This window comes from Danio rerio, chromosome 5 (assembly GCF_049306965.1).
Source record: "Danio rerio strain Tuebingen ecotype United States chromosome 5, GRCz12tu, whole genome shotgun sequence".
NCBI lineage: Eukaryota > Metazoa > Chordata > Actinopteri > Cypriniformes > Danionidae > Danio > Danio rerio.
In genome coordinates, this window is record NC_133180.1 from 56,590,520 (window position 1) to 56,734,698 (window position 144,179).

The window sequence follows — 144,179 nt, forward strand, 5'->3', positions numbered from 1 at the left end:
TGAAAGTGCAGAAGCAGTCTGCGAACAAACAAGGCTGCTGCCAGGATGGTCCTTGATAGCGATGTAGTCTGTAGTGTAACTTCTCAGCTACTGTTTACAAATTTGCAAAACTTACACTGCATTCCAAACCTATAAAAAAGTAAATAAAAATGTAACATTGCAGGTCAAATTGTTTTCATAAATTAAACTGATGTTTTTAAAAAGCACAATATAAAATAAATATTGCAAACATAAAAAGAGAAGATTTAAATAATACATACATACATTTTACTTAACTCATAAATGGTTAATGTATGCCAAATAAATAATCATAAAAACCACAAGCTCCTGGAATACTATATGTACACTACTAGTGACTGTATATTTAAAGTGGTATGCTAAATATTATTTTGAAGTGGTTTTAATGTTATCGCATTGCTGTTTTAATACAGACACAACAGGGTTAACAATACAGTGCACTGTTAAAAATTGTCCCGTTAAAAAACAGGAAAATACTGGCAGCTGCAGTTGCCAGCAATGTACTGTTATTTTACAGTATGTTGCTGTAAAAATACATGGACTACATTGATTTACACAATACTCAAGTGAACTCATTTTGCTCACTGAAAGCAACTGCCTCAACTTGGTCAACTGCTGAATGAGTTTATGAAGTAATGTGCTATATATGCTTAGAAGCATACTTATAATGATAACTTATTTTAGTTAATTAAAAAAGTTCGGTTTAACTCTAATGTCTTATTTTTTACAACAGCACACATGCATGTAAATCTGGAATCACCAGAGAGATTCTGACTGCATCAGCAACTAAACAGCCGCTATCTTTAAATAGAGAAACATGCAGAATAACATCAGCAGTTCATTGTTCATCTTTAACTCATACACTGGCTCTACTCTCCTCCACAACGGTGACACACAGAAGAAATTAGCTTCAGGTTTTACAGTAAAATACTGTTTTTTCCTTGATTTAACAGTAATCTACTGGCAGCTGTGGTTGCCAGCAATATACTGTTTTTTAACAGTCTACTTCCGTTGTGTAAATTAACAGTATATTACTGTTAAAATACATTTTTACACTGTGTTTTTACCTCTCACACCTTTAACCCTTTAAACCCCAGAGCATATACTTCTGTTTTAATTGAAGTGTCCACACTACTGAGTGTTCAAGAAACATGTAGCAAAGCTGAAGTAAATTCATTAATTAACTGACTAATTAAATGATAATTGAGAATTAACAATGAACAAATGAAGAAATACTGAAGGGAAAAAACAAGAACAGAACATACAAAACTTTAGTCACAGCTTTATAATGAAATAACCTGAAAAACAACAAATGATTAAATCATTTAAATGATCAGCGGATAATTAAACAACTCTACAAACATCATCACCAGCTACACTTATTACTTAATACATGTATTTTTGTATAACATTTACTAAAGTTCTTCTTGAGAAAAAGTTAAAGTTTTACGTCACCATCATGGAGAACAGAGTTTTCTTTAGTTGGGCTCTTAGCCCTGTCATTTTTAACATTTATATATCTTGGCTGCTGCAATTGTTAAGAACTTTGCTTAAAAAGCTCCTTTGTTGTGGCAAGCCAGCCAAAAATCTAAATCTGAAAAAATAAGATCTGGTGATGTTCAAGTTGCTATTAAATGGCAGAGTCTGTTCTCATTTAGTATAATAAAATTTACTGCTCCCATTCAATGTTAAATCTATTGTTTCACATTATGTATATATATGGCAATGATTTCTGGAAGTTTTTAAGAATATCTTGGACAATAACACTGCTCTATGTTGTATATCGCACTCAAAGAGACATCAATAATCAGCGGATGAACCTCAATAATGGTGACGACTAACAAAATTAACAGTTTAACTCACAAACAGGCAACTGAAAGTCTAAACATAAACAACAGCAGAATCAAACACAAGTAAAGAAAACTGTAAGACCATTATACAACATTTATTTATACCGCAATGCATGCTGGGATATTTGTACCGTGCCACTCCCAGCATGCATTGCAGCATGAAACATTTGAGATGTTACCATTGTTGAGATACAAGGTCAGATTCATGAGGTCTGAGTGTGTATTTGTCATAACTGAACTGTTTTTGTATGTTATTTCTTAACTGTTAAGTAATTACTGAGGTATCTTTCTGTTTTCACTTCTCATTAATTTAATTAATACCTGCAACTAAACATAAAATCTATTGCATGAAGCCCTTCTTCCAGATTTATACCAAAACATTTATCAGAACTAATTTAAGACAAATATATTTCTCTATTTATTGACTTTCCAACTTGATTGCTATAATACAAGCATTTTGTTAACTCTTTATTATAGTGATTGGAGAGTCTGAATTAATCAGTTCAAGGGTGAAAAGCCCAACTAAACCAGCCCCTCACTCCATTACGGTGACACAAAAAACACCTTAATTTCTGTTGGATCTCAATGTGAATAGTATGGAAGTCAAATCAGTCAGTAATAAGTGTGTGTCTGCTGTTGTTTGTGGAGTTGTTTAATGATCCTCTGCTGAGACTGAAGCTGTTTTATTTTATTTGATTTTATTTAATGTTGTAACTCAAGTCACTGTTTGTGTTTCTTGTTTATTTTCTTCAGTAATTGTAATTATTAACAGCAGGTGTTCATCAGTGTCTGAATTCACTCATTAGTGTTCATTAAAACTGTCAGGTGAACTATATTAGTTAACTAGTGTATGAAATAGTGAACAAGGACACAAAGTGTGATTTCAAACACAGACTTTAAAACATCGAATCTGAACTCTGTTAGCTCACAGTTTTCTGCAGTTGGTTACTTTCTCGAAAACAAAAATGTTACCCAGAAAGCATTGTTTATAACAGAATATTACTGTTTTAGTGAAAAAACATTATTTTACCGTAGAATCTGACCGTTTTTTAACAGCAATTTTTTACAGTGTGTTGACCGGCCGCTCAGATATGTCTGTTTGCAACAACAATATTTCACTACATTTCCCTCCAGTTTAAGAAGCAAATTAACGTTAAACAGTCCCTCAAATGAAGCAAACTTCACAGGTGGCTAGTTTGTTAGCCCGAGCTTGTCAGAAATGATCTTCACACGATGTAACTTAGTTTTTTGGTAACATTACATTTTACTTTAGATTTGCACGCTATTTAGATTAATTTTGATAATAAAGCTAAAACAAAGCTTACCTGAATCGGGAGATGGCAGCTGCTGCTGGTGAGAGGACACCTCGTGCAAAATGGCACCCGAAGACAGACTGAGCATGTGCAAAGACGGGAAATAGATGATCCAGTGAAGAACTCAAAATGTAAAGTCTGCTCAACTTAAGTATTTACTTTCATTGAACAAACCAGTTTTAAACCTTCAGTTAACTCATTTTTAAAAGTAAACTCAACACTGGGCTCAAAATATGTCCACCCAACTTACAATTTTGATTTGAGTTAGCAATTTGCAAGTTGGATTTTTTACAGTGTGATTACATATAAATATCACACCTTTATTACATTGAGTCATGGATGTTTTCTAGTTTTTCTTGGATTTATCCCTGTTTTGATTCTTGAATTGTTACTTGTTTTATAAATGTTTGCTTCCTGCCCTGATCTTTGCCTGTTAGCTGGATTATTATTTTGGATTATCTTTTATGGTATAGTTATGCTCCTGTTTTTGACCCCTTCCTGCATCTTGAACTTTACATTCACTGCCAAGCCCCTATCATTACAATATCAGAAGAAACATGTTCATTTATGTATTTCAATTTATTTTTAAATGAACATAGTCAGGAACTTCATTATATAACAATAAAAGCACTGTAAAGTATCTCCTTTAACTCATGTAAAGAACTTTGTAAAATACTAAATAATAAAGAAAGTTTCTTATTATTACTTAATAATCCAAATATAATTAAACAGCAAACTAAATCAGAGGATGAATGACTTCATCAGGGTCAGTGTGTGTGTGTATGTAAATGTGTAAATTGTAAATGTAAATTGGTTTCTTTTAAAATATAAAAAACATCGCAGTTTCAAAAATGTACATCTTGTAAAATAAGCATTGAACACATAAAGATTTTTATATTTCAAAGGAGCCAACACCTGGTGACCTTCCAGCTACAACCAAGCATGTGTATAATAACTCATGAACCCCGGTGCTGGGAAATATACCCATACACTTTCTCAATCACACAAACGTATACACACATTCGTTCATACACTACAGTCAATTTAGTTAATTCAATTTACCTACAGTATATCACGTTTCCACCCTATGGAAACCCATGCAAACACTGGGAGTACATGCAAACTCCACACAGAAATGTCACCTGGCCCAACTGAGACTCCACTGTGCTAACCACTAAGCCACTGTGACATCTGTAATTGACCAAGATCAAAGAGCTTAGAATGACCAAGAGGCGACACTCTAATGTAATTTGGGAAACAGCCACTAGAGGGTCATTTTGAAATGAAAACTCCAACAGAACAACAGCATATTATAAGTCTGTTAAATAAACTATTAAAAGTGCTGATGATTGTGATAGTAAGTGTTGTATTGTCGTCTTTCAGGTTGTATCTCAGTTTTAATGCGCTTTTTAAATAAATAAATAAAAAACAAAGCAGCTGCTTGCCATCGCGACAGTAATGAGATCCAATGGACGACCGATCACTTTCACTCCAAAATGGCGGAATCCGGGCCTGTTGCTGGGCGCTGCTGTTGCAATGGAACGTTCTATTGAGTGTCGCCTCTTGGTCATTCTAAGCTCTTCAAGAATTCAAACAATGCAAACATACAAATAAAAACAAAAACAAAACAATTCTAAAAAGTTATCTGTAATAATAACAATGCAATGACACAAGAAGGGAGTAGCCTACTGAACTCAAATGTATTTAATATTTTGTAAGTTTTTTTTTTTTATTATTCTAGCTTCAAGACACCTACTGTAGAAAGGTGTGCATTTTTCCCAGACCTAAAGTCTAAAAATCAAGTTCTGTGAGTCTCTTGACTCTGAAATATGACCTGTGGTTGTTATTTTCTATATGGGTGTTTCCCAGCACTGTGGCTTGTCTGAGTGCTGGAAGGCCATTCAAAAGTAAAACATATGCCAGAGAAATTGGCGACCCCTGATAAAACAGGTAATACAGTTTTTTCCAATTGTTTACACACATTTTCTAAGAGCCGGTCTCATATTGTCAGAAATCTACACACAAATCACAAAACACACACACATTGGGCAAAACTCTTCAATTCTTCTGCAAAATGAAACTCTACGTTCAAAACAATGTGATTTCTTCTCAAAATGGTGTTTTGTTTTCAAATGACACACACAAACCATCACATGAATAGACATTCATAAGATGACTTACTGTAAGCCTTTTTTGTTCAGTGTTACCCTTACTACAGACACTAGGCGGAGATAAACAACTAAAAAACATGGGTGGGTAGAGAACCAATTATGAACCAGATGAGCTCTGATTTCTAAATTGCAATTCTGTGTGACAGGTGTTCACTCAACTCATGTGATGAGTTGGTATGCAAAGTAGGACAACTGACTTTACAATTTTAAATGACAGTGTGTTCCTTGTGAAAACAAAAGATTTTCTGCATGAAAATTGTGCAAAATGCAGAGAATTGTTTGTAGTATTCTGAAAAAAGGTGTGTTTTAAACCTTCAATTTGAGTGTAAAGCAGTAATTGTGCTTGTTGTTTCAGCAGAATTGGTTCAGGGGTTGGTGCATCAGTTACATGTTGTAGTCATTGTGTCTGAAGTACAAGTAATTGTGTGTAAACAATTGGAAAAAAAACTGTAATCCAAAAGAAAGTGAATGAATGTGTAAGGGTCAGGATTCCTTTCTAAAAAAAATAGAGATTGCAGCTGCTGCCTGAGCTTTCCATGCTTTTTACACCTCCTTTCCATCATGTGTTTCAAATATTTTTCAGTGAGTCATTTCATTTTACTACACATAAAGGCTTTTTTAACTGCTTACACATGTTTTCAAAAGAGTGTTACTATTTTTTCAAAACTCTACACACAATTTGCACTCTGCACAACTCTACACACACGAAATGCAGAATACCTCACATCACCTTTAAAATGTAACACTGCATTCAAAATACACACCATAAACACATGTCAGAATGAGGCAATTGCATCAAATGGCAAACACGTTTTTCATAGGAAATGTTTGGGTGCACCATGTAAACACTGTTGTTCTTAATCTAAAGCTCTTTGCTCTTCATAGTCATATGTATATTTCAATACGATGTTCCACAGTGACAGTAATTTGCTGAGAGGAGGAACAGATACACTGTAAACACCAATGCAATTAAAAAACAGAAAATATTCATTAGGCCAAACATTCTTAGTGTATACAGTATACGGTACTACACATAAAAAGTATGTAAAACCTGCAAAGCAAAAGTATGTTCTTTAGAATACAGTAAAGAACACACTTGTGTGTGTAGGGTTTCGGGGATGAAAAGCGTCCATTTCCTGGAGAAGCATCATGTGGGCATAGGGTTGGCCATCATACACTTTACAGCATGGGCCTCAGAGAAATTCCTCTATTTAGGATTTTAGGAATTTAGGATTTAGAAAAGGTTAACATGTGGTAGGTACAAAACTCCAAATTGTGGATGGGTGGAAAAACAGATTTATTTATTTATTATTATTATTATTTTTTTTTTTTTGGAACAGAACAGCCCAGTGTCCAATCACTTTTGGCCTATACTAGACTAAAGCAGTGATTGGTTAGTGATTGGTTGATGTATAAAATCATTCATGGTCTGTCATCCCTACCTCTCAGTCAGTTTGTAAACCTCAGGAAAACCACACAGTTACAGCTGCATAGGAGTGGAATTCTGTCCCTGGCCGTATCAGAGATATGAACTCCTTTAATATGTTCAAAAAACATTTAAAAGTCTGATTTATAGAGAATTAGATGTGTCATCATTCCTATTAGAATAAACCTAGCATGTTTCTGTGTGTGCCTATCATCTTAATGATCTGTTGTTTAAATGTGCTTCAACTATTTTATCTTTATTACAAAATGTTGGTGTTTTAGTTCAATTTGTATATATAATTTTTTTAGTAACATCTAGTTAACCATGTATATTTTAGTACTTTTCAAACTTTTTTTGATTGATTGTATAATTCTTGTATTGTTTTTTTTTATAGGTTGTTCAGGGACAACAGATGAAAAATAGCCCTCTGGCTAATTGTGGTACATTTGCAGAAATGCTAATTGATGTACACTGTCCATGCCAAATAAACAAATAAAATAAAAGAAAAGAAAATAAATAGTGATCATCAGTTAAGAAATTAGGGTTTGCACATTTGAGGAGTGTGTGTGTGCAACCTAGTGAATAAGTATATCCACCAACAGCATGGTTGGGATGAGGCTCCAAGGTGGCAGGCACTCGGTCAGTTGTAGAGCGGGCAATTGGGCAGCTGAAATGCCGATGGTGCTGCCTTGATCGGAGGCAGGTGCTACCTAAGAGCTGAGGGGTGCTGCTATACTGCCCTAAAGTGTTCCTTTACATCTGTCTCCCACAGACACGGATACTACTCCACAAACAGTAAAGTGTCGCCCACAGTTGAGGCAACTCTCTCCTCAAAGGGTATTAGTTCAACATCCTCTGTTCCCCCATATGTTCTGTTCACACTTTGACAGTATGCCAGTGTTCTCCTCTGAACCTGTACCTTTACATCGGATCATTTCTTTATTAATTTGTTTACAGTGCGATGTTCAGACCCCACTGCGCTAACCGCGTCAGCTAATATCTCCCACTTTATTTTTTTTCTTTTGTTATAAATTCCGCAGTTTTTTTCCAGTCTACCTCCGATTGGAGCACCTGCAATTCACATTCTGTGAAGTTTCTCTTTTTGCTTGCTTTTGACATTACTTTTTCTTTAGGTTTTGCCAAAGTGGAGTCATTACCATATTTTTTAGGGGGAGGAGACCGGGAGGGATTTTGCACCGGTACACGTGCGCTCAGATTTATGTTAATTCGAATGTATAAAAAGAATATGGGTGGGATTCCGTTTATGCAGTGTTTCATACATCTATTTTTTTTTTACTGCGGATGCAAATTTACATCTTTGTCTGTACGCAATGTTTAAGTATTAATTCAATGCAAGTCTTACATGAGGCCCCTGGTGGTCCTCCAGAAACGTGGTTGAGAAACACTGCTCTAAAATGAGCATTTTCCATGTTTATAATCTTTGAGTTCAATCATTATAAAAGTAATGAAAATAACTTATTAACTGCCATAAATGTGATACATATACATGTATGCCCACAATCCTCAAATTAAAGTTAGAAAAATAAAAAAAACAGGATAGAACAAAAGTAGCAAAACATTTAATGTATATAAAATGTAACAATTATATATTTGTATATTTAATATAATATTATATTTATAATATTCAGTTCCTCCTGAAATTCCATGATCTGAATTGAAAATATAATTTATCTGATTCATGTTATGTTTTACTGACTGTTACAAGACGAGGAACATTTTGCATTTTAACATATGAGTCATGCAAGTAAGAATGTTTCCATAGTTTAAAAGATCATTTGCAAAAAGATCTATTATTTCCAAGACCTTCACCATTCTATTTCTTTATACTTTACAAAGCAAAACGATTTGGTTTAATATGTTCAAAGATGTGGCCTTGATTTATTTCAAACTAGCTCTCCCTCCCCTTTTCTCTATCACAGACACTCTTACATGTTCCTGACCCAGATAATTAAACCAAGGGCTATTGCAGAACATGCTCTGATGAGGCTCTTAGTGTATCAAGGCAGTTCATTCTTGGCCAGTGAATACCATGAAAGATCTCTTTTCACTTTCTAGATTCATCTAAAAGCAGCTGGGCTTTTGAAAAAAAAAAATGTTCCGGGTAAAACTGTCATAAATTTGCAATGATCAAACAGAGGATCACAAAGATGATACTCTATGCTTATCTGTTTTGTTTCCTCAACCATCAATGTGGTCCATTGTGAGATTAAATTTACCAAAGGCACAAATAAAGTGTTTCTACGTCAGATAACTTTCACGATCTATAAAACCCGAAGTATGAGGATCACGCTACATAGACTGATTCAACCTTAGATTTCATCGTCTCTGATATAAATATAGGATTAGAACATTGGGCTTTCAGAAATATAAGAAACTCCTTTGTCCCAGTTTTTCCTCCTAATACGAATCAGCAATCTTCTAGAGGAAATGTGTGACTTTAACAAGCTGTAACATTAATCTGATGGAATCCAGATGTAAAGGAGATGAGAGACCGAGCCACAGCCATCTGAGAAAGCCACACACCAAATATGGTCTTGTACATAGCAATATTAAACACATTTCCTTTAAATCCCCATGGCGAGTCTAAATACAAACTGCTCTCATTAGGCCTCAAAACTAATGATATCACTATAACACATCGCATAGTTTTTATTTAAAGATATACAAGAAAAAAAATCTATATACTTATCATTTGCAAAATAGCATCAAATACAAATACAAGTAATCTAGATGAACAAATTACTAGAGTCAAAGTTTCAGGAATTTTAAAACATGCATACTCGTTTTTTGAAATATGCATTTCAGCAGCAAAAATGTATGCAGGTCCTATATTCTTCAGAATTCTGACAGAAAACCAAATTGAATTAGGAAACTGCTCACCATTTGAGCCTGTTCAAAGGATAAAAGAAGCATTTATCATAAGCATGTTTTCCAGGCTCAGTCCAAAGCAAGAGATAAATGGCCTCACTTTTATAAGAGCACAAGCATCAAAACTGCCCTTCCAATCATCGGCAGCAATTGCACGTAAATGGGACATGCAAATCATATTGCAATGCCCATTTTTGGATGCTTCAGATAGATTTAAAAAGAAGTAGTCACATCCATGCTCGCACTTGATCTCATGCTTGTCTCGCATAATTTCACTTGTGACAATGTTTACAGAGCATTGTTCAACATGGAGCAGATGGAAACTATAATTACTTCAATTACAGAGCTTGTGAAAGCCTCTCTCAACAGCAATTCAACCTGTCCTGCATCAGTCTGTGAACAAATGGCTCTGAAATCAAGCCTGGAAGCATGGGAGGAGAGGAGGAGCACTGCTGAGCACTGATCATGGACTAAATAAAACAAATTACGCTGATGGAAAGCAAGAGGCAAAAAAGCGTAGTGGTTGACAAGCTATAGAATGAAAGCAGATGCCATCTTTTGCACTTTGGTGGACTTCATAATGAATTTAAATTTAACAAAGCAATAATGTATATACAACAATTCTGTCTGTTCTCATATCTGAATTGCTGATAGTTGTGCGATATTCTGCAATATCAGAACAATATGCAGCCTCCTCACTCTTCTGTATTACTCCACTCACGGCAGATCAATTAAATCACTACAGTTTGACAAATATTGTAGCTGATGAACAGCATAATGTACTTTTGAGGCTTTTTAGGTGATAATGTAGTCATTTAGATTGCATCCATGCAGTTTATTCAAAGGGATAGTGCTAATTTTAAATATTTATCATTTTGGAGATACAGTGCATCAGCATCCATCAGCCTGTCATACTGAGCAGAGCAAAGACGGTTGATGTTGTCCATCCACAAGATGGTGACAGAGACAGCATAATAAGCCCTAAGAGGAGAAAAGATTGGCGTATGTTTTAAAGTACAGCTGATCAAAAAAATTTAAAAAGTTGAAGAGTGACACAAGTTTATCTCTCTCTCTCTCTCTTTATGCTGCAGTGCTGTATTTATACCATAGTAATTGTAGTGTATTGTGTGTGAGATGGGACTTACATATCATGAATGTATGTATTTGTGTTGGCTACTCTTTGTATAACCTAGAGTTACTTTTTGGTTGGCCATCTGTTTATTTTTAATGAGTCTCCAGTTTTTGTTACCACAGACTAGTGCAGTAAAATGAAAGAAAGAAGAAATGCCTGCATGTGTTTAGCATTTTTCCTTATCACAAACACAACAGTAATATGGTAGTGTTTGCAATAGTTTGGCTTTTTCGGGTTTAATGATTGTGATCTTTCCTTTGCAACAGAGAAATACTGGGAAATATCTGTACACTGATAGCATTTTATGCTGTTATGCCCTTTAATAATCTTAAAATGTCTGCAAATCACCTGTTTTGTCAACACTTTAGATATTATGATGTTTGTGAGAAAGCAACAAATTCTGCTGTTCTGACGTCAGCTGCAGATGTGAATGGCGTAAGAAAGGAGTTCCTCATACAAAAGACACTCCATGTATGAGACACTCATGTATGATCTTCTTTGTTATATACACAATTTTGCCGTTGAACTGTATTGGTCATTGCCGTCATTGGTCATGTTTTAAAATGACCAAAACAAAATTTCAGATGTTTTAGTGTGGTCAGCCTGCTGGTTTATCCTTTCACACACATTTTTTTCATCACATAATCGGTCACACTTTACAATAAGGTTCATTAGTTAATGTTAATAAATGCATTTACTAACATGAACAAACAATGAACAATACATTTGCCATTGTATTTGCTCATGCTAGTTAATGTTAGTTAATGAAGATACAGTAGTTCATTGTTAGTTCATGTTAACTCATGGTGCATTTATTAATGTTAACAAGCATGGACTTGGATGTTTTATAATGCATTAGTAAATGTTCAATTATGATTTATAAATGCTTTACATGTGTTGTTTATGATTAGTTCATGTTAGTAAATGCATTAAATATTGAACCTTATTGTAAAGTATTACCGCATAATCTTTTATTAAAAAGTCATGACTTTTTGTAATGCGCATTCTGGAATTTGTTCGGTCCTTTCTTATCAAATAAAAGGTTTGTCCTACTCAGTTATGCACATGTGTTTTTATGCGCATTTTCAAAATTTATTTGCATCTTCACATTTGCATCAACCTTTTTTTATGCACACATCTAAAATGTGCATGAAAATAGATGAATGGACACTTGGCTAATTGGAACAATTACGAACAATATAAACACATAATTAAATGGCAAAGTATAAAAAAAAATACACATTTAAACACAAATATAAAAGTTATGGATGCTGCTTCAAATACACTGTGGAGCATAGTTTCTTAGCACCTACTGGCACACAGAAGCAAAGCAAGCCATATGTGCTTGTCAAAGCAATGTGTAGTCGAGATTCTCTTTACTCCTGAAGAGAAAAAAGACAAAGGCAGATGTTCTTCAGATGAAGCTAACAGCCGCTACACAGACACAAAATAGCCAGAGGAAGAGGCAGTCACGTTGAAGCGGCAGCATGATTGCTCAAAAGCTCTTTCGCTCTTCTGTGCCTTTGATTTCAGAGTGGTCTGATTCTCCCGAGTCTAGCTGGAGTGGAAAATGGAGGAACAAAAATGAAAGACCAGACAGGGAGCTGAAATGAGCCCCGTCTCCATGTACCAGACAAGTCCTCTACTGGCACAGGATGACACCTGCGCAGGAAAACATTGTCTCTCAAAACAATCCCATTATTTCATTCTGACAGGTATACAAAATCCCCTCTGAGCAGGCAGATGATCGAGTGTGTAATAACACCTTGCCTATTATTTAACGGGACGTTCTATCATCATGACGTGTTATTATCTGAGGGCAGAGGTGGGCTTTACATCATCCCAGCCCCAGCAAAGCACTGATGGTAATGCTGAAATAAAGAGCGAGATGATAGATAAAGAATGACAAACAGATGCTAGATCAGTCAAAGGAGGATAAATCATCTACTCTGTGCTACACACTGTTAGGACTTGTAAGAGATCCATCTACTGGATTAAAGAAGGTGACGATCTTTTGTTCTCTGACCACAGATCTGTAAAATGTCCACTCAGCTTCTGCTAACAATGGTGATGATTAGTGTAATGATACAAAATGTTAAAGCACCTGCAATTGTGACACTGATTGCACTCAGCACACACTACAACATGTCATTTTTTTGCAGTCCTTTGAAACGTGATGAGAACCTGCTGCTAGCATGATTGTTACCATAATGGCCTTATCCCTGTGCAATTACTGCTTGATTACATGTGTGCATTGTCTCCTTTGCTCACCAAGACTTCATTTGTTTCATTAAATAAGTATTATAAAATTATTATAATGATAGAATATTATAACAATTTACAATTTAAAACTTTTCAGTTGTAATATGTCCTATAGAATTTTTTTATTATTTTCAGTGTTGAAAGCAGTTGTGCTGCTACAAATTTTCCTTAAAACCACAACGTTAAATGCTCAAAGAACTACTTATCAAATCAGAAAATGTTGTTACTGTCTTTGCTGAGATGTTTCAATGCCTGCTTGCTGGAAGTGTCCTTTTAATGCTAGCTTCAATTCCAAATGTAATGCTCTTATAATGCTGGTTTGGTTCGGAGGACTTCTATGATAGGTTTACATGCATCAAGAAGTCACACTGTAAAAAATTGCTGTTAAAAAACGGTCAGATTCTACAGTAAAATAATGTTTTTTCACTAAAACAGTAATATTCTGTTAAAAACAGTGCTTTCTGGGTAACATTTTTGTTTTCGAGAAAGAAACCAACTGCAGAAAACTGTGAGCGAACTGAGTTCAGATTCGATGTTTTGAAGTCTGTGTTTGAAATCACGCTTTGTGTCCTTGTTCACTATTTCATACACTAGTTAACTAATATAGTTCACCTGACAGTTTTAATGAACACTAATGAGTGAATTCAGACACTGATGAACACCTGCTGTTAATAATTACAATTTCTGAAGAAAATAAACAAGAAACACAAACAGTGACTTGAGTTACAACATTAAATAAAATAAAATAAAACAGCTTCAGTCTCAGCAGAGGATCATTAAACAACTCCACAAACAACAGCAGACACACTTATTACTGACTGATTTGACTTCCATACTATTCACATTGAGATCCAACAGAAATTAAGGTGTTTTTTGTGTCAATGGAGTGAGGGGCTGATTTAGTTGGGCTCTTCACCCTTGAACTCTTTTAAGAAGACTTTCCATCTGCTTGAATACAGAGTTTACAAAACGTTTGTACTATAGCAATAAGGTTGGGAAGTCAATAAATAGAGAAATCTATTTATCTGAAATTAGTTCTGATAAATGTTTTGGTATAAATCTGGAAGAAGGGCCACATTCAATAGATTTTATGCTTAGTTGCAGGTATTAATTTAATTAATGAGAAGTGGAAACAGAAAAGATTCCTCCATAATTACTTATCAGTTAAGAAATAACATACAAAAACAGTTCAGTTATGACAAATACACACTCAGACCTCATGAATCTGACCTTGTATCTGAACAATGGTAACATCTCAAATGTTTCATGCTGCAATGCATGCTGGGAGTGGCACTGTACAAATATCCCAGCATGCATTGCGGTATAAATAAATGTTGTATAATGGTCTAACAGTTTTCTTTATTTGTGTTTGATTCTGCTGTTGTTTATGTTTAGACTTTCAGTTGCCTGTTTGTGAGTTAAACTGTTAATTTTGTTAAATTTGTTTTCACCATTATTGAGGTTCATATGCTGATTATTGATGTCTCTTTGAGTGCGATTTACACCATAGAGCAGTGTTATTGTCCAAGATATTCTTAAAAACTTCCAGAAATCATTGCCATATATAGACATATAATGTAAAACAATAGATTTAACATTGAATAGGAGCAGTAAATTTTATTATACGAAATGAGAACAGACTCTGCCATTTAATAGCAACATGAACATCACCAGATCTTATTTAGGTTTTTGGCTGGCTTGCCACAACAAAGGAGCTTTTCAAAAAAAGTTCTTAACAATTGCAGCAGCCACGATATATAAATGTTAAAAATGACAGGGCTAAGAGCCCAACTAAAGCAAACTCTGTTCTCCATGATGGTGACGTAAAACTTTAACTTTTTCTCAAGAAGAACTTTAGTAAATGTTATACAAAAATACATGTATTAAGTAATAAGTGTAGCTGGTGATGATGTTTGTAGAGTTGTTTAATCATCCGCTGATCATTTAAATGATTTAATCATTTGTTGTTCTTCAGGTTATTTCATTATAAAGCTGTGACTAAAGTTTTGTATGTTCTGTTCTTGTTTTTTCCCTTCAGTATTTCTTCATTTGTTCATTGTTAATCCTCAATTATCATTTAATTAGTCAGTTAATTAATGAATTTACTTCAGCTTTGCTCCATGTTTCTTGAACACTCAGTAGTGTGGACACTTCAATTAAAACTGAAGTATTTGCTCTGGGGTTTAAAGGGTTAAAGGTGTGAGAGGTAAAAACACAGTGTAAAAATGTATTTTAACAGTAATATACTGTTAATTTACACAACGGAAGTAGACTGTTAAAAAACAGTATATTGCTGGCAACCACAGCTGCCAGTAGATTACTGTTAAATCAAGGAAAAAACAGTATTTTACTGTAAAACCTGAAGCTAATTTCTTCTGTGTGTCACCGTTGTGGAGGAGAGTAGAGCCAGTGTATGAGTTAAAGATGAACAATGAACTGCTGATGTTATTCTGCATGTTTCTCTATTTAAAGATAGCGGCTGTTTAGTTGCTGATGCAGTCAGAATCTCTCTGGTGATTTCAGATTTACATGTATGTGTGCTGTTGTGAAAAATAAGACATTAGAGTTAAACCGAACTTTTCTAATTAACTAAAATAAGTTATCATTATAAGTATGCTTCTAAGCATATATAGCACATTACTTCATAAACTCATTCAGCAGTTGACCAAGTTGAGGCAGTTACTTTCAGTGAGCAAAATGAGTTCACTTGAGTATTGTGTAAATCAATGTAGTCCATGTATTTTTACAGCAACATACTGTAAAATAACAGTACATTGCTGGCAACTGCAGCTGCCAGTATTTTACTGTTTTTAACGGGACAATTTTTAACAGTGCTGCCAGAGAGGTCGCAGAGTGAAATGACTTCCTTTAAAGGCACTTTGCTTTATCTGGTAAATCAGACTGGTTTAAGAGGGATTTTGACCACTTTTAGTGCGGTCTTACCTGGTCAAGCTGGTTTTAGCAGGTCTTTCCATCTGTCTTCCAGCTTGAACGAGCCAAGACCAGCCTAAGAGTGACTAAACCAGCCTGGAAATGGTCAAAACCCCTCTAAAACCCTCTTAAGTTGTTTGTTTTAAGTTGGTTTAAGCTGTTTGTTAATGTGCCACATGACACATTAAGCCTCTCTGCACTGGACCTCTTTGTGCTTTGGAGACATATTTTTTCTCTCTAAAATGTTTCTTATTGCCTACATAGTGCACTACTTTGCAATTGCCAGTTTTTAATATTAGATTTGCAAGACGTCTTTTTTCGCTAAGTGGCCTTATGTCAATGAGACACAGGTCGGATAACAGCCAAATAAATGTTAAGGTAGATGACAATTTTGCAATGCAATAATGTTCTTTATTAAAGCTTGTTTTGGGTAAAATAATAATAATAATAATAATATTAATAATAATAATAATAATAATAATAATAATAATAATAATAATAATAATAATAATAATAATAATAAATTATTAGTTTGTGCTTTAAACACTTTAATATAACATTTTAATTCAATGTAAATCTAACAATACTCAAATACCATTCACATTATAGCTTAAAATCAGCCTATTATTTGACATTTCTTAGTGTCCCATAATTTCCATAATTGATCTTATATCATATATCATTATATCTTATATTATATGTCAATAATCAGTACTTTACAAATCGTATTTTGAAGATTTAAGACATTTGCTCATTAATGTGATTACACAGGGTGTACCTTTTTTCTCAGCAGCCAATAACAATAACGTAGTGGGTTTTTTTTTTTTTTTTTTTTCACATAAACTAAAATATTATTCACATGCAATTATAGATGTATGTATAGATCGTACAAGACATTTTAGCCAAATCAAAAATATTGTATCTATAAGTAATTTGTCAATAAAAAGTTTAAGCAACAATTTGTGAAACACATCACGCACATGCTGTTTGGGTTTGAAGCATTGCTGCTGGTTCTTAGCTGGTCCTGTTTTGGTTTAAGCCTGCCTTATCTTACAAGAATCTTTCTCTATTTTACATATTGGCAGAAATTTATATAATACATAACATATATTCTTATAAAAAAAAACGTATGATTTTTAAATTGAGGTTTTATAAACTCCACCCCTCAATCCAATTGTAATTGGGCATGGGCAATCATACTAAAATGTACAAATTAAATTGTCCAAAGTTACACAAGTTAACCATTAAATCAAAAAGTCCCAAATTGCTGTGATATGTCTTGCTTAAGCTCCTGCATATGACCCAGTTTATGAAATCACCTAAAGACCAACTAAAAACCAGTTTAGTACAGCTTAAACCTTCAGCCATTCTTCATAAGACATTTAACCATAGGAGAAATGGTCATGCCCAACTGAGCCTGGTTTCTCTCGAGGTTTTTTAAATCTTCACTTTCGCAAATTGGTGAAGTTTTATCCTCGCCGCTGTCGCCACTGGCTTGCATGGTTCGGGACCTGCAGAGCTGCACATAAATGGATTTGCTCTTCAGTGTTTGGACTCTCAGCAGTGATTATTAAACCACACTGAACTGAGCAAAACTGAACTGAACTGAGCTAAACTAAACAACTTAAACAATGAAAACTAGACTTTCAATCTACTATGATCTTCTGTGTAAAGCTGCTTTGACACAATCTAAATTGTAAAAGCACTATACAAATAAAGGTGAATTGAATTGAATAACATTCCTATAAACAGTGTATGCTGTTTTACAAGGTTTTTAAAACCCAAAAAGAACCCCCCACCCAACCTAATTTTTTAGACGTTTAAGCCAGAAAAAGTATTCTGAATTCAGGACATCAGCAGCAGAAAACTAGAAGCTTCTGCATCATTTTTTAAATTAATTTAAATTTAATAACTGTAAGGAAGGGTGAAGCTCCTCATCTAACAGACAATCTCATATTTGTTTTAATATTAGCAACCTGTCGCAGTTTATTATTCAATTTGGTGCTTGAAATGCATCTGATAAATGTAGAAAAAAAAGCTCAGAGCTCCAGCACTCTATTAAATTTGTTTCATAAACCATGCTGCATTCCCACTCTTCAGACAGAACACCATGAGAATAGAGAAAAGGGAGACATTAGGGGTGGAGTCAGCTGGAGAGATAGAGATTAATGATAATTTATGTGCTGAACATCCTGTGATGACCTCAGCCCCCTGCCTTCCTCACTATTCCTTTCAGTCATCCATCCCCCAACCCCAACTCCAAATCTTATTACAATTTTCCAGCAAACTGAGCAGGTTTACATGCACACCAAAATGCATATAATTCAGAAAAAAAATCTGTTCATTGACTATTCAATTAAAATTTATTGCCATTGCATGTTACCGTACAATAAATGCAATGAATGAGTGCAACGAAATACATTTACCTTCTAACCAGAAGTGCATTGGGTAGCAGTGCATATATATACATTAACCGGCCACTTTATTAGGCACACCTTACTAGCACCAGGTTGTACACATGTATACATCAATAAACCAACAAAATGCAGGGTAATGGGTTAAATTGATGTAAGAGGCAAAAACCTAGCTGTGATGATTGGTGGATGATCCACCGCTCAAATCTTTCTACAAGATCTTGGTTGTAGGTTGTAGCACTTTCATTAATGCTGCACATTTGTATAATTCTCTGTGAAAGCATCTGAATCTATGGTATATTTATCCCCTTCCGCTGCAGTGTTTGCTCTGTCTGGCTGTGCTTAAATAAATAGTATGACATTTGCACACTTCAATAAACCAATAGGAAACCTTTTTTTTTTCTTTTTTCATTTATATGCAAGCGAAATATATGAGATATGATCTAATGTTGACTATCGGGTTATGCTTAAGCCAATTATGACAAAGGGAAACACATTTTTAATATTAACACTTTTGCATATTGAGCACTGTCGGCTTATTGAGCATTTTCAGATTAAGAATGTGCATTTAAACGCACTCAGTGACAGCTTCAGACGTAATCCTCTCTTTTTCGCTGTAGCAGACGAAAAACAAATAGACAAAAAGTGAGAACGAAGAAGAAAGTGACCAGCCTTTTTGTTCTTCGTATCAAACAGGGCAAACAAAAAGATGAAAACAAGAGCACAGAGTGTGATGAATGGTTTTCACAGGCACATCTGGCCTGGGCTGTGCACGCCGTGTGAGCTGTGGGAAAGAGCGTTCCAGCTAATCCATGCACAGTCACGCTGGGAGTCTACTAGAGACACAGCTGCCTTAGTCAACAACTGGTTTCCTGATTTTTCTTGAACCACACCTGACTCCATGCTAAGAGTGGTGAAGGAGCCATAAAGACTGGCATACAGATCTCTGCCAACTTCTGTTAAACTGTGTGGGAGTGGGGGAGGGGGTGCTAAAATAAAATACAGAGGGATTTTTGAGACAGAAATATTCAGTACCAGATGTGGAAAAAATCTATTGCTTTTAAAACATTGTAATTTTCAGTAGTTTAGAAATATTGACTTTTAAATTTTTATAATTGTTTTTTTTTTTTTTGTGTACTATGGTTGTGTTTATTCAACACTGTAAAAATAAATACTGTGGAAATATGAATATTTCTTGAATATTTTCTAATAAAAAATTAGCATCAAATCTTCATATTAAAAGCTGGAGTATTGACAAGAAAGAAAATACAACTTTTCAATGTAAACTGGTGGAAAAAGTATAAAAGAAATCATACTTAAGTAACCATTACTTGTAATCATACTACAAGTACCATTGCTTGCATAAAATGTAGTCCAAGTAGAGTAAAAGTATCTGTTGTAAATATTATTCCAGCCAATATCTTAAACCAATGTCATATTGACATCAAATATTGCCATTTATTTGTCAGGTATGGCAACCAAAATCTAACATCTGGTAAACATCATAACGTCTGGTAAAAATCTACACAACGTCAAGCTCTAACATCATTAGACGTTGAAATTTGGTTGATTTTTGGTTGGACATTGGACATTTAGGTCGGCCTTAGGTTGGGTTCTGATGTCAACCTAATTTTCATTTCCAAACAAAATGCAATGTCCTACGACGTTGAGTGCAATGTCAATCTGATGTCATGACAACATTTTGGTCATCATACAGTAAACATCCGTCATCTTCTCATCAGTGACATGGATCTAAACAGTCTCTGGGTCAATGCGTGTAAAGGTTTTAGACATCTTCTTGGACACTTTTATTGCTTCCAAACAGTTAGTTGCAATTATAAATTGCCTATGTCTTGAGGTAGTTCATTATGATGCTTTTTACCTTCTATGTTCAATTTGATTAGGCAGGAATCATAAAACTGAAGAAAAAAAAAAGTAGTGACAGCAGGTCCATGAGTGCCCAAACTTGGTCCTGGAGGGCCGGTGTCCAGCATAGATTAGCTCCAACTTCCTTCAACACAGTTGCCTGGAAGTTTCTAGTATAGTTAGAAAGACCTTGATTAGCTGGTTCCGGTGTGTCTAAATGGGGTTGGAACTAAAATATGCAGCACACCGGCCCTTCAGGACCGAGTTTGGGCACTTGTAAGTGCAGAAGAAACTAAACCACTTACTTACTTGCTAAACTGTTGTCAGACAACAAAGTAATCACATTTAAATACTAGACAAGATCTGAAACATGGGCTAAGGCATGGATGTGTCCACAATTTATGCTACGACCTAAGTTACACTATAGAGAAAGACCGCAACAGACATAAATGGCCTGTATTCACAGAGAAGAACCAAGTCTTCACACTCAAAAAAGGTGGGAACAACAACCAAACAAAACTAAATAATATTATGAACAGAAATCAAAAGGGAAGCAAAAACAGAAGGATATTAACTTTAGCAAAGTCAAAATATAACAGATCTAACTTTATTTTGAAACTGTCTTACTAAACTGCATCCCTAAACTAACATAAACAGAAGAAAATTAGTCATGCAAAACAAAAAAGGAACCTACTTTCCTTCTACCAAAACACAAAAGACATAAAAATGAACATAATCTTTACTGCTAAAAAGCACCTCAAAGTAACACTCACTTCTCTTTTGGTAAGGTCTCAATCTAGAAGTAAACAAGGAGACAAAAAGGAGCAAAGCACTTCTTCAATGGTCTCCACACAACTGAGAGCAAGTTACACCAAATCATCAAATCAAAGCCCAGTTCACAATGGGTGAATTTAAAATTTGGTTATTTTTAGACCTGTTTTGGAAATGCTGAAACCCAGGAAGCAAAGAATACTGGCCCAGATTTGGCAGTTATCCGGCGGCATACAGTATGTGGGCCAAACATGGCCCTGTTTTGACAGAGGTGACACTGTCTTTAAGGCGGCACACACGATTTGGCCCAGATGTAAGTTTGGCCTGTCATGACCCATAATTTTTGAGAAAAGCAAAAAAAAAATCTACCAATCAGGTCGCTTTGAGAAAAAGCACATCTATAGTGTGCCTAAAGCACAATGCTTAATGAGTTTATCAATTTCCTTGCAATCAAGACACACTAACCTATCTGGCCCAGTTCAGACCCAGTTATGGGTTATAAACTTGGGTGTGACTTGACCCAGGCATGGATCCATGTTTGGTCCTTGTCTGGAAGCCAGACTTGGTCCAGTCATGTACCATAATTCACAGCGGAATGTGGGCCAAGCAAAACCTGATAGTGTGGGCCAAAGCTGGGCCAGAGAAATTTTGTCATGTGGAAAGATACCGCTTATACTATTGGCCAAATAATAACCATTGTGCTGAGATTTTTTTTTCTTTGATGAAATCCTGGCATTTTGGTTTTACTATCAAGATGTATTGCGTAAAATTAACACTGCAGATTGTTTATGTTGGCATCATTTCAGAATGTGGGTTACTGAACATGGTATGGAGTTCTGCATTTACTTTTGTTTGGTGTATGTTGATTGTCATTTAGTCTGACATTCTGAGATCTTACATGTTTATACAGTCTGACAAGCTTCAATAAGTTATTAAAAATCCCACAGTGTGAGCTGGGCTTAGGCTTTACAACAACAGGTCTGTAAGTGGACAAGCACTCCTCTACGTTCACCCAATAACAGCAGAGCTCTAATTAACAGCATCAGGAGGAAACTTTTGGCAAAAGGAGAAAAAGAAAAGAAACAAAAAGCATATTTATATTGTGTGTGTGTGTGTGTGTGTGTGTGTGTGTGTGTGTGTGTGTGTGTGTGTGTGTGTGTGTGTGTGTGTGTGTATGTATATATATATATATATATATATATATATATATATATATATATATATATATATATATATATATATATATATATATATATATATATATATATATATATATTGTAGCCCAATATTTCTTACTGCTCCGGATGTAACAGTAAATATTAATAAACAAATGTTTTAAAACTTTCAAAAGTTAAATATCTACATTAAAGTCTCACCTTTTCTCCATTAAAACAAATTGCAGTTTATCACTGTAGATACATAGGGAAGTTGGTGCAACATGATCACTGTTTACATAATGAGAGGAATGGGAATATAAAACCATGAGAACACAAGGGCAAGAGTAAGACAGCCTCTAGCCTTAACCTTGCTAGAAATAGATATCATTGGGTAGCATCTCCAGGGACATACTCTACGATTTTCAAAAAATTGAAAACAAATTACATTATGGAATTCCTGACAAAAGTTGGCTGCGATTCATCACTCGGAAACAAGATTAGACCAGAGATTCACAGGAGACAATGTGAGTTAGGCATACAGCTTTCTGAAACAGTTTCATAAAAAGGTGTTATGTCTGCTTTTCCACAAATGATAGCAGACAGACCTAAGGACTGTTTTGATTTGACCCAGTTCAGAAGATCGCCTGCAAATAAAAAGGCCAATTAATGGACAATCTTGGGGAAGAGTGCCATCTAGACCCAACATGCCTCACTACAGCATGAACCAGTTAAAACTCCGACATGTTTTTATTTGTTTTAATTTTTTATTTTAGTAACAACTGGAGCACATCAGCCAATTATATGCTTTCACATTCAAAACATTACACTAAACACAGAAATCTGTTGTTTGAGAAGCATTGCTTCATTGTCTCTCCTTGCATTGCTTTGTTTGTAGGATTGAACAGAATAATCATTTCTATTACACATTTGTTTCTTAAGCAAGTGCACATTTTGGAAAAAAAAAAAGGGGGAAATCTGTATATATCAAACAAACTCAACACAGTCACAATAAAAAAAATAAAAATAAAGTTCTAAAAATTAAGATTTTACAGAGAAGAACCATTTTAGACTCTGTATAGAACCATTTAGTTATTTTCAAAAATTCTTATTTTGAAAAACATTTGAATAATCTGATTCTGAAGATCTATTTTTTCTAACATTAATAACATTTTATGGGGTGTAAAGATTCTAGGGATGTTGACTACTAATGAGGTATGTTGACTACTAAAAGGACTACTATTTTGTTTTATTTAAAATTATAATCATATGACATTATTTCATTCATTCATTTCCTTTTCAGCTTAGTCCCTTTATTAATCTGAGGGTAACTGGAGCACCCGGAGGAAACCCTCACGAACACGGGGAGAACATGCAAACTTCACACAAAAATGCCAACTGACCCAGCCAAGGCTTGAACCAGCGGCCTTTCTTGCTGTTGGGGTTATTGTGCTACCCACTGCGCCACCATGACGCCTCATTACATTATTTCTAAAACTGTAATAATGTTATGTACATTTGTAAATAAACACATTTTTGTACACATAAAATAAGTAAGCATTTTAACAAAAAATTAGGAAGTATTTTTGTGGGATCACAAAGTGTGGTTATGAAGACCATCCGACAAGTTAATGCAGCAAAAATTGTGTTTAAAATATCACTAAAATGAGAAGAATTATTGCAAAAAGGTCCACCTTTTGACAAAAAAGACTCATCCATTTTAATAGGCTAGCTACAGGCCTGACTGAGCAAGAATGCACAGCTCAACAGACCATTGTCAGCAGATGATCATAGTGGACTTTATGGGTTGTTGGCTTTACTGCTCTGTGTTGGTAGTTCTGTATTCAGTTCTATTTAGTAGCTATATTAAGAATACCAGACAAAAACCTAAAAGACTTAACCTTAAGTTAAAACACAAATTTAAGTTCAAGCATTACAATTTCTAGCAGCAAATACTTATCAATAAATACAGCTACTTTTATTTTCAAATTTTAATATTTTTATTTATTGTACTTTCTAGCTCATTGTCATGCACTCTCAGAAAAAAATGTTACAATGTTGTACCAAAGAAGGTACAAACCCTTGTCACTGGGGCAGTGCCTTTTTATGGAACAGAATCGTACCTTAAGACAAAGAAAAAAAAATGTACCATTGCAGTTTGTACCTTTAGGGACATGATTTGTGCCAAGGGAAACCAAAATGTACATTTCGTTTTTGAAACCTGCAAATAAAATAAGGTTAAAATATGATCCATGAAGGTACCACCACAGCGACAAGACACTTTGTACCTTAATAGTGTGTGTTCATGAACTATTTAAAGGCTTTTTTCTATATTCAAAATGTGTCAATTTATTTTCAGTAAATATAAAACATCAAATACATTGTTTTTAAAAAGTTTCTTTTTGTGTAAATGCACCTTTTCTTCTTGTAAATTACATTTTTTCATTTAGTACCACCTTCAGATGTAAGAACAGGTAAGTATTATATATAAACTTTCAAAAAGATTATTTTTAGTATGCTTTTATAGCTTACTCCGGAAAGTACTAAATACAAAACAGCAATTGTTTGTTGAATCGTTTTGCCTATTGTGCAAGGGACATGTAAACAACTTTTGCAAGCAATAATATTATATTTTTTTGTCCAAAAGTTCTCAAATTAATTATTTATTTCCAAACCTCTGTAACCTGCACTGCACTAACTAGGCCAAGCTTGTGGGCCTACAAACAGTAATTGGCACATCTCTCTTGTGCGCAGATGCAGAGAGAAAGAGAGACAGGAGATGCAATCAATAACAGGATACATTTCCAGATGCTGGGGGATTCAAGAGCCACATCACACCAGACACTGTGTGCCTCAAACAAGAAAAACATCTCCTCCCTCATGTTTCCCCCTGCATGGTTGAGCATCGGCAACAGATCAGCACCACAACACTGACTGTGTCTCTTCAGGATAGCATTATTAAAACCAACTGGCACCCTTTGGTCTATATAGCAGGGACTTGAAGTGTTGCTCTTGAAAAAAAAAATTAAAAGAAAAGAAGGAGGCCCTGGTGCAAATCTGCTCGACTGCCCACTTATGAAAAATGAACATGAGCAGCTTTAATCCCAATAAAACGTCCTTCAGACATGACACGTCCAGTGCCAAAACAGCGTGCTTAATTAGTGGGCCAGTTCCGGTCTGACGGGTAGGGCCGTGACCTTCCTGAGGGAATAATGAGCCAGGCAATGTTTGGGGCCTCGAGCTGTGGCATCCACACAGGAGCGAGGTGCTGATTGCTGCTTTAGACGTGCTAAACTGACAGATTCATGTGACCGGACAGTGAACCGTACACTTGGCACCAGCAAGCTGAAATATTTTGCTGCCGTGTTGGGGTTGGTCAAATCTCTTGTTTTGTGTCCTTTTGTTTCCGCTTTGTGAAGCTAGATGAGATTGGTCAGCTTTCTCTTTGTTCTCCGGCAAAAGGAGAGCTTTTGAAAAGCAGAGCAGACAGTACAGTCTTCTTTATCTGCATGGGCTAAGAGAAGCTATCTGCACTCTTAAAACTAAATGTTTTGAATGCATTAAAGGCTTTTTGTATGCTGGAATAAAACAATTGTTTACATTAAAAAGATGTTTACTAGAACACTATAAAACCCAACAGTCAACTTTATCAAATTAAATGAGTGTAGTTAACTCAAAATTCACTGAATGTTAATTCTACTCATTTAAAAAGAGTTTTGAACTTAGTGTTGAAGATAATAAGTTAGTTAAATGCCTCATTACTTCAACTCAAATGGAGTAAGTTCACAGTACTCTACTCATATAGGTCAGTTTTTTAAACTCAAATGGTTTTTGCAATCAGTTTCCTCAAACCATATGAGTTGCCTTAACTTATTGGGTTTTACAGTACTCAGTTGGTTTGAGTTCTCTTCATTTATTGGGTTTTACTGTGCTCAAATTGCTCAAATTTACTCAAATGGATTAAATTCACGGTACTCATTAGGATTAGTTTTTTTTTTTTTTTACCTAAATGGTTTGTTGCAATCGGTTTCCTCAAATGAAAGAAATAGCTCTTGTCAGAATTTGTGGATGCCATCTTTCATGTTGCTATGATTTAAAACACCTTTTTTGGAATCTTACTTACTTTTAAAACCATACACACTGTAGTATGCATGACTTTGTAAAAGGAATTGTGAAAACAGAAAACATTGAAAAAAAAATTTTTTTTTTTTCAGGAGCAAAAAACTATACACAATGTTTCAGCTATCATGTTTGTCAAGTTTTGTTTTTGCATGTTGAAGCAACCTACTTAATAAAAATAAAATGCATGGACTGGAAAAAAATTATCAATAAAAGTCACAAAAACATATCTTTAGTTCATTTAAAATAACATACTTTTGCATGTGCTAGCAAACTAATGTAATTGTATACGCAGCAAAATTACAAAAGGCCCTTCCAGCCGCAACCAATCTCTGGGAAATAATGTTTAAGATAAATAAGTTAATCAACCTTTCTGTAAGTTATAAAAGATTCAGCTTGGAGTTTTTTGTTCTTTTTTTACAGTGGTAAGAATCTTAATAAAAAGATCAAATCAGTCGTGCAGTGATACATTGAAATCAAATGTGAAAAACATTAGATAGCCATTTTTAAACTTAAAGGTTTATTGCATAACCTCAGCCATCATTATATCTTTTCCTCACAAAACCACTGATTAACATCTCTTGAAACAAAACACAGACACACGCACAAACGTATTGTTAGCTGAATTAAAATGAACAAATTAGAATGCACGCAGCCTGGGTAGTTTTGATGTTGACGTGGCAGAAGTGCCATCTGCTGGTTGATTCGTTTAACAACACCGTTTAAAGGATTGCTTTATAAAGATGATATAACCTAAGGTTGATTAAATAAACAAAGTCGTTTTAAAGATAACTTGTTAAACGTGCCGGAGCCTTTTACATGTAAAATACAAACATAGGAACACATGTTTAGCTATGTCTGTTCAGACAGCCTTGTTTAGTCTGTCAAAATAAGTACCCTGTTCAGATCAGCTACATAAATAAAATGCGACTCGACAGGATCAATTTCCCAGCTCGATCGTTAAGACTGCCTTTCATCCGATAAGGCATAAGATTATGTATTAATAAGAAGTGTAACACAATTTTCGTATCGGCTCGTTGGTCTAGGGGTATGATTCTCGCTTTGGGTGCGAGAGGTCCCGGGTTCAAATCCCGGACGAGCCCGTTCTTTGTTTCTCTTATTCAATTGTGCTCTTTGTTTAAACTTTAATTACCAATGATGTTCCGAGAAATGCACCCTGCCAAATTATGCTGAATTTGCATCTTGAAAGCCTAATGTCAACCCTATCTATTCACCACGCAAATAATGTCATTCTTCCATCTGTGAAGACAACTATAGGATTTGTAATTATTATTGTAGTCCATATCAGTACAACTACATTCCATGAACAAGACTCAATGTACATATGCTCAATGTAGTGTTTTAAGAATGGGTCCTGTTAAAAACTCAAAACTTTATGAATGTCCCACTGAGGATTGAACTACAGAGAGGGCTTTCCATTACACCATGGAACAGGCAGAAAATAAGTTAGTTGTATATATATATATATATATATATATATATATATATATATATATATGTATGTATGTATGCATGTATGTATGTATATATACATATATATATATATATATATATATATATATATATATATATATATATATATATATATATATATATATATATATATATATATATATATATATATATATATATATACATACAGTTGAAGTCAGAATTATTAGCCCCCTTTATTTATTTATTTTTTCTTTTTTGAATATTTCCTAAATGATGTTTAAATGAGCAAGGAAATTTTCACAGTGTGTCTGATAATATTTTTTTCTTCTGGAGAAAATCTTGTTTCTTTTGTTTCGGCTAGAAATAAAAGCAGTCTTTAATTAAAAAAAAAAAAAAAAACATTTTTGGGACAAAATTATAAGCCCCTTAAAGCTATTTTTTTTCCGATAGTCTACAGAACAAATCAACGTTATTCAATAACTTACCTAATTACCCTAACCTGCCTAGTTCACCTTTATTAGCCTATTAAGCCTTTAAATGTCACTTTAAGCTGTATAGAAGTGTCTTGAAAATATCAAGTAAAAACAGTGAGACTGTTAAAATAAGTTATTTTGTTAGAACAGCTTTAGATTTGGCTTCAGAACTTATTAATCTAATGTGTATGAACAAATATATTATTTAAAAACATCGTACATAAAATAATAATTTGAAAGAGAGATCTGTAAGGAGTGTACTTATATATGCTGTGAATTGTAAGTGTATAAAATGCATTTTATAACCTTTACTGTATGTTCATAAGCTAACACGTTCAAATATAGATATATAATCATTTATAGATCAATACCCAAACACCTACTTGTAATACATTCTCTAAGACACAGAAGCAGAAAGATCTGCTTTTTATTCAATTATTCGAGTTGATCAGTAAAAAAAATTAAAATAAAATAAATTATAACTGCATTTGGAACAATAAATCCTTACAAAAATTTTATAGTTAAATGAATAATCAAATATAAAAAAATGTAGAATGTAATCATTTGTCATATATGCATATCAACACTGTGGGGAACAAATGAAAAAAAAAAAAAAAAAAAAAATATATATATATATATATATATATATATATATATATATATATATATATATATATATATATATATATATATATATATATATATATATATATATATATATATATAGCATTACAACCTTACTAAAAAGTTTTTTACCACTACATCTGCATGTCAAATGGTGCACTACAGACAATTTACAAAATAAGTCAAAATAAGTTTAACAAGTTCCTTGCACACAGCTTTGCTTTAAAACAATAATGCACTGGTTTTACACTATATTCTAAAGATAAATTCACACATTACAAAAAACGAAGCCACACACATAACACCATACCAGGGAATGATTGCATATTTATATTTATAATTTATTATTCACTCAACAGGTCTTTTTCAAATCTTACAATCTATTTACTGAAGAGTCTTCAGCATTACACAACCACAACAAAGACAATTTATACAAGGCTATGCCTAAGGCATGCCTCTGATGAGGCTATCCATATAAATAAACATTCAATTTAAAAGTCAGTACCTATGTTTTCATCCACCACCTATTTTTATGCGCATTTTGGTTATGCACAATAAAAAAATGGTTAATGGAAATGCCAAGATGTGCATACATTTTAAAAATGCACGTAAAAAATCATGTGCATGACTTTTGATTCAAATTTGTACAAACTTATGTATTTCAAAAAAAGTACATTAAAAATCATGTGATTTTGTTATTAAAGGTCATGTGATGATAAAAATGTGTAAGAATGGATAAACAAGCGGGTTGACTGCATTGTAAAACAACTGAAATGTTGTTTTGGTCATTCTAAAATGCCTTAACCATTACAATATTAGTGTCATTATTTTATTAATTACCTCCAGAACTGTCAAGAGCGTCTGTGCTCCATGTCTCATGCCTTTAAACATAACCACACATTCATTGCGTTTTGGCATTCTGTCTCCTTTTGTGTAGACAATTTATTAAATAAAGAAATGATTCAGCTTCTCCCACCGCAGCAATTTCCGTTTTTACTTTTGATATTTGTTTTCAGTTTATCAGGAAGTGAAGATTTTGCTCTCTTTGACTACTTGGATGGAAACGCTGCTTTATTTGATGTCTTATATGAGATACTCATAAATTTAATTTGCATCTTTAGATGAAAACATAGCTAGTGCGTAAATGAGTGTGAGTAGAGTCATGTCTATGAGCTTTGTTAATACCAATGCCCTATCCACTTCTAATTATCCTGCCCACACAAAGTAAGCAAGTTCATCCAAGTCTACTGGGTAATCAGTAAGGTGCATTGGGCCTTTATCAAAATACTCTCCCTTATAACTTCTCCATCTACCCGCAGGAAGGTATATATCTCTTTCCTGCTTTCCTGGTTCAAGTACAGGTGCCACAAGAAGGTCATCTCCTATGAGGAACTGAGAGTCAATTTTGTAGGCAGCCTCATCATCTGTAGCAATCCACCAAAGAGGGCGAATGATGGGATCACCAGTGTACAGAACTTCCCCAGCAAGCTCTAGAACTCGAGGAGCTACAAGAGACTGGTGTAGAGTGGTGAACTTCTTTGCAATATTCACTACCTCATCATCAAAGTGCCATGGTGGAAGCGAGAACTGCATGGCTGGCATGAATGCTGAGAGCTCTAGCCAACGGATGTACAGCTCCCGATCTGGAGGAACAGTGAGGTTTGAATATGCATTTCCACCTATTACATCTGGCAGGATAAACTGATAGCCTAGAATACTGACACTAAGGACAGTTGGGATTATAGATTTGAGGCCTAGGGTATATCCCCATACAGAGTCTCGGTCAACAACTGTGAAAAAGCAGGAGATGTTTTGAGATTGATAGCCTGACCTCAGCTCTCCACGATCATTGAATGGTATTGCCATCTCAGTGTAGCGTCGGGTAAAAGTACTTGGATCATGCAAAGGAACAAAAGTACTGAACTGCTGAGGTAAGTAGCTTGTTTCTCCTGCATCAAACTTGAAAGATTCCACTCCGTATTTATTCTTAAGGTTGCAGAGATTCAAAGTATACCAGTCCCGAGCTTCAGGATTAGTGAAATCCAAAATGCCAGCGATACCATTCCACCAACTCACCAAAGCGGGAAGTTGGCTACCAGGTACACGTACAAACAGTCCTCGTTCTACTCCGACACCAAAATTGACAGAATTATAGTTGACAAATGGATGCGTCCACAGGGTTACCTTGAAGCCAGCTTCCCTTAATTTTTGAAACATGAGTGAAGCATTGGGAAACTTAATAGGATCCAACTCAAACTCCCCATAGCCACTGGGATATCTATCATACAGCTCCAATTGACTGCAATTAAAGCCATGTTTTTGGATATCAGCAGCATATTTTAAAACACTTTCTTGGTTGACTTCTTCTAGAGCTCCTGTAGACCAGATTGGTTGTTTGAAAACAGCTTCTGATGGAACCTTATTGGGCTTGTTGAAATATCGACGGACCATGTACTTGTGTAAAGAAGTGACATCAGGCCCAACACATACACGGTAGCTTAGTGTTACACGATGGGGATTACCAGGGTCAGGTCTGTAAGGACTGTCATTGTATCGAGCCTGAAACCACAGAGTTCTGTTTGTTTCATCCCAGCCTAGATGAAAAGGAACAGAATCGCTAATTTTTATTGCTGTAGCATTTGAAGAAAGCCAGTAGCGTTCTAAGATGCCACCAAATGCCTGATGATTTGTTTTGATATCACCTGTTATGAAAGGTTTGGGTGCATGTTGTCCTTTCAAAACCATTGGCCAATGCTGTGACCACATCTCCGCACCACCATACCAATGTGATGCACCGCAGGACATGACATGCTCTACAGACCCATGCTCATTCAACTCATCCCAGCGGACACGATAGCACTCAACTGTGTCTTTAGGCTTCACCATTTCAATGAAGAAATGTACATTCCCTGAATTGGACTTGTCACAACTGAGAATCTGTCCCTCTTTCAAACAGGAGTCCAGATCTAGGGTTCCAGACCTAAAATGCACAATAAGAAACAGTGTGAACTCTAATCACAACCATGTGAATACAAATAAACAAGACTGTTTTAAAAAGCGTACCTGAATGCCATTTTAAATATGACAACCCCAGCTTGATTTCTGATAGCAAACCCATCCTTGTTAAGGTCTAATCGTTCAGTCGTCAGACAACTGGCCTTGTGAAAAGAGGCAGAGTAGTCACACCATGCCACTATAGCAGCAAAAACAAGTATGGCTCCTAGTGCACTTGCTTTTATGACTGGGCGGCTTGGTCTGCCAACTCTCTTCTTCTTAGGTGGTGGGCAACGGCTTATGGCACCAATGCCAATATCTCCAACAGTTGCTGATACAATTTGGTACATCTTCACAGCATTCTTATGCACAAAGTTCTCTGTAAAATATTTGTATTTTGTGAGCAGAAAGCAGACTGTTTTAGGCAGACTGCACATGGGCTGCACATAGTTGAATAAGCAGCTGGCCAGGACAGCTTGAATATTTCGTCATGCCTAGACAAAATAAAGAAAAATATATATAAAATCATGCAAATATTTTTAAAAGACAATAAAATGTTTAAAAATAATGTTGTCAGGGCTGTGATTTAAATTCGTAATCAAATCAAACTGCTGGAGAAGTTACAAACCCAAGAAAATGCAAAGTCATTATTGTATTAAATGAGAACGGCAATTATTTCCCAGAGATGGGTTGTGGCTGGAAGGGCATCCGCTGCGTAAAAACTTGCTAGATAAGTTGGCGGTTCATTCCGCTGTTGCGACCCCGGATTAATAAAAAAGGGACTAAGCCGACAAGACAATGAATGAATGAATGAGAATGGCAATTAATATACATATTTCATGTTAATAAAGTTCACTAGACGTAAAGGTTTAGATTAACGTAAGATAAAATAAAACATAAAAGAGAAGCTTTTTGTATTTTTGTTCATACAATTCAAGTCAATTTAACTGTAAATAAAGATTCTCTTGTCCTTTACTCACCTTTTTGTGATTCCAACTCTTTGTTCTGTGGAAAAATAAAAAATATTTCAAGAAATCTCTGTCCATACAATTTAAGTCAGCGGTAACAACACCCTTACTATTTTTTTTTAAATAAGTATATTCTACAGAAGTAAAAGTCATACATGTTTGAAGGATGATTCTGATTAAATTATGACAGAATTCCCCTTTTTGGGTAGGCTAAACTAACCCTTACAGTAAATAAAACATTTCTGTGCATATGAGAGAACCTATCTTTTGTTCCTGCACTACAGCCTCTGAAGTGCTCTGGGCAATGTGGGCATGTATTGACCATACTGTTTATACATTCCTGTGATGTAACAGGCACACTATTGATTGAGCCTTTTGATTTCCCCCCCCCTTTTTTACCATCAAATAAAAGCATCTACTATTATTGAAAAAAAAAAAGGGGGATTGTAATTTCAATGTTGTGGGACTGGAATTATTACCTTTATAAGTTAGTTCAGCATTACTCTCAGTGAAAAAAAGAAAAAAAAGGAAAAGAGTTCTTAACACATACTGTTGTGGATGTTTTCATCCACTCTGGGGTGATTCTGCAATTAAATTTAGCCATAACTTATTCTGTGTTTCAGCTCGCATAATGATTTTTGGTGAAAAATCTTATTTAGAAACATATTTTAAGAAATTACAGAGTGTAAGAAAGATACACTCTGTTACTACCCTTGCATTATGTTTGGGTTGAAAACATCCACTCAATTAAACTATTATATATATTAATATTATATATTAAAAAATTATGTATTTTCAAAATAAAAGTTAGGTGTAAACTGGAATTTTGTAAGGCAAGGCAAGGCAAGGCAAGTTTATTTATATAGCACATTTCATACACAATGGCAATTCAAAGTGCTTTACATAAACAAGAATAAAAGAAACAAGTAAAATAAAATAATGTACCTGTTGTCAAAGTCTTGGACATGTGAAACAGCATTGCTTTTGATGCATTGATTTTTTTCTTCTTTTTTTTCTTCCTAATTTTCTGTTGGTGTCTTCCTTTTAAACCACATCTTTTGATTGAAAAGCCATGATGCCACATAATCATGCATTTTTGACTGTTGGTGGTTTCCCTGTTGGGAATAGGTGAAATTTGTAATTTTTACTGTTGATCATCAGTTGGCACCAATAACCCTGTAAAATAAGCCTGTGCACAAAGAAAAGCTTAGCTTCTGGATTTTATATAAAGTATAACAGCAAATTAAAGTGTGTGTGTTTTTGTGTCTAAGTGTGTGACTTTTACGCACTTCCCTTAACATCAAAATAGGCATCTCAGTTCTCAGACCTACATGCAGTAAATAAAAACAAATACTGTGTGTATATGCACTATCAAATGTATGCCCAATGTATGTTTCATCAATAGAAGTCAATGGGGCAAAAAAAGCCACCAACAGTAAAGGGAGAAAAAACGAAAATCTAACAATGCATCAAAGCCAACATTGTTACTAATCGTTCACATGTCCAAGACTGTGATAAAAGCAAAAATATATGAATAAATAAATCCAGCCCACAACCACCTTTTATATTACAAATATGCTATTTTTTCACGAAATCAGTGACATAATTTATGATCTTGGCAATTGAAGAGTTAAAATCACGTAATTTTTAAAAACATTTAGTAGTTTTGATCAGGACAGAGGTTGATTATCAAATTTATGCACAAAAAACTGATGCATTTTTACAGCAGTTTTATTTAGTGGATGATTTTATTCAAAATATAACAAAAGGGTAGTCAATTTGAACAGTGTACAAGGGTTAACAAGTGCTCTCTAAAACATCACCTGACAGATGTATGTTACACAGCTGCTTGATAACTAACAATTAAGTATATAATGTTTAGCTAGTATTATTCATTCAGAGATATTCACTTTGGAAAGCGCAAAAATTTTATTATTTATAGCCTACAGTGAAAAGTATTTTCATCTGTTACTTACATTTAAAATTCAGAGGGAAATGCTAAAATACAAAACTATAAACGTCTGATTACCTTCAACTCTGTTTCCTTTTTGTGTGAGGTTCTTATTGTTAGATTCACGAGGATCTTAAACACGTGAATACAAACTACATAACTATTGTTTTTTTTTTTTTTTTTTTTTTTTTTAAGTACAAGTAAGTTTTCATAAATGTATTCCCACTCCAACGGCAGTCAAAATGCTCGTGCTTAAACGCTCAGGAAAAGCAGGTTCGACCTGTTTGTGTGCATCATGGGAAATGGGGTTTCTTTTTATTTGATAAGAACATAGCAATGTAAGACAGCAAAAAATGGACACCCAAAACATAGATTAATATATTTAAAAATAATTGTTTAGTAGTAGGGGCGAGGCAGTGGCGCAGTAGGTATGCTGTTGCCTCACAGTAAGAAGGTTGCTGGGTCGCTGTATTGAACCTCGGCTCAGTTGGTGTTTCTGTGTGGAGTTTGCATGTTCTCCCTGCCTTCGTGTGGGTTTCCTCCGGGTGCTCCAGTTTCCCCCACAGTCCAAAGACATGCAGTACAGGTGAATTGGGTAGGCTAAATTGTCCGTAGTGTATGAGTGTGTGTGAATGTGTATATTGATGTTTCCCTGAGATGGGTTGCGGCTGGAAGGGCATCTACTGCGTAGAAACTTGCTGGATAAGTTGGCGGTTCATTCCGCTGTGGCGACCCCAGATTAATAAAGGGACTAAACTGACAAGAAAATGAATGAATGAATGTTTAGTAGTACTGTATTGTTTTCAAAATATCCTAAATCATAAATAAAATCTTCAACAAGCCCAAATGACCCATAACACACACCTTCCACTAGATGGCATTGATGGAAAGAACATAAACAAGAATATCCAGAGATATTTAGTTTACAGTATTTTCAGTCAAGACCTGACAAGAAGTTTTAATTTTAAAAAGTTATTTAATAAATGTAACACTTTGAGTGAGAATGTACACAACTCACGACCTGAATTTTGTCATTATTGCAAACATGTTTTACTCTGGACACTGATAAAGAAAAAGAAAAACACTGAAAAGGATTTGTTCACCTCTGCAAAAACAAACTGAAAACTGGTGCTACCTAGCAGCATGCCGCTAAGCAATGTCAAGACTATAAAAACAAAACAAAAACAATAATCTAATCAAAATACACAAAAACAAGACAGTCCCAAGCTGTCCTGTATGATCCAAAAATATCAGATTATATCAAGAACTAGACACATCATACCACCTAAATGTGAAGGAACAATGATGCATGTGTCTCTCCGTGACTAGAATCAGCAGAACACCGTTGAGCCTAGATAACAAATGTTCTTTTCTCTCCTCGTCCCCAGTGAAACACAAACAAAAACAAACACATTTCAGCATTCTTGGGCTGCTCTCAGTACTCAATCTCATTGAAATTTTCAGAGAAGCCTGAGTAGGAAACGCTGTCTCCAGGATCTAGAAATAGAGAAAAAGAAACAGAAAGCTTTAAAGTATGAACACATGAACAAAATTCATTCTGTCTTTTACATCCCAGCGCTGTCTCAATAAACAGAATCTGGCGGCTACAGTAAGAGACAAACTGCGGTAAAGAAATCACCTGCTCCCCCAACCTGCTGTTACTGCAGTGCAGCCATCTGTACTCACAAAGCATACTGCAGTACATCAAATATAAGACAAGATTGACAAGATGAAAACAACTTCTTCTTTACTTCAAGGCTATGCATTTGAATTCACATCAGTAATGCATGCAACAATGTGATGAATTTTGACCAAGCTATATGTCAGAAATTGAAAGCATTTATAAAAGTGAAGATAAGCTGTTTTTCTGGAAAAATTCTTAAAGGGGTGGTCCACTACGATATAATGTTTTGAACTTTAGTTGATGTGTAAAGTAGCTGTTGGAACATAAACAACATATCTAAATGTATGACGGTCAAAGTTCAATGCAAAGGGAGACATTGACTTTAACAGAGTTTGCTTAACAAAGCCTATAACCAAGTTTGGGGACTACAAAAAAATACATCTGCTCTATAATGTTACAGCAGAGAAAGCTAAAATGCCATCCAAATGCTGCTTTTCTACAGACCTTCTTCTTTATTTGGATTTCCAAAGGACACGACACTAAGAGAGAAGTGCTTACAGTTTTATTTTAATTATGTTCCAGAGAATTATAAAAAAAATATATAGCTCTAGCAGTTGACAAAGGATAGCTTGCAAATTCTCTCTCAGTTCAGTGCTAGATTCAGGTAAAAGTCCTCCAACCATAATAGAAGAAGCTGTGCATTGTGAGCCACAACCTGTAAGTGATTTTATTTGTTAAAATTGCTCTATTACATGCACAGTTTCTAGCATAATGGTATGTTGTAGCAAGGACGTAAACAAGGATGTAAACAATGGGAAATGCTGTTTGGCACCGCTAACAATTTAGCTAAAAATTCATATTTGTTAGTCCAACAGCTGTAAACACCCACAGTCTTTAGCAGCACTGCAGCGTCTGTCTATGCATGTTTTACATCTCAAATAACAAACTTGCAAAAGATATTTCAACGTTTTATATTACTTACACATGCTTATTCCGAATATATATGAAAGACACTTGTCAGATTTTATTTTAGTGAGCAGGTGTAAGGTTCAACTGTGTGCTCTTCATTTTTCTGTCTGATTTAAGCAGCTAAAGCTGCTAACAGCTGCTCTGACTGGACTATTTACACAGTGCAAAAACGTGTGCTTGTAGGGGCATGAAGTGGTGACATGGAGCCACTCCCTAATCACAGCATATGATGTTAGCTGACCAATCAGAGTCTCTTGAGGGCTGGTCTTTCATAGAAAATATCACAGTCGATTTCATGTTAGCTGAGTAGCAGTGTATAATCAAAGTAAAATATATGAAAAAATAACATGATTTTCTACAAGTGAAGCATGAGCACACATTGCTTTACATCTTGTAAACACAACCAAGTCTTAAATATACTATCTAAACCACCCCTATTAGCGGTACACTTTAATACCCCATGTGGTACTGTTTGTTGTCACACCTCTAGCTATTTATGCAAATATTAATCTTAGTTTTAAAATATTTATAAAAAGGACTTTTTAAGCTTTAGCAAGAGTGGCTAGTCATTCCAAAAATATGATATGTAGAGTATTGCATTACATTGCCCCAGCACGAAAGACAAATGCAGGGGTTGATGGGATAATGTGGTGAATATTAAGAGCACCATCACCAGAAAAGGGGAAGAGTAACCTCTGTGTTGGAACATGTGGACTGGTCAAAAATGCACTTTAGTGATGAAGAAAGCATAATTTATATGTTTCTTATGTGTAACGATATTTTTGACATTGAATAAGAAATGTCTAAACCCAAAGTTCAAACATTATTAAATTAACACCTTAGGTTAGGTGACAAATCATACTAATCACTACTGGCTTTGTACCTAACTAAGACATTAACTCTTCATAAGTAGTTATAATGTATGATTTTTTTAGGACAAATTAAAGGTTTAAACATTCAGAATGCTTGCACTGCACGGTTGCAAAAAAAGCAAAAAAAAAAAAATGGAGCTCTAGCATTTATAGTGAGGGAATGACATCCAATCCAGTACAGAGTTAGTGGTTGTATTACAGATAAGATATATTGATTACGTAGTATATATATATATAATGTAAATAATTGCTTTCAGCTTATTATAACAGCTTGTCACCCAGTAAGAAGCATAGTTATTCTACAAAATTAACGTTAAAGTGAGCGGCGTTCGTCTGACAGATCCATTTGCGAAAGTACCCTCCCAATGCATATTAAAAAAGATGAAATGGCCAAGCATCCAGCCAAAAATATACAACTGTCTCATTCAAACTCTAAGTAATTTTACAAGAGAGAAGTTAAAGGCCTAAGTTACAAGTCTTTGGATGCCAACAATTTTGTTCTGTGTGGTCATGTGCAAGAAATAATGTTCCATGATTACCACATTCAAAACTTCATATTGCTAAAAACCAAGATTCTGGCTAGCCAAAAAAAAAGGAAAGAAGACTGAACTGTACAAGGCCTGGCTAATCATCAACAAGCAAAACAACTGCATTCTGACAGCGAACTGCAGCTGTATGGCAGTGTATGTGAACGTACATTTTTACATTTCATTCTAAGCATTCAGTATCCGCAGTTTCATTCACCACATTTAACTATTTTTGCTGAAATCATAGCTGCAATCAAAAATGAGTAATGTGTATGAGTTAGCATAGCATGAACTTACCTGATATAAAATGAGAACTACAGAGTCGGGCATTTAGATTTAGTCATTTAGCAGATGCTTTTTTAAATAGGTCCTCACTCTATTCAGCTCTTACGATTGCTGTTAGCCAAATACATCTGCAGTTGGCATTAAAAGCAGTGTGGTGTACGGTAAAAGTTAAGTTTTCTACTTTTGGACTTTCGATTTTAGAATTCAACCACACAACATGACTTGTTTGGTATTGCAACCGGTCTTTTTTTGCAACCGGTTTGCGTGGTTGAACCCATGTGGCGCCATGTGTGACGTAGGTTGGCAATTCCTCTACTTTCTGGTATTCTGCTACTGTAATCCTACCTAAAGCCAAACTCAGCATCTACCTTACTAACTATTTAATAAACAGCTCATTAGTAGTTTATTAGGTAGTTGTGTTTGTTCATGGTTTATGACCTAAGCTAAAGTGTTACCATTTTTACTTTGGAAATGTTAAATTATTTTAAAGCCATTTGGAAATGAATAATTTTCACTTGCCTTTGCAAGGTCCCTTTTTAAACACAACATCATCAATCGCAATGTCACTCCTTATTGACGATCCTCTGGTGGCTTCAAATATAACCTGCAAACAATAAACCAGACATTAAACCTTAAAGTACATTTTACAAACAAAAAACATAATAAAGTCATTTTCCTGGGACATCAGAAATGCAATGGTTTCAGTGATCAAATGGTTGCTGTAATATAAGTGTTGCAAAAGATACTTTTCAAAGAGCAGCAAGAACATGTCACTAACCCAGTGCCTTGTGTAACACTCATAATCCACCATGGCCTTCATCCAGGACACGCTCTGTTCTCCTTGCCTAGACCAAAGCAGTCTTTCCTTGTCCCCCTTACGCAGCAGGATGCTCAGGGTCCCTGTGCCCGAGCCATACATGTGGTAAAAGAAGATCAGACACTGCGGGATGGATGAGCCCCTCAGCTCAGTGGACATCAGCTGGGCTGACTGCTTAGGTAACATGTGGGAGGCCTCAATGTACATGAAGTAACCTTGAAGTCAGAGTAGGAGAAACTTAGTGTGCTCTGTCTCAAGAAATCAGAGATAAAAGCATTCTAAGCTGAAGTATAAATCTGACTCACCTACCCCTAAGGTGTGGTCCCCCTTGGGTCCGGTGTAAGATGTGGGCGTCTGTCCTCGAATCCTTAGCCAATGTCCTTTTTTAGCTTTCTTTTTCTGGGTGTAGCCACAGTCACCAGTTTCAAAGTTACAGTGTCCAGGAGGTGGATTCAAGGGTCCTAAAAAGAGAACAGAAAAAAGTGACCTGTTTTGAAATAGTAGTGTTCACCAATTAGGAAAAGTCTGAAAGTTTAAAGTCACTCTGAAATTCAAATGTGCTAATCTTCTATTTTAATATGAGTTTTTAGAAATTGTTATAAATGATGTTTATGTACACTTCATATTTTTGTTAAATATTATTTAGCCTCATAATATTTTATCAAATATCCTAGCTTTCCCTTCCCCCACGAAATGACTTTTCTTTACTTCTGGTCATATGGAATGCCTTTCGGGAGGGGTGTGTGTTGTTTTACCCTGCTTTTGTCCATTCATCAATCTACCTTCTTTTGTTAGCAACACCCATCTTCCAATGATCCGATAGGTAACCAAAGGATGGGATCATGTGTAGCAGTCGCCACATCTCACTCCTCTGACCTCTAAATTGTGCTCTAGTGACAGACGCTAGAGGCCATGGTCTTTAGCTTCCTTATTAGAGCAACTGACTCCGATGTGGACGATCACCTGTTCGATCCCAGCTCGAAGTGGGTTAGGTAATGTAGGACCAGAGGGGTAACATTGCTTATCAGAGGAGGCCAGCTAGTGAAGTGCTGTGCAGGTAAACCTCTAAAATGTACTCCAGTGACAGATGCTAGAGGCCATGGTCTTTAGGCTCCTTGTTAAAGCAATCGACTACCATGCAGAAAGTCACCGGTTCCAGCCACTGAGTGGATTGGGTGGTGTAGGATCAGTGGTATTACAATCGTGCCATCCTACGTCTTTTTTCTAATTTTAGGACTGTTGTAATTGGATGTATGTCACAATATGGGAAAAAAGAACAATCTTAACTTATGTAACACTGTTATTTTAAAGCTTAAACATGTTTATAAATGTCTCCAAAATGAGCTTTTATGTAAAATGTTTATGGTAAAAAAACAAACACTATATCAGTACAAATAGTTACATATCATTATCTTTGTTGTTCTTTTTTTTTTTTTTACAAAACAGACGAAAAAATAATAATAAAAAATAATAATAATAATAATAATGATAATAAATAACAAAAGGGGAAAAGAAAAAATGGAAACAAGAGTAATAAAAATGTACAGAAAATTACAACCAACTATCTATCTAATGTTTATAAAGTAAATATTTACAATTAAACAGTATACAATAGAAATAGTTAAAAAATAATAATAAATAATTACTACAAAAATAAATAAAAAGGAAGGATAGTGCATCTATTAAATGGAAGGCCAGACCTTAAGAGAGTTAAAGTAAGTTATAAAACATTGCCATCCAAAAAGAACTTTTAACATCCAAATAATATTTACATTTTACAGAAAGTGCAGTGTGGTTATAAATAAAGTTTTTCTTTCCACTTAATTGTGCACTGTATTGTTAATAGCTGAAAAAGGCAGAAAACAAGCAAATAAAAAAAAATAAATGGCTAAATAAAAGATGCTTTAAACACTGGGAAAGTTTGGAAGAAACTACTGACATCCACATAATAAGCCATCCATATTCTATATTGGGAAATTCTTGGGTACATTTTTTTTTAACAAATTGGCCAGTGCCTCAGTTTGTAGGTGCTTTATGTAGACTTGAATTCTTTAATAATGCACATGAAATGACGATTATTGAGTTAAACGTTCAGTACAGTATAACTCCATACAACGGGGGTCACCAATCTTGGTCCTGGAGGGACGGTGTCCCCCCAGAGTTAGCTCAAACTTGCCCCAACACACCTACCTGGATGATTCAAGTATACCTAAATACCTTAGTTTTTTCAGGTGTTGTGGAGTCGGGTGTCTGGGTTGTTCAGGTGTTGGAGCTAAACTCTGCAGGACACTGACCCTGACAAGTTTGATAACCGCTGCCATATAAGTTCATACTTCAGCACTTTGCAAATGTTTAGTGACCCCTAAGTAACACAAAACATGTTCTCACATTCATATTACATGCATTTTATGGGGAAAACACATGAAACTGCAACAAGAATTAGAGATAGCTCTTAAAAGCTAAGATATGTCGGCATCAGTGAAAAAGTACTCTTTAGATAAATAAAATGTTTTGTTTGTTTGTTTGTTTTGTATAAAAAATACAAATAGAAAGCAAAAACTGCAAAAAAAAATTTAGATGTTTTTGTCTAATTTCTAGTCCAAATATTTTTAAAAAATCATAAATCAAGAAGCATTTTCTAGACAAGCAAAAATATTGTATTGTTTATGCAAAAACCAAGATAGCTTTTCTTCCTTAAAATAGGCAAAATAATCTGCCAATGGAAAACAATATTATTTTGCATACTTCACAGATTTTTTTGCTTGACATAGGGAAAAAATTATGTAATTTTAGCATATTATTTTTTAAACAAAAAAAAGTATTTTTCTTGTCTAGAAAATGCTGTTTGATTCTAAAAAAAAATTGTTAGATGTTGTTAATAGAAACAATAAAAAACTAACAAATCTGGAGTACTCTAAACTTTGTGAGGGTAATGGTTACAAGCTTGTCTATTTCTGTTGGCCACAGGAGGCACTGCCCATTTAATGTCTATGTTTGTGAGGGCAGATGTTCTCTGTAGCTATGGGATATAAGTCTATAAACAGAATATTGAAGAACCTATTTCCTGAACCACATTGTTTAAAATGTGCTCACTATCAACAAGCAACGACTTCCAAGCAACCTGTAAGCAATATACATTTGCTTTTAACAGAATAATCAGCTGCTTGCATCTTTTACAAGTCATTGGTTTCACTTCCATAAAAGCAACAAAACTAGGTCAAACAGAACACTCTGGAATTGTGAGGACAGCCTGTGTCAGTCATGTTTATTAATAAAAGAAAGAACAAATACCAATTTGGAATTTTTTTTTTATTTAAATATAAAAATACAATACATTGCTCTGTCCAAAACTTGACCTTTATTTCAGTTATATATGTTTCTGAAATGATTAACCCTAACTGATTGCTGAAGAGTTTAGCTTTGACACAACCATGTCCGAATGATCTTATTCCAGGATGACATTACCAGATTCCTCAGGCTCAAATAGAAAAAGAAAGCCTATTTTTATCTTACGAATTGACCACCAACTCTTGATGGAAATAAATGTTGAAACAATGCAAAAGGTCATTGATGATAAATGTACACAGTATTTAAAGCTATACATTAGATCAACCTAAGACGCTTACTATCTGGTCTGCTTTCAACACATCCAAAAGGACATACAGTGGGCTTCAGGTCAACTGGATGCCAATGTGAAAACAAAGCCTTCTTTTATAATGCTGGCATTATCATCCTGGAATATGACAATGAGATCTGTTTTACAACATTACAGCATCTTTCAACATTGTTTAAAAATAAATGGCTACACACTGCATCAGTTAGGGTTAAAATAACTGTTGGCAGATATATAACAGGCCAGAAAAACAAATCATCACTATAATAAATATCCTGTCATAGACTAAATTTCAAAAAGAAAAGTAAATTTCAACAAGTGGCGTGATTTTATTTGGCCTTGTCATGTATTTTGGTTGTTCTTCATTATATCGAGATTGTGTAAACTAAATATATGCACTTTTGCCATTCTATTGTAATTATTTTTTAATTAGAGTAAACTTCACCAAATCAACATATGCACTTTTTAGACAAAGTAAGGTAGTGTTTGTAAAACAAATTGCAAAGTTTCTCTGTTACAAATCTCTGTATTGTTTTGTACTTAACATTTTAAATTAGCTGTTAATTTCATTTAAATTTCCTATGTAGTTTTGTCATTTTTATTAGTTTCCTTTTTAATTGATATTTATCTATATTTGCATTTCAGTTCAATTTAAGTGAAATCTAAATTTGTGTAAAATTAAGTGTAATGGAGACCAGCTAGTGAAGTGCTGTGCAGGGAAAGCTCACTCCTCTGACCTCTTTAGCAACATTAAAGCTAGAGGCCATAGTTTTTAAGCTTCCTTTTTAGAGCAACCGACTCCCATGCAAAAAAATTGCTGGTTTGATCCCAGCTCAGAGCAGGTTGGGTGTAGTAGGAATAGTGGGTTATACTTGGGGGCTCGTCATGGATGGAAATGTGGGTTATGAGGATGAGTGTAATGGAGGCCAGCCAGTGAAGTGCTGTGTAGATAAATCTCCCTCCTCTGAACTCTAAAGGTGCTCTAGTAACAGACGCTAGAGGCCATGGTTTGTATATATAAACCTTGTTAGAGCAACAAACTACTTTGTGGTTTACAATAAGTAGAAGCATAATTAGCAATCAGCTATTTTAAATATCCATTTTTATGATTGATTGCACCTGTGCTGGGATTGTTAAGGTTCACTGACTCCACACACTGAAATCAATTTTGTGTTGTAATCAATCAGCATTAAGTGACTACAGGTTTTGTAATCCACACAAACAAGAGAGTGCCCAAAATTTAATTTTACACATCTCAATACTGCTACACTATGGATTTCTGTGTGACAAACATGACATCATCTAGCTTTCACTAGAAATTGAATGACATAGAATTAGAAGGTTTCATCTGACACTTTTTTCAAAATAAAGTTATTGACATATTCTTATTAGGCGACGTAGTGGCGCAGTAGGTATTGCTGTCGCCTCACAGCAAGAATATTGCTGGTTCGAGCCTCGGCTCAGTTGGCGTTTCTGTGTGGAGTTTGCATGTTCTCCCTGCGTCAGCGTGGGTTTCCTCCGGGTGCTCCGGTTTCCCCCACAGTCCAAAGACATGCGGTTCAGGTGAATTGAGTAGGCTAAATCGTCGGTAGTGTATGAGTGTGTGTGTGAATAAGTGTGTGTGGATGTTTCCCAGAGATGGGTTGCGGCTGGAAGGGCATCCGCTGCATAAAAATGTGCTGGATAAGTCGGCAATTCATTCCGCTGTGGCGACCCCGGATTAATAAAGGGACTAAGCCGACAAGAAAATGAATAAATGAATGAATGAACATATTCTTATAAAACGACAATTATTTACATTATGGGAAGCTTTTTTATAAGTTGTTTACATTTTAAGACTTCGTATTTAAAAAAAAAACTCAATATCTCAAAATCATTTAGAATGCAGAATAAACCTTATAATTCCAAGGTGACAATATCTCTGTGATCTTCTCTTATAAAGAAAGAGCACAGTATTATGCAGCCCCAGAGATGGCCAAACTTTTGCATAAAACTATACACTCAAAGCACTGCAATATGGCTGTATATCAGCACTGTTAAGATATACAGCCATATCACACTGTATATGAGTGTGATATGGGTTTCATACAACAGTTGGATAGCATAATCATGTATTAAAAAAAAATCTAACTGGTAGAGTCTAAAAAAAACTTTTGTTTGAGGAATAACTTCCTTCCCCCATTTCATTCACATCTGCAGCTGATGTCAAAAACAGCAGAAACCATTACTAATTCACCAAAGTCACTTTATAGCTAGTATTTAAATTATTTTCTTGCGTAATGTCTAAATTTATGACAAGACAGGTGATTTTGCTCACTCTAGAGACATTTAAGAAAAACACGCTATACACATGTGGGCATTTCTTCTTTCTTTCTTTATACTAATCTAGTCTGCAATTATATGATACAAATACAGCACTACAACATACAAAAGAGAGAGATCGACTTAGAATGTCACTCACTAGTTTAATAATGACTTGATCAGCAGTGGTTAGAAAATACAAGTTTTTCTCCTCTAAGGGCTTATTATGTAGTCTCGCCTGCCACTTTGTGGCACAACGTCAACCGTCTTTGCTCTGCTCAACGACAGGCTGAGGGCTGCTGATGCGCTTTATCTAAAAAATTATAATTGTTTACGATGGGCACTATCCTTATAAATAAACTGCATAGATTCAATCTAAACAACTACATTCTCACTTTAAAAAAGCCTCAACAGTACATTGTGTTGTCCAACAGCTGCAATTTTTGTCAAACTGTAGTGATTTAATTGATCTGCCGACACTCTATCTGGGCAGAGTAAAAGTGAATAGACTATATACTGATATTGCAGAGCTATCAGCCAATCAAAAAGAAAAACCAGACAGAACTGTTATACTATATGACCTATATCAATTGTTCGTGCAATTTAAATAAAACAGGCTCATTGAGAATGCTTCAGTTTGCATTTTCGAGAAACTGAAAAAAAAAGTATTTAAACATACATTTGACTGTCGTTTCTAGGTAAAATTTACACCAAGGGGTAGTATGACACCAGCAATTTTAGTTTCTTTTTACATTAAGCATATTTACAGGGAAATAATAATCATGAACAATTTATTGTTTTTGTGCCGTTTACACAACACCATGTCAATACCAGAAAACACCATAACAGTGACTATGATTTGCAATCTAATATATTTGGCTTAGCTATCTATCTCTATGTGGACAAGTTTTATGGTGTGAAAAGTTTGCTCAGTTGTTCACTTTTTTTGCTGTTGTAATTGACCCTTCGCTAAGCCACACCCAAAAACCACCATCCACCAATCGTGGCTTAGCAACCGTAGCTACACGCAGGGGCTATGTCAAGCTTTCAAGCGACGGAAACAGAACAAAGCATTGTGCATATGGATTGTGCAAATCTGATACCTGGTATCCTTAAAGTTTGGACAGGGTGGTGGAATTTTTTCCTTTTCAAAACCTAACACCCAAGAGGAGAAATGTCAGTCTGGATCAAGCTGTGTGAGGGGCGCTAAAGGAGCGGAGCTAAGTTGGTTTTGTTTTGATATTCCTGACACATTCAGTGATAGATCGACGGCAATAACTCAAACCTCTTACCCTAAACAGATCTAAACTGTGCTTCCTACAAAAACACAAAGCAGGTGATGTTTCACAGCTGTCTTTTTCTTTTTTTCCCGCTCGATATTATGAGCAATGCTCTGTTTAACCATAGTAACGTTATCATACTAATAGCAAATAGGTCATCATGAGTTACTGATTAGGCAAAAACAAATCTGCAAATATGTTTCTAACTTTACTGAACTTCATATCTCCATCTGCTTCAAGCTACGAATATTTGAAATTACAAATCAACAGAACAAAACCTTGATATGATCACAAACTGAGCACTTGCGATCAATATACTATACCCGCAGCTGCTTTTCAGTAAATTATAAAAAGCACTCAAAAATACTGACAGTTATAGGTAACTTACTGTACATTGTTATGGGTCAGTGATGCTAATACTCGGCACAAATCCATCTGTTTCCCCTTTCTGGCTGTTCTTTCTCTGAATGAATGATGTAGAAGGATGTCCATGCGTGTTTCCTCGTCAGTTAGTGATGCTATATTTCATTGCACAACAATTCATCTATCAGGCTTTTTGGCTAAAAATAGAGACATCACGGTTTAATTATTCATAAATAGATTATTTTTAAATGTCACCTCTTCTGCTGAGCATGAACTAAGCAGCTGAATCATCAGCGTATGAGCTATAAGCTAGCTTCAATTTTGATTTAATTAATTTCTAATCGGTTGCCTATTATGTGGTGAATATACCCCTGTAATGCATACTGCAGTCCTTTTTTGTCTGACTTTATCGGATATCTCACCTGTTCGCCAAAAATGACATTAAATCCCTTGCAATGTCTGACACCAGCACTCGCACATTGTAAAAGCCTTGCCAGACACGAAAGCTTGACAAGTGTAGCAACAGTAACTAAGGAGGGCGGGGCTTAGCGAAGGGTCAATTGTGATGCAGAGCACTCGGGTTTGAGTCCATCTAAAATCAAGGTAAAATGGCATGGTTACAATGCACTTTATTCTACATTTGATTTTAAAAATACTATTTACATCATTGATTCACTGATGATCTGCATGACAAGCCACATTCTCATCTTGTGTACAGAAAGATGTGTATCTGATACATATTACAAAACCTATTTCAGTAGCATATCTCAGCATTCACAAAATGTAGAACATGCAAAATGTAGGTTGAGGCACATATTTTCAGAGAGCCTAATTTAAATTTGCCTTTGTGTAAAAGCAGCCGCACAACAATATGAATAATTTAAAATATTTCTGTGATATAAGCTTCATTGTTCTTAAAATACATAATTTGCCACACAATGCAACCGGTGCTTGGCAGGGGTCAAGAAGAATTTCTCAAATGCCTTTTGGATTTATTCCTCTTAGTGCCACATGACTATAATGGTTGTTTAAAAAAAAACAGTGAGTGAGTCATTGGGGAATTTGGAATCTTGTTGCTGAGAATATTTATTTTTATTTTTAAATCTGACAAACATCCCCATGTAACATAATTAACATCAACATAGGATCCCTGACACTGGCAAAAGAGTTAAAGTACCTGCATTAACACGACAGTCTCCAAGAGTCACAGAGATGTCATCAAGAGACACAAGGCCACAGTCCCAGAAGTTTCTACAGATGCTGACAAATGCTACCTTGAAGGGAAGTTAAGAAAAGATCCATGGATAATACAATTAAACAGGTAGATCATATGGTAAAACTTTATTTTAATGGTCCGTTTGAGTATTAGTAGACTGCTTAATATGTGTTAAAACTGCTCAACAGACATTTAACTGACTACAAGAAACTTTGCAAGTACATGTCAACTTACACTAACCCTAACCCCAATGTTAACCCTAACCTAACAGTCTAATGAGAATTAGTTGGCATGTAGATCCAATGTAACATAAATTCAACAAAGGGACCATCAAAATAAAGTGTGACCGATCATATACTCCTAGAATAATACAGAATGTTATTTTATCAAATGCTAAAAGGTATATTGAAATATCAACCAAATTAGGGATAGTTCAACCAAAAATGAAAGTTTTGTTTTCATTTATACTCACCCTCTACTTGTTTTGTTTCTTTCTTTTTTTTTAACCACAATATATAAAGTCAATTTATAAAGTCAGTAAGTGAACTGTTTAGCCACTAAATACTCAGACAGCACACAACAAAAAATAAATAAATGCCAAATTTGGAACAACTTGACAGTGAGAAAAACTATGACAGACATTTTATATTTTGGGTGAACAATACCTAAAATACCTTAATATACTATTATTTATTATAATAAATATTTTATTTATATTTCAAATATATTTTTATTAAATTTTGTTTTAATAAAAGACAGTTTAATTAAAATCCACATTATTTGTCTTTAACATTTGGCAACATCAGTTTAAAACTCTTAATTTTTTCTGTGGTTTTTCCTTTAAAATGGCTTTGACATTTTGAAGAAGCACAATGAATATCCCCCAGATGGGGTTTGGAAGTGATTTTCCTGCAGACAGACACTTCATTCAAAATAGTCTTGTGCTTCAGCTATCAGAATCCCGGAGATTATGACAGGAATTTACACACAGGGTGAACCAAAGTACAGTCAAAGATTTGTTACGGCTTATCTGTGACAAGAAAATACTTTTCTAAAATAAAAAAGCATTAAAACTGAATTTGTACTTATCATTCAGGACATTCAATGTCCTTATATCACCTCTAATCTGAAGAACACTTAAGACCTTAATGTTGTTCATCATCTCAATTTACTTTCAAAAGTGTAAATTTAGTTCATTTGTTTTCTACAAATTGTTCCATTTAATAAGAGATCACTGTATTGTCACAAGCCATGGATATTACTTTTGTTTTGCCCATATATGTTGTTTTGACTTTGCTTTGAAGAATAAGTTATGTTTTACTGAAGAAAAAAATCCACATCTTGGTTGACCTGAGGGTGACTAAATTAACATTTTCCTTTTTAGGTTAACTATTGCTTTAAGAAACAATGCACGGATTTTACCTTAGTAGACATGGGCTTCAGGTAGGTCACTTCCACCTCAGTCCAAACATCTCTAGACCTCTCAGAAACAGTCCATAGTTTCTCCTGAGCTATGTTGTTTTCATCATAAACATAAAGAGCCAGAGCATTATCTATTTTCATGAAGCCATGAAGGGCATAGTAGAACCTGAGGCAGTATTTATGGTTCCCTGGTAGGAAAGGTCCAAAAAGACGACCCACATACCCTGGACGAGAGGCATGGCGAGTGTTGGTCAGAAGAAAAGAACCTGTGGATATAGTAGATAGATATAAAGAACATAGAAACAATAAGTGAAATAAATCTTAAATTTACAAAGTGTAAAGAATCTCTTAAAGGGATATTCACCCCAAAGTTTACTTAACCCCATGTTTTTCCAAACATAGATGAAATGTATTCATCTTCAGAACACAAATTATCATACTTTTGTTTACCCAAGTATTCAAAGATTAAAAAAAAAAAAAAGAAAGAAATTCATATGAATTCTGTGGTCTACTCTAAACCAAGTCTTCTGGTTAATTTAGTATTTTATCCACATATGAAAAGGAATCAGCATACATAAACTGAAGTTCAATGATACCTTCATATCACACAATAACAAACTTCACTCATTGGTTCTTGCGGGAGCTCAGTGCCATGTGACAAACATCATTGGTTCATGAGCATCAAGCAAGCATACTCGAGCTTCTGTGCCCGAATTTGTAAAAAGTTGTAAACATAAAATTTAAATAAGTTAGCATAAAGCATACATGAAATCTATGCATAATATAAAGCAATGGTGTCTGTTCAGAAGACTTGCATGAAACTTATTTATATGAATATTTTTGGATCTTTTAATGAACATTTTGAAGCTTCATAATGCAGTTTATTGCAACACGTCTAGGTAACTAGACCTTCAGTGAAGAGATAGAAGCCTCTCAGATTTAATTCAAATAGTTTCACTCGTGTTCTGAAAACGAAGACGTTTCTCATAGTCTTGGAACAAGTTTAGGGTAGGACATTTTGATAGAATGTTATTTCTGGGTTGAAGCTTTGTTTGTTTATAACACTGATAATTATTAATATTGAAAAATTATCAAGTAAAATGGCATTTTTATAAAGCAAAATTGATCTCACCTTTTTTGCAATTCCATAACTATCAAAGAATTCTCTTAACAGGTAAATGATTTCTTTCTTAGTTTGTCAATAAACATTACCTTGACTATATAGAAATATATAGAAATAACTGCAACTTCATTACTAGCACACTCACAAACATATAGAGAAATGAAAAGAACTAAATAATTCCTAAAACTGGCAAATTCTGACTTAAGATTACTTTTATTCAACCACCAAGTTTTGAAAATGACACTGCTTCTCATAAAACATAATGAGATGATGTACAAGAGGGATCAATCATTTATTCATTTTCCTTCGGCTTAGTCCCTTTATTTATCAGACAGATTAAACCACCAACTATTCCAGCATATGAAGAGATCAGATGCAAAAAACTCTAAAAGCCATTTGAAATTGTTTTAAAAGTCTTTAAAATGAAATAACTTAACATAAACATAGGAGTCTGAGAAAAATGCTCATTTTCGATGGAAATTTCAGACGGCACATAGAGGTTTTTGCATCCGAACTCTTTAAATGTTTTACACAGCAGATGCATTTCCAGCTGCAACCAAGTACTGGGAAACATCTATACACAATCACATTCACACACACTACAGCCAGTTTAGCTCATTCAATTCACCTATACTGCATATCGTTGGACTGTAGGGGAAACTGGAGCACTCGGAAGAAACCCATGTCAACACGGGGAGAACATGCAAACTTCATGGCTCATGCTGAATCACTATGCTGCCCCTACAAGAGCAATCATTGTATGAAAAAAATATTTACCAGCTTTTATTTAGATTTGAACAGAAGGCGCAAAGTCTAAAGCGAAGGGCGCAAAAGCATTAAGGACGTGTCTGAGCCCACTTTTGCTAATTTAGGGACGGAAAAATATAATTTGCACCCTGGCACATGGTCTAACAGGGCTGTGCTTATTCTCTTAATGAATCTCATCTCCCATTCCCTTTAAGAGTCAGTTGCATCACACCATGGCACATTTGCTAATTACATGGCTGACTTTGTAAGAAGCAAAACTAAAGCTTCACTAGCCAGAAAACAGTTAAACAGACCATCTGCAGCGCGAGGAAAAAGAACAAGCCTCCTCCATTCTGCCTCTTTGATTTCTCTTTACTTTACTTTTACTCTTTACTTTTGTGGATAAGGAAACGGTGGAAACTCACTCCAGTGAAGACATCCATTAGCCTACATATTTCATTTTGCTTGTTAAGTGCAAAAATTTGTTTCAAAACTATTTCTTAATTCAGTTCTAATTTCCAGCAAACAAATAAATGAATAATCAATAACGTGTGTTATATCCAAACACACGTCCTGTTCTTATGCCCTAGAGACACCTATGTCTCCAAAAACCCGACAGGTGGACAAATCTAACCTGTTTTTGTTAAAACAATTATAAATATGCCCATAATAAATACTGCTACGAATAATAACATTATACAAATGCAAAATTGGTTTATATTTATTTAAAAAAGGATACTTTTTGTAACATTTTAATCCTTTAATTGTTTTTATATGCAAAAATATTTGTGTATTGCTGTACATCCTGTATATATTAAGCAATGTGTAAGTGTTTGGACTAGCATACAGTATAGTATACTGTAAGTGCACAACTAACATGATTCGCACTGGGCTTTAGACCACCTTGTAGTTGGTCAGTGGCACAGTCTATTTCAGTTTCCCTCAAAATAACAAAACGCCAATAATGGGCCTTAACACACCTTCTTTTTAGACCAACATACCCATGAGTCCACGAAGTGGGGCAAATGTATTTGCTGTTTAAACAACGTGGCGCATAATGTGAAAATTAGGATTGCGCTGGTCTGATAATAGCATATTGCAGTGTGTGTATGATAGGGACCTGAGTCCGAATTTGCTAGGGGTATGAATAATATTGGGTTCGACTGTATATGTAGCCCTAAAATTTTAAAAAGCATCCTTTATGGAACCTAATGATAATGTTTCTATTTAGCAACAAACTATATAGTAAACAAAAAATCATTACTTTGATTATTGTCACAAAGCAAAACAACATAAATTTAGTACAGGGGTGGGCAAACTTGTTCCTGGAGGGCCAGTTTCCTACACAGTTTAGCTCCAACTCTAATCAAAACATTTCTAGTGATCTTGAAGACACTGATTGGCATGCTCAGGTGAGTTGGAGGACCGAGTTTGCACACCCATTTAGACTACCATTTAGAACCATGTATTTTCTAATATTTGCATCAATAAATAGTATACAAGTATGATTTAAACCATAACAAATGTTAATCAGGTTTGTACACAATTATGTCCAGCTAGCAACGTAACTTGGAGGATGGTTGAAAAGATATAAATATATCAAAATAATCAGAAATATCAAAAGACAGATTTGCGCACCAGTGCCTGTGGTGTGATCTCCAATGCGGTAAACATTCGGTTTGACAGAGACTTTGTTCCACAGCGAGCCTCCAGTCTGTTCCTGATAATACTGACACAGGCCCTCCTCAAAGTCACAGTTTGCAACAGACGGGTCAATCTCTGGCTCTGAAACATGAGTGATATGAAACAAACACACAACATGAACATCTCCCACATGGACAGACTTTTTGTGAAATGTATGTGAAGTGCTGACTAAAGGAAATGTCAATGTAGTTACTACATAACAGGACAACAGCAAAAAAATTCCCCATTAAACAGCAGTTTACTGGTAATTGTGGGTTGCGGTGTCAGCCTCTTTAAGAACAACAGGCTGTCTTTCTGTTTCAAAGAATAGTTAGCTTTAAATATTTTTGTTGTTAAAATGGTGGATCAACATAATTTTTTTTTTTTTGCAAAATCAAATGGTAAAAATGTCTTGAATTTATAAGCAGCTTCATTTATGTAGACTTAAACTGCAAATGTCTTTAACAAACTCAATAATTAATGACTAAAACATTGATTATTTGAATTCATGAACTATTTTCTATTCCAGCTATTTTGTTAGGTACATTATTCTGAAACATGCATAGAATTTCAAAGCAATTTCTCATAAAAGCATTAGTTTCAGATGTCGATGTTTTGTTGGATTTTTCCTAAAGTGATACATATGAAAGTATATAATGCATGTACTAATAAGTTTTTTTATTTCAAAGTGTATTTATAAAACATCATTTTCAACCAAAAAAAATATAGCTGTTAATTTAACAAGGATGACATTTTGGTGACCTAAAAAAAGTGAAATTAACTGCCATTTTTTAAATAGTAAACTAGTTTGAAACAATAAACTGGGCCTTATTTTATTAATCAAAGTGTACAGTATAAAGCATTTGGCGCTGATACACTCAGGGTGGGTCTGAATCCACTAAAAGATCAGTGAGCCAGAGCATGGTCTAAAAGGGTTGTGCTTATGCCTTCCACTGAATGGTACAGTACAGTTCAGTATAGAACGGTAAGCTATATTTACGTTCCGGTCACCTTTATTCTCTTCAGTAATGAGTGTGTTTTGGCCTTAACATGCAATAAACCAATCAGTCTCATCTTCCACTTCTTTTAAGAGCTAGTTGAGTTCACACAATCTGCAAAGTGTACTTAAATACACATACCTACTCTATAGGCAAACATTACTAACGAACCTTTTAAGTAACAAATAAAATCTGTAATGACTTCTATATTGATGCATATTGAGGTTTCAGTGGTTCAGTGCCACATTCTTTTTCAGTGTGCTGAATATTAAAATGGTAACTGATGAAACTAGCAAATAATACAGGGCTATTCAATTGGCAGCCCTCGGGTCAAACCTGGCCCCCGAGATAATTTGTGGCCCTCCAAACAGTGTGACCAAGACATCAAAGATAAATTTAGTTCAGTAAAAAAATATCCGCCGTAGTTATGAAGTGAAATGCATCTGTACAATAAAACACAAGCTGCAGTTGAAAGCGGCGAGCGTGAGTCGCCTGGCATTTAGCAAGTGGCGCAGACAGCCGAAAACATTTGGATATGTTTGTAGAAAAGGCTTTTTGTTCAATGCACTGATATCATTAATAGGAATGCAACGATTTGCTGATTTTACTAGTAACCACACTTTAATTCATTATGGTTAATTAATCTGAACGTCTCCTCAACACCATGTTTCTGTTGTATGGAAGGAAACTCCTTCCATACAAAACTCATTTGTAAGTCGCTTTGGATAAAAGCGTCTGCTAAATGACTAAATGTAAATGTAAACTGCTGCAACTAAACACAGTTATGACAATACGTAAAAATATGTTTACTCAACCACAATGTAATAAATATTTTTTTTTTTTTTATTTAAAAGGGATTTCAATTTACAATTAAAAAACAGGCAATGTACAGTGCAGGTGATATATGTTTACACAGATCTAAAAAAAAAAAAAAAATGAATGAAACACTTAATGACATCTCCGTACAAGGCAATGTTTCAAACCCAAAACTCTGCTGATGAGTAAAAGAAACGGCTAAAATGCCATGTCATGCCTTCCAGAAATCTCTGTTTTGGTATTATTGATGAGCTTTTGTTTCTGTATATAAAAGTCAATTGTTACAATTAGATTCTGTCTCAGGGTTTATCTATCTTTTGCTCCTGTAACCAGCTTGAGACATTTGTAAAGCTATATGCTAAGTATGAAGAATTGTTCATATCCAAATAAGCATTGTAGAAATGACCAAAACCACAAAAACAGAAGCGCAGTTTCATAGTGTTTCTTCAAAATGTCAAACAGCTGTTTTTTGTGATGTTCGGAACTATGTACAGTTGCATAAGGTTAGGGTTAGTGATTGTTATGTAACAGAACTGCACTGACCTGTTTCTGTGTGGCAAAACGCAGAGGAGAAAGAGATGTCATCCAGAGCAACATGACCACCGCGAGCACTATTAAACGCCACCTCAAACACCACCTAGTAAACCAAATACACCAATGATATAAATCACACTCGTGAAGTGCCCGGCATCAAACAAACAATAGTTTCTAGAATGATCACAGTGTTACAGATACAACTATAAAAAGTGCTTATGATTTCAAAATTAATACAGGGTTCCCACATTTTCATAAACTTTTTTTTTTCATAGACTTTTTAAAGCACCATTTATTTTTAAGAACACCTACACTTAGAGGTCAATGGTTTATTTAATTACGTAGCCTGACATGTTTACTGTTCCAAAATATTATAAATGTTTTCTAAAATGAAATATATTGTGTTAGATGGGGGAAAAGGCAACAAATACAACTTCAATGTCCTAACAGCTCAAATTTCACAGATTTAAAAATGTATAATAAATAGTCTGATGGTATTTTAAGCTGAAACTTTACAGGCACGTTCTGCAAACACAAAAGACCTATTTAAATCTTGAAAATGGGGTAAATTAGGTACCCTTTGAATCGAATACTTCTCTAACTCACACCAACAACATATGTGGTATCATGAAAGTATTTACTTCATGTACGCTTAATATTTATATTAAAAATGTCAGAGCAATGATGATGTTTTGAACTTTATTTTCAAATAGTAATATTCAAATTATGTTTCTGAAACATTGATACAATTGGTACTATTTGTCATAGTTATTGTATTCTATTCAATTCTAGAAAACACCATAAACACATTTCATTTCAAATTTAATTGAAGCACTTTTAAAATGTTTGTTTGGTAACACTTTATTAAAACTTGTAAGATTTATGACAAGTTTTGTTATCTTGTCTTATATCTGTAGTTGTCATGACAAAGACAAAAAGCAGGTTGTGATGTATTTGTTTATGTGACGTTGTTATACCAAACAATGTCATCACTTTCAAGTTCTTTCAAAAGTTCCCAGAATGATACTTTCATTTTGAAAACCAAAAACATTTCAGACAGATTTAGCTTGTGTAAAAGTACAACATAAAAACTGTAGATGGTTCAAAGGATCGCTCTTTAGTAACACTTTAGACAGTGAGCTCATCTGCTGAAGAGAATGTCCAGACTCCACACACACTACCACTCTCATTATTTACATTGTCCCTCAGTGTTGGCTGCTCACACTTAAACATGGCTGAGACAGCACTAGCTCTTCACTGCATGTTTATACCATTTCTGCACATGCAAAATAAACACTCTTTTTCCCCCAGAACAGAGATTATGTTATTGTAAGGTCTCAAATAGATCACTCTTTGAACTATTTGTAAAGAAAAAAAACTTTTACCAAACAGTTTATAATCTGTCAGTTTTCGGTAGAACTATTCATACCTAAGACTTTTACAACAAATGGGTACTGTTTCACTACTCATTGAAAAATTTGATAATCCAACAACATTGACTAATTTCTGTAATTTTTCATCAACAAATCTTAAGGTCAAACACAAAAAAAGAGATTTCGAGCATCAAAACACTCTAATGCATTTATTTTGCTTCAGCTTAGTCCCTTGTCTGTCAAGGGTCGACACAGCAGAATGAACTGAAAACTATTCCAGCATATGTTATACACAGCGAATGCCCTTCCAGCTGCAACACAGTACTGGGAAACACCCAAACACAAGCACTTGAAGGAAACCCACTCCAACACGAGACTCCACACAGAAATGCCAGCTGACCAAGCCGGAACTCAAAAGCAACTTTCTTGCTGTGAGGTGATAGTGCTAACCAACTAATCACAATTTAACTGTTTTAAAATATTTTGATGAAACTGCATCCTAATAGAGAATTAAGGGCTGTATGTAAAAGCCTTATGGTTGTGCATATTCCAGTTCATAATAAAACGACAAAACATCAACATTAACATGATTCATAACAAATCTAATGAACATTAACTAATGTTTGCAGTTGAAAATGATTGCAAACGCTGTTAGCCATTAATCTACTGAAGGTGTGTAACGAACATTCATTTATATTTGTTTGACTAAAACTTGCCATCTATAATATGACACAAGCATACACATGCAATAAAAGTAGGCCCCTTTTATAAATAGGTGCTAGCCATGTTTGGATAGTGTTATAGTGTATACTAGCACTTTAAGCCAGGGTACTTACAAATGGCTTTAGTATATCATGGGTAGTTAAAACGTGTAAGATTTACAAAGTAGACAAGCCATCTGTTCTAAACAAAAGCTTACTTAAGGATAAAGTTAACATGTGAATGTGCAGTAATGTACAGTACATTTTGTTTGCATACAAATTATAAATCATTTCTAATCTTATCAAAATATAAGAAAATATTCAGAAATACACAAAAAAAAGTAGATTTAAATTTTATTAAATTTTGTTAATAGAATCACCTGGCCAGTTACACTGCATAGTCCATAATTTTAAAAATATGTAATGTAATGTAATGTATTTATATATAGCACATTTATCGTATTTGGCCATACACCCAAAATGCTTCACAATCACGAGGGGAAGGGGTCCCTCTACACCACCACCAGTGTGCAGCATCCATTTGGATGATGCAACGGCAGACACAGGATAACAGTGCCAGCACGCTCACCCCACACCAGTTATAGGCGGAGTGGAGAGACAGTTATAGAGCTAAGTCAGTGGATGGGGATAATTGGGAGGCCTGAGAGGCCACAGAAAGTCAGAACCTCGGCTTAATGTCTCATCCGAAAGACGATGCTCACTGACAGTACAGTGTCTCCTTCACTATACTGGGGCATTAGGACTCACACAGACCGCAGGTTGAGCACCCCCTGCTGGACTTAATAACACCAGCTGCTTTTAAATAAACTTTATTTTATAAAGTGCTATATAATTGTAGGTGACAATTAGACAATTAAACAATCCTTCTAGCCACAGACATGCTCAGGATACTTAAGCATGTCGATGGTTAAAATAATTGTTTAATTATTTTGTCAAGTCACCAACTGTTATTTAGCACTTATTACAATAAAGATTATTTCAAAGCAGCTTTATATCAATAAATGGTCATGTCAACAGTACAAAACAAGAGGGATTACTGTCAACAGACAGCAAGTTGGCTATCATTGCTTTAAATCGAGTGTTATTTTCTGAATAATGCACACAAAATACACTAAACTTGAAATGCATCACTTTCATTTACTTAGTATTCTGTGGGCATGTACAGGATTTCTGCAAATAAATGAAACCTTTTAAAACATAGTCCAATAATTTTTTATTGATAATGTGAAGGGGGCACAACACATTATTATGTTCTGTAATGTAACCCTTTAAGGAGAACACAATGAGCAATATTAGCAAAAAGTCAACTTTTTTGGCCTCAATGATATACTTTCACTTGAAATTACACCAATTTTGAATGTTAGCAATTGATTGAATGGCCGTTATCAGTGGTTATCAGCTGATTAATATGGGCCAGTAGGGTCCTTCTGCACCTACTGGTAGGGTCAGAAGGCTTTTATTATCCATCCAAATGGTTAATCAGCTAGTCTTATAGAGAAAACTCCACATCCAGATCTGTTTTTACATTACTGTTGGGTTTAGGGTTAGGGTAGGGGTAGATGTTAATAGAATACAATTTATGGGAAATTTAATAAATAACATAAATAATTTTCATGGTTAATCAGCTATACTAATAGAAAAGAATTTAGATCCAGATTTTTACATTACATACGGTTGGGTTTACACCCCATTAACACAGGGTGTCAGCAACAACGCTTCCCATTCACTTTGAATGGGTGACGTCAGGTGTTGCCAAACTGTATTGTGGATTCATCTGTGCCACTTCAGCATCATTGCTCGATGCAGAAGTTGTGGATTTCTCAACTTTTGAAGTGCCAACAGATGCGTCAGCCAATCAGATTCCTTTATGCAAATACACCAGCTAAGTCAGTAGTCGATTGCTAATTAATTTCATTGGCTGACGCTGCTATGATGGTCACATAAGCCCCATCTTCAGACATGCCCCCTGTCAATCATTCGTGCTGAAGTTCCATGTAAATCGGGCGTTAGAGTTGGAGTAGGGGTACACGTCAATTAAAAAAAATTATTGGGAAATTTAATGAATAATAAAAACAATTCTCGTGGTTAATCAGAGAATACTCCAGATCCAGATTTGTTTTTACATTATTGTGATGGTTGGGTTTAGGGTTGGGGTAGACGTTAATAAAATATAATTAATGACAAATGTAATAAATTCTCGTTAACTTCCTGCTGCAGCCGTATGTGATATATAGCTGATTTATCATGTGGATGGATGATAACAGCCTTCTGAACCTACTAGTAGGCACAGAAGACTCCTTCTGGCCCCTATTTATCAGCTGATAACTACTGACAACTGCAATTCAATCGAGTGATAAAAATCAAATCAGCTAGAAATTGCACAATGAAACGATGCAATTTGTTATTTATTTATTTATTTTTTATTTATTTTTTGTAAAACAAACTTTCACTGACCTCTAAAGGATGTGTTGCCTTAATATCCACTTGCACTAACTTCCAACTTGATGTGGCATAAACATCAGGCCTCCATATCTCTTCATAGTGGCCTAGCTGGTCCTTAGTAAACACAGAGAAGAAATTCCCAATGGCTTGGTCTCTTTGATAGTAAAAGGACAAGCACCCTGTCATTGGAGTGGTGGTCATCGGAGACACCAGCTTTGCCACCTCCTGAAACCTTTTAGCATAAACTGAGTCCACATACATGTAGTGACCTAGATTAGAGTGGAAAACAAAATAAAAAAAAAAAACATAAATAAAGAACGGATTCACACAGCACATTCATTTTGGTAGGAGAGCAAGCTATAGAATTGTGGGTTATGAAAAGCTGTTGGAGAGCCTGGTGTGATTTATTCCAGCTCTTGACCTATTGTGCAGCATGAAATGCTTCTGTCCATCTGCATTACCTCTCCCATTGTTCATGGTGTGGTCATCTGGAAGATTTGACCGAGGGTCCCGGACCAAACTGCCACCCACATACCAGTTCACATTGGGATTCCACTGATTACTGTAGCCACACAAGTGATGCTCCTCAAAGTTACATTCTAAAACAGACATTATAATTATATTGTAATTATTAATAGTTTACTTTAATGATCCCATTTTAGATATTCTGTTGTACTTAAGTAACTTTGGAATTACATGTCCGCATATACTACTAAGTCCAACCTAATACTCAAGTAATTCACTAATTTACAAACATAGGTGAGAAGTTATTTATAGTTAAAGCATGTTTAGGGTAATCATGAAAATAAGGTGTAACAAGACTTTGATTTTTTGTTTTATTAGGGAAATTATATTATATTTTGGCATGCTGTCCTGTGGGAGGCATCGGAGCTTGGAACACGGCCCAAACCAGAGACCCCCATTCCTACCCCATCCCTTGCGTGGGATAAGAATACACTACCTGACAAAAGTCTTGTTATCGATCCGAGTTGTAAGAGCAACAAATAATTTGACTAACTGATAACTTCTAGTTGATTATTTGTAAAAGTGTTAGAAGGTAGACCTATTAGAACCTGCATGGACCCAAGATTCTCACAGATATCAGTCAAGTTTGGTAAAGGGAAAATCATGGTTTGTGGATACATTCAGTATGGGAGTGCGCGAGAGATCTGCAGAGAGAATGGCAACATCAACAGCCTGAGGTATCAAAGACATTTGTACTGCCCGCTGCATTACGAACCACAGGAGAGGGCAAATTCTTCAGCAGGATAGCGCTCCTTCTCATACTTCAGCCTTCACATCAAAGTTCCTGAAAGTAAAGAAGGTCAAGGTGCTCCAGGATTGACCAACCCAGTCACCAGACATGAACCTTATTAAGCATGTCTAGAGTAAGATGAAGGAGGAGGCATTGACGATAAATCCACTCTGGGAGTCCCGCAAGAATGCTTTCTTTGCCATTCCAGATGACTATATTATAAGTTATCTGAGTAATTGCAGAGATGTATGGATGCAGTCCTCCAAGTTCATGGGAGTCATACACAATTTTAACAATTTTTCCCCTGCACCATGACTGTATATTCTATACTGTACATTATTTTTATTAAGTGACAGGACTTTAGTCTAAGCAAAGTCAGACCTTACTCTACTTATTAAATAATAAAAAAAATAAGGCATGATCACATTTTATTTTGGTAAAATAAGTGTAATCGAGAGGTCTTTGCCTTTCATACAAGCTACTTTTGATACGAAATTATCAACTAGAAGAAAATGTATTATTTGTTGTTTCTAAAACTTAGATACACGACAAGATATTGTCAGGTAGTGTAGATGAAGTGAATAATGTGAGGAGTTAGGGTGAAAGAGGGATGCCAGAAGTATACATTTTTTAGAGTAGAGGTGAGTGAGTTGGACAGTTATACACACAATGTGCTAGTAAGATGATGAGCTAAACGTTTTACATCTGTGCTAAATTGATTAATAATCTGCTCATGCTCTCCCTGAACTTTGTTAGTGACACATCATATAACTGCAATGGCACAGTGATTCAGTGCAATTGGTATATATTTTACTTTTTTAGATGATATTTACATTTGGATTACAGTTTAGGTTACATTTGTTCTACTTGTTAAGGTTCACAAATAATTATTAAAAGACAGGACATTTCATTCAACTACGCACATGACACTGTTTCCAAATGATAACAGTTTTTCTTGTCAATTTAACTTTCAGTCCAACTTTATTTTATAGATTGGCAAAAAAGTCCCTATAATCTTATTGAAAATGTATGATGTCTTCATACTATAATGTAAGACTTCAAAAAAAGGTGTGTTCTTAACCACACCCCTAAATGTGCCAATCAATGGAGAGATTACCAAAGCATATTAACATAAACATACAGTACTAACATAAACGACAGAACAAAAAAAATCCTGAAAAATTCCTTTTACTCAATTAAAGAAACCACAATAATTAAAAAATAGTTTCATTACTAAATCCTTTACATTTAACAGAGAAAATAAAATATTTAATTGACACAACGTGAAATTGTTATATTATTGACAATATTTAAGATTTACATAAAAGATGTTCCCCTTCGGTTGGGGAACTCCAGTGCTATAAGTGGATTTGATGTTCTAAATCCACGTATAGGAGGTTTCGGTTTAGAAGCCGCTTGTCTGAATGAGTATTGAACGGGCCAATGAAAACAATGAACTGGCAGCATAAGCTTGCGCAGGTGTGCTGCATTGCTAATTAACTGAGCATATAAGCACACCTGGCGCCAGCAAACGCCATCCTTTTCGCTTCAGAGACTTTTCTGATCGAGTCGATGAGGGTTCCTCCTGCTGTGATCCAGCGATGCCGAGCGAACGAGATCTTCTCCCGGTCCAGAGTGTGTACAACGCAGTGGCAGACGGTCGAGCTGGGTTTTCTCCCTTGCCAGGCGATCCTTTGGGTCCGGTCCTTCAGAGCGGCGCGTATAAAGTTGCAACTTCACAAAGAGAGCAACACAGTCGTGCAGCACGTCCTTTTCAGGATTTTCAGGTGCGTTTCTGGATGCTGTTTGTTTCTGTCCTCGGATGATGGGCACGGGCACTGCGTTACATGCTCCAGCATGTTAATGCGCTGCTCGCAGGCAGTTCATGTCGTCATTGCGATGCTATGACTGCGCAGTAAAGATCGCGGCTAGCCTTTGCAAAAGGGCAAACCACCCCAGTTGTCTGCATGCGATAGCCACCTACCAGCGCTACCAAGCGCAGGCGCTGGTCGAGCTGCACGAGGGTGGGTCCAACCCAGGCTTATGAGCTTCGCACCGCAGCCGACTAAGCTCTTCGGACTACTAAATACGCTGCGTGTGCTTTGGGGAGGACGATGTCCACACTAGTGGTCCAGGAGCGCCACCCCTGACTAAAACTTGGCTGATATGCGCGAAGTTGACAAAGTCCGCTTTCTTGACTCAGCCATATCCCAAGCTGGTCGGCGACACTGTCTGCGAATTCACCCAGGAATTCGAGGCGGTGAGAGAGCAGTCTGATGGGTGATGTCTTATCGGCGGGTCCGTAAGCCTGCTCCGCCCGCCGTGCCATCCATACCTGCTCCTCGCCGAAGGCGCCCACCTACGAGAGCTGCACCGCCCCCGCACATGCCTCTGGCAAAGCGAGCGCGTCGAGCACCTCGGAAGCAGATGTGACAGCCCGAAATCTGCCAGTCTGAGACACTGTGCTCTCTAGCTCGCAGGTTCGGTGCGCTCCACCAGTGGCTCACGAGCACTGGGAGCCCTGCCAGTCTGGGATGCGTCGCTTCTCAGCTTGCAGGGTCTACATGCTCCGCCAACGGGGTGACGGTCTCCTTTCTCCCAGCCCCCGAGCCCCCTCTCCGGAGTCAGGGTGCGAAGCCAGAGCGAATAGCTCTCCTCCAGCTCTTCCGCGGGACGCTTGCGCTTTCCGGATCAGCACACCCGCTCCGCGCTGCCCCAACTCTGGTATGTCAGCGGTTGTAGCAATGACGCCATTAGCGAGGGCTCTGCCTGCCTGGTTAGCGCGGGCCAGCCCCTCGCGGTGGCTCATACGCACAATTGGACTCGGCTACTCGATTTAGTTCGCGAAACAGCCCCCCAAGTTCATGGGCGTGTATTTCACCAGGGTTTACCCCCTGTCCGCCCCTGTCTTGCGAGAGGAGATTGCTGCCCTCCTGGCGAAGGGTGCAATCGAGCCAGTTTCTCCAGCCGAGATGGAAAGCAGGTTCTACAGCCCGTACTTCATTGTACCCAAAAAGAGCGGTGGGTCACGGCCAATCCTAGAACTGCGCGTTTTGAACCGCTCCCTTCGCAAGCTGGCGTTCAGAATGCTCACGCAGAAGCGCATCCTCCGATGCGTTCGTCCTCAGGATTGGTTTTCAGCTATAGACCTCAAGGACGCGTATTTTCATGTCTTCATTCTTCTGTGCCACCGTCAGTTCCTGCGGTTTGCGTTCGAAGGTCGAGCATGGCAATACAATGCCCTCCCATTTGGGCTCTCTCTGTCTCCGCAGGTCTTCACCAAAAACTCGCGGAGGGTGCCTTAGCTCCCCTTCGGCTCGCGGGCATCCGCATACTCAATTATCTGGTTGATTTAGCCCACTCACGGGAGCAATTGACTATGCACAGAGACGAGGTGCTCCAGCATCTTCGCCTATTGGGGTTACTGGTCAACTGGGAAAAGAGCAACTTGCCCCGGTGCAGAGGATCTCTTTTCTCGGGATGGAGCTGGACTCAGTCACCATGGTAGCGCGCCTCTCCGGAGAGCGCGCTCACCTGTTGCTGAACTGTCTGAGGGAGCTCGACAGCAAAGTAGTGGTCCCACTGATATACTTTCAGAGGCTCCTGGGGCATATGGCGTCCGCTGCGGCTGTCACGCCGCTCGGACTGCTCCATATGAGACCACTTCAGCACTGGCTTCTAGATCGAGTTCCAAGACACGCATGTGATGCGGGCACACACCGAGTCTCTGTTACTGCGCTGTGTCGCCGCACCCTCAGCCCCTGGAACGACCCCTCGTTCCTGCAGGCCGGTGTGCCTCTGGGACAGGCGTCCAGTCATGTTGTTGTCTCAACAGATGCTTCCAACACGGGCTGGGGAGCCGTGTGTTGCGGGCATGCAGCTGCGGGCCTGTGGAAAAGTGCCTAGCTGCATTGGCATATCAATCGCCTAGAGCTGTTGGCAGTGTTCCTCGCTCTCCACAGTTTTTCTCCGGTGTTGGAGCAGCAACATGTGCTGGTCAGGACGGACAGTACGGCGGCTGCAGCGTATATCAACCGTATGGGGGGTACGCGCTCTCACCGCATGTCTCAGCTCGCCCGCCGTCTGCTCCTCTGGAGTCACCCACGGCTAAAAACGAGGAGCGCCATTAACATCCCAGGTATGCTTAACCGTGCAACCGATGCACTCTAACGGCAGCAGATTCACTCTGTAAAATGGAGACTCCACCCAGAGTCTGTTCAGCTGATATGGGCGCGATTCGGGGAGGCCTAGATCAATCTGTTTGCCTCCCCCAGAAAACGCTCATTGCCAGTTGTTCTTTTTCCTGACCGAGGGCACTCTCGGCACGGATGCACTGGCCCACAGCTGGCCTCAGGGCACACGCAAGTATGCGTTTCCCCCAGTGAGCCTACTCGCGCAGCTATTGTGCAAGGTCAGGGAGGACGAGGAGCAGGTTTTGCTAGGTGGGCCCCTCTGGCCCAACCGGACCTGGATATCAGAGCTCTCCCTCCTCGCGACGGCCCTCCCCTGGCAGATCCCTTTGAGAGAGGACCTACTTTCTCAGGGACAGGGCACCATCTGGCACCCTCGCCCCGATCTCTGGAACCTCCACGTGTGGTCCCTAGACGTGAGAAAGACTTAGGTAACCTGCCGTCTGCGGTGGTTGATACCATCACTCAGGCTAGAGCCCCCTCCACGAGGCGCGCCTACGCCCTGAAATGGAGTCTATTCACTGAATGGTGTGTCTCTTGCAGAGAAGACCCCCGAACTTGCCAGATCAGTGTTGTGCTCTCTTTCCTTCATGAGAAGCTGGATAGCAGGCTGTCGCCCTCCACTCTCAAGGTTTATGTTGCAGCCATCTCCACTCATCATGACGCGGTGGCTGGCGGCACCGTGGGAAAGCATGACCTCATCATCCTGTTCCTCAGAGGCGCTAGACGAATTAATCCAACTCGCCCCCCTCTCATGCCCTCTTGGGATCTTGCCCTCATTCTCACGAGCCTGCGTTCAGATCCCTTTGAGCCACTCGATCAGTATCCTTAATATTTCTGTCCCTGAAGACAGCTCTACTGGTCTCGTTGGCCTCCATTAAGAGGGTCGGGGACCTGGAGGCATTTTCGGTCAGTGACTCATGCCTGGAATTCAGGCCGGATTTTTCTCACGTTATCTTAAGACCCCGCCCGGTTTATGTGCCCAAGGTTCCTACCACTCTCTTTAGAGATCAGGTAGTAACCCTGCAAGCGCTGCCCCCGAAGGAGGCAGACCCAGCCCTTTCCTTATTCTGTCTGGTTCACGCTCTGCGCATTATGTGGACCGTACTCAGTACTTTCCAAGTTTTGGGTTCCAAGGTTGTCATAGCCGGGGGCGGTAATGGGGATAAGCTCCCACTATCTATAAAGTACCCCTATACGGCGTGCGTCTCAAATAGCCTCTGACAACCAAGTCCAGCTCCTGGCCTTCAAGTGTGGTTTAGCTACCAAACCCGGCGGAACTGTTTTCACTGACAGGAGAAGGGGCGCAGGCGGGTCACTGGCGCCTTACAACCAGTTGCTTCGGGGAGATGATATTCGTTAGCCTGGGAAGGCAGATCATCTAGGGGAAGGCAACCCTGTTTTCAAACCTCCGCTGCCTTGCGGCTATATCCATTCATGGAAAAGGCTTCAGGAGTAAACCTCGAGGAAAAATCCGGAGTCGGAGTCCCTAAGGCAGTTTAACGCTGTTTGCAGCCTCACTCTGGCAACTCCTGCGACGGCGCCGATACTAAACTGTAGCAGCCCTGCTGTTCCTTTGGATTTGTCGACAACGTGGAGAGGGGGGACCCGCTACATGGGCAACAGCCTGTCCTCCATAATACATTGCCCTGGCTAGTATCCGATCTCGCACACCGATCTCGCACACCCTGGAGAGGACACTCCAGCCTCGCTAGCACTCTGGCGTGGATACAACACGGGGAGCAGTAGTTTACCGGTTATAAGCCACAGCTCGGTTGGCGTAGAGCAAGGCGCCAGGGACTGCTCCCGACGGTGGGAGGGATCTTCGGGTCCCACTGGACAGTTACCGCCCGCCTCAAGCTGGGCAGCCCCCAGTCAATTAGGTACTGCCCCGCCACAGTCTGCTTTCCTCATTGGGTGCATGGGGAATAGGAGCATTTCGAACAGCAGACTGCAACCATCGCACCAGACAATAAAATAACACAGAGAAAGAGACCAGCTCTAAAACTGGGATGCTGGAATGTCCGTACAATGCTTACGGGCCTCTCCGAGGACTTACGGGGCATTGACGACTCACGAAAAACAGCTGTCATTAACAACGAACTACTGAGGCTAAACGTAGACATCGCTGCTCTACAGGAAACACGACTAGCAGACTCAGGAACTCTAAAAGAAAAGACTACACCTTCTACTGGCAGGGAAGGGCCCCAGACGAGCCCAGACAGCATGGCGTGGCTTTTGCTGTGAAGAACAACTTACTGAGCATGGTAGAACCAGGCAGAAATGGTACAGAACGACTTCTTACCCTCCGCCTCAACACCACCACAGGCCCTCTCACTCTTGTCAGCGTGTACGCTCCAACTCTGAACGCAACACTGGAAACTAAAGATAAGTTTTATGGGAACCTAACATCTGTCATTAACAACATCCCTGATAAGGAACAACTCGTACTTCTGGGCGATTTCAATGCCAGAGTGGGTGCAAACCACGAATCATGGCCCTCGTGCCTAGGCAAATTTGGCATTGGAAAAATGAACGAGAACGGCCAACGCCTGCTCGAGCTTTGCGCTTTTCACAACCTGTGCATCGCCAACTCATACTTCCAGACCAAGCCCCAGCATAAAGTCTCCTGGCGGCATCCGCGGTCAAAACACTGGCACCAGCTGGACCTCATCTTAGTTCGCCGCTCAGCTATCAACTGCGTCCTGCACGTACGCTCTTATCACAGTGCTGATTGCGACACAGACCACTCCTTAGTGTGCTGCAAGATCAGGTTAAACCCAAAAAGGTTTCACCGTTTAAGGAAACAAGGGAATCCTCGCATCAACGTCAGCAGGATGTCGCAGCCTGATCTGACGCAGAAATTTGCAGAAACCCTTGTGAAAGAACTTGACACCGCACAGACAGGTGATTCTGCCCTGGAAATGTGGGAATCACTACGAAACACAATGCAACGCACTGCCCTGGCAACTTTTGGAAAGAGGACCACAAAGACGCATGACTGGTTTGAAGTAAAGGCCTCTACGATGATCCCATGCATAGAAGCCAAGCGTGCGGCCCTGACAGAATACAAGCGGTCACCAACTCAGAAGAACCTTCAAATTCTCAGATCAACTAGGAGCAAGGCTCAACACATTGCCAGATATTGCGCAAACGAGTATTGGCAAGAGCTCAGCAACGACATCCAGAAAGCAGCCATAGCGGGGAACATAAGAGGCATGTACAACGGCATTAAGAAAGCGCTAGGCCCCACCCAGTGCAAAACGGCACCCCTTAAGTCATCTACTGGGGAAATAATCTCCGACAAGCAACAACAGATAGAGAGATGGGTGGAACACTACTCCGACCTCTACTCTAGACAGAACACGGTGTCCTCCGCAGCACTAGACGTCATTAAATGCCTGCCAACCATGGAAGAACTTGACGAGGAGCCAACAGCAGAAGAGCTCAGAAAGGCTATCGATAAACTGGCCTCAGGCAAAGCCCCTGGCAGCGACGGGATTCCTCCAGACTTGCTGAAACAGTGCAAGGATTCCCTACTGCACCCTCTTCACAAAGCCCTCTGTCAGTGTTGGAAAGAAGGGGCCGTACCGCAGGATATGAGGGATGCTAAGATCATCACCCTCAACAAAAATAAGGGTGAGAGAAGTGATTGCAACAACTACAGAGGCATCTCCCTTCTTAGCATCGTTGGAAAAGTATTTGCTCAGGTCATCTTGGCCCGACTGCAGAAGCTGGCTGAACGTGTTTACCCGGAGTCACAGTGTGGTTTTCGCGCCGAACGGTCAACGGTAGACATGATTTTCTCCCTCAGACAACTGCAGGAGAAGTGTAGAGAACAGCAGATGCCCCTATACATCTCCTTTATTGACCTCACCAAAGCCTTTGACCTGGTCAGTAGAGACGGACTTTTTAAAATCCTCCCCAAGATTGGCTGCCCACCAAAACTGCAGAGTTTGATTGAATCTTTCCACACAGATATGAAGGGAACAATCCAGTTCAACGGCAGTTGCTCTGAGCCTTTCAGTATAAGCAGTGGCGTCAAGCAAGGCTGCGTTCTTGCCCCCACACTGTTCGGAATTTTCTTTGCCCTGCTCCTAAGGCATGCCTTTGGTTCAGCAACGGAAGGAATCTACCTCCGCACCAGGTCAGATGGCAAGCTATTTAATCTTTCTCGCCTGAAAGCCAAAACAAAGGTACGCGAGACACTGATTAGAGACATGCTTTTTGCTGACGACGCTGCAGTCACCACACACACCCAGGAAGAACTACAGTCGCTGATGACCCGTTTTTCCATGGCCTGCAAAGACTTTGGGCTGACCATCAGTTTGAAAAAAACAAATGTCTTGAGCCAGGACACTGCCACTCCACCAACCATCACAGTAGATGATTACCAGCTCGATGTCGTCCACCAGTTCACGTACTTGGGCTCCACCATCACCGATAACCTCTCCCTGGATGCTGAACTTGACAGGAGGATCGGGAAGGCAGCCTCTACTCTAGCCCGCATGACAACCCGAGTGTGGACAAACCATAGGCTGACAACTGCAACAAAGATGGCAGTGTACAATGCTTGCGTCATCAGCACTCTGCTGTATGGGAGTGAGACATGGACCACCTATGCAAGACAGGAGAGGAGACTGAACACCTTCCACCTAAGAGGTCTGCGTCGCATTCTGGGCATTATCTGGCAGGACAAAGTCTCCAACGTCAAAGTCTTGACTCGAGCCGGCCTTCCCAGCATGTGTACCATGCTCCGACAACGTCGCCTGCGCTGGCTTGGCCATGTGTGCCGTATGGAGGATGGGAGAATCCCAAAGGATATCCTTTACGGAGAACTCTCATCTGGGAAGAGAACAACAGGACGCCCATTTCTGAGATTTAAAGATGTTGTGAAGAGGGACATGAAGGCCCTTGACATAAACACCAAGTCCTGGGAAGACCTCGCAGCAGACCGCCTGAAATGGAGGTGCACCCTGACCAAACAGCTCAAGTCAGGTGAGAAGAACATGATGCGTGCGTCAGAGGACAAGCGAGTTCACCGAAAGGTGCAGAGCGTCAGCCAGGGAGCCACCTATCAATGCGACTGCTGTGGTAAAAAATGCCTCTCCCGTATTGGTCTCTTCAGCCACCAACGACGCTGTCTTAGACAATCAGTCATGCCTCAATATAAGAGCTAGGATACGTCATCCATGGTCAACACTGACCGACGGAGGCCTACTAAACTCAGTACTTTAGATCCTCTGAGCAGCTCTTTGTCTGTTATGGTGGACGGCAGCAGGGAAGTGCCGTGTCCAAACAAAGATTATCCCACTGGGTTGTGGAGGCCATTTCTTGTGCTTATTTGAGCAGAGGTCAGCCGCGTCCCCCGGGAGTGCGAGCGCACTTAACTCGGAGCGTTGCATCCTCTTGGACATGTGTACGCGGCGCGTCTTTAACAGACATTGTTGAGCTGCGGGCTGGGCGACACCCAACACATTTGCAAGGTTTTACAATCTGCGAGTGGAGCCGGTTTCCTCAAGGGTATTAGGTAACCCTTGATGATTAAGGAAACAACTCGGTAGGGTGTTGTAACACGCTTGCGGTGCCTTTTTTCCCCTAACACGGAGAGATGTGCACCTTCCTGTCTGTCAGTAAAGTTACCCGTTCGGTGAGCCCTGCAGATTCCTCCGAGGCCCCCAGCACTGACTCAGCGGAGGAGTCACTTGCTGGCCCACTACGTTAGGTCTGCCCGCTGGTCAGCCCACGTTTTTGGGTATAGGTGCCGGCTATGTGCGATCCCCTCTGGAGATCCCATATGCTTATTCCGCCACGGTTAAGCCCCCCCCCCTGGATGGACCCGTGTCTTCCCTATCCGCTAACCACCTTCTTATGCGCACTCCCCCTCCTTAGGGTTAGTCCATATGTAATTCCATTTTGTCTCCCTTATTGGGTATGGATGGTCTCCGCAGCATCCTCCCTACCGGGATTGCACGCTTCCCAACGTACTGTCGTATTTCCTAGAATTATCTAGACGCTAGCGACTCCCAAAAAAATATACCTATTCCATAAAGCTTCTTTTGTAGTGGGGATAAGTTAGGGCCAAGGGCACGTTGGAGGACTGTGCCTTCTATGATTTGGGTACGTCACGCTTGCCTAACTGCCCTCTCATCGGAGGCGTTGGTAAGGTGCAGTCATTATGGCGTTTTCAATGGCTCCCATAGGTGGATTTTAACATCAAATCCACTTATAGCACTGGAGTTCCCCAGCCGAAGGGGAACCTTCGAGGTTACTAAAGTAACCCTTTGTTCCCCGAGGAGGGGAACTGAAGTGCTATACTCCTCGCCATAATGACTGTCCCTTAGCTGTTTAAAAGTCTCTTCAGCTTAAAAAGGGTGGCGTTTGCTGGCGCAAGGTGTGCTTATATGCTCAGTTAATTGGCAATGCAGCACACCTGCGTAAGCTTACGCTGCCAATTCATTGTTTTATTGGCCCGTTCAATACTCTTTCAGACAAGCGGCTTCTAAACCGAAACCTCCCATACGTGGATTTTAACATCAAATCCAATTATAGCACTTCCGTTCCCCTCCTCGGTTAACGAAGGGTTACTTCTGTAACCTCGAACGTTCTTCTTTCTAATTGATCTAAGTTCCAATTTTCTTCTGTGACTTTACATTGAGTTTCATCAAATTGATCGATGTGTAGACATTAAACGAATTCATTTCAATTATTTTTACAATGGGTATACCCCAGCGATCAATATTAGGCTTTTTATTATTTAGCTTGCATATTAATGATCTCCCAAAGCAATGTGAAGGCATGCAAGTGCAAATGTATGCCAAAAGCAATATTATTGTTATACGTGTGAGAACAGCAGAGTCAGCAGCTGATAAGTCTATGTCGTGATGAAAACAAATGTCAACAAAATGATCTAAAACAAATGTCAATCCCCCAAGGCTAATACATTTACTAGTGGTAAAAAGAAAGTGGCTCTAAGTTTAACTACATGAGATAAATACTACTGTTTAAAAAAACATATAAAGAAAAATGTGGGAACTATTAAAAATAATGTAATTATCTTTAGACAGACTTTGTCTTTCTAATGATGTATACAATCATGTATGCTACAATTTTTTGGACTTGTCATATTGTCTGACATGCTGGGGAGAAGAAGGAGAATCTGTTATTTAACCACAAAAATTTCTTTAAAAGGCGATTTTTAAAAACTCTTGATAAAAATTCCAATCAACACCATCACTGTAGGGCAGGGGTCAACAATTTCATTCCTGGAGGTCCGGTGTTCCTGAAGGATTTAGCTCCAACTTGCCTTAACACACCTGCGTTGGTGTTTCAAGTACACCTAGTAAGACCTTGATTAGCTTGTTCAGTTGTGTTTGATTAGGGTTAGAGCTAAAATCTGCAGGACACCGGACCTCCAGGAACAAGTTTGGTGATACCTCCTGCAGGGTGTTGGAGAAATACAGTTTTGATAATTTTAGAATTTATTTTAATTAGTGTATAATTTATAAAATTATAAACAGCTTGGCCCCTACAATGTATAAAAAGGCAACAATAATGTTCCTAAATAGTCCCTTTTCATATAAAATGTAATAATAATAATAATAATAATACACAATAGATATTGCACAAATGAGAATAATGTACAAATTCATATGAATTAGTTTCTAAACTAAAAAGTTACCTATTGTGCTTTGAAATTCTGAAAAATAAGATTACAGTGAATATTCAGTTCTGCTGCATCATTTTCAGTCTTTAAACACCTAATTATTTTGTTCAAGTATTTCATTAAAAAAAATAATTCTGAAATAACAACGGTTATGTTATTTTTTTATCATCATTTCTGAGAATGTAATTTTTGTTTTAAACTAAGATTTGTTTTATTTGTTTATAATTTACACTTTGGTTGCTAAAGATGTCCCTTTTATTGCATAACATAGTGTTTATGTACAATTTTTAGATTTTTAAAGCTTTATGAAAGCTGTTGTCCATAATATATACAAGCATAAAATTGTACTGTTTAGGAATAAGCAAAAGTCAAGTGCTCACCTATACAGTATCCAGGTATGATATGTATTTCAAAAACAGCAACACTATTTCCCATTCCTCTGCTAGGTTTAGCCTCAAACAATAGCTAAATGTCAAAAACAAAAGAAAGAAAGTGAAACAATCAGGGTTATAACAGTTAAAAATGCACCAGCTGTTGTCTATAGCCTAAAAAAACCCTCTAACTCATTTCAATAGGGAACAGTTTCACACAGTATAATTTTAGTATAAATACAATATCAGAAAGTTTACATCATACGCTGCCAGTCAAAACTAGCATAATAGATCCCCTTTATTTCCAATCATAATTCATAACACTTGTTATTAAACAAAGTCAATCACTATCCATCTGTTTACAAAGGCCATGTATTACACTTAGTCTATCTTTCCAAAAGTAATGCCCAGAAACAAAACATCACTATTAGCAGAGTAAAAGTGTTTGTCTAATCGACAGAGAGGCATACTTTACAAAGCCCTCTTTTCTTCAACTCTGCTCCATTTAAACCCCCTTTAAACTAACAATCCTCCAGAAGACTATAAATAGTGCTGACTACATTATATAGCTTACACAGCGGCCTTGTTTCCCTGTTTTGCATTGAAATGATACCTGGTAAGTTCCAGAAATGTTACGAAGGTCCACACTTGCGATGAGCCAACTGTCTGAGGGTTTCTCTGCACTCCATAACATGTAGTCAAAGTTTTCCTCCTCGGATCGCAAGTGCAATTGAAGAGATCCTGAGCCTGAGATCTGATAGACCAGCCGCACACAGCTCCAGTCTCTGAGCTCCAGCTCCGGACTTACTAGCACATGCTTCTCTTTTTCTCCAAAGGACAAGGATTCTGCTGTGATGAAGCGACCTGAAAGAAATATTTAAACACTGATGAAAACACATGCATGAATTATGTCACAAGTATAAAAACTGAATATAAAACACTTCAACACTCCTGTTACCCTAAAATCTGATAACATGTTTTATCCACTGGGGTTAATTTGACCCCAGCAATTTAAAACCTTCAGAATAGGATTTTTCTTTGCCAAAAGTTTATTGACAGGTAGTTGACTACCTAACAACACTCTGAAATACACACCTCCACTCTCTAGTCCCAACCCACCCACCCACTTCATGCCCCTTATACATACAGATTAATACAGTTGACCTATTGCATTACTATAGACATCTTTACAAATCAGCATTAAAACTCACAGTTTCACCTAAATTTAGAAAAGTATATATGTATTTGTTGTTTTATTAGTGTTGTACTTTTTTTTTTTTTGGTACATATTTTCAATATTTGTAACATATGAAAAGTATTTTAAAAATTTTCATGGACAGGAATAACACTATGTATGAGGTCAAATTGACATTAAAAAAAACAAAAGGACAGCAGTCACGAAATGGAACCAAACATTTATCCACAGTGATGTGGGGGCCTGGATTGTAAAGAAAGGGCATCCGCTTGACCCACTTATCCCATACTTCCGTATTACTGCGAGTTTGTCATGCTCTTGTCTGCCCTTCCTTGTTACTTTTTCATCAAAGTGCATGACGTATGAGAAAACATGGAATGTCTTTAAAGACATGATGGCTGGAAATACGGACATTATCTATATGGAGTTTCACATAATCATACTCATTAGGACTCTAACATGCCAATGCATACATTTAATTCGGCTATACGGTTATATTATTAATATTTTTGTCAGTTGAAATGTTTGGCACAGATGTTATGTATTTCATAATATTTACATGTTGATCCGGTGCTCGCGGACAGTTCTTGCCCGTATTGCGATGACTTGACTGTTGCGCAACTGAGGTCGCGGCGAGCTCTTTTATTAGGGCAAGTCACCCCTGCTGCTCCCTGCCAAGTGTTTAGCACTCGGCCAGGCCTGAGGGTTACAGTGGGGGCTAATCCATCGCTTTCGAGCCTGTGGACCCCTCGCTCCTCGCCAATGTGCTGGTACATCCTCCGGGCTGGCCGCCCTTTCATTAGATGACACCGGGGGCGTGACGTGCATCACTGCATTGGAGGGTGAGTTGACAAGCTCTGGGGAAGATCCGGACCCCCTGCCACCCTCCGGGGTTGTCAGTATAATTACAGATCAGGAATTAGACATGTTAGCCGTGTTAACCCGGACTGCTTCGGCCGTGGGGCTGAGGATGGCTTGTCCTCCAGAATCGTGGCCGGTCCGCTTAGACAGGTGCTACGTGGGGGTGTAGAAAAAGGCAAAGCCTTCTTCTAGACCCCCGTCCCCATCTCGTGGAGATTTGCCCAAACTCCCTTCCAAGGCATGCCGGTTATCTGAGTATCTCATGGCCAGAGCCTACACTGCTGCAGGTCAGGCCGCCTCCGCTCTGCACGCTACAGCCACCTATCAACGCTACCAAGCTGAGAAGCTGGCCAAGATGCAGGAGGGAGGTTCTCCCCCGGGCTTGCTGCATGAGCTCCGCATGGCAACCGGTTATGCTCTCATAACTACCAAATCGGCTGCTTGTGCCCTGGGGAAGACGATGGCCACATTAGTGGTCCAGAAACACCACCTTTGGCTGAGCTTGGCTGATATGAGTGACGTTGACAAAGCTCGCTTTCTTAACGCTCCCATATCCCAGGCTGACCTGTTCGGCAACACCGTTGGGTTCACCCAGGAATTCTCCGTGGTGAAAGAGCAGTCGAAGGCGATGGGTGAAGTAATTTATCAGCGGGCTCGGAAAACTGCTCCTCCCACTGCCCCTTCCGCTGTGGCAGCTCCTCGCCAAGGGCATCCACCCGCGGCTTCAACAACCACTCTGCTTCCGCTGCCCGCTTCCCACGGGACTGCGATGCCACCGGGCCAGGGTGCCGTTAAGTCCGGTAAACGGACAACGAAGCGTTTCCAGGATGGGCCATTCAGAGAAGAGAGGACCTGCTCTTTCCTCGGAGGGGGGCCAAGGATTATTACATCAGTCCACTACGACTCTAAACTAATCGCTGCCGGCCTCTGGGCCAACGGCACCCAAATTTCCAAAAGAGCAGTTTCCTCTCTCTCTGGATGCGCAAACCCGAGCACAGCCAGTCTGGGACGCTCAGCCTTTCAGCTCGCAGCGCCGGGACCCCTCGCCTCAGGTGAGAGAAATTTTCTTATTTTCAGCTTTTCCTCGGGACGCACTCCCATCCCGAGCTGCCCCTCGTGATGCGATCCCTCAGATGGTGCCATTAGCGCGCGTTCTGTTGGCTTGGTAAGTGCTGCTCAGCGTGTTGCGGTGGCTCATACAGACGGTCAGACTCGGCTATACGATTCAGTTCGCTATTTGCCCTCCCAAGTTTACGGGTGTCCTTTTCACGAGGGTGATCGCCGAGAGCGCCCCTGTCTTTCTTGCGAGAGGAGATTGCTGTCCTCCTGGTGAAGGATGCAATCGAGCAGGTCCCTCCAGCCGAGATGAGGTCTGGGTTTTACAGCCCGCATTTCATCAGGTCCAAAAAGAGTGGGGGGTTAAGGCCAATACTAAATCTGCGCAGACTGAACTGTCATTTAAACAAAATTCCTTTCAGAATCCTCACGCAGAAATGCTTGATTCAAAGCAATGGTCAACAGGATTGGTTTGCAGCCATAGACCTGAAGGGTGCATGTTTTCACGTCTCTTAATTCTTCCACGCCACCGCTCTTTTCTCCGGTTCGCGTTCGAAGGAAGAGCATGGCAATACAAAGTCCTCACCTTCGGGCTCCCTCTGTCTCCGCGGGTTTTTACCAAGCTCGCAGAGGGTGCCCTAGCGATGATTGGCTCATTCTAGCCTTGTTCCGTGATCAGCTAATTATGCACAGAGACAAAGTGCTTCGGCACCTCGACCAGTTGGGGTTTTAGGTCAACCGAGAGAAGAGCAAACTTTGCCCTGTGCAGAGAATCTCTTATCTCGGGCTTGGAACTGGTTTTGGTCGCTATGGTTGCGCGCCTCTCTGAGGAGCATGTCAGGCTGATGCTTTCCTGTGTAAACGAGCTCCACAGGAAGGTAGTGGTCCCACTGAAATGTTTTCAGAGGCTCCTGGGGCATATGGCATCCGCAGCCACGGTCACGCCGCTCGGTTTGCTTCATATGAGACCACTTCGGCGTTGGCTTTGTGATCGAGTCCCCAGATGGGCATGGCGCGCGGGCACACACCGGGTGCGCATCACTCCGCTGTGTCTCCGCACTATGGACGGATCAGGTTTTTCTACGGGCCGGAGTGCCCCTAGGGCTAGAATCCAGGCATGTTGTCGTAATGACAGATGCCTCCAGCACGGGCTGTGGGGCCGTGTGCAACGAGCATGCAGCCACAGGTTCATGGTCCGGACCCCGCTTGCATTGGCATATCAACTGCCTGGAGCTATTGGCAGTGTATTTAGTTCTCTGCCACCTTTTACCAGTGCTGGAGCGAAAACACGTGCTGGTCAGGATGGACAGCATGGTGACGGTGGCTTATATCAACCATATGGGGGGTATATGCTCCCGCTGCATGTCTAAGCTCGCTCACCGTCTGCTCCTTTGGATTCACACGCGGCTGAAATCACTGCGTGCCATCCACATTCCGGGCAAGCTCAATCGTGCAGACGATGCGCTCTCACGGCGGCTAGTGTCCCGGCGAGAGTGGAGACTCCACCCCAATTTGGTCCAGCTGATATGGGCGCGCTTCGGGGAAGCCCTGATCTATCTATCTTCCACCAAGAACGCACATTGCCAGCTGCACGGATGCATTGGTCACAGCTGGCCATCGGGCATGCGCAAATATTTGTTTCCCCCAGTGAGCCTAATCGCACAAACTGTGCAAACTGTGCAAAGTCAGGGAGGGCGAGAAGCAGGTCTTGTTTGTTGCGCCCCTCTGGCCCAACCGGACATGGGTTTTGGAGCTCACACTTCTCGCAGTGGCCCCTCCTTTGCACATTCCCCTAAGGGAGGACCTTACCACCCGCGGTAGTTAACACCATCACTCAGGCTGGAGCACCCTCTACGAGGCATACCTATGCCCTGAAGTGGAGTCTATTCTCTGAATGGTGCGCTTCTCGCCGAGAAGACCACTGAACTTGCCAGATTAGCATTGTGTTATCCTTCCTTCAAGATAAGCTGGAGCGTAGGCTGTCACCCCATTATGACGCGGTAGATGGCAACAGGCTCGGAAAGCACAATCTAATCATCCGATTACTCAGAGGTGCGCGGCGGTTAAATCTGTCCCGCCCCCCTCTCATGCCCTCTTGGGATCTCTCTCTAGTCCTAGCGGGTCTGCAGAGAGATCCGTTCAAGCCACCGGAGTCAATATCTCTTAAAATTCTATTATTAAAGACAGCTCTGCTGATCGCATTGCCGTCATTCAAGAGAGTTGGAGATATGGAGGCATTTTCGGTCAGCGAATCGTGCCTTGAATTCGGGCCCAGTTACTCTCACGTTGTCCTGAGACCCCTGCCTGGCTATGTCTCCAAGGTTCCTACCACCCCATTTAGAGATCAGGTGGTGAACCTGCAAGCGCTGCCTTCGGAGGAGGTAGGCTCAACCCACTCACTGCTTTGTCCCGTTCGCGCTTTGCGCCTTTAAGTGGAACAAACGCAAAATGTAAGATCATGTGAACAGCTTTTTATCTGTTATGGTGGTCGGCAGAAGGGAAGTGCCGTATCAAAACAGAGGTTGGCCCACTGGTTAGTTGATGCCATTGCCCTCGCTTATTAATGACAGGGTGAACCGCGCCCTCCTAACGTGAGAGCGCACTCTACTAAAAGTGTTGCTTCCTCATGGGCGTTATCACACGGTGCCTTTCTCATGGATATCTGCAGAGCTGCGGTTTGAGCGACACCTAACACATTCACGTGGTCCTATAATCTTTGAGTGGAGCCAGTTTCCTCGATTGATTGGGTAACCCCAATCAATGAGGGGGGGAATTAAGCTCTGTGTCACAAACGCTTGCTGCGCCATGCTCCCTAACCTGGCGTTGTGTGGCCTTTTTTCTACTCTGCTAGTAAGTTTCCTTTCTCAGGTGTTTCCCTTTGGTCTACATGCATATTGAGGATTAGTGCCAGCTGTGTGCATCCCCATTTGGTGATGCCATATGCATTATTACCATGGTGTGTTCCCCCTTATCAGGCGGTCCGGTGTCTTCCCTAACCGCTAACCAGCTTATCATATGTAGCACTCCCCCTCATTAGGGCTGATCCATATGCCTCCTTACCATCAGGTCTCCCCTTCTGGGCAGCAGGTGGTCTCCGCCACGTCCTCCCCCAGCGGGGACTGACGCTTTCCCAACGTACTGTCGTATTTCTAAAAATCCTTAGTCTATATTAGCTAGGTAAAAGCACACTTATGACTCCCGATTAAAACTTTAAACATTTATTACCATGTAATGGTAATATGTTGGGCCTATTGGATGTTGGAAGTTTGCGCTCTTGGTGATGTCAGTGCGCTCAGGCTTTGGCTTGGCAAACTACACATCAGGAGCGTGACGTGTCTGTTTATACAGACACACGTAGAAGTTCCCATATGAAGGGGAACGTCCAGGTTACGTGCGTATCCCATGTTCCCTGAATAGGAAACGGACAAGTGTTTCTCCACTGCCACAGCACCTGAGTCTCCAGCTGGGAGCTGAGCGATCGGCTCTTCAGCAGGCAAAATTCTGACGAGCTAACTCACACAGCCAACTGAAATAGCCCTAATTGGCTCATCAGTTTCAGCTGTGGAGCTAAGCTCCGCCAATTAAATTGGCATTTCATTGGCCTGTTTTTATACCTTCAGAATAATTGGTCGTTTAAAGCACTCCTAAAGTCTGTTTATACAGACACACGTCTCCGTTTCCAATTCAGGGAACGTGGGTTCCCCGCGTAACCTGGACGTTTTTCATTTTTGGATGGTAATGTGTCTGCTTGCCGTTGAGAGACAACAGGAGGGTCAACACTAGGAGTGTCATTCACGTCTGAGGAGGATGCCTCATAATCAGGGTCCTCCTCAAGATTATCCTGTCTCAGACACATTCTTCTCTGTCACTTTCAATGTCAAAAACCTATGACAAAATCTCACTAACAGAAAACCTTTACTTAAAGGCCATTTTCAATTGAGAGAGCTTAAGAGAGAGCCCACAGAGCACAATGACTAATATTTTAGAAAGCTTCATGTGCAAGCTTTAATAGCTTTGCACCTACACCTGTAAACCTTATGAAATATGTTTTCCCAGTATTTTTCAAATAATGCTGCATAAAATATGTTTATATCCAAATGCCTCATCTTTTATTGCACTTTTCTCACAATATCTGAATTAGTAGTTTAAAGATTCTATTTTTGTAAACCTCATTTTCTCAGCATCTTCTTACATGCTTAAGAGGCTATCTTGTAGATCTTTTAAACTCAGTTATATGCAATGGCATCTGTTTTACCATCTCAATTTTAGCAACTATCACCCACTTTGAATGTTATCTTTGGATTGAATGGGAGTTATCAGTGGTTATCAGCTGATAGATATGGAGTCTTCTCAATTAGTATACCAGCAGGCTAAGAAGGTGCCCCCTTTTTAGCTGTTTTTACATTACTGTGACGGTTAAGTTTAGGGTTGGGGTAGGGGTAGACGTTAATAAAACACATTAATGGGAAATTTAATAAATAATTTAAATATTTCTCGTTAACTTCCAGCTACAGCCATACACGATCTATAGCTGATTAATCATGCGGATACATGACAACAGCCTACTGAGCTTACCAGTATGTGCAGAAGGCCCCTACTAACCCATATCTATCAGCTGATCACTACTGATAATGGCCATTCAATCCAGAGATAACATTTGAAGCGGGTAAAAGTTTCTAAAATTGATAGGGTAAAACAGATGCCATTGCATATTACTGTGTTAAAAAGATCTACAAGGTAGCCTCTGAAGCATGTGAGAAGGCACATATCTATCAGCTGATAAACACTTATAATGACCATTCAATCGAGTGATAGCATTGAAGTATTTGCTTGTTTTTGCTTAAATTACTTTTTTATTTTGCAAATGTCAACATGTTTTTTTTTTTTTTTTGCTGATTTTTCAACCATCAAGGGCTTCTGCCTTACAACTTATTTTAAATAGTTCAAAATCAATTCTCAGCTACATTACAAACTTCAAGAATATTAATGCATTTTTAAAACACGTGCAGGTACAGTAAACTGAATTGATGTATGGTTTTCCCATTAAGAAAGGAAAAAAAATACCAGCTGTATTCTGTATCAGGTTCTCCGAAAATTAATTGCCTACAGTCGCAGACTCACAGGTTCCCACGAGAGAATGAATGGCTGATTTAACAGTGCATTTAATCCTCTGACTTCAACAGAATGAAAGTTTTCGAGCACTGAAATCAGTTACTTTTACATTTAAATGGTTTATTAAAGATGAAATATTGGCTGTCAGGCATAAAGTAATCATATATGTTGTGAAAGTATCTAATTTCCTCTTGTTTAATTTGTATCAAAGCTCAATATGATGTAGAGTGCGTTTTCTGCAGCATAAGTCAGTGATCTCAGATAGCTCCAGATGTTTGCATGATGATTCATTCCAGGTGCCAGATGAAAACTATGCATTTTTTCTTCTCTCTTTCAAAAACACTCTAATTGTGTCTACACTCTGCGCTTTTTTGGGATCTAAATTACATTTAGTCTATGAGCAAAGTAGCAGTCATTAATCTCCCACTTTTGCAGTCATGAGAAGCACAGGAGGCCTGTGCTTAAAATGATGAAGTCATGTCTTTTGTATGGTCTACTGAATTTAGTCTCCATTTTATTCGCAATAAACCACAATAAAAACTGCTTACAACACCTCTCATGACTGCATTAGAACAGTTGCAAGGAGAAAATTCAGCTGAGCATTTCAAACTAAGGAAACATATAATCACAATGTAAGTCGAGAGGGTGAGAGCTGATGTCACTGACCACTGACCAGCAACAAAAGATTTAGTTTCCAGCAGTGTGCTTTTACAGTGATCCCGCAGAAGAAATTATTTTGGTTTTCCAAACAAACTATTAATTAAGAGTTCTTAAACGAAGCACATTTTCATTTGTGTGAAGAACATTTTAATAGTATGAAGAAGCTTTTTCCACTATAAAATAAAATACTTTTTTTCCTTCTTGGAACCATTTATAGCTTAAACAATGTCAACAAAAGGTTGTCTAAGAATGTTATTGGATGCACCAATAAGCTTTTCTGTTCAATACAGATATCTTACAACATTTTGCATTTCAAAGCCAATAACAAATGTGTAAATGCCCATAAATGCAAATCTTGATAGTTTTTATGTAAGCCTGATTACAAAAACAAACACAGCAGCAAATACAGTGGATCTTTTTTCAAACCTTTATCGCACAAAAAAAAAAAAAAAAATGGCAAGGAACCATATAGAACTATCTTTTTCCCAAAATCTTTTTTACACATTGCAATTTTGAAGTCCTCCTTATGCTTAAAATCTCCCACTCTTGACACATCATGTCATATGACCTAAACTTGGGCTGTCAGTTGAAATCTACCTACACAAACTGACACAGTTATGTAGCCTATCCCAGTTTTAGGAACAACAAATAATAACTTGAACTCTAGTTGATCATTTGGTGTCAGAGGTAAGGCATGAAAGGCAAAGCCCTCTGGATTACACTATAAACTATGATCATATTGATTTTTAATTATTTAATTAGGACAGTAAGGTCTAAATTTGCTTAGACAAAAGTCTTGTCACTTAACAGAAATAATGTATAGTATGGAAAGTCATGATGCAGTGCAGTGGAAAAAGAATAAATACTGTGGATGACTCCCATGAGCGTGGAGGACTACATCCATACATCTCTGCAATGACTCAAATACCGTGTTAATAAAGTCATCTGGAATGGCAAAGAAGTGTTCTTGCTCCATTCATCTTCAATGCTTCCTCCTTCATCTTACCCTAGACATGCTCAATAATGTTCATTTCTGGTGACTGGACTGAGCTGTCAATTCTGGTGCCTTCTTTGCTTTTAGGCACTTTGATGTGGAGACTTAAGTATAAGAAGAAGCGCTATCCTGCTATTTTTCCTTAAAACATGCTAAACAATTTGTCAATTGGTTAAGAAAAATGATTTGATTTCAAAACAAAAAACACAATTATTTTGCTAACCTCAATAATTAATAAAATCATTTTTTGCAGTGTAATCATCTAATAGAAATGACATGTGGAGTCTGTATAGTTTGTTTCTATTTGATGACTATTCTGTTTTTGGACTATTTCTAAACATCTATTAGATTTTCAATGACAGCCCAAATTTAACCTGGTTCTAGCCAAGATGTTTATTTTTAGACGTCTATTGTACACAAAATTGCTTGCCTGGACTCTTTAAAGTGGACTGCACTTTGATCTGGAGAGTATGACAGACATGATTGTTTACTGTAACTTGAATCACCCTTTAGAGACTGTTAACACCAAGCACCATAACAATATTATACAGTTAAAGTCAGAATAAAAAGCCCCTCTTTGATTTTTTTTTCCCTTTTGAGTATTTCCCAAATTATGTTTTACAAAGCAAGGAAATTTTCACATTATGTCTGATAATCTTTTTTTCTTCTGGAGAAAGTCTTATTTGTTTTATTTTGGCTAGAATAAAAGCAGTTTTTTTATTTTTAAAAACCATTCTAAGGTCAAAATTATTATATATTATCTATTATATATTATTATATATATATATATATATATATATATATATATATATATATATATATATATATATATATATATATATATATATATATATATATATATAGCTATTTTATTTTTTCTCGACAATCAACAGAACAAACCATCATTATAAAATAACTTGCCTGATTACCCTAACCTGCTTGAAAAATATCTAATGTCTAGTCAAATATTATTTACTGTCATCATGGCAAAGATAAAATAAATCAGTCATTAGAAATTAGTTATTAAAACAATTTTTTTAGAAATATGTTGAAAAAAAATCTTCTCTCTGTTAAACAGAAATTGGGGGAAAAATGAACGGGGGGTGAATAATTTAGGGTTAATATAAGGACAAATATATTTGCGTCTACATTGATGAACAATGAAAATCAGTTTATTTTTAGCTTATGGTTTTATTTAGCAATAAACCCAGTGTGCTAAAAGCGCATCTGACAAGTGAATCTTTATTTAAAAAGTTCAATCTAATCAAAGAAATTTTGCGATCATTATCAGTGTAGTGGAATAAAAACTATTTTCTATTTTTTACCAAGACACTGAAATTAGCACTAGATACCTAGTGTACTTTTATTTTGATAATTCTATATTGGCTAGCCTGGCTTGCATAATTATTACATGTATTTTTATCATTATCACTTTAAAATGTCATCTGTAGCTTTAAATTGTGCATGCTCTTTATATTTCAGTGGATTCTGACTATCTGTCTGTGTTTTATCACTTATTATCTGAAAGTGGGCATCGCGGTGACACAGTAGGTAGTGCTGTCGCCTCACAGCAAGAAGGTTAGAACCTAGGCTGGGTCAGTTGGCAATTTGAATGTTCTTCCCGCGTTCACCTCCAGGTGCTATGCTTTCCCCCGCAGTCCAAAGAAATTTGGTTCAGGTAAACTAGGTAGGCTAAATTGTCCTTAGTGTATGCATGTGAATGAGTGTGTATGAATGTTTCCCAGAAATGGGTTGCAGCTGGAAGGGCATCTGCTGCATAAAACATATGCTGGATAAGTTGGCAGTTCATTCCACTGTAATGACCCCGGATTAATATAGGGACTAATCCGAAAAGAAAATAAATGAATGAATATCTGAAAGTGATCCCAATGATACTGCTTCTCTGTATCTTTATAGCTGTGGTCTGTAGTTTTAGACAATTGTTAGAGCTCTATTTTTATTGTTATCTTTATAGTCATTGTGGGCCTTCATCCCAATTGGAATGCAATGTATGCCATGGAGGACAACTCCTCCTGGCTAAGACACATAGCAGCCTAAATTTGAACTCATGGGTCTTTCTGGTCCCCACACCCATTTTGCTTCCTGTCTACTCTAACTGTTCAGTATGATTAAGTCAAAACCTATAAATCAATCTAAAAACAAATATTACAAATTTATTAAGATGCTTGTGGTAAAGTCACCAAGAAATCAAGCTGAACAAAACCAACATCCCTTCCACCATGAAACAAACTAAGCAAGCAAAAAAAAAAAAAATACTCCAAAAGCCTTTCACACACTAGATTGCGGCAGTTATCTAACAAAAACCATGCAATGATCTAATTAATTCCCAATGGACAAAATCAAATCCCAATTCATTTTTAAACTCTGAACATTGATAACGGATGGATGTAATGAAAATGTATGTAGCTTAATAGGCATTTTGGACTATGAATGAGGCTGCAATAAATTAATTGAAGTGCTTGCTGTTCAATGGTTCTATTCTGTGAGCTGCTGATGATGCCTGCTGCTATTTTTAATACAATACGACTTAGAAAATAAAATACTGACACAATGTGACATTGTGTGACTATTTGTCATTTTCAGCCGAAGGGCAAAAACCTTTCAAGTAATAATGAGTAGAAGGCATTCTTCTGCACTAAATTACTTCTTCAGCATGAAAATGTTGGAAAAACGAAGTGGCCATAATGAAACTTGCAACTGTCATTGTCTAACAATACTTTTGTTAGCTAACAAAGCCCACTTACAAACTTAAATATTGTGATGAACTCTCAAGAGATGAATCTCTGCTATACATCTCAATGCCAAAATGATTTTTACAGCTGTCTGAAATTCCTTGGTTAACAATATTAGCAGATCTGCAAGTTTAGTTTTTTCACATAATTTATGTCTCTTACTCAGCTCCTATTGAAATGTTTTGTTGTATTTGGCTGCATACAGTTAAAAAAAATGCTTGATTGGGAGGTGTGCATGTGGCCTCATGCCTTAGTGTCCCACCAGTAATGATATACAGCCATATCGCACTGCTACGAGTTTGATAACATACTGTTTGATAACAAAATCGTGTATTTAAAAAGAAAATCACACACAAAGGGTCTAAAAATCCTTTTGTATGAGGAAAAACCTTCTTTAAGCATCACTTTAGAGCTATTTGAATGTTTCTGTAGAGTAATATTTAAAATGATGACAAAACAGGTGTTTTTATAATATTTTCAGATTATAAGGTACAACAGCATGAAATGTCATCAGTTTAAAGACATTTCCCAGAATTTCTCTGTTGCAATTGGAAGATCATTTTCCCCTGAAAAAGCTAAACCAGCACAAACACTACCATATTACTGTTGTGTTTGCGATAAGGAAAAACGCTAAACACATGTGGGCATTTCTTCTTTCTTTCTGTTTACTCAACAAGTCTGCAGTAACGAAAACAGGAGGCTCATTAGAAACAAACAAACACCAAAAAATAACTCAGGGTTATACAAAAAGTAGCAAACACAAAATACATACATATTCCTGAAATATAAGTCCCATCTCACACACAAAACATTACAATTACTGTGGTATAATCAGCACTGCAACATAAAAAAAGAGAGAGATCGACTGTCACTCACCAATTTTAGAATGTTTTGATCACCTGTAGTTTGAAAATAAGCTGGGGCACTATTTTGACGGTCCATGCGCAGAGCGCAAAATGCAGGGCGCAAACGCTTTCAGGGCGTGTCAGAATGCATTTTTGCTAATTTGAGGACGGGAAAATCCGCTTTGCGCTGTGGCGCATGGTCTAAAAGGGTTGAGTTTATTATCTTAATGAGTTATCGGTGTGTTTTGAGAATAAACCAATTAGAGTCTCATCTCCCATTCCCTTTAAGAGCCAGCTGCGTCACACCATAAGCGCATTTGCTATTTACAGGATGTAAAGTAAGTCTAAGTGGAAAAACTGAGCATTTCACTAGCAAACAGTTAACAGTTAACAGTTTTTTTTTTTTTTAACAGAAAACTGTTAAACAGAGCATCTACTGCATGAGAATGAGAGATAATGGATCTACTTTCAGTTTCGCTCTTGGATAGGGAAACCTTTATGCACAGATATCAATTAGTCTATAAATAATTAATTGTGTTTGTTAAGCGCAAATATTCGTTTTAAAATTATTTCTAAATTCAGTTCTAATTTCTGTTTTGCTGTTTGATATTGCACAGATGATATTGACATATAACTTATTATTTGCATAATAGCAGTAATGGTCTAAGCGCAAATATTCGTTTTAAAATTATTTCTAAATTCAGTTCTAATTTCCAGCAAACGAATAAATGAACAATAATAATTAAGTGTGCTCAAAAACCTGAGTTATATCTCAAACACATGCTGGGGCCCATATGGTCTAAAACCTGACAGGTGGGCAAATCTAACCTTGTTTTTAATAAAACAAATATAAATATGAATATAATAAATAATACTGATAATAATAATAACATTATACAAAAGCAAATTGTTATGAATGAACTGAAAAAGCCTCCCGAGATGAAGAAGGCATAAAAGCAGTGATTTTTCATATTTATGTAGATTAATATTTTAATCCTTTACATTTATATCCTATATCTATTATTATTATATCCAATATATATACTTAATTTTTAATTTTTTTCATATGTGAAGATATTTGCCTATTGCTCTTTTGTGCGTATAAAGCAGTGTGTAAGCGAGGCGCAACTCTGCGCCGGAGTTTAGACCGGGTTTAAACAACTATTCTCGGTAAAAAAGCATCAACAGTACTATATATATATATATATATATATATATATATATATATATATATATATATATATATATATATATATATATCATGGGTGCTGTTTGATATTGCACAGATGATATTGACATATAACTTATTATTTGCATAATAGCAGTAATGGTCTTTTCATGAGTTTTTCAGTTTTTCATGAGATATTAGTCTGAATCATTTGGTTTGTAATTCGTACCGAACTGAAAGTCCTAAACGGTTCAATAAGAATATATATATATATATATATATATATATATATATATATATATATATATATATATATATATATATATATGTATATATATATATATATATATATATATATATATTAAGGGTGTAACAATACGCCCATTCGTATATATATATATATATATATATATATATATATATATATATATATATATATATATATATATATATATATATATATATATATATGTATGCATGTATGTATGTATGAATGTATATACTACTGAACAACACCCATTGTTGTAATGACAGTTCAAAAATTATTTTTTTATCCACTTCAAATACAGACTATACTGTATAAAGCCACGGCTGGGCACATTGATAAATAGTAAGATAATAGATCATTAGGTATTTAGTAAAGTGTCTCCATTTTTCTCAAAATAAGATGTCTGTGTCTGCTGTGTTTCCACTACAAAGTCAGTGTTGTCCAGGAAACCAAACAGAGACACACACTATGCCCAGTCTTGTTTTATTGACCCGTGGGGAAAAAATCACTTCACAAGCTCAAGGTTGAGAAGGTTGTCAACCAGACAACTGGTCAGCACATGTTAACTGGATGACTCTGCTTTCATCATACTTCGGTTACAGTCATTCATACAGTCATCTCCTCTGTTTTTTCCCCTACAACAGCTGTGCTCATCAAGTTGTTCACCAGCCATTATAACGTTTGGCAAAAGACAGAAACAAGAAAGTTAAGCAATGATAACAAAGCTTATTTTTAGAACATTACATAATGTGATAAATTTGCTGTATGTAAAATGAAGGTCAACTCAAAAGACAAGAAATATAAAATCTGTCCTGCATCGTCTCTTGTGAAAAGGCAGATTAAAGAGAGTTATAAAAGATTGGTCTGTGAAACATCAGAGTTTTTTGGTCTAATGTGCATCATAAAGGTAAATCATTCATGTCTGGCAATCCTTACACTGTAAATCCCAACAGTCAACTTTATCCAATGAAATGAGTGTACACGGAAATAACCTATATAAACATATATGTTTTAATATTGGTTTTGATAAAGGTTTAGAATATATGTGACATTTATAAAATTGGCCGTTTTCCTATATTATATGTACATATATGTACATATATGTGCACATATATGTACATATAATAAAGGAAAACGTCCAATTTTATATATGTCACATATATTCAAAACCTATATCAAAACCTATATCAAAGCATAAATGCCAGCTACATGTGATACCAATTTCAAGTGTTTGTACATACATAAGTTTTTCTATTTTTTTTTCTTCTCTTGGTTATTGTTCTTACCTTGATAATAAAATGAAAATATGAGCTAGGTGAGAAGTGAGATATATGAGCTATATAGGAGACATCTTGTATGTACAAACAGGGCTTATATGTGGATATAAAGAAGCAATACAGTATACCTATGGCCTGTATATGCACATATATGCACCTCAATTCTGCCTATATGGGGCATATATACACATATATACAGCATATATATTAACATATATGTGCATATATTCTGCATATAGGTTTCATATATGCGCATATATTCTCATATAGGTTCTTTCCATGTGGGTAGTTAACTCAAAATTGACTGTAAGTTAATTCTATTTGAAAAGAGCTTTGAACTCTCTGTTGTAGGTATGAGTTAATTAAATACCTCATTACTTCAACTTAAATGGAGTATGTTCACAGTACTAGATTAGCTTTTAACTCATATGGTTTGTTGCAATTGGTTACCTTAAATGGTTTGAGTTGCCTTAATTTATTTGGTTTTACAGTGTGGCAGTTGTGTCTTGTGTGAATAAGATTAACTGTACAGAACTCATATGAAGTCCTGCCATGTAAAGCAGGCTTACTCAGTAGTGTCCAGATGTGCAACAATTAAGCTCTAAACACGAAAGTGAGATGACACTTACAGGCTCTGCATAAATAATCATGAATTTCAGTGCGTCATTACTTCATAACGCATCTACTTATGTTGTTAAATATTTCCAAAACCACATAATATTAGCAAGGCTGCATGGTATTGAGCTGGTATGTATATATTTTGGCCGACTGGATGATTACCCAGACAAGGGTCTATGCCAAATAAGCTGTGCAGTTTACTTATGAACACAAAAATAGAACAATACAGAGTAGTAGATTTTGTTTCTGCTCTGATAACTGCAAAACTATGCAGACCACTTTGGGTTTGCTTTCTACACCACATAAGCAATGCTTTCCAAGTTGTCCACTTGTGATCGTATCAACAAAAATGCTAAGTGAGTAAGAGCTACCTAAGGACCTACGTTTCTTTTGTTGCCTCTCAAGCAAAAACAAGATTTAGAAGTTGTGTTGCTTTTGGTTTTTAATGGTCTGAAAATGTTTATGTGGTGTTACTGTGCACTAAAAATAAGAAATTAAAGTTGATCTTTTGACTTATAAACTGAAAAAAAACTGAAAAAAAATTTAAATTTGAGTTTAAAGTTTCTTGTTAGATGTAAAACAGATTTTAACGTAGCCAGTCCGCCAAAGTGGCATGTTATGAAATTATCCAGTATATTATGTAATACTATGGCTAAACTTGGTCTTTGTAGAAGAAGACATCACTGCTTCAACATCACTGAGTGTTTATTGGGTACAGTAAATGACAGAAATCGTATAATAAAGATGCTTCAAAGAAAAGAAGATGATGTGCAGAGCTATTTTGAAGAAAAACCAACACAACCCATTGTGGATACATACCCCTGTCTACATTTCTGGAGAGTGCAAATTATGCGGCCAGAGGTACAGCACATTTGACGGTTTATTGTTTTTCCCCTTTTCAAACAATACAAATTTCATCAAATAAACAGCCTTAACACCCCACGAAAAATGCATAAACACGTGTTTAGGCATTTATAAAGATTTTTTTGTCAATGTTTACTTTCACCATCTCATTTAAGAAAACTCCTGAGATAAAAAAAAAGTGATTTCTCTGAACTTTAATAATAAACCGATATAAAATGCTGCACTTTCCACCTCCAGTCGCATTGACTACTGGGACTTCTAGAGCGAGTTCGGTGCTCAAGTCTGCATCCATGCGTCCTCAATATCAAGAACACATCTGGAAACTTTTACACATCCTCCGTTCTTACGGTCTTTAGTTTAGGAAATGGCTTTGACAGCTTTGATAGTTGGTGATGACGTTACATTAAAACAAGAGGACGTAAGATCGCTGAAGAATGCATATTGAGAAACCTGGTGAAATCATGTGGCCACGATGGTTTTAATTTTTCTAGATTGTTTTTGAAAACACTATTGGTTGGTTTTAGAAAATCAATCAGGCAGTCAGTCAGTCAACAGCAAGCTGACCTGGTTAGCTCTCAAGTGTAAATTGCGTCCTCTGTTGAATTTACGAGAGCAGGTGACACGCAATAGAAATTTGAGATCATCAAAAGGCGTACACAGTGGCCACTTGTGGATTTACAAAACCAAATACTGCAAGTAGATGTACCACGTATTTTGCTGTCCCCAAAAATGTAAACCTGGGTAGCATATGCAATGATCCTGGGTTGGGAAAAATGCTTCTGCATTGCATCTGATACCAACATTAGAATGAGAATCAGATGCACACTGCATCAGTAAGGTCTTGGTACTTTGTTTACTTGATTTTACCACAGAATTGTTTACAAACAGTTTACAATTCAACAGACACTGTGCTGACTATTGCATTTGAATATTAAACCACACAAGTATGAATAACTGTTTTTATTACGTGGCAAATATTATTTCTTTCTTTTTACAGATTGTTTGCCACCAGTGGATGTTTACTTCTAAGCCAATCCACCACACCAATTATGAAGGAATTCTAAAGAGGGAGGTCAAAACAGGACAGAAAATGTCTTATTATTTTTAAATTGTTTTTTTTTTTCTTCATAGTATTGTAGGTGAATGTCAAAGAACAGTACTTTTTCACAAGAGTCTTGGGACAACAAAGATTTGGTAGTCATGGGATGTTTATAAATGTCACACATTTAGATGTAAATAAAAGTTTATCTAAAAGATATCATGAAATTTTTGTATCTTTTCACTGGACACTGTATCCTGACCCTTTGATCATTCACAAGGCAAATTAAAAAATTTATTTATTTATTTATTTTTTATTTTTTTTATTTATTTATTTATTTATTTATTTTTTATTTTTTATTTATTTTTTTTTTTTTTTTATCAGGATTGCCATTATCCCCATTTTATTCAAATAAAGCAAAATGCAGACTGCAAATTTTGAGAAGATAAACGAAGAACAATTATTTGATGTTTATAAAATTTCTTGTTATTCATTTTATTTCATGGTTAGATTGCGCATTTCATGTTTGTAATTTCACCATATAAAATATTACTATGCAAAACATGTTATCCCTCACCTTGTACAAAGTACAAAGTTATTACAACTAAACAGAAAGCTGTCATTCAAGTAGTAGTTAAAAATGAAACATTTAGAAAGACCCTAATACTACATCATTACTCTTCACTATTGGATGAATGTGCTTGTTTATATACACTGTAAGAAATGTCTGTAAATTAACAGTTTTCCCATATAACATGATTCATGTAGTTATTTAGGCTTTTGAATTGCATTATTGCATTATTGTCTCAAACTACTAATATGTTAATAAAAGTCACTTTGTAAAACTGTGTTTCTTCTTTTGGTAGTTTCAGCTTGGCGCAAGAGTCGTTTTGAGGCGTTGCGCTACGCTGTTTAAATAGCAAATGCATTAGCGCTCATATGTACGCCCATAGGTGTTCTGGTCTAAAAAGGAAGGCGTTCTGAGGCGCACTGCTGGCACGTTGCTATTTTGACAAACTAAAATAGATTTTTCATTAGACCAAAACAAACCCGGTCTAAACTCCAGCGCAGAGTTGCGCCTCGCTTACGCACTGCTTAATACGCACAAGAGAGCAATAGGCAAATAGGCCTATCTTTACATATGAAAAAAAATTTAATATTAAGGATATATATAGGATATAATAAGAATAGATATAGGATATAAATGTAAAGGATTAAAATATTACAAAACATATTATTTTCTAGCCTACATAAATATGAAAAATCACTGCTTTTATGTCTTTTCATCTCGGGAGGCTTTTTCAGTTCATTCGTAAAAAATTTCTTTTGTATAATGTTATTATTAGTAGTAGTAGTATTTATAATATCTACTGTATATGTATATTTGTTTTATTAAAACAATCTTAGATTTGCCCACCTGTCAGGTTTTAGACCATATGGGGCATGGCAGGTGTATTTGGAAATAACTCAGTATTTTGACCACACTTGGTAATTATTGTTCATTTATTTGTTTGCTAGAAATTAGGACTGAATTTAGAAATAGTTTTGAAACAAATCTTTGCGCTTAACAAATGAAATTAATTATTTATAGGCTAATTGATATCTGTGCATAAAGGTTTCCCTATCCAAGAGCGAATGTGAAAGTAGTTCCATTATCTCTCATTCTCATGCAGTAGATGCTCTGTTTAACAGTTTTCTATTAAAAAACTGTTAACTGTTAACTGTTTGCTTGTGAAATACTCATTTTTTCCACTTAAACTTACTTTGCATCCTGTAAATAGCGAATGCGCTCTTGGCCCGATGCAGCTGGGTCATAAAGGGAATGGGAGATGAGACTCTAATTGGTTTATTCTCAAAACACACCTTTAACTCATTAAGAAAATAAACGCAACCCTTGTAGCCCATGCGCCTTGGCGCAAAGCAGGTTTCCCCATCCGTAAATTAGCAAAAATGCGTTCTGACACCCCCTGAGTGTGTTTGCACCCTGCATTTTGCACTCTGCGCATGGACTCAAAATAGAGCCCAGAAAAACCAACTGGGCCGAGGTTCAAACCAGCGACCCAGCGACCTCTTTGCTGTGAGGAGACAGCACTACCTACTGCGCCACTGCCTCTCCCACATCAATTAATTTTTTTCTAATTAAATTATGATTTAATATTAATCTGACCAGTTAACCATATTCAGGTAACAAGCGGGGGTTATCAGTTGGCAAAATTAACCAAAATGAGCATCCCAAAAACATATTTTACGAGAAAGTATTTTTGTCAATTATACTCTTGGTTTTCATAACATATATTGTTTTCAGTCATGTTTTCTTTATATAAAAAACAGACTCTGCTGCTTTGCTGATTGTGCTATAGATCAAAGCAGATGGATTCAGTTTAAATAGTAAGAATCCATTTCAAAGCAGAAATAAACTTATTTTATCTCTATTTAAATAAAAAAAATTAATACATTCATTGATTAAACGAAACAGATTAAACTGTTTATTAATGAGTGCTAAAGCAAGCCTGCAGTGAATGGGCAGAGATCTAGCTCCCAACAGAAAAAGATGTGAACAAACAAAAAAGGAAAAAGCACATGTAAAATCTTTGTTTATGTGAAGACATCACTTTTATTTGTAATATAGATTGATTGATTTATTTTGTTTGGGGTTTATTTTACAACTTCAATTTAGTTTTGGTAAAAGGTAGATTTGTTAGATAGATTTAAGACCAAACAATTCATTCATTCATTCAATCATTCATTTTCTTTTCAGTTTAGTCCCTTTATTAATCTAAGGTCACCACAGCAGAATGAACCACCAACTTATTGAGCATATGTTTTACGCACTGGATGCCCTTCCAGCTGCAACCCATCTTTGGGAAATCCATACACACTCATTCACACTCATCCACTACGGACAATTTAGCCTACCCAATTCACTTACATGTCTTTGGACTGTGGGGGGAAACCGGAGCACCTGGAAAAAACCCACGCAAACGCAGGGAGAACATTCAAACTCCACACAGAAACGCCAAATGACCCAGCTAAGGCTTGAAAAAGTGACCTTCTTGCTGTGAGACAACAGCACTACCTACCACGCCTCCGTGTCAACTGACTAAACAATTCGATTGACGAAACTGCTTTGACATGAGCATAAGTAGCCTATATTTTGGGGGTTAAATTTCAAGTATTCCGAAGAGGGAATCGGATTCTAGCCCATAATACAACTTTAACTAAATCGCAAATGTAGGCTACACAGTTGATAGCGCCACCTACTGTCTGACGCACGTATGATGCCTGCAGTGAATTATTTTGGAACCATTCAAGCACATTTGTTCAGTTTGACAGTTTTGTGGCATAAATGTCAACGAAACTAGTAGCCTACTAATAAAAGTGTCTGGATCCAAATAATAAGAGAGTTTCTCATACCTTCATCGTTGATGGTCCAGGCAGCATAAGCAGGATCAGACGTGTAGCCGCAGCTGTCCGCCTCGAATGTGCAGGAGCCCCGCAAAAGCTGCGTCTGAGACCGCGCTACAAGAGCCACAGCTGAAGACACAGAACCTCACATCAATAAAGCCAAACTATAAAGCTTTAAATAGACATACATTGCATTCATAGTGAATATGTTAGCAGATGCAAATGTGCAGCAACGAAAAAATTGCACAGTTTGGAAGAAGAAGGAATTAAACTTACACAAATGCTCAGAAACATGCAAGCAAACAACTTCATTAATGCAATCAGACAATTACATCAAGTGATGACCTACCCAGAAACGTTAAGGGGTGAAGAAAACTCATGGCAAAAGTTGCAGGGATGCTGGAGTGGAAGAGCGGCGCTCCGCTAACGCAGATTGCGTACGGCAGCAGACGCACAGCGCACTGAACACACACCGCTGAACTCACTCTCCATGCTGAGTCTGGCAGACAGTAGGAGGAGGGAGTGGTTCTTGAGGTTTCTATTTCAGAACAGGCAGCGGTGATGGATCTTATTTAGGTAAGGAGTTTACCGCTATGTAAACGTCTGACAGATATGACATACTTCTTGCTCATCGCAGACAGAAGATTTAATTAGATTTGATTAGAGTGAATCACCTTCAGTGGCCAAAATACAAACAAAACATCGACTGTCATTGAAAAAATTGCCAGCAAAGCAACAAAAACCTTTTCTTTTTTCATTTATTACCATCCCTAAACTATATTTATTCATTCATTTTCTTGTCGGCTTAGTCCCTTCATTAATCCGGGGTCACCAAAGTGGAATGAACCGCCAACTTATCCAGCAAGTTTTTACACAGCAGATGCCCTTCCAGCCGCAACCCATCCCTGGGAAACATCCACACACACACTCATACACTACGGAAAATTCAGCATACCCAATTCACCTGTACCATATGTCATTGGGCTGTGGGGAAACTGCAGCACCTGAAGGAAACCCACATGAACGCAGGGAGAACATGCAAACTCTTCACAGAAACGCCAACAGAGCCGATGCTTGAACCAGTGTCCCAGCGACCTTCTTGCTGTGAGGCAACAACACTACATACTGCGCCACTGCTTCGCCCTCCCTAGGCTATATTAATATGCATATTTTTAAAAGTCTCATATTTGTCTTTTTAGTATGGCTGTCTAGAGACAAGAAAAGGTATTTGTAAGAGTAAAAATGCTAAAAAAAATATATATATATGTTTCCACTATCAGTGCATTATTTAAGAAATTATAATCAACAAGAAGTGTTAAAATTGTAAGTCTGCAAAAATTACGTAATGTATGTCCAGCTTGTCTACATGCAGAGTTAGGAGGATGGTTCAAGTGGCCAAACAGCAGCAGCTATGGGAATTTGAGGTCAGAAAACCTCCATCTACAATCCCACACCACATACTGTAGATAACACAACACAAATTTTAAAGAAGAAAGCAAATATTTTAATAAAAAAAAAACAATTTAATATGTCATAACCTACAGTATATCATTTTTTACTGAACAGGTGCCTTCTTTTACAATTGTAAGGCAACTTGCTGCACAGTTTTTAGTTGACTCAATGTTTAACAAAAGTACTGCATTTGACATGATGATCTCTTCCTCATTAGCATAGAATGTTAGTCTTATTTTTGAATCTGCCACTATGCTGGCACACATTTGTAGCTCTGTGTTCTTTTGAAAAGAGCACAATCGCATTTAAATTTAAAGTGACAGTCACCAAAGCAGCACAATTGGGATTAAAGTCTTAAGTTTCAAAGGGACAGTTTCAGTGTTATTATAAAATTTCATTTGTGTGGTATTTTGAGCTGAAACTTTCCATAAACAATCTAGGGACATCAGAGACTTATTGTAAATCTTGTAAAAAGGGGCATAATAGGTCAACATTTTTACAGTGTAGGATGATGACCAGATCATGTTTGACATAAGGACAGAATGCAGATCAAGCCCAGCAACTTTTTTTTACTGTGAAAACAACCATCAACTGCAAATTCTGTTTTATTGTGACTTTATTTGCAATGTATCAGCTATTTCAAAAACCAAATTTTATTCAAACTAAAAAATATTTGTTCTTATATCTTAAATAGTAAATAACTTGCGAGTCTTAATTAAGTATAAAATATTTAAAATTGTATGATATATTATTAATATCAAATCATATTAAACTAATGTCAGCAACTTCGGGATTATTTCTAAATTCAATTGTGGAGGACGTCATTTTCCTTCTTGTTTTTCTTGAAGTAAATTTGCATGAGCTCATAGAACAGAAATAGACTTTTGTCTTTTATTGAAATAAACAGTACCAAACTGTCAAGGTCAGACAGTACCAGGACAGGAGATAGTGGTTCATAAGGTAGTCTGGTGGACATAAAAGCAACAAAGTAATTTTGTTTAAAAAATCTTTGCTATACACAGAGGAACTTTAGGAACACCATCTTCTCTTTAATCTGCCTAATAAAAGTGAAATGGTTTACAAAAGACCCCAGCTGCAGGCATTGTTGTTCATGAGGCTGATGCTTTAAAGTGATTGTTTTTTTTTTTCAAACACAAGATCCGCAGTGCAACAATTCAATAACACTTTATTTTGATGGTCCATTTGAGTATTAGAATCTCTGCTTAATATCTGTTGATACAGACATTCAACAGACAATTAACTGACTATAAGAAACTTTGCAAGTACATGCCAACTTACATTAAACCTACCCCTAAAACCAGCCCTAACAGTCTATTTATAATCTAATGAGAATTAGTTGGCATGTAGATTCAATGTAAGTTAAATTCAACAAACGGACTATCAAAATAAAGTGTGACCAGTAATTCTCATTTCAATTATGGGTTATACTGTAACTCATACACTCACTAGCCACTTAATTAGGTACACCTGTCCAACTGCTCTTTAACACAAATTACTAATCAGCCAATCACATGGCAGCAACTCAATGCATTTAGGCATGTAGACATGGTCAATAAGATCTGCTGTAGTTCAAACCGACCATCAGAATAGGGTAGAAAGGTGATTCAAGTGACTTTGATCGTGGCATGGTTGTTGATGCCAGACAGGTTGGTCTGAGTATTTCAGAAACTGCTGATCCATTGTTTTTTTAACGCACAACCATCTCTAGGGTTTGATGAGAATGTTCTGAAAAAGAGAAAATATCCAGTGAGCGGAGGTTCTGTGGGCACAAATGCCTTGTTAATGCCAGAGGTCAGAAGAGAATGGCCAGACTGGTTTGAGCTAATAGAACAGTAACAGTAACTCAAAAAACCACTTACTGCAACTGAGGTCCATGTACAACATGTCCAACCTTGAGGCAGATGGGCTACAACAGCAAAAGAGCCCATGGGTCCCACTGCTGTCAGCTAAAACCAGGAAACTTAGGCTGCAATTAGTACAGGCTAACCAAAATTGGATAATAGAAGACTGTAAAAACGTTGCCTGGCCTAATGAGTCTCAATTTCTGCTGCAACATTCGGATGGAAGGGTCAGAATTTGGCATCAACAACATGAAACCATGGATCCATCCTAGCTTGTATCAATGGTTCAGGCTGCTGGTGTTGTTCTAATGTGTGGGGGATATTTTCTTACCTGAGTATTGTTGCTGACCTTGTCCAACCCTTTATGACCACAATTTACCAATCTTCTGATGGCTACTTCCAGCAGGATAACGTACCATGTCATAAAAGCATAAATCATTTCAGATTGGTTTCTTGAACATGACAATGAGTTCACTGTACTCAAATTGCCTCCACAGTTAACAGATGTCAATCCCATAGAGCACCTTTGGGTTGTGGTGGAATGAAAGATTCGCATCATGGATGTGCAGCCAACAAATCTGCATGAACTGTTTGATGCTATCATGTCAATATGGACCAAAATCTCAGAGGAATAAATCTAGTATCTTGTTTAATCTAAGCCATGAAGGATTAAAGCAGTTCTGAGGGCAAAATTTATGTACTAAGGTGTACCGAATAAAGTGGCCAGTTATGTTGCTAAAAACAACGAGTGTCTTTAAAACAAATTGGAACAAAAAAATAAATTAAGAAGCTATTAGTTTAAGTTTTGGATCTGATTACCTGATTTACCTGAGTACCTACTGTACATGCAATATTTACTAGATGTTTCGAATACAGTGCTTCCAGATAACACATATTGGTTTGTATTTTAGAAAAATTTATTGATTGCGTAGAGTAGATTTATTTTATTTATTTTTGTTGTTGTTGTTTGCAGAGCAGTTACTTAAGCATATGTATTTCATATATTAGATCCCTTTGTTCCAAAATTGATAGATGGACGGGTGGATTGATGGATGGATGGATGGATGGATGGATGGATGGATGGATGGATGGATGGATGAATGGATGAAAGAAAGAAGTGGTGGATAGATGGGTGTACAGGGCAATTAAATGACTGAAATGTAATAATTTAAAGTTTAATGGCTAAAACTAAAAAAAAATAAAGCTAGGTCTAAAAAAAATTGTGGGGCTGAGGCAAAGGTTACACATTTTTTTTATTGTGTAAACTGTTAATTCTGTGAACTACTTAATAATATTAATAAAGTCTATAATATTTCAATCTTTAGAGAAAGTGGTTACAGTCTAACAGATAGCAAGTTTGCTCCAAAATTGAACTAATATTAATAACCTAACTGCTGTTCAACTACAATAAATCAGTAGTCATTCTGATATTCTCAGCCAGTAAGTACCCTAACAGTCACCACAGGACCCTGTGGACACTGAATGCATTTATACACACAGCACACAGAGGCAATGGAAAATGGTTTATTTTAGACTACTATCAGCTTATGAATAATGTCTCGTTCTCCATCCACCTCCCCCCTCTCTCTATCTCTATCTCTATCTCTCTCTCACTCTCTTTCTCTCTCTCTCTCTCTCTCTCTCTCTCTCTCTCTCTCTCTCTCTCTCTCTCTCTCTCTCCCCCCATCATCTTTGCCACGCAGCGAATGAGTTTGGAGCGTGTTCTGTAAATTTCCCCTCATTCAGGAAACCCTCTTTCAGGCAGTTCTGTGTGAAGATCCCGGGTTTTTCACTAACCATGTGTTTAGCTTGGAGGACTGCACTTTTCCACACACACAGCCTGGAGAATAGGAATGATGGGATTGGTGGAGGATGAATTCTCCACCAACCATAAAAACCAGAAGATCCCTGTTCCACCAAATAACAATAAACAGGATATGAAATTTCTGCAAAAAATAAATAAAAGCAATATTACTGTAGTATTATTGAATGAATATGCAGAATGTAGACACAGACAGATTTGGCTTATAGTGCATTATGTTGTTAACAAATTGCAAATATAAAAACAACACCAACTGTCATCTTTTCTATTAATAAGTCAAATTATGATAAAACAGTCTTCATGTTTATTGTGCTTTCCACTGGCAGATCTACAGCACTAAAGAAAGGCATGTGCTCAGGACAGTCAGTGCACTATATTGGACCCTACAATTAACATTCATTCCAAGCTCACTGTAAACAAACATGCATCAAGTCAGATTTCTTCTCCAGTTTTCCTGATTTTACTGTATGGGCTGCTTATATGAAGATGGACCTCACATTACACATTAAATAATAAATTAAAAAACACATTAAGGAAAAATCTGGGATACACCAATGCCTGTATGTTAGCTTACATACAATGCTAATGGTCATCATGTGGCTTCCTGTTTGATCCACATGGAAAGTTTCTCAGTACCAGAGGCACAAATGCTGGAGGCTTGATGCCTAGTCATTTCTTGTTGCCAAAGTATTAAACTGAGCTGAATTACTGGGTATTTGATGCATGTGGCTGTTGAGCTCACAAACCTTAGCAACTTCCTTGTTCCAAAACCACCATAACATCATTAGACACATATTCTCCAAACACTCAGAGGTGTGAGACAGATGTTGACGGATGCTGGATGCCTGGTTTTAATACCTTGACTGTTGCTCATTTTGTAAGGAATAAAGTCATCTGGTACAAACATTCATTCATTCATTCAATTTCCTTCAGCTTAGTCCCTTTATTCATCAGGGGTCTCCACAGCGAAATTTTACACAGCAGATGCCCTTCCAGCCGCAACCTATACTGGGAAACTCCCACACACACTCATTCACATACACTACGACCAATTTAGTTTATTTAGTTCACTTATACTGCATGTCTTTGGACTTGTGGGGGAAATCAGAGGAAGGAAACCAACGCCAACACTGGGAGAACATGCAAACTCTACAAAGAAATTACAACTGACCCAGCCGGAACTCGAACCAGCAACCTTCTTGTGGTGAGGTGACCATGCTAACCACCAAACCACCATGTAGCCCCCTAGTAAAGACATGGCACAAAAAACAAAGAAGGCGCTAAGGTCACTGAGACAATTGTACTCACAGAATACATTAATATGCTGTATATGTTGCTGGCTGGGCATCACAGTGGCGCAGTGGGTAGCACAATAACCTCAAAGCAAGAAGGTCGCTGGTTGAAGTCCTGGCTGGGTTAGTTGGCATTTCTGTGTGGAGTTTGCATGTTCTCCCCTTGTTTATGTGGGTTTCCTCCGGGTGCTCCGGTATTCACCACGGTCCAAAGACATGAGTTATATCATATATATATATATATATATATATATATATATATATATATATATATATATATATATATATATATATATATATATATATATATGAATTGAATAAACTAAATTGGCTGTAGTGTATGTGTGTGCATACAAGAGTGTATGGGTGTTTCCCAGTGTTGGGTTGTGGCTAGAAGGACATCCGCTGCCTAAAACTAGATTAGTTGGCTGTTCATTCTGCTGTGGCAACTCCTGTATAATAAAGAGACTAAGCCGAAAAGAAAATGAATGAATTAATGAATGTTGCTGGTAAGAGTTAATTCACATAAAAATGGAAATGATGTTATTGTTGTCTACCCCCAACACAAAAATTGTGTTGGTTTAGCTCAATTATAATAAGTATTGTGAACAAACAGCAAATGTTATTTTTTGAGTATGAGCCAGTTAGCATTTCATATTCTCCCTCTGTTTTATAGGTGAATTGAAAGTGGCCGTAGGGTATAAGTGCATGTGTGTGTGTAAATGAGAGAGTGTATGGGTGTTTCCCAGCATGGTACTGGGTTCCTGCTGGAAGGACATCTTTATTAAACCGTATGAAAAAGGTTATATTTAGGGCCAAAATGTTTCCGTTATAGTTACAAGCTGAACTTTTTTTCTTAGTACTTTGGTAGTGTTTAAAACAATTTTGTCATGGTAATTTTTTAGAGTGCCCCCCAGACATTCTGAGGGCACTCTATTTCTCATATCAGCCACTTTCCCGTACTACATGTACCACAACTAACAGCACCTCACACCTGAAGTTCATGAACTTTGATTACACACACACACACACAGCTGAAGGACATCATCACTGACTAGATCAGGGGTCACCAATCTCTTTTTTTGTCCTAAGAATATAAAATTAAAGCAAAAGATCTAGATGAAATTAAAAAGACAGATGTCTTAAAAGATTCAGTACTGAATCTGATCTGACCACTGGAAAAGCATGTTAATACCAGGTGTAAACTGGTCTCAAGACGTTTCAAATTATTGTCAAAGTAAGAGTAAACAACCATTATTTGGTCTTTTCATTACCATCAACTGGACTCTCACAGAACAGTTTGATGTTTTAATGTGTTCCCCTTGACTTAGAGCTTTGGCACAAGCTATTTGACCTAAAGAAGTCCTTCACAAGCCATTTTACATTAAAGATCCCATTATGCCATTGTCTTATGTCTCATGGTTACTGCTGTCAAATTAAACTTTATATCTTCTTAAAAAAATCTAAACTGACAGATTCCAGAGAGTTGAAGGCTCTAATTATATGGCTGTATGCCTTCAATTTTTGTAAACCGAGCTGCTTTGTTTAGTCATATAAAAATAAGATAGAAGAACTGTCCAAAAGTTGTAGCTTACGGTGCAGTTTCTGGTGGCTTTGACTTGTACGGTACAAAATATTTTGGTGCAGCACCTTTTCAAAAGGATTGAAATTTTACATAAGAGTGCATGTGAGTACATTTTATACCAAATAATAATAATAAGAATAATATTAACACTCAAGTTTTCCAGAGATGGGTTGCAGCTGGAAGGGCATTGTGACAGTAAACAACAAGACGTGGAACCCAAATGCAAGTAAAAAAGTCTTTATTGCTTGACTTAAGCAAAACAGGGAAAATGGTGAGTGGTTGGAAGTGAGGAAACTGTAGTAGTAATTAAAGAGATGGTCCGTCTCGGCAACGCCGGATAAATGTTCATAAACTCATCAACAGAGTAGATCAAACATTCGTCGTAGAGAAACAGCAATGTCTCCGATGAACTCATCAACAGAGCAGATCAAACACTCAGCGTAGTAGGAAGAGGGCTCATCAGAGACAGCAACAAGGAATCAACCAAACCACTCACCACCAGCGATCTCAACGGGAGGAGCCTGACAAAAACACAAAACACCGTGAACAAACAACGAACTGACAAAGTGAGACAGGAACGCTGATCATTTATAGGCACATAAAATGCGCTACACCTGTAGCGCGCTGATTATCAGCCGAGCGCGCTACGCAACAGTTCCGGTAACAAAAGATCATGTGACCGCTCAGCTGATGACATGAAAACAAACAGCCACGCGACACCCACACAAACACAGAGAGAAAAAGCACACATACTTAAACACGCATCATGATACTGAACTGTCACACAACGCAGACACTTCAAATAAGGAGCAGATGGATCCACAACCGTGACATTACCCTCTCCCCTAGGGACGCCTCCTGGCGTCCCCAGACGAGCCTACCTGGCGATTGTAATCCTCGATAAGAGAGTGGTCCAGTATGTCCCCGGCCGGAACCCAACTTCTCTCCTCCGGACCGTAACCTTCCCAGTCCACCAAGTACTGAAATCCTCGTCCCCTCCGTCTAGAGTCCAGAATGCGCTTAACCGAATAGGCAGTCTCCCCATCTACGAGACGCGGCGGGGGGGGAACTGGGGTGTGCGGATTAATTGCCGTATGAAAAACGGGCTTTACTTTGGATACATGGAACACGGGATGAATTCTCCTGTACGCTGGAGGTAATTTGAGGCGGATTGCCACAGGACTAATGATTCTAGTGACAATAAAAGGGCCGATAAATTTAGGAGCTAACTTATTACAGACGGTGCGGAGCGGAATGTTCTTAGTAGAAAGCCACACTTTTTGACCGACAACGTAAACGGGAGGCTTAGACCGGTGGCGATCAGCTTTAGCCTTGGTGCGCTTCCCCACTTGGAGGAGGGTCTGTCTGGCCCTATTCCAAGTGCGGCGGCACCTCTGGACAAAGGCGTGAGCGGAGGGAACCGCAACTTCGGATTCCAGACTGGGAAAAACTGGTGGCTGGTAACCTAGACTACACTGAAACGGAGAAAGGCCCGTGGCAGACACTGGTAACGAATTATGTGCGTACTCCACCCACGAAAGTTGTTGGCTCCAGGAGGAAGGATTCTGCGAGACCAAACATCGCAATGTACGCTCAAGATCTTGATTGGCTCTCTCAGTCTGGCCGTTACTCTGGGGATGAAAACCAGAAGAAAGACTAACAGTGGCCCCCAATAAACGACAGAATTCTCTCCAGAATTTAGAGACGAACTGTGGGCCCCTGTCAGAGACCACATCCCTCGGGAGGCCATGTATGCGAAAAACATGGTCAATGACAGCAACGGCTGTCTCTCTGGCTGATGGTAATTTGGGCAGAGAAATAAAATGAGCAGCCTTCGAGAACCTGTCCACCACGGTTAAAACTACCGTATTACCGTTAGAGGATGGAAGACCCGTAACAAAATCTAGCGAGATGTGTGACCAGGGTCTCGAAGGCACTGACAGCGGTTGGAGGAGTCCAGCAGGGGGACGATTGGAAGACTTGGAAACTGCACAGACAGAGCAAGCCAAAACAAAATCGCGCACATCACGAGCCATAGCTGGCCACCAAAATCGTTGTTTGATAACAAATAATGTGCGACTCACCCCTGAATGACAAGCTACCTTGGAGGAATGACCCCACCGGACAACGTCGGACCGTAATCCCTCTGGCACGAACAAACAACTCGGTGGGCATCCGATCGGGGGCGTTACCCCATCCAGGGCTGCACGGACCCTCGACTCAATCTCCCAGGAAATGTTCGCTACGATGATGTTCTGAGGGAGCACAGGATCAGGAGATGACTTGTGATCCGAAGGATCGAAAAGACGTGACAACGCATCAGGTTTGATGTTCTTGGAACCTGGTCTATACGAGATGGTAAAATTAAACCGTCCGAAAAATAATGCCCACCGAGCCTGCCTGGAGTTCAATCTTTTAGCGGATCTAATATATTCAAGATTTTTATGATCGGTCCAGACGATAAAAGGCACCCCCGAGCCTTCTAACCAGTGACGCCACTCCTCCAAAGCAAGCTTGACGGCCAACAACTCTCGATTACCAATGTCGTAGTTTCTTTCAGCAAGAGATAATCGATGAGAAAAATACGCGCAAGGATGGACCTTGCCATCCGAGGCGGAGCGCTGGGACAGAATGGCGCCGACCCCCACCTCCGACGCATCGACCTCCACCACAAACTGCCGGGAAGGATCAGGGGCAATGAGTATCGGAGCTGAAACGAAGCAGCTTTTTAGTTTGGAAAAGGCAGCTTCGGCTGCGCTGGTCCACCTGAACGGCGTCTTGGAGGAGGTCAAGGAAGTCAGAGGCACGGCGAGCTGGCTGAAATTGCGAATAAAACGCCGGTAAAAATTGGCAAAACCCAGAAACCTCTGCAGGGCCTTACGGGAATCTGGGGTTGGCCAATCTACCACAGCCTGAATCTTCTCTGGATCCATACGCATCCCCTCGACTGACACGATATGTCCCAAGAACTGAACCGACTGTGCATGAAAAACGCATTTCTCCGCCTTGACATAAAGCCCATTCTCTAGTAACCTCTGCAACACTCGCCTGACATGTTGAATATGTTCCTCGAGAGAGTGAGAAAAAATCAGAATGTCATCCAGGTAGACATAAATAAACTGATCTATCATGTCTCTCAACACGTCATTGACGAGTGCCTGGAAAACAGCTGGAGCGTTGGAAAGGCCGAAGGGCAGAACGCAGTACTCAAAATGCCCTCTAGGGGTGTTAAACGCGGTTTTCCACTCATCCCCGGGTCTTATGCGAACCAAATGATAAGCATTGCGAAGATCTAATTTTGTGAAAAAGTTCGCCCCCTGCAGGCGCTCGAAGGCTGAAGACATCAGTGGCAAAGGGTAAGTATTCTTAACCGTGATGCTGTTCAGCCCTCGATAGTCTATGCACGGACGAAGGGAACCATCCTTCTTTTTCACAAAAAAAAATCCCGCCCCCGCCGGTGAAGAAGACGGGCGGATGATCTTGGCTGCTAGAGAATCAGAAATATATTTCTCCATGGCCTCCCTCTCTGGAACAGACAGCGAATACAACTTGCCTTTAGGCGGAGACGTACCTGGCAATAAGTCTATAGCACAGTCATAGGGACGATGAGGAGGTAGAGAAGCAGCCCGGGACTTACTGAACACGCTCTTCAGGTCGTGGTACTCACGAGGCACGTTTGACAGATCCACCTGCTCCTCCTGAAACACAGAACAAGACACAGTGGAACAGGCAGACAAAAAACAAGACTTATGACAGCTCTCACTCCAGGAAAAAACTGTGTTGTGACCCCAATTAATGTGAGGCTTGTGTAACACCAACCACGGGTGTCCCAGAATAACAGGATTTTTGACAGTGTTAGTGAGAAAGAAAGTAATAGTCTCAGTGTGGTTTCCTGAAGTAATGAGCCTAATAGGAGCTGTAATATGTGTGATAGTTGGGAGAGGTAGACCGCTAAGTGCGTGAACAGCTATGGGTGAAGAAAGGGGAAAACAGGGAATTTTTAACTTCTTAGCTAAATCAGAGTCAATAAAACTCCCCTCCGCTCCTGAATCAATGAGCGCATGACAGGGATGCAAGTTCGAATTGAATTCCAATTTAATGGGTAGGAAAGTGGAATCGGGAGAGTCCTTCCCTGTCATGACCTCACCCACCAAAAGACTCTTACCAGCGGATGATTTATTGTTCTTGGCCGGACATAAAGCCCAATAATGACCAGCAACCCCGCAGTACATGCACAAGCCCCCCGTTCGACGGCGTCGTCTCTCCTCCGATGAGAGGCGGAACCTTCCCACCTGCATGGGCTCGGGTTCCGGATCGGGGGGTGAAGCCTCTGGAAAACAGGTCTGTGAGCGAAACTCCCTGTGCATACCTCTGCGCTGCAAACGGATGTCCACCCTTATGGCCAGGCTGATGAGAGCGTCCAACGTCTTAGGTAGCTCCAAAGCGTAAATCTCATCTTGTATATGATCCGCGAGTCCGTGAAAGAACATGTCCCACTGAGCTTCACTGTTCCAACCACACTCAGCCGCCAGGGTGCGGAAATCGATAGAATACTCCGCCACCGTGTGATCTCCCTGACGGAGCTCCGCGAGACGTCTAGATGCCTCTCTTCCTGAAGCGGACTGATCGAAAACGATCTTGAGCTCCTCTGTAAAGGACTTGAATGTTTGACAGCAGGGCAGTTTCTTCTCCCACGCCGTGGTTCCCCATAATGCCGCCTTGCCAGTCAAAAGGTTGATTAAAAACGCCACCTTGCTCTCCTCAGTGGAAAAAGACGATGGTTGTAGTGAGATGTATAGAGAACACTTGGCGATAAACGCTCTGCAAAGTTGGGGTTCACCTGCATAGGACTGTGGTGGAGGCAGTCGCGGTTCGGCGGTTCGGGGAATCTCATTGACAACCGGAGTGACTGGTGGTTCAACGGAGGGAGCCGGTAGAGTGAAACCGGCGCTGAGACCTGAGCTGAGTCTCTGGACTTGTGTTGTCAGCTCGGACACCTGATTTACCAGTGCTTGTATAGCCTGACTGGTCACCTTCATTTGATGCTCCTGGTGGTCCATCCGGGCGACACTGCGTGACAGCACATCCTGTATCTCCGCCGCACTTGCTGGGTCCATGTTTGGTCAGTTCGTTCTGTGACAGTAAACAACAAGACGTGGAACCCAAATGCAAGTAAAAAAGTCTTTATTGCTTGACTTAAGCAAAACAGGGAAAATGGTGAGTGGTTGGAAGTGAGGAAACTGTAGTAGTAATTAAAGAGATGGTCCGTCTCGGCAACACCGGATAAATGTTCATAAACTCATCAACAGAGTAGATCAAACATTCGTCGTAGAGAAACAGCAATGTCTCCGATGAACTCATCAACAGAGCAGATCAAACACTCAGCGTAGTAGGAAGAGGGCTCATCAGAGACAGCAACAAGGAATCAACCAAACCACTCACCACCAGCGATCTCAACGGGAGGAGCCTGACAAAAACACAAAACACCGTGAACAAACAACGAACTGACAAAGTGAGACAGGAACGCTGATCATTTATAGGCACATAAAATGCGCTACACCTGTAGCGCGCTGATTATCAGCCGAGCGCGCTACGCAACAGTTCCGGTAACAAAAGATCATGTGACCGCTCAGCTGATGACATGAAAACAAACAGCCACGCGACACCCACACAAACACAGAGAGAAAAAGCACACATACTTAAACACGCATCATGATACTGAACTGTCACACAACGCAGACACTTCAAATAAGGAGCAGATGGATCCACAACCGTGACAGGCATCCGCTGCATAAAACGTGCTGGATAAGTTGGCGGTTCATCCTGCTGTGGTGACCCCAGATTAATAAAGGGACTAAGCCGAAAAGAAAATGAATTAATGAATTAATTACCTTCAGGAGGTACTTTTGGGGCAATACTGTATATATCTTTGAGATACCTACTGGACCCATTAGCTTCAAATGTGTACTTTTTTCCCTACTACAGCTTGTTAACAATGTCACCAGATGATACTGCAAAGTTATTTTTGAAAGTTATTTTTCCTACTATGGAAGTCAATAGTTACAGGTTCTAAGCTTTCTTCAAAATATAATCTTTAGTGTACAACAAAATAAAGAAACCCAAAAAGGTTGAGAACTGCTAGAGGGCAAGTAAAAGTGACTAAATAGTGATTTCATTGCTGGAATGAACTATCCCTTTAATTCTATAAACATTTAAACAGTATAAAAATATCACACATACGTCATTTTTAAAACAAAGCTGCTTTATGTTTATACATAAGTAAACAGATAATAAAATATTGATCTCACTAGACTTTTCAAACTGTGTTAAATTAAGTAAGAGCAGATAGTTAGAACAGTTACCGGCAGTGAGAAGGTTGCTGCTTCGATTCCCGGGTGGACCAGGAGACCTTTCTGTCCGAAGTTTTGTATTTCTCCCTGTGTCTGCTTTAGATTTCCACCAAAGACATGTGGTATTGGTCAATTTGCATTAAAAAAGACCATCATGTATCTGCATATGTGATCCACTGCATGGGTACATTACATAAAGAAACATCAGATAGCATGATTATTCATAAATAATATCATAATGGTAAAGTTGCAGGTTAACAATGACTGTATGGCCATAAAAATGACCCGTCAGGTTATGCATGTGCCTCTAACATATAGATATACATTTACATTGACTCATATAACAAATGCTTTAGTTTAGGTCTAACCAACAGTGCAATTGCAGCAAGTGCAGGATACAGGTATAAGTTATAAAGTGCAGTTATAAGCTATAATGATATTTATGGATGTACTATGAACATTATATACAGGTTGTATTAGCTATGAGCAGAGATTTACAATAAATGAATAAATGTACAGGTTGCTTTTAATAGTCTTAAAGTTAATTTAAAGTTTTTTATTTAAATTATTATAAAAATTTAATATTATTAAAGTCTTAAATTATCTTAAAGTTTGTTGACTTTTTCTGAAATCAACCCACAATTTAAAAAATTATCTATTTTCATATTTTTATGAAGGCTGTGTACATTTTCTTGAAGGCTGTGTATAACGTACAATGGTTTATGATTGTAAAGTCTATTTAAAAATCTACATTTAGAATAACCCTTTTCAACCAGAAAAATGAAAGTTCCAAGTCTCTTTTTTTATTTATTTCAATATAACTATATGGTTTGACACACCCCTTCAGACATTGTGTCCATCAAAATGGATATCACATGTCAACCCATGTTTTTTTTTTTTTTTTTTTTTTTAGTTTCTAAACATTTAATTTAATTTAAAGCCTGCAGTCCATAAGAATGGATGATTGACATCCAATCAAATGGCAGTAAGGCTTGGCATGTTGTAATTTGGAAAAAAAAAATCCATTACACAAAAAAGCAGAATGACATCACTTCCCTCCAGACAGACATAAATATCTCAGATGTGGACACCATGTGAAATGATGTGGAAGATGAAGATAAAGTTTGTTATAAACAAGATGCAATCTGTATGTTGGTATAATGTTCGAGAAGTACAACTGTTCTCACCTGATGTCCATTAAAATGGACAAAAAATATATATACTTAAAGGGTGCTGAATTTTTATTATTATAATTTGGTCTCAATTATAAGAGCCTTAAGAAACTTGAAACATAATTTGGGTCTGAATGGGTTAAAGTGTACACTAACAACAAAAGGTATCATTATAAAATTACTTTTATCTTAACAACAAAATGTAAACAGCGATTAGGTGATACAACTTCTAAATAGAGCCATTTATTTATACATACATGTTTAAAACTGGTAAAGTTATGCAGCATGCAACAGTTACAGCACATACTGTAGCAGACATGTTTGCGTTATGTGGGTCAGTCAGGAAACGGTGGTTGTCTCCTCTGTAATATTGCGTCTTTCTCTGGTAGTGGAAAATGAAGTCATGCTTCTCTGTGAATATAACAACAAATCAGCCATAGCAACAAAAGCTCTGTGGCATTTTTGTTTTGTTATAAATGCCTTAAGCCACAGGAAATGTAAAGTAAAGACCTTGCATATGTCTGGCAGGAGAACAAGATCCACCTTAAATTAAAAAGACAATGTAAAGACCATGACAGACAGAATGAAGTCCAATACTTTATGGTTTTTTTCTCTATAAATTAATGAAAGAAATATGTCAATCACAAGATATGGAATACTGTTATTTTACAGTCAGTTATAAGTTGATTGGTATCTATTCAATAAGTAAAAAGATTTTTGTACAAACATGATGGTAACTTTTGTCACTACAAAACAAAACAAAAACAAACAAATAAAAACATTTTGCATTTCATTAAATATATTATGCTGACTTGTTTTTCAGTGAACGGCCTACAAATCAACACAGGAAATTCCCTCTTCAGTTCTGCACTTCTCTATTTCCCCTTCAAAATGAGAAAAAGCTTTGGGAGAAACTTCCCTCTGGGCTCAAAGGTAAGCTCTGCATGTAGGGCACAGAAGGGAATGGAATGGCAATTTGTGAGAAAAAGGAATGACTGCCTTGTGATAAATAAAGACTTAACTTTAGTTTGATGGCCCTGTAATCTATCACATTTAGTGGCATCATATGTAAAGACAACAAACCAGGGAAACATCTGCATGGCCACATATAGATAATAAAAAAGAGCAAATTCATTTAAAAAAAAAAAAAGTTTGAACAAATGTCATTACGTTTAATTGGTGACCTTAATGGTGCCATTTAATGTGCTGGTATGTAGAGTTAAAAGTACTCTCTGATATCTATATAGAAGGTTCGTGGCTTAACACTGTAGAAAATGCAACTTGAAATAACACGTGATTTAACACGTTTAATTCACCTAAATAAAAAAGATTTGTTTTGTGAGCAAAACTGCAAGTTCACACAAAAAGCTTCTGCCAACTTGTTACTTTACATTAATCTCAGACCTTCGCACTTAAAAAAAATAAATGTAGCAGTATTTATAACCCTAACAACAATGACAAAAATGACCATAACACCAATAATAACTTTAATGTCATTATTATTAGCAACAACAAAACACTTCTGCAATAATGCTAATGTAAATTGTAATCATTATGTAAATTGTATTAATTTTATTTGGGGGGGGGGGGGGGGGCACAGCTGCAGAGAGACTTTTAATGTGAATTTTTATTTAACTAGTTCACTCTACAAAAAGAAATGCTTAGTGCATGTGGACTGTTAATTTGTATTTATTATTATAGTACTAGTACTATTAGTATAGAATATTATTTTATTTATGGAATTGTTTTCCTTACAAAATTAAAAAGAAAATTCAAAAAGATCAAATAAAAACTTGAACTTTCAAAAACAACTACCCACATGATGAATCAAATGGTCAAATAATAAATCAAAATGCATTCTCAAATGAGAAATCAAATGCATTTGATATTTAATTTTCATGAACAACTAAAATTCAAATGAAAAAAACATTTTCTGTTTTACAAGCTCATTTAGGACCGTACCCCTAACATGAAAAGCTCTGTTTTTACCTTATTTGGAAGAGTTGTGAATATTAATAAGCTCTGTTCTCTTACTCTCTCCAAAGCTCTTAGAACTCTCTCTGTATTTCTCTAGTTTCTGTTTTCTCATGTCTCCAATACTCATACAGCTGGGAAATTAATTGAAATTTTTTTTTATTTAAAATTATTTAATAAAAAAAAAAATAAAAAAACTGTAATTGTTATTATTGCATAATACTCCATCTTCTTTGCACTAGTCCACATTTGTTTCTCAGCAAAGTATTGTTATTTGAACAATTACACCTTTTCGAGTCATCAATTTAGCACTAATTGTTTTACTGTACGTAAATTTAGAAGCTGTAAAAAATTTATAATTCAAATGCAATAACACCTTTATAAATACATTTACATAAAAAAGTCAAATAAATATTATAAGATAGTGAATGCAGTTGTACCCTGGAGTTGTGTCAATGTGTTTATTTTTTTTAATAAAAGTCACTCTGGATCACATACCTTGACTCTCTTCTCCCTGATGATCTATTAGGAAATGCCCTTTTCAACTCCACTGTCAGTTGCAACCCAGGCTCATTCTAAAAACGCACCATACATTTCTGGAGAGCATTAAATACATCACAGGAGCTACTTTTTTGCAGTTTTTGTTTCGTGAATCCACTATGTGTATGCTTTTTCAGATCTCAAATTTCTCTCACGGGTGCCATTTGCGTCTGCTGTTATAATGTAAATCTACAAGAGACCCACCCTCCTCCTTCCCTAAACCCAACCAATAGTGTTTTCTGCACATCTGAATATATGTATGTATATATATATATATATATATATATATATATATATATATATATATATATATATATATATATATATATATATATATATATATATATATATATATATATATATTGCCAAAAACGTATAGGTAACATCAGTGACAAAAAAAAGGTTCATATGATCTTTAAATAAATGTACATAAAATAAAATGATTAAGCTGCCATTTATGTCTTTTTATAAAATCAAAGGGCAACAATGTGCGCTAGTAAAATAAACATTGATATCTTGCTGACTTGCACTAAGAGAGAAAAAAATGCTCACACAGGTGCTCTACTAAAACAGTTATCTAACCATGCCTAGAATTCCAGGCAATGTTCCAGGTTCATGTGGAAATTGAACTGAAATCATACCTGACTATCCATTTTTAAATTTTTTTTTTTTTTTTAAATAAGCAAAAGTTGATTAGGGTCAGGCAACGCAGTGGCGCAGTAGATAGTGCTGTTGCCTCAAACCAAGAAGGTCGCTGGGTTGCTGGTTCGATCCTCGGCTCAGTTCCCTGCGTTTGCGTGGGTTTCCTCCGGCAGCTCTGGTTTCCCCCACAGACCAAAGACATGTGGTAAAGATGAATTGGGTAGGCTAAATTGTCCGTAGTTTATGAGTGTGTGTGTGTGTGTGTGTAAATGTGTGTGTGGATGTTTCCCAGAGATGGGTTGCGGCTGGAAGGGCATCTGCTGCGTAAAAATTTGCTGGATAAAATGGTGGTTCATTTCACTGTGGTGACCCCGGGTTAATAAAGGGACTAGAACAAGAAAATGAATGACTGGGGTCATATATACCAAGATCAATTTAAGGGTTAAAACTTTTAGCACAATTGTGGATGAGCTGCTAATGGTGTTTGAGATGCACTGTACAATGCCTTCTTGTCTATACTCATTATTCAGCTATCCAGTTTTTATTCCATGGCACCTTTAATGTATGTGAAATAGATTGCTTATTATTTATCCTGTTCCACTTTTTGCCACCTTAAGCAACTTATTACATATTTATTATGGCTTCATGACAATTATGTTTATGACTGTTTTATGACAAGTTTTGTTGTCTTGTTAAAGTCAAGTCATCATGACAAAGAAAAAAATTGTTTATGATGTATTTGTTTATGTTAAGCTGTAATAACAAACAATGTCATCTTTGCATTTAAATGTCATAATTAAACAAATGCCACTAAACAACAGTTGTTATAATAATGCATAAATACATGTCATTAACATTCATGACATGGTCATGCCATGATTATAAAGGTTTTATGACCTTCATCTTATGAACTCACCTTCAAGTAAAGTATTACCATATTAATAAATAATTAACAATAAAACATACAGTGACATTGTCACAAAGCCTATTTATAGCAGACAATACCCAGAAAACTATACTGTAAAACTAAAAAAGTTAAGGTAACCCAAACCATTCGAAGAAACCTAATGACCTAATGAACCTAATAAAACCTAATGAATCCTAATGAGTACTGTTAACTTCACTCTGTTTGAGTAAATAAAGCAATTTGAGCAAGATAAAACCCATAAAATAAAGAGAACTCAAACCAAACTCATTCATTCCTTCATTTTCTTGTCGGCTTAGTCCCTTTATTAATCTGGGGTCGCCACAGCGGAATGAACCGCCAACTTATCCAGCAAGTTCTTACGCAGCGGATGGCCTTCCATCCACAAACACACTCATACAATTTAGCCTACCTAATTTAGCCTATACCCAATTTAGCCTACCCAATTCACCTGCATTGCATGTCTTTGGACTGTGGGGGAAACCAGAGCACCCGGAGGAAACCCACGCAAAGGCAGGGAGAACATGCAAACTCCACACAGAAACGCCAACTGAGCCGAGGTTCGAACCAGCGACTCAGCGACCTTCTTGCTTGTTAGGCAACAGCACCTACTGCGCCACTGCCTTGCCGTCAAACCAACTGAGCATTGTAAAACCCAGTAAGTTAAGGCAACTCAAACCATTTGAGGAAATATTAAATGTGTACTTTGAACTTGCTCCATTTAAGTTTAAGTGATGAGGTATTTAATTAACTCATTACCTTCAACACTGAGTTCAAAACTTTTTTCAAATGAGTAGAATTAACTTTCAGTGAATTTTGAGTTAACTACACTCATTTCATTTGATAAAGTTGACTGTTGGATTTTACAGTGTGTACAACGAATGAAAGTTTCGATAATAAAATAAAAGCAATGAACATAGATTTAGTAACTTATGAAGTAATTATAACAATTATAATAATTATTATAATGATAATAACAACAACAACAACAATAATAATAATAATAATAATAATAATAATTAAAGTGTTTTTTTTTCTCCTCATTGTAATTTGGTTCCCCTGAATGTGTGAGCATAGGCTTGTATCTAATGCCTAAATCCGGCTCTTGCTACTCCCACAGAAGATCATAATCAGTCAAGTTTAATAGGGTTAGTATAAATACAGCTTTGCAGAAGCTGCCATACTATTTTGATGACTCAGTTCCAATGTGTGGATCAATCATTCGAATTCCAAAATCATAATTTAGCCCTAATTATAACAATTTATCATTTTGAGTTTTTAAAGTATAAAATTATGTTTCACAATATATCTTAACAACTCCTATACATGCTATTGAACCAAAATAAACAAGGCCAAAGAAGTGTGTTATCCATGCTGCATCTTCTGGATCACAGTGACCTCTCGTTACCTATTGTGTAATGAGAGGAGCATGTTTATAAAAACCTCCTCTGAGTATTTAAAGAGCGGCAACTGCTCTGATAGTAAACAGTTTTAGACATCTGGAAAACTTCACTTACACACATTTTCTTTCAGTGACGGTGATATGCCAACACTAAACTTGATATAAAGTAAATTAATTTATATAGTCAGAATTACAATTTAAGTTGAACTTTTCTGTTTAATAATGCATAATGTATTTATTAATGGCTACAAATTAATGGGGCCTTATTTTATCAGGCCATATTGAGTGCCAGTATGCAGGCCCACTCATATGCTGAGTGTTGGGATAAATTGCAGATCGTCTGTGTGTTTCCTCAGTAAGCTGGAGCTCCAGGAAGGCAACAACAACTGAGAGATGTGAATCCAACAGTTTATTGCTCTCTTCTAAAGAAGTCTGGGGTATTCCCAGCTTTTATACATCATACTCAGGGTTACATGGGCTATGAATACGTGCAAATATTCAGCTCAGTTAGGCAGAACAATTTTATCCAGTGCTCAAGAATGTCAAGGCGCAACGTCAAGGCGCCTAGTACAGGGACAACTTACAATAAGATAAGACACAGTTACAAAACAGAATATTTGGAGAGTGACTACATGGATATTTCTTTCAATCCCCTCTTCCAGGCTCTGTTTTTTACAAGAGCCTGGATCATACCATATTCTCATAAACTCTATTTGTTAAATTCCATTCATTTCCATTCAGTTCCGTTCATAGCTAAATGTTCATAACCCTTTACCTAAGGCATTAACCATCCTATACATTCGTTCCATAAAACATCTCAGTAGACATGGACCAAAAATACATACACATAAGAAAATAATAAGTACCGGTACTACCATTGAGACATATGGAGCCAATGATCCAAACAGGCTTTCTAAAAATCCCCATCCCCAATTAAAATTTCTTTCCTTCATCTCCTCCTCATACACCTGTGATGATATCCTTTTCATCGCCTTTACAGCTTGTCCTACTCGTCCAAGATCCTCATCATCCGCGGGAACGTAAGTGCAGCATTGGCTCTCTCCGACCAGGGAGCAGACCCCGCCCCTTTCCGCTAAGAGCATGTCCAGAGCCAGTCTGTTTTGCATAGTCATTAGTCTCAGAGCTCTCATCTCCTCTCTTAGTCCAGAAATGGCATCCGTGGTACTGTTTATAAAAGAGGCCAGTCTATAATGCATGATCTCTTGCTGTTTTAAGGCATCTGCTACGCCAAAACTGGGAATCATAGCCTCCCAGAATCTAGTCCAGTGTGATCTCATACGGTGTTCGTCGGGTACGTCGTCCTGGGGAACTGACCTCCGTTCCCTTCCGGATTGTCTGGCAAGATGCATGACAGTGACCATGTGTTGTAATTGGATCACAGTACAAAGACCAGTCCAATTGGTGGGGTAAGTGTTGAAGATGGTTTCTCCCCCACAATACCAGTACCAGTCATCGGCCAGGACCGCATCATGTCTCGGCCAAGTGGGGACACAAGTTACGTTGCTGCGTTGACAGTATGTGTTGTTCAGGTTGTAACATGCCGTGACAGCTGTCTCATTTGTGATATTAGCACATTTAAGTTTGTTCAGTTCACAGGTGCCTGGGATGTAACGTGGACAAACACTTAGTAGAGAACTATATTTTTTATTCTTTCGCCATGGTAAATATACCCCTGAAAATCGATCCCTTTCGCCAATTACTATATTACAATCTTTAGCTCTTAAGGTGGATACATTACCTCCATTTGTCCCATTAAAGCAAAAAGAAAAAGTGAACCCCTGGGGTTTCGTCAACAAAATATTCAAACCCATAGTTCTAGGTGTAGGTATTACAACAGAATGATTCTTTCTGCTAGTTGATTTGCAAAGAGGCTCCCATGTTTTCTTGTTAGAAACACATGTGGGGCGCCACTCATAAATATCTCCCAAAGCATTTGTACAAAAAGCAAGTTTAGTACATGTGAAAGGCAAAGGTTTCAAGGATATAGCCACAGCAGAGGAGAACACTTCTTGGCAGACAACACATGACTCATTGGTTGTCTGTCGTGCAGTCCAGTTAGCATACTGCCAGAATAAGTTGTGTACTTCAGTGTGGGCCTGTGTCAGTCCCAGTAGGGTTATCAGTAGAAGTAGTCTGCAAAACAAAAACGATTAATATCATATCATAGACATTTACTTCAATGGTTTCACTCTGGTGCCATGGATCCACTGTGGAAAAAGATCAATTAATACAGCAGTGCGTGTAACAGCCAGAACCTCAGCTGGCCCTTCGTATTTGGGGTCAGTTAAATCTTTCTGGGGTTTTATATCTTTTATTAGCACCTTGTCCCCTATCTGGAAAGGGTGTGCTGCCTCAAGTGAAATTTCAGGGTGTTTCTTTGTTACCCTTTCCCAATACTGATTAAGTTTCTGAATTAGGGCCGCTGAGAATTCTGACATGTGGTTAGAAAGCTCAATACCCACTCCCATAATTCCCCCTTGCCATGGGATAGGGAAAGGTCTTCCCATGACCACCTCATATGGTGATAAAGATTCCAAATTTGCTTGTGGTGTCATTCTCAAATCTGCTAGTACTATTGGTAAAATTTTTACCCAATCTTTATGACCGTGTTGTCTTAAGGCCTTCTTTATCTTTCCTTTCAAGGTTCTGTTAGTTCACTCCACAAATCCAGATGATTGTGGATGATAGGGTATGTGGAAACGCCAATTTATATTTAATTCAGTTGCCAATTGTTGCGTTACCTTTGATGTAAAAGGTGTTCCTTTATCTGAATCGATACTTTGTGGGATCCCATATCTAGGTATAATTTCAGAGATCAATTTCTGTGTTACCACCTTTGCATTTTCCCTTGAGCAAAGAAAAGCTTCTACCTATTTTGAAAATTTATCCACGCAAACCAGTAGATACTTAAACGGTCCCCTCTTGGGCATATGCGTGAAATCTACTTGCCATTCAGAAAAAGGTGTGATTGGTCTTGGTAAATGTTGGTGCTGTGCCACAGGCTTTGATACATTATATTGAGCGCATATAAGGCATTTGTCAAGTATGTTATTAATGGTGGTTTCTAATTTTGGGACACAAAACAAAGATCGCATTGTTTCATGTACCCCTCTTCGTCCACGATGAGTGACACCATGAAATTCGTGGACGAGGAATGACAGTGCCACATGTGGGAGACATAGGCGACCTGTCTTGTCGTGCCATAGACCCATCTTTTCATCAAACGTGGAAGAAAAGGCGTCCCAGAAGGACTTATCCTCGTCAGTGGCTGATGCTTGTAACATAGCCAAATCAATGTCAGGGAGCATCCCCGAAGCCGAGGTTGTAGACAACAAGGAAACGTGCATAGAGTCCTCAGGCAAAGGCTGTTGTGCTGCTAATTTAGCATGTCGGTCAGCCAAAGCGTTTCCTTTGGCTTCATCAGTGTGTTCCTTCGAATGGCCCTGAGTTTTAACAATGGCCAGTTGCGAGGGAAGATGGCAGGCCGTTATTAAATCAGTTATGAGGGTATGATGGGACACTGGTCTACCGTCAGCGGCAATAAATCCCCTAGATTTCCAGATGGCGCCAAAATCATGTGCCACACCAAAGGCATATCTAGAGTCTGTGTAGATTGTAACTGGTTTGTCAGCATATAATATGCAGGCTCGAGTAAGGGCATACAGTTCAGCCGCTTGTGCGGACTTAAAAGGTAGAGGGCGGGCTTCTATAACTTGATCAGGCAGTGCACACACAGCATAACCACAGAGGTAGACGCCATCTTGTGGCTTTGAACAAGAGCCATCTACAAAAATGACTTCTCCATGTTGTAGTGGTCTTTCAGCCAAATCAGATCTTATGGAGCAGACAGCATTGATTTCCTCCAAACAGTCATGTTGTTCAACCAACAGTTCATCATCAAATGGTGATAACATGTGATGGAGGGCAGCGGCAATATGACTATGGCCAGTCAGGCTTTTCACAGTCAGATTGGCAGTAGAAGTCAAAACGTGTTCATAACCAGCCCTTCTCTGGGCCGATAAATGCTGTGTATTGAGGTTATTCAATACATGCGTGACCTGATGTGGTGAATGCAAAATCAGAGGATGCGAGAGAACAATTTTCTCTGCATCCTGTACCATGACTGCACAGGCAGCAATAGCTTGTAAGCATCTGGGGAGGCCCCGAGCCACTATATCTAAAGTCTTTGACAGGTAGGCGACAGGTCTCATGCCACCCCCGTGTTGCTGGGCCAACACTCCTGCAATGGTTCTGTCGTCATTATGGACATACAAATGGAAAGGAAGGTCATAATTTGGTAAGCCTAAAGCTGGGACAGAACAAATAGCCTTCTTTAGAGCATGAAAAGCTGCCCGAGCCTCATCTGTCCAAATGACGGGCGAGGTTAGTGGTTCTTTGTGCTCTACACATGAGCGGAGAATGTGATCATAATGCGAACAATCAGGGATCCATTGCCTACAATAATTGACCAAACCCAGAAATGACAGTAGTTGCTGTCTTGTTTTGGGGATAGGGTGTGTGGCAATAGATGTAATACGGTCTGTTGTCAATGATCTCTGGCCTTTTGACAAATGATGACCTAAATATATTACCTTGTCTTGGCAAAATTGTAGCTTCTCTTTGGAAACTCGAAACCCACAGTGTGCCAGATGATTTAGCAGAAGCATGGTTGCATGCTTGCACGTATCATAGTTTTGTGCTGTGACTAAGAGGTCATCAGCATATTGGTGGACAGCAGCCCCTTCAGGCATATTTAATGATTGTAAACAATCATGTACTACTGCAGAAAAGTAGGCTGGACTGTCGACATACCCCTGGGGTAACCTGGTCCAGGTGTATTGGATTCCTCTGTGGGTGAAAGCAAAAAGAGGTTGGGTCTGCTCTTCTACAGGAATGCTGAAAAAGGCAGAACAGAGGTCAACAACAGAAAAAGTATCATGTATACAATTGATACTAGACATGATGGTTGGTACATCGGGCACAACAGGCGTTATTGGTATTACGGCCTCATTGATTTTTCGTAAATCTTGTGTGAACCGCCAAGAACCATTTGGTTTCGGAACGGGGTTAACAGGGGTATTGTAAGGGCTTTGACAGGGTCTGAGGACCCCTTGTTTCAAAAAGGAGGCGATTATTGAATCAATGGCCAAAGCCTTTTCCTCACCTAGTGGATACTGTTTTATGCTGACGGGGACATTATGTTTTAAAGTGGCTTCGTATGGAGGACATACCACCAGACCAGTGTCATCCTTATGGGTTGCCCATAGATGAGGAGGTAAACTAGAAAGTGCTTCTTGGTCTGCAACAGTTAAGTTGTCATACAGAAAGAAGCACTTTCTAGTTTATTTCTTTCACTGAGCACAAACAGTCATGATAAAATATAGTCAAGATAAGAAAAAATTCTTCTGTTCCAGATTACCATCTCATCACACCAGACCCAGTTTAATATCCATGTCTCCCTCTACTGGAAATCTATGAAACATCAACCTGTTCCCTGCGATAGCAATAGTTGTGTAAAACACTTTCATATAATTATTGGTTCGCTGTAATATTCTAATATTCTCTGTTTTAATATTATAGTAAGGATAATACCTTTTATGTGATTGCTTAATTTATTCTGAGTTGCATGAACCGCTCAAAATATCTATAGGATGATGGTAGGATTTGTTTAGCTATAATTTCGCATTCTTATTCTTAATCTACCTGCATCTTAAGGTCTACAGATCTAAAAAAGCTTAATGAGGAACTGTAAACAAGTCTTAACAGTTAATGAATATACACATTACATAGATTTTATTTTATTTTTTTCAGTGAAATACAGGTCTGTGAATTGCTTATTGTTTTGTAAATAAATCATAAAATAATTCTCAATCAGATTAGCCTACATCTGTGTTGCTTTACTCTGACTACAACAATGAATTAGAAACAAAATTAATGATGAATAAACATAACCTGTATTTTTTTTTTTTTTTTACTTTTATTTAGAAAAGAAGAAATGTACAATGTAAATTAGGAAGTGATCTGTAAGAGAAAGGTACAACTTACAGTTACAAGGTGATAAGAACAATAAGTATCCAAATAAGAAATAAAAAAATAAAAAAAGAGAACAAAATAAAGAACGGGGAAGTACAAAATTGAATAAAAACAGAAAGCAACCGAGACTAACTTACTGGAAGCCTTACATATTCATAAGTTTCCATTAACTTGCAGAATTTTTGTTGTTAGAAAAATGCATAGCTTTAAGCAAGGAATCAATTTCAATTAAAAAATTAGCAAATGAGGTAGAGGATTTAAGATGTTTTTGTTTGTAAATAAAGAATTTCATATATATATAAAAAAGTAAAAAAAAAAAAAAAGTAAAAAAATTATTATTATTATTACTATTATTATTATTATTATTAGCCCCCATTAGAATTTGTGTTTTTTTTTTTTATATTTTCCAAATTATGTTTAACAGAGCAAGGAAATTTTCACAGTATTTTTTTTTTTTTTTTACATTTTAAGGTCAAAATCATTAGCCCCTTTAAGCTATATATTATTTTTCTGATAGTCTACAGAACAAACCATTGTCATACAATAACTTGCCTGATTACCCTAGCCTGCCTAGTTAACCTAATTAACCTAGTTAAACCTAAATGTCAATTTAAGCTGCATAGAAGTGTGTTAAAAAATATCTAGTAAAATATTATGTACTGTCATCATGGCAAATATGAACGAAATCAGTTATTATGGATTAGTTTTTAAAACTATTATGTTTAGAAATGTGTTGAAAAAAATCTCTCCGTTAAACAGAAATTGGGGAAAACAGGGGGGCTAATAATTCTGATATTCCTCATTTTTATTTTTGAGACTAGAATAATAACATTTAATTTATTTCAATTTGAAGCGTTGTTTTGTTTATTGTGGTTTATTATTTATGTAGAATATGAGATTTTACATGTGTGTCACAGTTTCCTCAGTTTCCCGACAGAAAGAACAAGTATCTGCAATATCAGTAAATATTTGAGGTAAATGCATTGACCGGTTAACGTGTTATTAAAATTTTCAAATTGATTTCCTTTGCTTTGTTTAGGATTGCATATTTATATAGGAGATTATCCAACTAATATCTTGTATTAACGCTGTCCAACATGGTTTTCACATTTGAAGCGATTTGATTTTTTTTGTTGAAATCCTGTATTTTCCCTTAAACGCGTTATGGTCAGGTTATGGTACGGTTACTGTGAAATGTCCCGGATGAGGTTGAGTCACCCGCGCTGACGTCACTCGAGCTCTGAAAATGGCTGAGTCGGAAGAGGAGGTGGATGTCTTGGTCCAGAGAGTTGTGAAAGATATCACTAACGCCTTTAAAAGAAACCCGAACATGTACGTATATGAACTCGCATTGTTATTCATTGCGCAGTGTTCTAGTTTAGTCTAAACAGCTCGTCCAGACCCTCGCTGTAAGTCGCCGGGAGAACATAGAGCAGCAGCCGTCTGTCTGTAACTTGCGCAGGCATTGGCTCTGGCTAACTGGCTATTAACCAGCTCTAACCCGCTGGCGCTTGGCGCAGGCCAGCAGCAGACTGTAGACCAGAGCTCTTCAGCACTGCATTTACACCGTGCCTGGAGAAACTTGTGTTGTTTAACATCTCCGTGCGAACGCCAAAAGTTTTTCTCACCGAAACGTCAAAGTATGTGCATGTTTGTCATGCTGTAGCTAGTACTGTCAGTGTTATTCTCTGGTTAAGTTAGTAATTAGATAATCGTTCACCTTATATATTTATTTGCATAATCTCAAGAATTGTCCATGTTTACGTACTGGTGACGTTATATGGAGTGATTTAATATGTTGTTGCAACATCTTGCATCTTAATGTACCCAGACAAATCACTTAAGTCAACATCTAACGTTACAACGAGCATTATCGGGAAACTGATACACAGGTTTGTGGATATTAATGTAACCACCAATTTTATTTCTCATATCAGAGCTGTCCAGTTATGACTTCTGATTTGCCGCACAAATTAAAAATGAAATTAAGAAAATTTTATTCTTGTTTTAGATTAGATATGCCCTTTTGCTTTTGAAATGAAAGGTATATGAGCAAATACGAAATATAGTTTTCATAAAATCATTTACCACATAATTTAGGTTTTGTAATGAAGCTAAGCATGTGTTGTTTATTTGTTTATTTTGACAACTTCACTTTTTTAGCATAAATGTGAACACTTTCAAAGGTACCTGATTTAATGCAAGTGTTCATGTATGACTTTTAAAGATCTGACTTTTGATTCAGACTCCACAATTCTATACACACATTTTCATAGTAGATTATTTCAAATGTTAATCCATACTGTCTGGCATGTTTCTAGTCCACTACAAAAAATTTTTTAGGATGTTCTGTTTTCAATTGTAGTTGTTAATTTTGTCTTCGTTTTGTCTGTTTGTTTCATATTAAAAGGTCAGTGTCTTGTGCCAATGGTTTAATTACTTCCTTCTCTTATGGCACCCTTGTATTTATGCCAGAGAGGTGCATCTAAAGCGACTATGTGTCAGCTGAGATGTTATGCATCCCTGTTTGCCATCAGCTCCTTAGTATTTAGTATATCCAAAAATAGCCAGCATCTTTTTATCTTGAATTCACAGTGATGAAATTGGCCTCATTCCGTGTCCTGAAGCCCGGTACAACAGAAGCCCCATCGTCCTGGTGGAGAATAAGCTGGGAGTGGAGAGCTGGTGTGTCAAGTTTCTGCTGCCTTATGTGCATAATAAACTCCTGCTCTACAGGCAGAGAAAGCAGTGGCTCGACCGGGAAGGTAGGATGAAAGATTATTGGGTTAGCTTGCTTTTTTGAACACCTTGCATGGTATAGCATTTATTAGTATGGTATTTTATTAAATACTTTGCATCATTGGAGAAAAAAAAATCCCTGATATTTCTTTCTTCTTCTTTTCAAGCTCTGGTGGATATAACCAGCACATTGCTTCTGTTGAATCCAGATTTTACCACTGCGTGGAATGTCAGGTACAGTTCCATGGTTTCCTCTACATTCATTCTTCCATGGTGGGGCGTCATGACAAAATTCATCCCGCCACGGCTACAGTACAGCTTCTCATTCAAAACATTAAATTTTTTTAATAGCGGGTAATAATCGCATCAACACGTATTAAAAGATGACTGATTTATAAGAGTGCAAACTTCTCTGTAACCGTAGTAATGCTGTGCATTATTTGTTTACCCCGTTAAGGTTACGTGTTGACAGACAGACTGACTGACTGACTGACTGACAGGTGCATGGTGAGGCCAGCAAACACGACGTATAGCCATTTCATTTTACTTGAGAACGCATTAATATCGCTCTGTAGGTCTATTAGAGACATTCATAAATATTCGTAGCAAATCTAATAAATGCTGGAGACATACTCGTTACATAAACACACTCAATCGCACCACAGCAGCGTTTATTTGAGATCGCACAAGAGGTTTTGTGCACGAGCAGAGGAAATCGGCGCGCAAGCAAAGAGATCTGCATGCTGTAGGCTATTACATAAATGCAATCTCGACCTGTAATACTGCACTCACGACATTTGTCATTGAAAAAAACATCACTGGTATTTGGTATACCTGTAAAAAAAAAAGGCCTGCCGCCACAGCTGGAAAAAATCCTAGAGGAAACACATTGTCCATTATATCTACATGTGCTTTCTAATGCATGCACATCTATGGTATTTTTAGAAATTCTCCTTCTTTCTTTCTTTTATGTCAGCATTTCATCACTCTATCTTTCTTGTTGGTGCTTTTATTAGATGTATTGTCTAATTTTAGAAAAAGGAAAACCAAAAAGGATACTATTCTGCTAATGCTACTTTATTTTCATAATTTTACATAAGGAATATTAGTTTTTTTTTTATCAAATTTACCTGCATGCAGTAAACTGTTAGCCAGACATTTCTATTTTTTTTACATCTACCACAAACTGTAATCATCTTCATACAAGAAACCTAAATTCTAAGATAAAAAAAAATGCATCTGTTTAGCTTTTTGTACAAGGACATAGTTTATATACTGCTCAAAATAAAGGGAACACTTAAACAACTCAATGTAACTCCAGGTCAACCACACTTCTGTTTAATCAAACTGCCCACTTAGGAAGCAATGCTAATTGATAATCAGTTTGTGCAAATGGAATAGACAACAAATGGAAATTATAGGCAATTGGCAAGACACCCTTAATATAAGACTGGTTCTGCAGTTGATGACCACAGACTACTTTTCAGTTTTTTTTGCTTATTACCTGATGTTCTAGTCATTTTTGAATGCTGGTGGTGCTTTCACTCTAGTAGCATGAGACAAACTCTACAACCCACACAAGTGGCTCAGGTAGTGGAGTTCATCCAGGATGGCACATCAATGCGAGCTGTGGCAAGAAGGTTTGCTTTGTTTGTCAGTGTAGTGTTCAGAGCATGGATGTGCTACCAGGAGACAGGCCAGTACTTCAGGAGATGTGGAAGAGGCTGTAGGAGAGCAAACAACTCAGCAGCAGGACTGCTACCTCTGCCTTTGTGCAAAGAAGAACAGAAGGAGCACTGCCAGGACCCTGCAAAATGACCTTAAGCAGGCCACAAATGTGCGTCTAACACATTTCACCTAAAACGATCAGAAACAGACTCCATGAGGGTAGTATGAGGACCCGACATCCACAGGTCGTGAAGAAACAAAATTGGCAAATTTTCCACTGGCTCCCTGTGTTCTCCAGGTGAAAGCAGGTTCATACTGAGTACATGTGACAGTCGTAACAGAGTCTTGAGACGCCATGGAGAATGTTGCCTGCAACATTCTTCAGCATGACCGGTTTGGCAGCGGGTCAGTAAAGGTCTGGAGTTGCATTTATTTGGAGGGTCTGCACAGCACTCCATGTGCTCGCCAGAGGGAGCCTGACTGTCATTAGGTACTGAGATGAGATCTCTAGAGCCCTTGTGATACCATACACTGGTGCTGTTGGCCCAAGGTTCCTCTTATTGCTAGATCTCATGCGACTAGACCGTATCAGCAGTTTCTGCAAGATAAAGGCATTGATGCCATAGACTGACCCGTCCGTTAACCAGATATAAATTCAACTAAGCACATTTGGGACATCATGTCTCGCTCCATCCTCCAATGCTACGTTGCACCAGACTGTCCAGGAGTTGGCGAATACTTTAGTCCAGGTCTAGGAGGAGGTTGCTCAGGAGATCATCAGCCACCTCATCACGAGCATGCCCAGGCATTGTAAGAAGGTCATACAGACATGTGGAGGCCACACACACTACTGAGCCTCATTTTGACTTGTTTTAAGGACACTAGATCAAAGTTTGATCAGCCTGTAAAGTTTTTCCTCTTCAATTTTAAGTGTGACTCCAAATCTAGACCTCCATGGCATAATACATTTGATTTCCATTGATAATTTTTGTGTGATTTTGTTGTCAGCACATTCAACTATGTAAAGAAGAAAGAAATTCAATAAGAATATCCCATTCATTCAGATTTTTTTGAGCAGTGTACTATAAAAAAAGTATATAAAATATATATATATTATAATTAGTTTTACAATATGTTTATTCACACATTTCCTTTTATTTAAATTAACTTATTTGAAATTAACTATTTAAATTTGATGGATAAGGTAAAATGTTATTTGTAATCACTTTGTTTTGCTTATTTGATTCAGATATATTCATACTTATTATTCAGTACTTTTTAAGTATTTTATAAGCGTAAATATGTTTGTGGTATTAGATCTTGTTTTTTTGTTAACAAATTTTAACTTGAAGTGAAAAAACTTCTGGTGCAAAGTAGGGTTGGACCGATAGACGATGCCATCACCGATGGCCGACAGACACCACAATGCTGAGTCGGGATCGCAATACTCCGCCCTGCCCCCGTTGCAAATTCGCTTATTTAATTATGTGTGTAACTTATCTTTATTCATTTATGATTTGGTTATGGGTAAAAACAGACCATGCGGGTCAGGTAGTTAAAATGGTAGGCTATAAATGATTAATTTGTTATGAATTAATTAATTATCCATAATTATTTCATCACCGCCTATGATGACGATGCCATCGTCCATTGCAATGTTTTATATTAAACATCCTATGATTCCAAATTGGTCGACATCGCCAAACCCTAGTGCACAGAAGTCATTAACACATGCCACTGTGCTTGGTGGCAGTTTTTATTGACGTGTTAGTTTATAATGACATGTCATCAAAACTTGTGATTTGGCGATGCATTCACTGACTGTATTTTGGTTTATCCTCCAGTAGTGACTGACATGCACCGAAGCATAATGTAGACTTTGAACACACACACACACAAAGAAAGATATTTAGTCAACAATATGCTGCTGCCAATCACAACTTGCACTGAGCTTCTAAGTGATTTTATTTGTATTTTTATTTATCTTTGTGACTTTTTTTATTGGCAGGTGTCAGTGGATACTACTGGCATGTGCCACTAAAACTTGTAACATGCCAAAAATTGTGTACTGTGTCACTGACCTTGTCGCAGTTTATGGCACTTTGTTGACTAATGTTTTCTGTTAGTGCATAATGTAGGTTTAGTTAACAATAAGTTCCTGTCAGACATGTGATTTATTGCATTGTGGAGTTTGTACAACATATACAGTGCTTCAATGTTTATTTAAAGGTTTTTTAAACGGGGTGCCTGCATTTCTAAATTTTGCAATACTATAGACTTTTAAAAGGTCTATTCCAAACATTCAAAGCCAGTGAGTTCACCCCTGTTATAAGTTGAAAAGAGTATATTAACCCTTGTGTATTGTTCCAATTTACTTCCCTTTCATTATGCTAATGGATGTTATTGTCCCATTGACTTTCATTACAATGACATTTTTTATTGCAAAGGCTTGACACCAAATAATCAGGCGTTCTTGATTGTTGGTGTATTTCCCTGTTAAGAATACGTGACATTTGTACTTCTTTACTGTTGATAGTCAAATGGCACTTTTAACCCTTTAGATAAGTCTGTGCAAAGAAGCTTTTGACTTTTATATGGAGTTCTATGGAGTATAACAAAGATTTAATTTATATTTATTCATTTATTAATTTTTTTTTTGTGGCTTAGTCCTTTATTTTATTGGGGGTTACCTTAGTGGAATAAACCGCTAACTATTCCAACATACATTTCACGCAGTGGATGCCCTGCAAGCCGCAACCCAGCTCTGAGAAAAACCAATAGACTCTTGCATTCACACTTTAGGGCCAATTTTTACTTGCTGAACTTACTGAACCTTTGTCTTTGGACTGTGGGGGAAACCGAAGCACCTGGAAGAGACCCACTTGAACACTGGGATAACATGCAAACTCCACACGCAAATGCTAACTGGCCCAGCCAGGACTCGAACCAGTGACCTTCTTGCTGTGAGGCGACAGAACCACTGAACCCTCATGCTGCCTTGACAAATTATTTTGTGTGTGCATAAATACACTAACTATGTTTACTATGTTCTGAGAGCTAAGCTGCTTATTTTGAATTTCTTGAAAATCAAGGTAAGTACACAAAGGTTACGCACACTTTTATCCATATAACTCCAAAAAAGCCAAAAACTAAGCAACTGATCAACAGCAAAAATGGCAAATTGTACCTCTTCCCAACAGGAAAAACCACCAACTATCAAGAATACATAATACGGTGTCATGGCTTCGCGACCTATAGTCATTTTAATGGATGTTAATTGGGCAAAAAAAAGCCAGAGTGTGTTGAGTTTTTGAAAACTTTCAGCATTTGCTAAATAGCATTTGTCACCAAAAATCATTCCATTTGCTAAAGCACAGAACGTTGTGGCCAAATCAAGAATCACAATCACCCCACATTGGATGAGAACATTGTCAACCACACACAAGAGTTAAGATTGCAGCAAACAGTGATCAGGGCAAAAAAAAACAACAACACATTTTGTTTGCTTGGCAGCTAAAGAAATTACTACGAAGATCCACTATTGCGATTATGATTTAAAAAACAGCTTAATCATTCTGAATTTCCTATAAGCCCCACTAATCAGAATAGCTTAATTGATGAATTGGCTCTGTCACTGAAGAAACAAGATCTGAGCTTGATAAAGAACTGGAATTGGAAGATATTTTTTAATGCTAATCTTCATATGAGGTGTGGTAAAGCTGTGGCTCTGATGGGTTTCCAATTAATATTTACATGGAAATCAAAGAGAAATTTTAATCTCCCTTATCACCCCTTTATTTTAAAGCAGGAAATGTTATCTTTAAAGTGCCCAAACTCGGTCCTGGAGGGCCGGTGTCATGCTTAGTTTAGATTCAGTTTCCTTCAACACACCTGCTTGGAAATTTCTAGTATACCTAGAAAGAGCTGGATTAGCTTGTTCAGGTGTGTCTAATTGAGGTTGGAACTAGACTGCAGGACACCGGACCTGTTTTGGGCACCCCTTATTTAAGCCCATCTCACTTTTAAATGCAGAGTTCAAAATTATTGCTGATGCATTGTCTATGAGGCTTAAGAGGTTTGACCTCAGTTGATACATGTTGATCAAATGGGTTTATTAAAATTTGTTATTTTTTAATTTTTTATAGGAGCTTTAAAACACTGTATTTCCCTTTGCACTAATGATGTCATTGTATTTCTATTAGAACTTGGAAAATCAATCCCATCCTTAAACTTAAAGGGCCATAACCCCCCCCCCCCCCCCCCCGTTTCAGCAGGGTGTTTTCACACCTCTAGTTTGGAAAAAGTCAGGAAAGTGGGTGTGTCTAGTTCTGTTTAAGTAGGAGTGTCGGGGGAGGGAAAAGGGGAAATGAAATAAAATGAATAAAATTGGAGTTTCCATTTGGGCATGCACTGATTTTTACTGAGGCAAAACAAACATGCAACCAAGGGAGAAATACAGCAACTGTGTTCAATGACGGTGGAATGTTTGATGTCGCACGTCGTATAACAGGAAAAAAACCTCTGCATTTCTTGGTAACTCAGATTCTCTGCACTCTGTAGGTCAGAAAGCCATGTGTGTGTGTAGACTATTCCTGTCACAAAATGTGGCGAAAATTAAACATGACTTTCGGTAATGGTTTGCTTGCAGTGTTCACGTTTACACTCAGAGAGCAGCATTTACAGCAGATCTTTCAGTCCATAATATTGTAGTGATATTAACATAAACTATGGAACTTAAAAATCATTTTAAATGAGTCTTTAAACACTGAAAGAGTACTGCTGACGATACAAACTATAACTTTGCCATCTGAATAAACTAAGAAAGGGCACTTAACGCACAAATTTACCAAATCTGTAGAAACAGGACAATCAACACCGACTGGAGCCGCATCTTTTTTTAAAAGAGACGAGCAGCAAATCCGGGTTTCATAATTTCCAGATGTGAAAAGCTCGCGAGTAAAAAATGTTCCATACAAACGTATTTCTGCCACGAGTCGCATGCACTGATCCACACGTTAGTCCAGTTGCACTCTCATAGTTGGAAAATTAAAACAAAACCTTCGTTGCAGCACATTATAAAAGTAACACTGATGACCCATATCCAAACAATTCTTCTTCTTTTCCCACTTTTTTTGGCAACACAACGTATCGTCTCTCTGCCGTCTGAACACTGTTTCAGGTACAAACAGTCTTCAGAGCTATCCTGCATATTAATAAAGTTGCACCGTATACACAATAGAGCGCGCTGATTGGTTTGGTTTGTCTTACTCATGAATGAATGCAGCACACTCAGAGACATAGTTAGGTACTCCCAGGTACAGACGTCCAGTCTACATGCTGGAATACACGCTAAGATCTCATGGCCGTGACGCAGCTTCAAAAATTTGTTTCAAACCGGAAGTACCAATTTGCTCGAAATAACGCAAAATTTTTATTGAAAAATATGTGTACTAATAATGTTTTTAGCAGTTGGGGACACGTATACGACTGTCGACAGCTAAAAAAATATGTTTTGGTGTTTTGTGACCCTTTAATGGCCTGTTTGGCAGTTTATCTTAATTGAAAGGAGATAAAAATAAATATTTAATTCTGTTTTTCATTGAACAAGAGAGATTAAATCCCAATGTTATTCACCCATACATAAATGCTATAAATGGTTTTGATTATCTAAGAATTATAATAATCTTTAAAATTAGTATCTTTAGTGCAATGAATGATAAACATTAAATAGTCAGGAAAAATAATCTTGACTTGGATGTAAACAAAATTTTAATTAGTTTTTTTCAGTCAATACCTCTCCAGTATAATATTTCTAAGAATAAGGTTTCTTTCTCTTTTTATTTGGAAAAACAAGAAGCTAAGGCTTGCATTATTATTTCTTAAAAATATGGGAGGGCTTCAACTACCAAATTTCGTTTATTATTATTGGGCTTTTCATTTAAGAGCTGCATTGTTTTAGTTCTCTAGTGAAGCATCCATGGCTTGATTACATGTTAAAAAGTTGGCCGTAATAATACATTTGTAAAAGATAGAAAAAAACGTATGTCTAGTACGACGACCTTTGGAATCTAGGACACTTTTAAGTGCTTTCCAGCTTTTTTAATTTTAGCTAAAATGATATGGGGTTTAAATTATGGATGAATAAGAGTATGGTTAGATTGTATAAAGATATTTTATTATGTAATTTGAAGATCTTGTAGCAAAATTTCACATACCCCAAACACAAATAATAAGTATCTTCTTGCAAATGCTTTATTTTTCACATTTAAAGAATTATTTGCTACTCCCTTCGTGGTCAATGGTGAAAATAACATGGCAAGGAAAAAGAAAAATAACAGACTAGCACTGATCCAACATTTACATTTTGAAATTTCATTAGATGACTAACATACAGTTAATTCAAGTACACAAACGTTGATCTCTCGGATGAGACTTCTACAGTATAATTGTATAATGACATTTTGTTAACCCTGTACAACACATTTAACTTTAAATCCCCTGATCTATGTTTTAAATGCAATAAGCTTCAAGATACATTTTTACATTGTGTGTAAGAATGCGAGGAGCTGAAAAATGAGCTCCAATTATGGCCCGCATGTGTATTGAGTATGTATAAAGACAGATGCTCTTTGTCCAATAAAGATAGAAACATGCTCGATTTGTGCCAAATACAAGGAAGACTAAAAAATAAATGGACCCTCTATTGGACTGTGGCTGATAAACTTAATGAAATGTCTATGTCCTTAAAAGCCCACATATACAATAAGTGAATAAAATCATCAGACTTTTAATTTTTTATATATATCTAGCAGGTGTTTTTTTTTAACTATGCTAAAATAGACATATTGATGAACCTTTAGATTTGTAATTTTGATTAAGAATGGTATTGTGTGTTTGTTCACAATCTAATTTAAACAATTTCTACAGTAATGCAGGAGCCACGTAGCAACATGTACCAAAACACAGTCATTGACGTCATAAGTTTTGGTGGCACATGTCACTACACCCTGACACATGCCAATGAAAAACGGATGTGCCATTGGAAATGGCATGTGCAAATGGCTACTGTGCATTTGATGTCTTGTCACTTAATGTTAAATCTGCCTCAGGAACTGCCTAAATGGAATGTTTGATAATATGCATGAAAAAGCATATTGTCCAGAAGATAGTGCTGTAATTTTTCCTTTTTTTAAGGTTTTGATATTTACAGAATTTTTGCATTCATCTGGGAATTGATGAAACTGTATGTTTTCTAGGAAGGAACTCTTGCAGTGTGGTGTGTTAAACCCAGAAAAGGACCTTTACCTGGGCAAGCTCGCACTATCTAAACATCCTAAAAGCCCAGAGACATGGATACACAGGTTAGAGAATGTTAATTAGTGGTCACAAATGTCATTGCTTAAGCAAAAAGATGATGTTTTATCCAGCCAGTGAAATCTAATTTAAAATAAGTAAGCTTTCTTTTGGTTTTAATATAAATTTTTGTTTTAGCATTTTTTTATTTTTTTTGCTTTTGTTGAATGGGGACAATAAAGAACATCAGCAAATGAAAATCACAATGTAATATACTGTGGGTAAAGCTTTTGGTTCGTCAGGTATTTTTCTCCTTCCTAATACACAGTTTGGGCAAATCTAATTTGTTTTATTTATTTGCTTTTTATTTATTTTGATTAAGTTAATGGCAGAAATGTGAACACTAGCTAATACATCCACAACATAACAAGAATTTATGAGTAAAAATGAATTTTCATGCATAAGCAGACATTGCAGGATGTAGTTAAATGAGATATTTCCAAATATAAAATATGACACTGATGTGATGCATTTTGTGCATGTCAAGTGTCCTATTTTAAGAGTACTTATTTTACTTCACTCTTAGATTTAGGTAAGTCAGAATCTTGAAAAATTTATGTGAAAAACTAATAATAAATTGGGCATTATGAAATTAATAATGGAATAGCTGCAGGCACTGTAGCAGAAACTGTGCGCTGTGCTTTCAACTAGCTGAATTAGTATTAGTAGAAAGAGAACTTGAAATGGTGAAAGCAGTGGCCAGGCCACCATGAAATGAAACTCTCTGCAGTTGCAGACCTCTTGCAACATGTCAACAATGGCACCGACTGAAGCAGAATTTCATCACTACTGCAAGGACAAGGGCAAATCTCTTTAGAATATCCTGGAAAGCTAATTTATACTCAAGCTTGTGCTGCTGACAAGACCAATAAATAATTTGTATATATAACTTAATTTGCAAATCAGTACATATATTCAGATTTTTACTCATCACCCTGTCGATTTGGATAAGGTCTGAATATGACATGGTACCAATTCTGTGCTGTAAATACTGTTGAATCAATATATAATCGATAATTATCACTATAATCTTTAATGAGCGGTGCTGCTGCGTAGTACGGTATGCAATAATTAGCATTTCTGCTGTCATATGTTCTGCATTGTGTGTATTTATTGGAGTGCAGCTGTATCAGTGGCTGAACCAAGCTCAAAAGAAAGCATGTTTATACCAAGGAACAAGAAGGGATGCTGGATGTCCTGCATTGTTCATGCAGCCATGCACATGTCTTAACAAAAAAATTGTGTAAATCGCACAGGCGCTGGGTGTTGCAGAGGCTGCAGAAGGAATGCTCTCCCTCAGGACAGGAGCTGAAGGATTCGGCTGAGAGCAGGAGGCAGTGCGAGCGGCTGCAGAGGGCCTTGCAGGAGGAGATGAGAGTCTGTGCAGAAGCAGCTGGCCGATACCCCAGCAACTACAATGCCTGGTCCCATCGGATCTGGGTATTGCAAAACATGGCTAAAGGCAATCTGAAGGTAGGCCGTCTCAGTGTACTGCACTGCATTTTTGTCATTTCTCTTAATGATGTAAAGCGTGTGACTGTAAGATGTCATTTTGTTTTGTGTAAATCTCAAAGATTAGATTTGTTTCGGATTACTTTAAAGGAATGATGGATCACATTGGCGCATAATCAGTATTGTTACAAGGAAAGCAACATGACATGGTTATTTATGAGGTTGATAAGTCTACGGAGCCTTTGATGATCTTGATACCTTTCTTTTCCACCTGATAAACATAAGAGACCTGATTACAGACGTCACACTTTTCTGTCCATTTAGCTTTTTTATTTATTTATTTACTTAGGAGTGAGAGAGCCGAGTGCTGTTAGTCAGGAGAGCTTATTGGCTTTAAGGGGGTCAAGTAAGTGCCAGACCTTTGATGTGTGCTTATCCTTTCTTAATTGGATGCGAAATTAGGCAAATGTTACAGGGCTCAATTCAAGCTAAAGGCTCTCATATAAAAAGGATGAGCCTGTAGATATTTAATGATCCAGGGCTAAAAAGACTTGAATCAGTCTTCACAGCAAATTCATTGGTGTTAAATTTCAAGTGTTGAGGTAATTCAGAGTAAAGTGTTAAAATTCTAGAGTTAGATCGGCGTTAGAAGCTGATTTGCCTCCTTGTCACACAGAGTAACATGTATCTACCTTTGTAGAAAACCCTTGTATTTGAGAAACTAATCAGAGTGTCTGAAATCTCGCCACACCCTCATTCACCTGGCCCTTAAATTGGTCAATTAGTTTAGTCCACTAGACAGAGGGAATGACCACAAATAAGTGAATTTAGACACCTGCTGTTGAACACCTGCTGGTTAACAAGCACAATCACTGAAGGAATAAGAAATTGAAGGAAGAAATAAAACTACAGACACAGCCTCACACCAAACCAACTGAATTAAAACAGAGGATTAAACAACTCCATTAAATAATAGTATAAGCAGCTTCACTGATTAAAGTTTGACTTCATTTCTGTAAGTATATTTGACAATGAACAGAGTTTTATATTTATTTATTAAAAATATTTCATTTGACCTCACCATCATAGAGATCAGAGGCTGCTTATTTGAGCTCTTGAAGCTTTACTCTTCTATCTAAATGTTTCTCTGACTGTTATAGCTGTGTTTCTAAAACATATTAGCTATAGCAAGAGATGTCATGAGAAACCATACAGTTTATGCTTAATTGTTATAGATATAATATCAGGTGTTTATTAAGTTGATTGATAAAAATATGCAAATATAGTTGTATTAAAACTGCATGGGACAATACTTCTGGCAGTCTGCTGCTCTTCATAGAAAATTCAATCAAAAAATTAGGATGCAATTTATAATTAAAGTGTCATGCACTAAACATTCAAGCTCCAGCTTGCTCATATGACTTACAGGCATCAAGAATTAGGATATGAACCTCAACCGTGGTTGCTGAAAAAAAAAGCTGCATAGTTCATGCCGCAATGCATGCTGGGTGCCAGCATAGTTCAAAGCTCCCAGCATGCATTGCAGCATGAATAAATTATGCAGCTTTATGTTCTTACAATCTCTTTCTTTTCCTTTATTTTGTGTTGTTTTTGGGAGGTAATGTTTCAGTAGAGTGTTTTTTTTTAACTTGATTTTTATTTTTTTGTTTGTCACCATTATTGAGATTCAACGACTAATTATTGATGTCTGTGTGTTTTGAAGTTGTGCCATAGATCAAACATTCTCGTTTTAAATGGTGTTTTTAAACCTGTTATAAAGTCATTAATTGTTGAAGCTTCAGTGATTTCATTTATGTATATTAATTATTTCTCACACATAACTAATATGATACTGAATTAAAAACCAAGCAGGAAAGAATGGCTATGATAACATATATAATCTCTTCTGACTGACACTTTTATTTTCTTTTGGCTTTCAATGCTATACGTGTAAATAGTGTGATTAACTATAGCAGCCACAATAAAAGACATCTTATAGTAAGAAGTTGAAGAGCCTGACTAAAGTAGACTCTGTCCTCCATCATGGTGACTTCAAATGAACAACAGAAATTTCATTAAGAGCTTTTGTTCACATGACAGAAATAAAGTCAAAGGTCAGTAATAGGTGAAGCTCCATGATGTGTTGTTTAATTTGATGAGTTGTGTTAAAGATGTTGAAAAATATTTTTTTTTCATTGTGTAATTTGTTTTATTTTTATTGATTATTATTTTATTTAGAGTTTTTTTTTTCTCAGTTGATTTCATCTTTGGTTTTGGCTTGTGTTTTTCTTTCCTTCAGTGATTCTGCTTGTTAACAGTTGTTCATCAATAATTCTCAATCATCCTTTAATTAGACACTTAATTGTCTCATTAACTTCATCACTGTCTGAGTGTTCAGCCCTCTGTAGTGAGGACACTAGTGAGGATTTTGCTCTGGAATTTAAGGCTTAAGTGTGTTTGAATAAAAAATACAGACTATGGGATGTATTTTTAACAGAAATATTCTGGAAACGAATGTATTTACTAATGTAAAATGTTGAAAACGGCAGATTACTGGCAACCACTGCTGCCAGAATTTTGACATACATTTAACAGATATTTTACACAATAAGAGTTTGCTAATTAACACTCTGGGTGTTAAAAATTTTAACACTTTCAAAAGTGTTATTTTAACACTTATAGTGGTTCCCATATAAACACTGAGGGAGTGTTAATTTTAACTCTAAGGTTGTTAAATCTACCAAATCTAAAATTTGCAGTTTGAGTTCGATAAAAAATACAGACTGTTGAATGTGCTTTTAACAGAAATATTCTGTAAACTGAATTTATGAATGTTAAAAACAGCAGATTACTGGCAACCACAGCTGCTGGTATTTTTCCGTAAAATCTAAAAATGAAAAAAAAGAAAAGAAAAACAGCAAAACGATTTTTGTGTCACCATTGTGGAGGATAATAGCGTCTCTGTTCAAGTCCAAGATGAACTGAAAATATTTGATGTTATGCTGCATCTTCTTTTGTTTAAAGGTAACTGTGTAGTTACTAATGCAGTCAAAATCTGTTTGTTAATTGCAATCACACATGCAAACATTATTGCATCTAAAGACTTTAAATTTTTGTGCACTAAGCTATAATTTTGTAAAATGAACAATGTATTAGTTCATGAAATATGGTTATTTTTTGTAAATTTATACAGTTATATAAAACTTCCATGTTTTTCACAGAAAGATTCTGGCAACCACAGCTGCTGGTATTTTTTCGGAAATTTAACAGATATTTTACACAATAAGAGTTTGTTAATTAACACTCTCTTGGTGTTGACAATGTTAACACTTTCAAAAGTGTTATTTTTAACACTTATAGTGGTTCCCATATAAACTCTGAGGGAGTGTTAATTTTAACTCCAAGGTAGTTAAATCTACTATCTAAAATTTGCAGTGTTGGCTGTTCATAAGCTATTTCAGGAGTAATTGGGTTATGCGGCTGTCAACTTGCATTCCTGCATGCCTTGTTTGTCTACTCTGCATGTCTACTGTTTTTGTCAGTCTGAATTTGCAATCTAGAGCTCTGTAGAACTGCATAGTACCTAGCTAAAGTCATAATGTTTTGAAATATTTGTTATGTTTAAAAGCTTTCTCTGATGTTTGCATTACATTTTTGCATTATTTTTGATCATCCTAGTGATGGTATCTACTAAAAACGAGTGAAAGTGAAATACTTTTTAGTGAAAGTATTTTAACCAAAGTTTATTATCTACAAAGTCAGTTTTGATGCAGCTGCTAAGGACGCATTCAAACAAGTGGTGAACAAATGCCAAACTTCTCCTTCAGAGATGAGACAATTTATTAATGTTTACATTTTAAATAAGTGGCAAGAGGAGTGGGATGCATTGGAAAATAATAAATTGTATAAAATAATAATTCCTAAAATGGTGACGCAGTGGCGCTGTAGGTAGTGTTGTCGCCTCACAGCAAGAAAGTCACTGGTTCGAGCCTCGGCTGGGTCAGTTGGCGTTTCTGTGTGGAGTATTCATGTTCTCCCTGTGTTCGAGTGGGTTTCCTCCGGGTGCTCCGGTTTCCCCCACAGTCCAAAGACATGCGGTACAGGTGAATTGGGTGGACTAAATTGTGTGTGAGTGTGAATGAGTGTGTATGGATGTTTCCCAGAGATGAGTTGCGGCTGAAAGGGCCCCTGCTGCGTAAAAATGTGCTGGATAAGTTGGAAGTTCATTCCGCTGTGGTGACCCCGGATTAATGAAGGGACTAAGCCGAAAAGAAAAATGAATGACAACCTGAAAAACTCAGAGTTTTAATACATTTTAAATCTAGATTTGATCAGGTGATTTTTACTAGATGTTGTGTTGGACATAAATTATTAACGCATGGCTTTTTGCTCAAAGGTTAAGACCCCACTCAATGTTTGTACTGCACAACTCCTCTTACTGTAAAACACATTTTACTAGACTGTCCTGTTTTTAATGATTCCAGAATGCTTTTTTTGAACTCTCTTAAGGACATTTTTAACAAAGTGACACCAGGAAAAATATTTGAATTTGTATCATGTATTATTAGCACTAAAAATCTTACTTATTTTTGTATTCATTTGTTTGTTGTTTTTAATTGCATATTTAGTTGTATATATTGTTGAAATGTTCTTGCCATGAAATTTTACCTTGGTTGCTGACATAGCATTAAATTAAAAATACATTACATTATATTATTTTTGCAGTTCATGGCAGTTAAAAATCAAGTTGTTTTTAATTCTATAGTGCTCTTACAATGTAGATCGTGTCAAAGCAGCTTAAGATAGATGAAGAAAAGAAAATGAAAAATCCACAAAAAATTTGCACGTCAGGCAGGGAGTTGTGGTAAAATGCTAGTGTATTTCTAGTTCAATTAAAACAGAAATTAATATATGTGTTCTATTTGTTTAAGAATTGAGCTGCTTTACATAATATGTTGTGGTAATGAATGATTGTAATACATTAATGAGCAGTTAAACACTTATTGAGCATACATCTGATAATGAACTTGTTTTTGAAAAGTCTTCCTGAATGGTTTGGAACACATGCTGAAGTTTGGCTTCAGAAGTCAAAATATAAAATTAAGCCGGTTAAGAGTTAAAAGTTAAAGAAATCTAGATTTTTTTGTTATGAAATTGTGCTAAATATTCTAAAGCTGGGAGAATTTAGGCCATAAATCTAAACAAATTGTTTCAAAGTTTTGGTTGATGTAAGTTCACTCAGATTAAATCATTTCCACTTTACTGAACATGCTGTCCAATTAGGGCTGGGTGATATTGCAAAAAAGATAATAACAATATCATGTTTTATATCATTCAATATCGATAATAATTATTGAATATTTTTTAACAATACATTTAGGAATATTAGGATTTTTTATTTAACCACTTTATTTTAATTTACCAGCATTATGAATAAAAACAAAAATATACAAACAACATATCTCATTTCTTTATGAAAAAAAATAAACATAAGTGTTAAAGAGACTCTTAAAGTAAATAAATTAAATGTTACAAAGTCTGTGCAATGGTAAAGCGTAAGCGCTGAACAATCAAAGCAAACTTTAAGGTAAATCAACATCTGTAAGGTGTCAATAATAATGATACAGTAAATCTCAATTCTGTAAACAAAACAAATTATGATAATCAAATCTGATCTTTCAAGTAAAGGAACTAACCATCATTATTCAAAAACATGCTGAACATTACAAGTTGTGAAATTGAATGATTATATTACCCCCAAGCTAAAAATTCTTTCAGATGGGGAGCTAGTGGCTGTGATGCACAAGAAAATAAACCAAAAAGCCACTCTGGGTACATCCTTTTTTATTGAAAACCTCCTCAATGCTACTGTACAGCATGCATTTTCACATGTGTTGTTATTCTAACCTGAAGTGAAAGGTGCAAGCGAGTGCTTTCCTTTACCATTTTCTATAGCGTCTCTCGTAACTAGCCTACCATTTTCTCAGAGGATGACAAACAAACTAATTATTGCTGCAGCTCAAGTTTATGGAGAAAAGTTTGGGTGCCCTGTGTTTGTCTGAGGTAATTAGTCCGCCGTTACTGAAATGTGAATATTTCATCAAAAGTATGAAGCAGATTACTTGCATGAATCGCAGTGCACTTGTAGCATTCGGAAAGTTCAGATATATTTCAACTAGGCTGGAAAACCTGGAAAATGTGTGCGGTGTCTCCATCAGAAATGACAAAGTGACAACCTAAGCTTATTGCCATTGCTTCCATGTTGTGCGCCACATTTTAATAAATATATAGCGCTTCATACTAGGCATGAACCGATACTTGAATCGGATATCGGTTCGATACCGCATATTTTTGCTGGAATGGGTATCGGTCAGCAGGTACTGATCCAAATCCGATCTTGCGTGTGCGCTATATTCTGTTTATAAGCCAACCAAGCCATGAAAGTAGCCTACTATAAGCCACTAGATCGTTGTCATGTAGGCATACAATATCCCAAATGTTCTAAAGCCATTCTACAGTTTAATGTAAAGTACAGATGAATATTAACGTGGTTAAATTCATGTTCACTTTAGCGTTTCCTGCCGCTGCGTCTGTCAATCATTCTCTATTCATTCTCCATTCAAGCTGCTTGTCGCATTTGACAACAGGAATACCTTTTTACAAGACTATTTGTTCCTGCTAGTTTAAATAATTAGTGAAGAAATGCATTTAGTTTTGCATTAAATGGGTTCATTTTGACCTGCAGCAGGAGTTCATTTTGTTGCTGTCTCTACATCATGTTGCGCTGTGTCTGTTATATCAGATCGCATTCGCAATAGAGGAGTAGAGAGGTTTATTACCTGCTCTTCACTCAAAAAGTAGGCCTACCTGAAATGTTTAATTAGAAAAGCCTCAATAATACATTGGACAGATCCTCAACGCACTTATTTCTTCCATTTGAGCTGCTGTTTTGCAAATGTCTGCAGACACCGTAATGCTGCGCGCTTTGTCTCCATAGCATAAATCGCTTTCATTCACGTACCGGCTTTGTGCAAAGAGACGTTGTGCATCGTTACGTAAGATTATTCTCACAAGTTTGTTCTCCCATCCTTCAGATTGAGTTTCTTCCAAGAGGAATACTTTAAGTGCTGCGAATAGTTTTATAACCTGGCCCATTGTGGTCAAAGTAATAGATTAAATTAATACAAGTTAAACTGACGGGCGCAATATGGATTGGCATTAACAGAAAATGATTTAGCCTAATATAGACTACTCCGAAACTGTAAATATTTCACTGTGATTTTATATATTAATATTTTATTTAGCAAATCAGTTTGTGTTTTGATGCTGAAGCATATAAGCGGACTTTGTTTTGAACTTTCTGTCTCACGGCGAGGTTTCGAGAGGGATTATTAAGTAAAACTGGCATAAGACGGTTTAGTTTAGTCTGCATCAAATCTGCAGAAAAATATCAGGCTTTCATTTAAAAAAAAATATAAATTTAATAAAAAGCTGATTATTTTACCGACAATGTCAATAATGGCCTATTGCAGATTAAAAAAAAAAAATCTTAATATTAAAAAGGACAATATCACATGAATGCTTAAAGAATGCTCAAACAGCAAGCATGTTTTTAGTTAGATTGTGCCGTCTGTCATGTATACCTGTAGGTCTGTTATTTTTTTACTGAAGAAGATAGGCCTATTATTTGAGTTTAGCACCAGAGTTATAGAAACAGCTTATTTCGGTTAAATTTGCCAACAGACTACCGCCGCTCTTAAACTGAATGTTAACCGTTAACAGATTAATAT

General features: G+C 37.5%; 3 protein-coding genes, 1 long non-coding RNA gene and 1 other non-coding gene across 9 annotated transcripts in view; 2 read left to right on the plus strand and 3 right to left on the minus strand.

Annotated features, from left to right (window-relative positions):
- Nucleotides 1-27,347: 27,347 nt before the first annotated feature.
- On the plus strand, nucleotides 27,348-27,419 carry trnap-ugg (transfer RNA proline (anticodon UGG)). Its single transcript has one exon. It is a non-coding gene; the product is annotated as a tRNA-Pro (tRNA).
- A 1,756-nt stretch (nucleotides 27,420-29,175) lies between these two features.
- si:ch211-117c19.1 lies at nucleotides 29,176-33,136 on the minus strand. 2 transcript variants are annotated; one of them, XM_073951431.1, is made up of 4 exons: nucleotides 32,986-33,136; nucleotides 32,843-32,867; nucleotides 31,932-32,356; nucleotides 29,176-31,848 (listed from the first exon to the last, which is right to left on the minus strand). In XM_073951431.1, exons 3-4 carry the CDS (start codon nucleotides 32,297-32,299, stop codon nucleotides 30,075-30,077), a joined length of 2,142 nt encoding a protein of 713 aa, XP_073807532.1. In that variant the 5' UTR covers nucleotides 32,300-32,356; nucleotides 32,843-32,867; nucleotides 32,986-33,136; the 3' UTR covers nucleotides 29,176-30,074. The 2 variants fall into 2 exon arrangements, with proteins under 2 accessions (XP_073807532.1, XP_073807533.1); XM_073951432.1 differs by having other exon boundaries at nucleotides 29,176-31,462; nucleotides 31,571-31,848; nucleotides 32,843-33,136.
- Nucleotides 33,137-34,944: 1,808 nt separating this feature from the next.
- Nucleotides 34,945-96,779, minus strand: mamdc2a (MAM domain containing 2a). Of its 2 annotated transcripts, none has more exons than XR_012405931.1 (14): nucleotides 96,455-96,779; nucleotides 96,115-96,234; nucleotides 74,604-74,854; nucleotides 74,000-74,084; nucleotides 60,970-61,107; nucleotides 60,521-60,777; nucleotides 55,981-56,074; nucleotides 53,579-53,725; nucleotides 50,071-50,336; nucleotides 48,610-48,706; nucleotides 40,185-40,336; nucleotides 39,837-40,090; nucleotides 39,578-39,662; nucleotides 34,945-36,278 (listed from the first exon to the last, which is right to left on the minus strand). XR_012405931.1 is itself a non-coding variant. In NM_001130397.1 (14 exons), the coding sequence occupies exons 1-14, from the start codon at nucleotides 96,483-96,485 to the stop codon at nucleotides 36,217-36,219; spliced, it is 2,043 nt and encodes a 680-aa protein (NP_001123869.1). In that variant the 5' UTR covers nucleotides 96,486-96,519. The 2 variants fall into 2 exon arrangements, 1 of the variants encoding a protein (NP_001123869.1); NM_001130397.1 differs by having other exon boundaries at nucleotides 36,217-36,278; nucleotides 40,181-40,336; nucleotides 96,455-96,519.
- A 27,625-nt stretch (nucleotides 96,780-124,404) lies between these two features.
- Nucleotides 124,405-144,179, plus strand: part of ptar1 (protein prenyltransferase alpha subunit repeat containing 1) — a 25,105-nt gene continuing 5,330 nt past the window's right edge. Inside the window, exons 1-6 of one of the 3 annotated variants that reach the window (XR_012406005.1) lie at nucleotides 124,420-124,509; nucleotides 125,773-125,942; nucleotides 126,084-126,150; nucleotides 134,841-134,945; nucleotides 136,194-137,880; nucleotides 137,924-139,304. Coding sequence is in view for 1 of the 3 variants with exons in the window: in NM_001130074.1 (NP_001123546.1) it covers nucleotides 124,424-124,509; nucleotides 125,773-125,942; nucleotides 126,084-126,150; nucleotides 134,841-134,945; nucleotides 136,194-136,410 (645 nt within the window). In the remaining 2 variants the exon portion in view is untranslated. Of the gene's footprint in view, nucleotides 124,510-125,772; nucleotides 125,943-126,083; nucleotides 126,151-134,840; nucleotides 134,946-136,193; nucleotides 137,881-137,923; nucleotides 139,305-144,179 lie in introns of those variants that run through there. The other 2 variants (NM_001130074.1, XR_012406004.1) reach the window with 2 other exon arrangements.
- LOC141385606 (uncharacterized) lies at nucleotides 131,094-141,198 on the minus strand. Its single transcript, XR_012406362.1, has 3 exons — nucleotides 140,471-141,198; nucleotides 133,112-134,087; nucleotides 131,094-131,603 (listed from the first exon to the last, which is right to left on the minus strand). It is a non-coding gene; the product is annotated as an uncharacterized lncRNA (long non-coding RNA).

Bases quoted from the DNA above. Each gene is read 5' to 3' on its own strand.
- si:ch211-117c19.1 (XM_073951431.1), bottom strand. From the start codon at position 32,299: ATGTGCAGTCTGCCTAAAACAGTCTGCTTTCTGCTCACAAAATACAAA. The intron at 31,849-31,931 runs GTACGCTTTTTA...TGTGCATTTTAG, and splicing joins ATATTTAAAATGGCATTCAG to GTCTGGAACCCTAGATCTGG.
- mamdc2a (NM_001130397.1), bottom strand. From the start codon at position 96,485: ATGAGTTTTCTTCACCCCTTAACGTTTCTGG. The intron at 60,778-60,969 runs GTAATGCAGATG...ACTCTAATCTAG, and splicing joins CACCATGAACAATGGGAGAG to GTCACTACATGTATGTGGAC. The intron at 53,726-55,980 runs GTCAGTGCAGTT...CTCATGTTTCAG, and splicing joins GTTTTGCCACACAGAAACAG to AGCCAGAGATTGACCCGTCT.